The sequence below is a fragment of the Delphinapterus leucas genome, unplaced genomic scaffold, assembly GCF_059928025.1.
Source record: "Delphinapterus leucas isolate spDelLeu-1000000601 "Yukka" unplaced genomic scaffold, BTC_Dleu_Yukka2 spDelLeu_asBTCV2_sq25, whole genome shotgun sequence".
NCBI classification, from domain to species: Eukaryota; Metazoa; Chordata; class Mammalia; order Artiodactyla; family Monodontidae; genus Delphinapterus; species Delphinapterus leucas.
The window spans coordinates 10,759,552-10,894,560 of record NW_028322234.1 but is presented as its reverse complement, the minus strand read 5'-3'; the positions used below and the strand labels follow the sequence as shown (position 1 = coordinate 10,894,560).

At 46.7% G+C, this 135,009-nt stretch overlaps 5 protein-coding genes across 13 annotated transcripts; 3 read left to right on the top strand and 2 right to left on the bottom strand.

Annotated features, from left to right (window-relative positions):
• Window positions 1-13,497: 13,497 nt before the first annotated feature.
• On the top strand, window positions 13,498-55,035 carry ADGRE3 (adhesion G protein-coupled receptor E3). Its single transcript, XM_022558321.2, has 15 exons — window positions 13,498-13,607; window positions 22,945-22,995; window positions 24,248-24,370; window positions 32,174-32,211; window positions 36,740-36,923; window positions 39,647-39,763; window positions 41,225-41,409; window positions 43,514-43,681; window positions 44,793-44,990; window positions 45,277-45,512; window positions 46,125-46,191; window positions 46,411-46,502; window positions 48,477-48,645; window positions 52,620-52,715; window positions 54,834-55,035. The coding sequence occupies exons 1-15, from the start codon at window positions 13,583-13,585 to the stop codon at window positions 54,840-54,842; spliced, it is 1,758 nt and encodes a 585-aa protein (XP_022414029.2). The 5' UTR covers window positions 13,498-13,582; the 3' UTR covers window positions 54,843-55,035.
• Window positions 55,036-61,838: 6,803 nt separating this feature from the next.
• CLEC17A (C-type lectin domain containing 17A) lies at window positions 61,839-76,505 on the bottom strand. 5 transcript variants are annotated; one of them, XM_022558607.3, is made up of 12 exons: window positions 75,131-76,505; window positions 74,917-74,988; window positions 72,910-72,969; window positions 72,777-72,827; window positions 72,652-72,693; window positions 72,436-72,477; window positions 71,655-71,795; window positions 71,507-71,569; window positions 69,329-69,424; window positions 68,967-69,118; window positions 65,550-65,659; window positions 61,839-63,065 (listed from the first exon to the last, which is right to left on the bottom strand). In XM_022558607.3, exons 1-12 carry the CDS (start codon window positions 75,171-75,173, stop codon window positions 62,933-62,935), a joined length of 1,005 nt encoding a protein of 334 aa, XP_022414315.2. In that variant the 5' UTR covers window positions 75,174-76,505; the 3' UTR covers window positions 61,839-62,932. The 5 variants fall into 5 exon arrangements, with proteins under 5 accessions (XP_022414315.2, XP_022414316.2, XP_089761549.1 ...); XM_022558608.3 differs by having other exon boundaries at window positions 72,910-72,942; window positions 75,131-76,503; XM_089905423.1 differs by lacking the exon at window positions 75,131-76,505 and having other exon boundaries at window positions 74,917-75,120.
• A 10,620-nt stretch (window positions 76,506-87,125) lies between these two features.
• Window positions 87,126-91,784, top strand: NDUFB7 (NADH:ubiquinone oxidoreductase subunit B7). The gene is made up of 3 exons (XM_022558402.3): window positions 87,126-87,309; window positions 91,129-91,297; window positions 91,592-91,784. The coding sequence occupies exons 1-3, from the start codon at window positions 87,198-87,200 to the stop codon at window positions 91,713-91,715; spliced, it is 405 nt and encodes a 134-aa protein (XP_022414110.1). The 5' UTR covers window positions 87,126-87,197; the 3' UTR covers window positions 91,716-91,784.
• A 64-nt stretch (window positions 91,785-91,848) lies between these two features.
• Window positions 91,849-119,859, bottom strand: TECR (trans-2,3-enoyl-CoA reductase). Of its 5 annotated transcripts, none has more exons than XM_030762333.2 (14): window positions 119,733-119,844; window positions 100,775-100,961; window positions 94,828-94,878; window positions 94,154-94,205; window positions 93,771-93,815; window positions 93,572-93,675; window positions 93,380-93,495; window positions 93,188-93,293; window positions 92,997-93,069; window positions 92,866-92,909; window positions 92,732-92,789; window positions 92,561-92,649; window positions 92,190-92,235; window positions 91,849-92,101 (listed from the first exon to the last, which is right to left on the bottom strand). In XM_030762333.2, the coding sequence occupies exons 2-14, from the start codon at window positions 100,823-100,825 to the stop codon at window positions 91,974-91,976; spliced, it is 963 nt and encodes a 320-aa protein (XP_030618193.1). In that variant the 5' UTR covers window positions 100,826-100,961; window positions 119,733-119,844; the 3' UTR covers window positions 91,849-91,973. The 5 variants fall into 5 exon arrangements, with proteins under 5 accessions (XP_030618193.1, XP_089761553.1, XP_022414108.1 ...); XM_089905427.1 differs by lacking the exon at window positions 100,775-100,961 and adding an exon at window positions 118,718-118,860 and having other exon boundaries at window positions 119,733-119,837; XM_022558400.3 differs by lacking the exon at window positions 100,775-100,961 and having other exon boundaries at window positions 119,733-119,859.
• A 6,525-nt stretch (window positions 119,860-126,384) lies between these two features.
• On the top strand, window positions 126,385-130,109 carry DNAJB1 (DnaJ heat shock protein family (Hsp40) member B1). Its single transcript, XM_022558659.3, has 3 exons — window positions 126,385-126,645; window positions 127,824-128,404; window positions 128,707-130,109. The coding sequence occupies exons 1-3, from the start codon at window positions 126,435-126,437 to the stop codon at window positions 128,935-128,937; spliced, it is 1,023 nt and encodes a 340-aa protein (XP_022414367.2). The 5' UTR covers window positions 126,385-126,434; the 3' UTR covers window positions 128,938-130,109.
• Window positions 130,110-135,009: the final 4,900 nt, after the last annotated feature.

Sequence of the window (135,009 nt, the reverse complement as noted above, 5' to 3'; positions counted from 1 at the left end):
TGCTAACTTTGGGTTTTGTTTGTTCTTCTTTCTCTAGTTCCTTTAGGTGTAAGGTTAGATTGTTTATTTGAGATTTTTCTTGTTTCTTGAGGTAGGCTTGTATAGCTATAAACTTCCCTCTTAGAACTGCTTTGCTGCATCCCATAGGTTTTGGGCTGTCGTGTTTTCATTGTCATTTGTCTCTAGGTATTTTTTGATTTCCTCTTTGATTTCTTCAGTGATCTCCTGGTTATTTAGTAACGTATCATTTAGCCTCCATATGTGTGTGTGTTTTATGTTTTTTCCCTGTAATTCATTTCTAATCTCATAGCATTGTGGCCAGAAAAGATGCTTGATATGATTTCAATTTTCTTAAATTTACTGTGGCTTGATTTGTGACCCAAGGTATGATCTATCATGGAGAATGTTCCTTGTGCACTTGAGAAGAAAGTGTAATCTGCTGTTTTTGGATGGAATGTCCTATAAATATCAATTATATCTATCTGGTCTATTGTGTCATTTAAAGCTTCTGTTTCCTTATTTATTTTCATTTTGGATGATCTGTCCATTGGTGTAAGTGAGGTGTTAAAATCCCCCATTATTATTGTGTTACTGTCGATTTCCTCTTTTATAGCTGTTAGCAGTTGCCTTATGCATTGAGGTGCTCCTATGTTGGGTGCATATATATTTATAATTGTTATATCTTCTCCTTGGATTGATGCCTTGATCATTATGTAGTGTCCTTCCTTGTCTCTTGTAACATTCTTTATTTTAAAGTCTATTTTATGTGATATGAGTATTGCTAGTCCAGCTTTCTTTTAATTTCCATTTGCATAGAATATATTTTTCCATCCCCTCACTTTCAGTGTGTACGTTTCCCTAGGTCTGAAGTGGGTCTCTTGTAGACAGCATATAGATAGACCTTGTTTTTGTATCCATTAAGCCAGCCTGTGTCTTTTGGTTGGAGCATTTAATCCATTCACATTTAAGGTAATTATCGATATGTATGTTCCTATGACCATTTTCTTAATTGTTCTGGCTTTCTTTTTGTAGGTCCTTTTCTTCTCTTGTGTTTCCCTCTTAGAGAAGTTCCTTTATCATTTGTTGTAGGGCTGGTTTTGTGGTGCTGAATTCTCTTAGCTTTTGCTTGTCTGTAAAGCTTTTGATTTCTCCATCGAATCTGAATGAGATCCTTGCCAGGTAGAGTAATCCTGGTTGTAGGTTCTTCCCTTTCATCTCTTAAAATATTTTCTTGGGTCCTTTCTCTCTGTCTTCTCCTCTGGGACCCCTATAATGCGAATGTTGTTGCGTTCAATGTTGTCCCAGAGGTCTCTTAGGCTGTCTTCATTTCTTTTCATTCTTTTTTCTTTATTCTGTTCTGCAGCAGTGAGTTCCACCATTCTGTCTTCCAGGTCACTTATCCGTCCTTCTGCCTCAGTTATTCTGCTATTGATTCCTTCTAGTGTAATTTTCATTTCAGTTATTGTATTGTTCATCTCTGTTTGTTTGTTCTTTAATTCTTCTAGGTCTTTGTTAAACATTTCTTGCATTTTCTCGATCTTTGCTTCCATTCTTTTTCCGAGATCATGGATCATCTACATTATCATTATTCTGAATTCTTTTTCTGGAAGGTTGCCTATCTCCACTTCATTTAGTTGTTTTTCTGGGGTTTTACCTTGTTCCTTCATCTGGTACATAGCCCTCTGCCTTTTCATCTTGTCTGTCTTTCTGTGAATGTGGTTTTTGTTCCACAGGCTGTAGGATTGTAGTTCTTCTTGCTTCTGCTGTCTGCCTTGTGGTGGGTGAGGCTATCTAACGGGCTTGTGCAAGTTTCCTGATGGGAGGGACTGGTGGTGGGTGAGCCAGTTCTCTTTACTCTTCTCAATTTGCTCCACCTTTTCTTCAGTATGTTAATTTTTAAAAGTACAAGTTATGGTCAAAATTAAGAGTAGTATTTGGTGTTGTTTCTTGATTATCAATTATTTTGTCCTTTCTGCCTTGTTTTGTATTTATATTATTAAAATTATCCATGTTATTCAATACTTATTTTTCTAATATATCACAAAGAAAAACACTGATGGATTTAATAGACTTAAATTATAACATTCTCTATCTTAAACAAAAGTGTAAATGATAAGTGATAAACTTAGAGATATATTCCTATTATAAAGAGAAGATTATATCCTCAGTAGAGTTCTTGCCACACCAACAATACAAACATGAATAACATCCAACAGGAGTTGACAAAAAAAAATGCCCCATAGAACAGAAAGGGTTATGACAACTTAAAGTCATCCATGTTACTTATTTTAAAATGTTATATATTATGGGAAATATAAAGAAATAGAAAAAATAATTTCTTTATATACTACATGTTCCAAAATTTCACTGTGGTTTACTCAGTAGGCTTCTTTGCTCTGGAAATTCATGTCTTTCAGCTCTGGGAAAGTATTTTATATTATTTTCTTAGATAACATGCTCCTTTTGGATTTTTTTTCTTTTTTGTTTCTTTCTTTCTAAAACTCCTCAGACTCTATCTTTTTGGTCTCCTTTCTTGCAGAGTGTCACCACTTTATATCTAATCCTTTTATTGAATTTTCATGTTGGCTTCCATAATTTTAAATTCTTAAAGCTCTGTCTTATTCTTTTTTTACTTGCAACTATTCTTGTTATATCTTTTGGAAGATACAAATTAAAAGTGTTCTTAAGAGTTTACTTGTTCCCAGAGATTATTTTAGGACAGTTATGGAGTCTTCTTAACACAAACACTATCACAATTGGGAATCCACTGAGGCTGTGAGTTTATCTGTGGCTGTAATTCTGCTACCTGCAAGATAAAACTTTAAGGTTAGTTTTAGATTATTTCAGCCTGAGGATGTATGAAATAAGACATTCTTTTAGTAAAGTACGATAAAGTCCCTGATTCCCTGACAAGTGACTTGAGCAGATATTTTAGGACTTTGAGCTTGTCATTCTTTTTTTTTTAAGCTCCCCATCACATGTAGAAGCAACTAACTGGCCTTGCAGTCCTCGAATTCCTCACTTGCTCCTTGGACTTCAATGCCAGTGACCAAAAGCATATGTCATTGTCCAGGGCACCTTCTGGTTGGGGACCGCTTGCTCAAACCTCAGCTCTGTCCTCAGCTGCAGCAGGGAAGACTGACTGGGAAAAGGGAAGGAGACAAGACATACGAACATTGTGTACCCTAGAACTCAGCATGGTCTGTCCACTCACACACCTAAGTGTGTTACTCCATCTCTCCTCTTGTTCCTCACTGTGTTTTAAGTTGATTTAGTAAACCATGTGATTTAAGTATTTCAGTTTGGCCTGGGAACCTTTCTATGCTGTGACCTCCAGCATGGCTTGCCTGGTGATATAGTTGGGGCCTGTCATTGCATTAAGGTAATTTCCCACGTGGCAGGCACAGACACCAAAACCCAGACACTGATGTGACCAACGCTGGGTGCTGGATGCTAACTCTTGATCCTCTGGCACTGGTAACCCCAGAAAACCTTGTATAGCTGCTGCTACTGTTACCAAAATAGGAGGTCCAGCTGCTTGCTGTTCAAAAGCCAATAAAGAGGCAAGGTTGGTGGAAAGGAAACTTTGCTTTATCCTGGACGACAGCAACCAGTGGGAAGGCAGACTCCTGTCCAAAGGCTGACTCCCTCTCCCACTGACAATCAGTGGGCAAGAGCTTTTATAGACGGAGGGAGGGGGCTCCATGCAGAAACAGCACAGTCAGCTCTGACAGTCGTCTTGAAATTGGTCATGCAGTGGTCTGACCAGCATCATTTTGACTGTTTTAGGTACAGTTAATCTTCAGTTCCAGGGTTGGTTTCTTCCCATTTCCTTGAGGCCAGTTCTTGGAATTGTGGCAGCTTACGTCATGGCTACAGTCTGGTCATCATGTAGTTAACATCTTCCACCTGGTGGGGGTTTCAGTATCCCTAAGACAGCTCAGAGGATCTGGCTCAGAATATTACCTATAGTCCTTGAGAAGGAACTAAAGGTCCTTGACTATGCTTAATGACTAATATTATTTGGTCTCCTTTGACTGTTTTCCTTTGTTTCTGCATTATCTCACTTCTCTGATTAAACTTATTCTTTGGCTAAAGTTTTTCCGCAGACAAAAGGCAGGCAGAGGTCATGGCAGGGAAGGACCATAGGGTCCTCTCCATTTCACTACCCTCCCAGCATGGGTCCCCTGAAGTTCTTGCCTTCTGCATTGCTAGCTTAGGACTCAAGTGATGCTGGATCTGCTTTGTGGAGCCTAGCCCTGTGTTACAAGGGAGGCAAGGAAGGGCGGGATCTGACTTCTAGAGTGAGAAGCATAGGAGGTGTTGAAATGATCTGGGCAGTCAAAACAGAATGACAAATATTCCCTACAGTTGACCTGGTCTGCCATCCTTCTCTCTGCAGGTATGCAGACAGGGATAGACGGAAGGCTGGTCGCAACTATTAATCCTGGTTGTGCCTGGGAGGTGAGCTTTTACATTATTCATTGTTTTATTCTTTAGACTGGACTTTATTGTTTGGGAGGTGTGGTGTAAGGCCTAAAATTAAGGTCCACCATTATGTGCGGCCTTGACATCTGGGGGAAACTGGGATGGTCTTGAATGGCCTACTGTAAGTTCACCTCCTCGCTCTGCTCCCACAGAAATGATCCCCTAGCAAACAATCCTCCTTATCATGGGGACCAGGCGCAGTTCCTGCTGATCCCCGAATAGCGGGCTTCAGTGCCCTGCCAGCCTGCAGAATTATTCAAACAAGCCAGTCACATCCAGCCATGGGAACGAGAGGGCACTTCATCCTCTTATCACTACAAAGCCTGCCTCTGACAACGCCTGGCTATTCACTCTGTTGTTGAGTATAGCCACATGGAATCCTGTATGACACATGGCATCCTTCCACCCCCCAGGGCTATGAGTATATGTGACTAATAAAGTGCTATCTGACCAGTATCAGATGTCATGTGTTCCACTATCCCCATAACAGTTGGGCAAGAATCCCTTCCTCATCCAAGAGGCGAAGAGGAGACAATCAAAGCAGGAGGGAATATAAGTCATAAATCTTTTTAAAGAACCATTTAGACAGAATAAGTCAGGATCTCAAAGGTCTTTACCCTTTGACTCAGTTCCAACAAATTACTCTGTAGAAATATTTGCGCAAGATCTCAGTGATAAAACACATAAGGATGTTCACTGCAGTATTATCTGTTATAGGGTGAGAATGGAAGCAGCCTAAGTGTCTGGTCTATCAGTAGGGAATTGAATAAATAATTCCACACAATGCAATGTGGTGAAGTCATTAAATTTGAAGTGGTGTATAATTTACAATAGCTACTCAAAACATGTCAGTGTTATGAGTTAACTACATAACAACATCTTTATTTTAACCCCCTAGCGTTTCTCTATTCCCAAACTTGCTCTGCACCAACTATCTGATTTTATTGCCTAGAACTATTTGCATGAAAAATGCGTTTTTTAACAAATAAAAGAAAGAAAATCAAACTTTGTTAGTGCCATGAATGTATTTCTTTCCCCTAAAGAGTAAATGGATTGGCATGATTAACCCCACTTGAAGTATGAGAAAATTGAGATTGAGTAAAATTAATAACCCTGACATAAAATCACTGAGCACAGAGAAGGTATATCTTAAACATTTGTTGGATGAATGGGTGGGTGGATGGGGGGATGATGGGTGGGTAGGTGGAGGGATGAATAAATTTCCTACCTCCCATTTTTATGCACTTGTTACAAAATTTAGCTTATTAACTTCATGAGTATCTTTGGACCTGAATTTTCAAATGCAATAAGAACATATTAATAGATTTAAGGTGATATAAAAAGGCACTAGTTAATACTTCTGTAGGATTTGCTTCAGTTCCTCACATCCCAAAGATTTCGACCTGTTTCATAAACCCAGCACTTGAAGCTGCTTTGAATTCCTTATTCTGTAGGTTCCCCGGAAGGTGGCAGTATGGTGTAAGGACCAAGTACTCTAAGTTCAAATAGGATTCAACCATCATCCTCATCATAATTAATAACAAGGGATCTTATTTGCACCCTGCCATGATCCAAGTACAGTGTTCATTGTTTTGCAAGCATAAACGTATACTTAAATGTTTACAGTAAAATGGATTAAAGACCTAAATGTAAGGTCAGAAACTATTAAACTCTTAGAGGAAAACATAGGCAGAACACGCTATGACATAAATCACAGCAAGATCCTTTCTGACCCACCTCCTAGAGAAATGGAAATAAAAACAAACATAAACAAATGGGACCTAATGAAACTTCAAAGCTTTTGCACAGCAAAGGAAACCATAAACAAGACCAAAACACAACCCTCAGAATGGGAGAAAATATTTGCAAATGAAGCAACTGACAAAGGATTAATCTCCAAAATTTACAAGCAGCTCATGCAGCTCAATATCAAAAAAACAAACAATCCAATCCAAAAATGGGCAGAAGACCTAATTAGACATTTCTCCAAAGAAGATATACAGACTGCCAACAAACACATGAAAGAATGCTCAACTTCATTAATCATTAGAGAAATGCAAATCAAAAGTACAATGAGATATCATCTCACACCAGTCAGAATGGCCATCATCAAAAAATCTAGAAACAATAAATGCTGGAGAGGGTGTGGAGAAAAGGGAACCCTCTTGCACTGTTGGTGGGAATGTAAATTGATACAGCCACTATGGAGAACACTATGGAGGTTCCTTAAAAAACTAATAATAGAACTACCATATGACCCAGCAATCCCACTGCTGGGCATATACCCTGAGAAAACCAAAATTCAAAAAGAGTCATGTACCAAAGTGTTCATTGCAGCTCTATTTACAATAGCCCGGAGATGGAAACAACCTAAGTGCCCATCATCGGATGAATGGATAAAGAAGATGTGGCACATATATACAATGGAATATTACTCAGCCATAAAAAGAAACGAAATTGAGCTATTTGTAATGAGGTGGATAGACCTAGAGTCTGTCATACAGAGTGAAGTAAGTCAGAAAGAAAAAGACAAATACCGTATGCTAACACATATATATGGAATTTAAGAAAAAAAAAATGTCATGAAGAACCTAGGGGTAAGACAGGAATAAAGATGCAGACCTACCGGAGAACGGACTTGAGGATATGGGGAGGGGGAAGGGTAAGCTGTGACAATGTGAGAGAGAGGCATGGACATATATACACTACCAAACGTAAAATAGATAGCTAGTGGGAGGCAGCCGCATAGCACAGGGATATCAGCTCGGTGCTTTGTGACTACCTAGAGGGGTGGGATAGGAAGGGTGGGAGGGAGGGAGACGCAAGAGGGAAGAGATACGGGAACATATGTATATGTATAACTGATTCACTTTGTTATAAAGCAGAAACTAACACACCATTGTAAAGCAATTTTACCCCAATAAAGATGTTAAAAAATAAATAAATAAAATAAAATATATTTTCATGGAACTAGTTCTAAGGAGTAGGCCAGGAAACGGGGCCAGGGGAGGTACTAACATCATCCTCTACACCAACACTTAACATGAATTAAGCCTGAGTGACATCATAATCCTTGAGACCGTAAAGAATTAAGAGTTACGTGTAAGCTGCTCACCCCTGGCTTTACCATGTAATGATGCAACATGGTCTATGGGAAATCATTATTTTGAACACTTTAAAATGAAGAGGAAGTGACATTCATATTCTGTATAGCAACTTTTGAGGCAGTGGGTAAACATAACCAGACAAAGTTTTGAGCACTGTAGTGAATGCTCCTGGTGCTCTGTCCAGATCCCATTCATCACTTTGCCTGTCAAGTTATGTAAACACCCCAACCCCAGAGGCAGCCCATAACCAACGACTGACTAAAACAGGGGGATGAAAGGCTTTGCCTCAAGATGGATCATCTCCATGGTACCCACTCCAGAGCTCCCCACCATGGAATTAGCTGGGACAACCCATATCCTCCCTAAAATAGTCATGTGCATTCCAACCCCTTCTCCCCCTGCCCCCAATAAACCATGTACATCCCAACAATTACCCCCCAACAAATTATTTGCATGCTAACTGTTCCCCCCAACATATCATGTGCAGTCTGTTACCCTCCAAAAAAATCATTTGCATGCCAACACTTACTCCTCCAACAAATTATGTCATCCCAACCCTTACTAACCCAACAGATCATGTGATCACAACCCTGCCTCTCAGACAAATCAAGTACATCCAAACCCTTACAAAAGCATGTGCATTCCCCAACAAAGCATGTACATCTTAATTCCTACCTCAAGATCTGCTAAAAGGAGACTGGCCTAAGATAACCACATCATAAAGGAATGTCTATCAATTAGTAGAAGTTACTTTTGGAGCTATTGTGAAGGTTTCCTGGGAGGAAATATCTCTTCTGGGTCTGGGAGTTGGAAGGGGAGCTAGAGTTAGAGAGAGAAAGGAAATTTCAGGTAGAGGGAACAGCGTGTGCAAAAACAAGACTCCATGAGAATGGGGATTTTTGTCTGTTCACTGTTTTATCCCTTGGACCAAGAATGGAGCAGTGCCCTCTGGGGTGAGGCTGGAGATTGAGCCTGGACTCAGATATGTAGATGCCCAGAGATTCCCATTGCTGAGAGCTGCTGGCCCCCACCATCAGGAGACCTCTCAGGAGCTAGTCAGTGACTTGAAGCAGCCGATAACTACTCTAAGGGTTACAACAATGAATAAACAAAAATCCTTGCCCTACGGATCTGGCATTGCAGTAGTGGAGAGAGACAATAAACAAAATAAATAAAGTAAATAAGCAAACTGTTTTGTATATTAGAAGGTGGTGGGTACAATGAATAAAAATAATTGGGCAATGGGGATAGGGTGTGTGTGTGTGTGTGTGTGTGTGTGATTTTAGACAGGGCAGTCAGGGAAGGCCTCACTGACAAGGGGACACTTAACCAATATCTTGAAATGAGGAAGTGAGCCATATGGTTACCTGAAGGTATCTGAGGAAAAGCATTTAGATACAGGGAACAGCAAAGGCAAAGGCCCAGAGGCAGGAGAGTGCCTGTCATCTTCAAGGAAAGACAAAGAGCCAGTGTGGTCAAAGCAGAAAAAGTGAGGGAGAGTCTGGGAGGAGGTGAGGGCAAGGATGTGACAGGGGCAGATCATGCAGGGCCCTACAGGCCACAGTGAGGAATTTGACTTTTACTCTGAGTGAGGTGGGAGTCACATGGGCTCTCAGCAGAGGAGGATCAGGATCCGACATGGATTTAACAAGATGACATTACCTCTGACCTCAGTAAAGTCTTGTTAAACATCACAACCTGGTTGAGATGAGCCAGGAGGAAGCAGAAAGAGTTTCTGAGTCTAGGGCATGAATGTCAGGGCTAGGAACCAGCGCAAGACAGTGACCTCATGGAGGTCAAAAGTAGCAAAGACAGCTACCTGGCAGTAAGGTGAAAGGTCTGGCATGGATGGATGGATGGATGGATTGGGGATGGACAGAAAGATAGGTGGGTGAGTGGATGGATGGAAAGGTAAGTGGGTGGGTGGGTGGATGGATGGATGGATGAATGGATGAGTGGATGGATGGATAGAAAAGGCATCTGTAAGGTGGACCTGCAGGAAACGCTAAAAAAAATACTGAGACAATTTTAGAGGGTCTGGTTTTCAGCAAGAAAGTCCCTGGAGTTTTATGCTGTAATAACTTGGTTATAAAAAGCTATTATAGGGGCTTCCTTGGTGGCGCAGTGGTTAAGAATCTGCCTTCCAATGCAGGGGACATGGGTTTGAGCCCTGGTCCAGGAAGATCCCACATGCCATGGAGCAACTAAGCTCGTGTGCCACAACTACTGAGCCTGCGCTCTAGAGCCCGTGAGCCACAACTACTGAGCCCACACACCACAACTACTGAAGCCCATGCATCTAGAACCCGTGCTCCACAACAAGAGAAGCCACCACATTAGGAAGCCTGGGCACCACAACGAAGAGCAGCCTCCGCTCACCGCAACTAGAGAAAGCCCACGTGCGGCAACGAAGACCCAATGCAGCCAAAAATAATTATTTTTTTTTAAAAAAAGCTATTATAATCTCATCTTATCACAGGTAAAAAGCTAGGGATATTTGGTTTATACTTGTGTGTTCTACTGAAGAGTGTAAGGGTGGTAGAGAGCCAGCAATGGCTTCTGGTTCTCTTTGGGGTTCCTTCTTCAATAAATACTTCATCATCATACTGTTGGTAGACCAGAGAACAATACCGTGCAGATCTGGGTTCTCAGACTTGAGCATGCATCAGAATCACCTGGAGAACCTGTTAAACACAACTTGCTGGGCCCCACCCCAGACCTTCTGGTTCATCAAATCTGGGGCAGAGCCTGAGAATCTGAATTTCTAAGTTCCCAGATGATGCTGATGTTGCTGGTCCGGAGACCATACCTTGAGAACTAGCGATGTAGAGAAACATGGACATTGAAACATAGACTTTGATAGCTCTGTGTTGAAAGTAATTTTGAACATTCTGAATGTAAAGAAGTTTCCAAAATATCTTAACTAGCTTATTTTCCGCTTCTGTTTTCCTTTTCATATATAAGAAAGAGTGATATGTTGTAAAAGTTTCTTCCAAATAAATCTACAACAGCTTGTTCAATAAGGATAACATAAAAATTCTAAAGAATAAGAAGGCATTGTGTCATAGTTTGTTAGGTTTGGTGGTACCTAAAATACGGGCGTACCTTAAAATTAATGATGCCTTAGGTTTGGTTACATACGGAATGCATAGAGAGGGGAGATGTTAACTCTACCTTGGGGTAGGGAAAGGGGCAGAGTAGGGCTCTGGGGGATCTACCTTGGGGGTCAAGGAAGGACATACAAAAGAATGCACACATGGAGGACTTGGCCAGGGACAGAGCAGTGGAGGAAAAAGGGAAATTCCTGGTGGAGGGGACCACACGGAGGCTGGACCATGCCTGAGCAAGTACTCAGGGCAGATGAGCAGCCGGAGGGAGAGGGGTGGGAGATGAGGCTGGTGAGGTGGACTGGGGCCAGAGTGAGTATGATTTATGTGCCTATGAAGCACATTTAGCCTGCAAAGTATCTGTGGGGCTGTGAGGCAGGTGTGTGCTGGGCTCAGATTCTTGTTTCAGAAAGCTTTCCTGGATGAAAGGTAGAGCATGGGATGTAAAGACAACCATTTAGGAGACTGTTGAAGTTATCCCATATCAGAGATGCCTTAGGGACAGAAAAGTTGAATAATTTCCCCAAAGTCACACGGCTAATAAGTGCCCAAGCCAAGATTTGAAAGTAGGCAGTCTGGCTCTAGAGCCAGGGCTCTGCAATAGCATTGGCCTGACCATTAGGTGGCACTGCCTGTCTTTCTTGATCAACTCTTGCCTCCAACTCTCACCCCCTCCCCCCTCCCCCCTCCCCCCTCCCCCCTCCCCAGAGGACCACTAGGAAGAAACAACAGGAAGGCCCAGTACATGGCTGCTGGGCCAGTGGGATGTTGAGAGCCCAACAGTCTTACTATGTAGGACACATGACCATGTCCATCCCAATAACTGGCTAATTCCACCATGCTCCAACCACCCAAGGAGGTCCTTGTTCATCTTCTCTCATTCACACACTACTCTCCACCTCTCTCTGGAGTTGACTATACTTGGTGCCTCCACTTCTTCACCTCCCATTTTATCCTCGATCCATTTCATTCTGGTTTCCATCATCATCACCATCACCACCTTCACCACTATTATCACCACCATCATCACCTCCACTCCCATGATCTCTGCCACCACCTTCACTGTTTTCACCACCATCACCATTACCATAACCACCACCTTTATCACCACCAGAACCACCAGTACAGTTGTCCCCACTGCCACCATCACCTCCACCACCACCTCTGCTATCTTCACCAGCACCATCACCACCACCTCCACCATCTTCATTACCACCATCATCCTCACCACTGGAACTACTCTTAGAATAGAACAACCTCCTTACTGCTCTGTCCTGTGAATGTTCTTCAGTCTTAATTCATTTTGGTCTCTTTCCTTGGTCTTCCATGACACCATACTCTATTCATTTCCCCCCCATCTGTCTGACCACTCTTTTTTTTTTTTTTTTTTTTGCGGTACGCGGGCCTCTCACCGTTGAGACCTCTCCCGCTGCGGAGCGCAGGCTCAGCGGCCATGGCTCACGGGCCTAGCCGCTCCGCGGCATGTGGGATCCTCCTGGACCGGGGCGCAAACCCGTGTCCCCTGCATCGGCAGGCCGACTCTCAACCACTGCGCCACCAGGGAAGCCCTGTCTGACCACTCTTGCCCTCTCTCGTCTATTAGCTGCTCCTCCACTCCCTGATTTTATTTATTTTTTATATAAATGTATTTATTTATTTATGGCTGGGTTGGGTCTTCATTGATGCACGTGGGATTTCTCTAGTTGCGGTGAGCGGGCTTCTCATTGCAGTGGCTTCTCTTGTTGCGGAGCACGGGCCCTAGGTGCGCGGGCTTCAGTAGTTCTGGTGTGCGGCCTCAGTAGTTGTGGCGCATGAGCTTAGTTGCTTCACAGCATGTGGGATCTTCCCGGACCAGGGCTCAAACCCATGTCCCCTACATTGACAGGTGGATTCTTAACCACTGTGCCACCAGGGAAATCCCTCCACTCCCTGATTTTAAATTACTTACTCAGAACTCTATTTTCACTCTATAATCTATCTCTAAATGATTTAATCCATTATCATGGCTATAACTACCATCTATTGGCTGGGGGTGGGAGGGAAAAGACCTCTTTTTTGTGATCTAGATTACATATACAATGTATATTGAAATCACAATACCTCAAAATCAACTTACCCCAAACTTAATTTTATTTCTCCCCCAAAACCTGCTTTTCCTCCAATGTTCCCTTTCTCTGTAGTTCTATATAGAAAATATTGTGTTAATTTTGTTCACTGCTATATCCCTAGAAAGTAGCACAGGTCTTGTCACTCAATAAGATTTGTCTTAATAAATATTTGTTGAGAGAGGCAATGACTCCCAAATCCTGCAATTGGTCCAGATAGCTCCAAATGACCAAATAATACATCACCTTCTACCAGACTTTGAGACTCCAGTCAGATCTGGTGAGTGCCATATTTTGAGGGGGAAGGGGGATCACAGATTTGTAAAAAATGACACTTTCAGAAACTTTAGATAATGGTAGAGATACTGTAAATTCTGGCTTACCCACCTCCAAACCACAGGGCTATTTAAAGTTTATTTTGATCCCACAGTCACTTCCTGCTCCTCAGACAATGCTCTGTAATTAAAGGGCATTCCTTTCCTACGGTCAATTGATTCTGTAATCCCAAAGGTGATCAACAATAGCTAGGAAAACCTACTACCAAGGAAACATCTGAAAACAAGTGAAGAAAAGGTAAAGAAAATAAACTAATGAAAAGCAGAACCATCTGTCTGATGGTGAAAGATGGAAGAAGTTCACTTTTCTGTTAGTGGTTTCCTATGTCAGCTGACCACCTCAAGTCTCATGAGATTTCCTTGAGATAGGAAAAGTGGTTGAGAGGGACCACAGTAGGGAGCTTTGAGAGCTGACTGGCAAGGGTTACCTGCACACAGGAATGCAAGGGTCATCGCTTCTTCCAGGTATGTGTAACCTTAACCTACCCCATATCAGGGGCTACTTGGTTCAACAATTAGCTGTCTTTCCCTTCTCCTCTTTCTTCTGCTCTGCTTTGAACACTCTCCTTTCACCCTTGGGTTTTGGTTTCCTTCCTCACCACCCTATTCAAACTACGCTCTCAAATATCCCTAAAATTGTCCTTACGGTCAAATCCAATGAGCTGTTCATCTCCCTCTTCACAGGTCTTGTTTTCTAACTGATATTCTCTCCTCCTTGATAACTTCTGTGACCTAGCACTGCTCTGATTTTCCTCTGCCTCTCTTGCCATTCTTTCTTTCTCCTCCTTTTGCCTTTTCCTGAATATTAATAATAATAACCAAAATTTTCGAGCACTCACTATGCACCTTGCATATTAATCCATTTAATTCTCATAATGGGCTCATAAGGTGGGTACTAATATTATTTCCATCTTATAGATGAGAAAACTGGAGCACAGAGAGGTTATGTTACTCGTCCAAGGTCACACAGATTGTAAATGGCAGAACCAGGATTTGAATCCAAGCCTCCTGGCTTCAGATCTTTGTTAATATGCCTTTGGGTTTTTTCCTTCTCTTTTTCTACTCTCTCTCCCTAGAGGAATCTTAAGATCCCATGACTTCAACAACCACATCTGTGCAGGCAGCTCTCCAACTGTGAAATCCCTTCCATTCTCTGGCTCCAGATCAAATAACAATATCAATAGCTACAATATCAACCAAAGCTAACATATGTTGAGCACCTGGTATCAGGCTAAGATGTTCTATATTCATTATCACACAGTACCTCCACATTACAGATGTAAAATGGCATCACAGAAATGGTGCTCAAAACCTCACAGTTATTTAGTTGCAGAGGCAGGTAATAGATCATAAAGTCTATCAAAATAATATAAGCTACTTGAAGGCAAAGGTCCCCTCACTTTTGCAGCCCCTTCTGCAACATCTTACATATAAGAGGTATCCAGTATATATCTGTGGAGTCAAATTTAACTGAGAGAGCGTGCAATTTTTTATATATCAATTATGCCTCAGTAAAGCTAAAAAATTCTTTTAATGAGAGAAGCTCAAAAAAGATGTTTCCTGCTTTTGGGCAACTGCAGGCAGGGTCCTGGAAACTTCTGAGATGGATTATTTGTGAATTTCAGTTATCCATGACCTCTCTGACCACAATCACTAGATGGAACAGACAGTGTAGTAGAATGAGTATCAGGTGAAGAATTTAAAAATAGAATTCTAGTGCAAATAAAATGATAATAGAGGCAGCTAGCATTTATGGAGTGATTTCAGCCAGACATTGTGCTTTACCCAATTCCCTCATTTATGTCATCACTCCAACCCCAGGAGGCAGGCAATGCTATCACCCTGTTTCATATATGAAAAGTTAGAGTAGTTAAGCAACCTGCTCCAATTTGCACAACTGGTGTCTGAGGTACTTGACCCCTGGGGACCTCTTTTCTCATTAACAAAAAGAGTCAGCTGATGGCTTCTAAAGCCTCTTAGAACTCTGGGATTCTGGCATGCCAATGACTCTTCGAGAGCTCTAACTTAAGACTCATGCCCGTATTATTGAGCACAGGATTGCTGGCTGGGCTGGAAGGACACCTTGAAGACTAGCCTTGAGGAAATGTGATGGTACCCAGACTGCCTGAGTTTTAGGAACCAGGAAGTACTTTTCAGCCATATGTTTTACTAGCTGCCTCTGAAAGCTATAGTCATCATTGGGGCAGCTGTGATGTTAGTGTAGCTGCTGCAAATTAATCATCATACAAAAGTGGGAAAAAAGGAAATTTAAATGTGTTAAGAAATATTCCAGGATCCTGCCATTAAACGGTTCACATCCCAGCTGAGAATATATTGACTGGACCACCAAAAATATTCAAAATGCTCCATGAAAGCAGTTGCATAAGTAATTGATCACGGGACAGACCTGGCAACTTCTTTGGAGAAGAATAAGAGCCTGGGAGGAGGAGTAACAGCCCCCACCGAAGATGTCAACATCCCCTGAAACGTGTGGATATGTTACCTCACATATACAGGGGAGGTAAAAATTCTCCTCTACCCTCTGATGGTCTCTAGCTGGGAATAAGAATTAAATTGACATAAGACAGATTAATAGGAGAGAAGCATAAACATTTAATTAAATTTTAACATGTACATGGGAGCCTTCACAAGAAAATGAAGACCCAAAGAAGTGACCAGAGCACAAAGTTCTGTACCTTTTAGACAAAGAAATGATAAATGTGTGAGGAAACAAGACAGACAAAGGGATTGGGGCTAGATGCAATAAATTGTGAGGAAGTGACTAGGAGATACAGAGGAGGGGAAAGTATTGGAAGATAGGGTTATTTTAGTAAGCTTGTTTGTACAGATCTGTTTCAAGGTCCATTCACAGTCTCTGGGAGTAAAGATGCTCTTCTCATCCTGGTACAGGGAGGGCACATTTCTTGTGGGAAATTATGGCCAGTTTTTAGGTAGAAAAGGGTAGATCATAAAGCTCGTCCTGCATCTTCTGCCTCTCAATTGCCTCCAGCTCAAAATAATGAATATGCCAAAGTGGAATATTTTGGGGTGGCATGTCCTGAACCCCATCACATGGTCAAAGGGACTTTGCAGATGTGCTAAAGATCTTGAGATGAGCAGATTATCCTGGATTATACTGGTGGGTCCAATATAATCACAAGGGTCCTCATCAGAGGGAGGCAAGAGACCAGAAAGGGGAGAAGATGTTATGCCAATGGCTTTGAAGATGGACCAAGGGGCCGTGAGCCAAGGAAGGTGGGCAGCCTCTAAAAGCTGCAAAAAGCAAGGAGATGGATTCTCCCCTAGAGCTTCCAAATCAGCCCTACTAACACCTTGATTTTAGCCCAATGAGAGTGATTTTTGACAGAATTGAATTTTCTACCAATTGTAAGGGAATATATTTCTGTTATTTTAAGCCACTAAATTCAGTTTTGTGTTTTGTGTTTTTTTGTTTTTTTTCGGTACGCGGGCCTCTCACTGTTGTGGCCTCTCCCGTTGCGGAGCACAGGCTCCGGACGCACAGGCTCAGTGACCATAGCTCACGGGCCCAGCTGCTCCGTGGCATGTGGGATCCGCCCGACCTGGGGCACGAACCCGTGTCCCCTGCATCGGCAGGTGGACTCTCAACCATTGCGCCACCAGGGAAGCCCTCAGTTAATTTTTTACAGCAGCAATCAGAAACTCATACAGGGAGGCCCAGTGTTAGTACTGCCCTCCCTTCCACTCTTAAAGGATCCCTGCTAGCCCATAGGATTTTCTCCCAAATCCTGCAATTGGTCTGGATTGCCCCAAATGACCGAGTTAGCATATCACACCCTCTACTGAACTTTGAGACCCTAATCAAATCTAGGGACCAGCATCTTCTGGAGAAAGGGCACCCCTTCCTCAAGTCACTGTCACAATAAACTGCCAATTTAGGATGTACAATCTGAACAACTCCTCTTTGCATGCAGCACTGTGTGGGATTTCTGAAAGGGAGATCATGTGGGGTGGTAGGTTAGCAGCAGGAACCCAGGGCCTGGTTTAATCTCAGCTCTGCCACTGGACTAGCTCTGGGAAATGGAGCAAGTTACTCAACCTCTCTGTGCCTCTGTTTCTTAACCGGCACAATGAGGTTAATGCTAATCGTGTTCACCTTTACTTTTAACATCTTTATTGGAGTATAATTGCTTTATAATAGTGTGTTAGTTTCTGCTTTATAACAAAGTGAATCAGGTATACATATACATATATCCCCATATCTCTTGCATCTCCCTCCCTCCCACCCTCCCTATCCCACCCCTCTAGGTGGTCACAAAGCACCCAGCTGATCTCCCTGTGCTATGCGGCTGCTTCCCACTAGCTATCTATTTTACATTTGGTAGTGTGTATATGTCCATGCCACTCTCTCACTTTGTCTCAGCTTATCCTTCCCCCTCCCTGTGTCTTCAAGTCCGTTCTCTAGTAGTACTGCGTCTTTTCTTTAGATTCCATATATATGTGTTAGCGTAAGGTATTTGTTTTTCTCTTTCTGACTTACTTCACTCTGTATGACAGAGTCTAGGTCCGTCCACCTCACTAAAAATAACTCAATTTCGTTTCTTTTTATGGCTCAGTAATATTCTATCCATCTGTCGATGGACACTTAGGTTGCTTCCATGTCCTGGCTATTGTAAGTAGGGCTGCAATGAACATTGTGGTACATGACTTTTTTTGAATTATGGCTTTCTCAGGGTATATGGCCAGTAGTGGGATTGCTGGGTCATATGGTAGTTCTATTTGTAGTTTTTTAAGGAACCTCCATACTGTTCTCCATAGTGGCTGTATCAATTTACATTCCCACCAACAGTGCAAGAAGGTTCCCTTTTCTCCACACCCTCTCCAGCATTTGTTGTTTCTAGATTTTTTGTTGATGGCCATTCTGACTGGTGTGAGATGATATCTCATTGTAGTTTTGATTTACATTTCTCTAGTGCTTAATGATGTTGAGCATTCTTTCATGTGTTTGTTGGCAATCTGTATATCTTCTTTGGCGAAATGTCTATTTAGATCTTCTGCCCATTTTTGGATTGGGTTGTTTGTTTTTTTGATATTGAGCTGCATGTAAATTTTGGAGATTAATCCTTTGTCAGTTGCTTCATTTGCAAATATTTTCTCCCATTCTGAGGGTTGTCTTTTCGTCTTGTTCATGGTTTCCTTTGCTGTGCAAAAGCTTTTAAGTTTCATTGGGTCCCATTTGTTTATTTATTTATTTATTTATTTATTTTCGGTATGTGGGCCTCTCACTGTTGTGGCCTCTCCCATTGCGGAGCACAGGCTCCAGGCGCGCAGGCTGAGCGGCCATGGCTCACGGGGCCAGCTGCTCCACGGCATGTGGGATCCTTCCGGATCGGGGCACGAAACCGTGTCCCCTGCATCGGCAGGCAGACTCTCAACCACTGCGCCACCAGGGAAGTCCCCATTTATTTATTTTTGTTTTTATTTCCATTTCTCTGAGAGGTGGGTCAGAAAGGATCTTGCTGTGATTTATGTCATAGAGTGTCCTGCCTATGTTTTCCTCTAAGAGTTTTATAGTGTCTGGCCTTGCATTTAGGTCTTTAATCCAATTTGAGTTTATTTTTGTGTATGGTGTTCGGGAGTAATGATGAAAAAACTGAAAGTGATATTAAGAAAACACTCCCATTTACCATTGTAACAAAAAGAATAAAGTACCTAGGAATAAACCTCCTGAAGGAGACAAAAGACCTGTATGCAGAAAATTACAAGACACTGATGAAAGGAATTAAAGATGATACAAAGAGATGGAGAGATATACCATGTTCTTGGATTGGAAGAATCAACATTGTGAAAATGACTCTACTACCCAAAGCAATCTACACATTCAATGCAATCCCTATCAAACTACCACTGGCATTTTTCACAGAACTAGAACAAAAAATTTCACAATTTGTATGGAAACACAAAAAGACCCTGAATAACCAAAGCAATCTTGAGAAAGAAAAACAGAGCTGGAGGAATCAGGCTCCCTGACTTCAGACTATACTACAAAGCCACAGTAATCAAGAGAGTATGGTACAGGCACAAAAACAGAAATATAGATCAATGGAACAGGAGAGAAAGCCCAGAGATAAACCCACGCACATATGGTCATCTTATCTTTGATAAAGGAGGCAAGAATATACAATGGAGAAAAGACAGCCTCTTCAATAAGTGGTGCTAGGAAAACTGGACAGCTACATGGAAAAGAATGAAATTAGAGCACCTTCTTTTTTTTTATTCCATGCATTTTTATTTTAAAATAAAGGACAAAACATACATCATATTATTTTACATATACTTACAAATAGTTTTCTGCAGATATTATTGCTTTTATTGTTTGAGTGTGATTCATTTTTAAAAGTTCTCACATTTCTGTCCAAGGCAGTGTTTGGCTGACAGCAGTCACTCTTTCTATATATTTGAGATATTTTATGGGAATTAAAAACTTAAGAATTTATGTCATTTGAGTTCTCTTTCTCATGAATATTTTAATGACCTGATTTAGCAACCCCTTCACACTAAGATCACTCATTTTTTTTAAAAAGCTATATATCAGGTTTTTCTAGTTTATAATATAAAATAATTTAGATTAGAATGTGTAAATCATTGTGTAATTTCAATATTTCCAACTATAGATTTACTATGGAAATAGCACTCATAGTCAGCTTTCTGGTTTTGTTTTTCTTTGTTTTGTTTACCATTTAAACTTTTTATCTTACATTGGAGTAGAGCCGATTAACAATGTTGTGATAGTTTCAGGTGCACAGCAAAGCGACTCAGCCATTCGTAAACACGTATCCATTCTCCCCCAAACTCTCCTAGTTTATAATATAAATTCAACTAAAATATCATTAAAACAAACAGAAGCCATAATTTGGTGGCTCAGAAAAAAATAATTTTGAAGCTGAAGTTAATAAATGCCAAACATAAACTTTTCCCTGCTAAAAATAACACTAGAGACAGTACAAAGAATATTATAGGATGATGGGTGAATGACTTTTAAGCTTTTAAAAGAGTCTCAGTGATGCAATTTTAGTTATATTGGAAAGTATTTTTATTCTTTATAAACCAGTTATTATTCCTTATGTCTAAATTTCTGGTTGAGAGAAGAAAACATTTGTATATGTCTCCAAACTGGGCCATTTCTATATTTTGCAATTCTCTGTTTTAAAAAATTGCAATTAAAAGGAAAAGTCAGAAGTATAACCTGAAGAGCAGGAAAGATTAAATATTTAATGCTGTTCCCTAGAGTTTGTCTTCCCAAATTGTCCCTCCAGTTCATAATTCTTTCATAAGGATTTTGAATGTTCATATGTTTATTATTAAACATTATTTCAGGGGACAGTAATTTAATTACTATCATGAGTATAATTTTTCAATATACTATTTTTTATTTCAGAATCTTTTGCAAAGCATTGTTTAAAACGGTGCATGCGAACGAAATCTCCAAACTCCTTAGCAACTAGATGCTCTCAAAATTACTTCCAAAAACCAAAATCTGCCAGTAGATATTTGCTAAAAATTAATTTTTCTAGTATTCACCTTCTAAAGTCGTTAGAAAGCTGAAGTATGTTCATGTACCTAAAATGTTTAGAACAATGCCTGGCATGTGGTAAGAGCTCAATTCCTCTTGGATATTGTGGAGGCTGCCCTTAGAACTTTGCCCAATTTCCCCCACCCAGGAAATCCTCTCCCCAAGACATGAGTCTCTCTCTTCAAGAGAAATTTCACTGATGTGCTCATAGGCAGGATGGAGGGGTGTTTTCATCACAGGGCATGCCACATTTTAACCCAAAAATTCCCATCTCCTCCAAGTCTTGCTCCACAGACACCAGCCACCACATCTTCTGAACCTCCCCAAGGAAGCCAAGACATCCCCCCACCCACTTCACCAGACTCTCAGTCTCGAGTCCTCCAATCCCAGTCCTTTACCAACAGGAATCAAAGTTTACCAGCTCCACCAAACTAGTCCACCCTCACCCAACCTGTCATCCAACTTGGTAAACAGACACCTTCCATGACCAGGACCCACTTTCTTTTTTTATTTTGGCTTTATTGAGGTGTAATTGACATACAAAAAAATTGCACACATTTAATGCATACATCTTGATGAGTTTGGACATAAGGATACACCATACACCCATGATATCATCCCCACAATCAAGATATTAAGTATATCTATCACTTCCAAAATGTTCATTATTTGTGGAAATGTTTTTCTTTTTCTTCTTTCTTTTTTTGTAAAATGACTAACATGAGATCTATCCTTTTAGCATATTTTGAAGTATACAACACCAAGTTGTTAAACATATTTGCTATGTTTTACAGCAGACCTCTAGAACGTATTCATCTTATATAGAAAGACTGTATACCCATTGAAAAAGAATGCCCTGGTAACTGCCATTCTATTCTCTTCTTCTGTGAGTTTGACTACTTTTCATATAAGAGAAATCATACAGTATTTGTCCTTCTGTGTCTGGTTTAATTTCACTTAGCGTAATGTCCTCTAGATTCATCTATGTTGCTGTAAATGGCAAGACTGCCTTATTTTTTAAGGTTGAATAACATTCCATTGTGTGTGTGTATATATATATATATATATATATATATATATATATATATCACATTTTTTATCCATTCATCTGCAGGACCCACCTTCTTAGGAGGTAACCAATGTTGCAAATAAGGTTACTAGTCACTGGACCTGTGCACACTAGAAGAGCCACATTGGTTGTTCATATTGAAATGTTTCCACAGCATGTGTAAATAATTGTTTCCCAGAATCAGCTCCCAGGACACTCCTGCCAGCCCAGGCCCTTTCCTGGGACCCCATCGACTGCCTCACAATTCAGCAGCTGAAAGATTAACACCTGCTGCCTCAGAGAGGGTCTCCAATGTCCATTCTGATTGGCTGGTTCCTGAAACATACCAGTTGTTAAATATTTTGTATATTGTACTTGCAAGTGGCAAATTATTCTGGACATTAGTATGTTATAAGAGAATGAAAAGAAAGTAAGGAGAGAACTAACAATCAGAGTGGTGTAAGATTTATTAAGAAAGGAAGAGAAAAGCCACCCACCTATCCAGCACCTTCGGGTCTTTGCAGAAGCAAGAACATGGCGGATGATACCACCAGATGTTGGGAAGGTTTGGGGAAGAAGAAAATAGCACTTTAGCAGCCACAGTAGAAGTAGCCTTCACATAGAGGCAGCCTTCATTTTTCAAAAAGGCAGAAACAATACTTCCCTTCCAAGACATGTTTCTGGAATTTTGCCTATCCTCCATCAAGAGAAAGACTCTGGTTCTGGTCCACTTGAATCTGGGTGGACATGTGACTTTCTTGTAACCAAGAGAATACGGTGGAATGGAGCTGCATGACTTCCTGGACTGGATCTTGAGAGGAGATGTAGACTGGTTGGCCAGAACACTCATGCTTAGAGCTCTGAAGTGCCATGGAAGCTGCCTGACCAAGGCTGACATGATGGGAGGAAGCCCAAACTACCCTAGGCCCTGAGACTACATGAAGCCATGTCCAGCCAGTTCCCAGATGCTCCAGCCCCATCACTGTCTAACAGCAACTGTATAGGAAGCTCCAAGCCAGAACTATTCAGCTGAGCCTTTCCCAGATTCCCAAATCATAGAAACCACAAGAGATAATAAAACGAATGTCTGCATTTTGTGAGAGTTGTTATTCAGCAATAGATAACTGATACCCAGCCCTTGGAGAATATCCTAGAATCTTTCCTCAATCGTTTCATGTCTCCCTTCTGCTTCCCTGTTCCAGGACTCTGCTTTCTGCTAAGCTTGTCAGGAGTCGTGGCTCAGAAAACCAAAGGTGAGTGCTTAAAGCCTGACTTTTCCATAGCCAGAGATCAGGGAGGGTGTAGACCAATAAGGCACCTGGGACCACTCACATCCTCCAACAAGACAGAGGGAGGGGGCTACTTCTGGGAACAGAAATGGGGCAGGTTTCCTCCTGTAATTCTTTTTAAGTCATCATTTCATCAAATTTGGTTATATTTTAAGTTATCTTTTTTAAATTTTACTGTTATTTGTCTATTTATTTGTTTTTAGTAACCACAGCATGACCAAGGTAGAGGTAGAACAGTGAATAAAACACACCAAGTCTCATGAAGTAAACATTCTGGTGGGGAGAGACAGAGCATGATGAAAATCATTTCATTCCGGTCACAAGCAAGTCAACAAAAAATGAGCAAGTTCATTCCAGGTTAACTTTAATCCCTTGGTGATCTCACTAGATTCTGAATCAACAAGCCTAGGGTGGAGCCTGAGATTCTACGTTTCTAGCTAAAAGCTAGGGATGCATTCTGAGTTGCCAGGCTCTGCACATTTTCCCCCCATCATGTTCCCTGCCTCCACTCTGTGTGAACCCTGGACAGCTCCCAGATTTCTCCACTAGACTTAAGCTTGAGATATTTCCTCAGCCCCTGTTATTTCCATTCATTTTCAAGGGACCTCAAATTAAGATCCTTAGTGATCTCCATCTAAATGAAGTTACACATAGTGTTACAAAGATAACATGTACCCTTATCACCATATACCTTCTGTGGTACCCTACGAATTCAAATTTTTGTAATCATAGCTGACATTTAATATGTTCCAGGCACTGCCTGAAGAACTTTATATGTATTAATTCACTTACTCCTCACATTAACCCATTTTACAGATGAGGAAGTTGAGGCACAGAGAGGGTAGGACACTTGTGCAAAGACACACGGGTAGTAAGTGGTGGAGCCAGAATCAAACGCAGTGTCCCAGGTCTTAACCAAGTCATTCCCCTTTTATATATTCTGCAATGATCTTGAGAATAACACAGTTATATTGCATTGAAATATTTGTGTTAAAATTAACTTGTTTAATGCCAACCTCAGTCTTTTATCATGCATAAGAATCCCACTTTTTTCTGTAGCTTGGGTTTGGTATCTTTTAATGTACTGACGTCTCACAAAAGGAAAAAGGTGCAGCTTCCTCAGCCTTGAGAGGCCTTTGCTCAGAGGCAAAACCAAATGATAACAGGAGAGATTTTGACTCTGGTGACATCTGACCTTCCTCTCTTCTCCTTGCAGGGACCTGTCGTTTGTGCCCCCTATATGCTTCCTGTGTCAATGACACTCACTGTACCTGCAACCATGGATACATTTCTGAATCCAGGCAGAAATACTTCACATACCCCTTGGAGATATGTGAAGGTAAAGGGATAATTTTCAAATCATCTAGAGGTAGATGTGGAAAGAAGGCAGGATAAGGGCTTTGAGGGGGTAACAATAATATGCAATACTGAAACCTCTGCCAACTCAACCTTCACCAAGAAAGAAATTCTTCCATGAAGTCAGAAAAGTGGGCTCTTCCAGAACTTAGTTAAGTCTCAATTCTCTCCTCCATAATGTAAGGATAATAATGCTGACCTCATGATAGCAGTAAGGGGTTTGAATAAGGTAATAATAAATGTAACTATACTTCATGAATCATAAAGCATTGTGTAATTTTTTGTACAATGTTTTTAAGGAGAGAGATTATGTACTGAAGTCATGGCAAAGAAAGAATAAAAGCTTGGGCAGAAACTTTTTTTAATATAAAGTCTGTGGTCACCTAAGACGCAAGATGCTGCCTCAACTCAATAATTTAAATGTCCAATCCTACGGAAGAATGAACACTCTAGAGTTGAGTAAATATTAGGTTTTTCCCCTTTCCTGCTTTTCAACATCCCTCCTGGTTGGAAGCCTACAGTTGGGAGTAAGGTGTATAATTGGCTTCTTTCCTCTTTCCCCACCCAACATTCTACTTTCCTTCACCCAATCTTGCAAGAGTTGTAACCTGGCAGGGAGATGAGGAAAGGGGAGCAGGGAAGTTTTTCCTTGACAATACTATTGTTGCTATTTAGTCTCTATGTTCCTGAGATATAGCACTTTCAGTCGTGACAGCTTTTGTGGGTTATTTGAGGACAATTCCCCAATCACTCCCCTGAAATTCCCCTGATAACAGCAAATTCGTCCCTACACCTTACTCATCCTGGAGGAATCCTGTGTCTTCTTTAGCTTCTCCCTGATAAAGTCCATTTGCCACTCCATGTGGCCCTCTCTGAAAGAAACTAAGCAACCCCACACCTAAAACTTCTCACACATGACCCACATCTAGCTCTTGGGAGATATTCACTCACCCTTTGCCCAAGAAACTTGAGATGAGCAGGTGCAGCAGATCTCTTTTCTGCCCAAGTGGCTCACTATTTAGATTTTTCAGGAGGAAACAGGCACCAATCAACTGGGTCCCCATAAAATGCAAAGACAGTGTAATTAGCTGAATGAATTCCTTAAAATCCCTCTCTTGGATTAAGCTGAAGAGAAAAGCACCCGCACACACTTCTCCTCTTGGGTGGAAGTAGAGGGGCTCACAGGACAGCATCAGCTCTCTCCAAATAAATAAACAAACTCTTTTTAAACCTCATATGAATGAAGGCTATAAAAATCACATGACCAGATCCCAGACATCTCCTTCTTTGCAAATATAGCATCATGGCTTGTTCCTCCCTTGAAATGCTCCCCTTGTGCTTTTTCTAATGGTAGACCATGAATCATCTTTCCAGTTCCTACTGATTCAATGGGCTTATTCTAATTTTCTATTTCTTCTTGGAATAATATTTATTATTTATAAGAAATCACTTATTTTCCCTAATTTTTAAATTTGTGACCATAAAGTTGCATACAGCATTCTCTTATGGTTATTCTAATCACCTCCTTGAAACTGTGGTATGTTCCCCTTCTTGCTATTTTCCGTCAGGTTTTTTTTCATCAAACTTGTGTGGGTTTATCTGTCTTATTGGTCTTTTGAATTTTTTTATCCTTTCTACTATGTTTTTTGTTTTTTATTTTATTGATTTAAGCTTTAATCTCTTCTTAATTTCTTTTTTCTGGGTTCTTAAAATGAATACTTAGATGCTTTATTTTTTCACCTTTCTTTCTTAAAAATAAAGACATATAAGGTTTTAAATTTTCCTCTGAGTATAGGTTTAGATATATTCTACAGGATGAAGTATTCTTCTTATTGATCTGTGGATGGTTTGTAATTTCCTTTTGATGTTTTGCTACTTCAAGAATTATGTGGGAAGGTGCTTCCTCATTTCCAAAAGTTAAGATTTTTTGTACATTTTTGCATTATATATTCCTAATTTTATTAGATAATTAAAGAATCATTTCTACTTTTAAAAAATTTATTAGAATTTTTAAACTAATGGCTGAAAATCTCTACTTTATAAGTTTTTATTAGAGATATCTTTGTGGAAGCATATGATTGATTTTATGAAAGAAAGTATATATTTTATTTTCAAGGAATATAAAATTCCTTCTCTCTGCATAGGCTTCTATCTCTTTCAGTCTCTATTTCTGTGTGTGTGTGTGTGTGTGTGTGTGTGTGTGCACACATGAGTGCCTTTGTCTGTCTCTCTGACTTTCTGTATATGTGTATTTATTGATTTTATTTACTCATTAATTTCCCCATATCTTTACTTTTTATCCACTAGATCTTTCCTCTGTTTGTATGTGCTTATTGCTTGTGATATCCAGTTCTTCTCTACGCTTATTTATTTTTTATCTGCTAGTTCCGAGAGAAGTGAATTGAATATCCGAGTATAATTGTATTTTGATTGCTTCTTACATTTCTACTTGTTTGTGCTTTCTGTATTTATCTATGTTGTTTGGTGCATACATATTTGTGAATGGAATATAATTTTCTTCATAAAATGTGCTAAGTATCAATACATAGTTTCCCTCTTTACCTTGTTTAGAACTTTGAACCTTAAATTCCACTAAGTGTGATATTAATATTATACATTGTTTTATTTCTGTTTGAATTCTCCTAGTATCTCTTTGTGCACCTCTTTATTTCCAATATTATCAATCTCCTGAAAACAGTATATAGTTGGGTGTCATTTTTTAGCCCATTGTTCCACTTACCTACTGCTGCATAATAAAACCCAAACTTATTGGCATAAAACAACCATTTTATTATGCTCATATGGGTCAGGAATTCAGACAAGCAAAACAGTGATGGCTCTTCTCTGCCCCTTGATACCTTAGGCCTCAGATAAAAGGCTCAAATGGCTGGTGGTGACTCAAACAGTTGAGGGTTAGAATTATCTGAAAGCACCTCTCCTCACATGTCTGTGCCTGGGATGGGATAACGCAAAGACTGGAATCATCTAGGACTGTCAGCTGGAGCCCCTATGCTAGATCTCTCCATGTAGCTTCAGCTTCTCACAGTTGATGGTTGAATTCTGAGAGGTAATGTCTCAGCATGGAGTTTCCAGAGAGTGAGGCTTCCAAGAGACTCAGGCAGAATTGCGCGTTTTTTATGACCTTGTCTCAAAGTCCCATTGTAACACTTCTGCAATAGTCTTCTTCTTTTTTTTTTTTTTGCGGTACGTGGGCCTCTCACTGTTGCGGCCTCTCCCGTTGCAGAGCACAGGCTCAGGACGCACAGGCCCAGCGGCCATGTCTCACGGGCCTAGCCGCTCCGCGGCATGTGGGAGCCTCCCAGACCGGGGCACGAATCTGTGTCCCCTGCATCAGCAGGCGGACTCCCAACCACTGCACCACCAGGGAAACCCTGCAATAGTCTTTTTTTTTTTTTTTTTTTTGCGGTTCGCGGGCCTCTCACTGTTGTGGCCTCTCCTGTTGCGGAGCACAGGCTCCGGACGCTCAGACTCAGCGGCCATGGCTCACGGGCCCAGCCGCTCTGCGGCATGTGGGAACTTCCCGGACCGGGGCATGAACCCATGTCCCGTGCATCGGCAGGCGGACTCTCAACCACTGCGCCACCAGGGAAGCCCTGCAATAGTCTTTTGACTAAAGCAGTCCTGAGCACACTTGGACACAAAGGGATAAGACAATGTGCCCACATCTCAATGGAAAGAGTGTCAAATAATTTGGAAGCCACGTTTTGAAACTGTCACACTCAATATTCTAGTCTCTATTTTTTTCTCTTTTTTCCTAGTCTGTATTTTAATAGAAGATTTCCATTTATATTTAATGTATATTAGTCCATTTATATTTAGTGTAATGACTGACACAGTTACTCCCACGGTCTTACTTTACATTTATTATTAATTTTATATTATTATGATTTCCTCATTTGCCTTTTTCTTTTTTTTTTGCATAGGATTTTTTTAACGTCTTTATTGGAGTATAATTGCTTTACAACTATGTGTTAGTTTCTGCTTTATAACAAAGTGAATCAGCGACACATATACATACATCCCCATATCTCTTCCCTCTTGCATCTCCCTCCCTCCCACCCTCCCTATCCCACCCCTCTAGGTGGTCACAAAGCACCGAGCTGATCTCCCTGTGCTGCTGCTTCCCACTAGCCTTTTTCTTATTTGTGTTTGTTTTATCAAGTTGCTATTAGTTCCATTTTTCCCTTTATTTATTTAGAATTTCTACTATACTTTTCATCCTATTAATGGTTACTTTCTCTTTTCTTAATTTCATAATAAAACACATATTTCTCTCCTAATATTTGAAACACTCATCAATTATTTTTCCCACCAGGTTGCATTGTTTTCCCTACCAAGATGCTTAATTTTACCCTTACTTCCCCTCCCCCAGTAAAGAGACGACATCCTTAAAATACTCTCATTTTACTCCTCTCCTTTCCTCCTTTTCCCTCCAATCCCCCCCCATGAATGTTAATTTTATTTCAATGTTCATTGTGAAACCCTGCTTCCTCTTCCCTTCATCTTCCTCCAAGTTGAGGTTTCTGTACTTGCTAATTTAATACTTGTTAACTTGTTGTTTGCTTGGAGCATATCTTTGCATGTTTTCTTCACATTGGGTACATGGGTAATATCCCTCTCAATTATTATATAACCTCACCTTTCTTTTACTCTAACAAGTAGATTCTATCTTGGCTGTGTAGAGAATTTTTTAACTCCATCCTCTTACCCCAGTAATCCATCGATACCTATCCCAGTAATCACAGAAACCGTCTTCAAGTTTACAGGTTTGCAGTTGGGAATTCCAATACCAGATTGAGTCTCATTCCTTTGTAGTGAATTGTAACTACTTTCTATCTCACATTTTCTCTCTCACACTTAAGCAGAAAAGATGGGTTTATGATAAAGATGCGTGGAAACGTCTTGGAACTCAACGGCAATAATACAGCTGGGATTCTGGAATGAACTGAAGCTGGGGACCAAACACTGTCAGGGCACCCCAGTCTCTCATACTCTGTGTCTGCTCCTTTCTTCTCTTTCATTGCAAACTGCCTTTTCTGACTCCTTGTCCACAGGACAGGAAATCTGGCCACCAACAGCTTCAAATCTTACCATTTTTATTGATCCAAGCACCCAAAGAAGGATCAATTGATTCTCTCTTGGACATAATTGCATATTACTTGGAAGTGTACAAATTGGCCCAATTTGAGTCATACGCCTACCCTCAGATCTGTGACCTTGGATAAGCATGATCACTGTCATAGAAATCATATAGATGGAGAAGATCTATATATAAGAAACATGGGACTTGGCAGACTATCCATGAGGTATTGACTACAGTTGAAATCATAAGAGAGAGGGTCTTTAAAGCTAAATTCTAGGAAACTGATTTGTGGAGAAACAATAATACTGATAGATAATATTTATTTCATTTGTACTATGTGCCAGGTACAACACCAAGTGCTTTACATTCATTATTTCATTTATTACATGAGGTAAGCACTGTTATTACAGATAAAGAAACTGAAGCGGGCTTCCCTGGTGGCACAGTGGTTGAGAGTCCGCCTGCCGATGCAGGGGACACGGGTTCGTGCCCTGGTCTGGGAAGATCCCACATGCCACGGAGCGGCTAGGCCCGTGAGCCATGGCCGCTGAGCCTGCGCGTCCGGAGCCTGTGCTCTGCAACGGGAGAGGCCACAACAGTGAGAGGCCCACGTGCCACAAAAAAAAAAAAAAGAAAGAAAGAAAGAAACTGAAGCACCCAAAAGTTAAGTAACTTGTTCAAGGTCTGCCAACTAATAAGATGATTTTTAACTTAGGTCAGCCTATATTAAGAGTCCACACTCAGCCACTTGCTACACTGCAACGTGGGTCTCAGGGAAGCCATAAAAGGGACAACACATGCTTTTTTGGTGCAATAATAAAAATAATAGTAATAATCAGTTATTCCTCTTTATCAGTCAAGATCAAGCCTGGAAAACAGAAACACACTAGGTCTTTTAAACATAAGTAATTTCATACAGAGAATTGGTGCTGGTGAAGGAAGAGCTGAGAAGTCAAAAGGATAGTGAAGCAACCCAGGGATTAGCAATAGCAGAAATCTGTAGCCATCCTATACCTAGGGGGACAGAAGAGGAAGTGGTATTACCAGGATCCAAAAGCTGGGTCCATCTGATGAGAGCTGGAAATTTGGAAGATATACAGCCCTCAGAGGGCTATTGCAGGGTTTAAATGAGATAGTACCATTTAAAGCATTTAGTGCAGTACCTATAAGTATTTGCTAATATTGCTAGCTTTTCATCTGATTCTCAGGAAAACCAAACTACGTTAACACCCCTGCTCCTGTTAGAAAGGTCTGGGAAAGTTCAGGTTTCTCTTTAATATCAAAAGTATGTTGTCCACCAATGGGAGGTGCTCCTGCAAGATTCAGGCTCAGGTTACGCTATTTCCCCAAGTCTCAAGCTGGAGCCCACACCAGGGTCTTGGAGCTGCATGCGCTCCAAGTGTGAGACTGAGGTCCAGATGGGGAAGGTGACAGAAATGAGCATGGGGTGCGTAGGAAGGGGTTGCTGTGCCATAAGTCCACCACTAATTCAGACAATCAATAAATAGTTGTTACATGAATTAATGAGTAAATGAGTGAAAGAATATGATTGAACCCAAAGTGAATTAGCGTTTTACTAGGCAGCAGACACCTCTGTTGACAATGTATAAACAGGCTGAGATTTTGCCTGGGTTATGATGTTAATCTGTTAAACTCACCTTATCTTACAAGAAAGAGAAATGCCTTAGTTATTTTCCTAATTTTAAGACATTTTCTAATTTTAAGAGCTCTTTTATATGGATTGCGTCCATCCAGGGTTAGTTATCACCAAGGTTGGTAGGTCCAAGAAAGCCCTCACAAAAAATGTATACAGCTTTCAGCCAAAAGCATGTTTTTCTACAATGAATGTGGTTTCCAATAACAAACATTTTCAGACTCAGGCTGTAAGTAAAAGTTCTTGAACTCTTAAGACAAAACCTTCAATGTACAGGAAAACTCTTTGCTCTTTTTAGCAAATAGACTCAGCTGAAAACCAAGACACAGAATAAGTATAGATTTAACCTCAGTATGATGGTAACAGGTATGTAAACATTTGCTAGACTTTTCTCGTCTTTCTAAAATAGAGATGATTATCCTCACAACGTACAATACAAGAAGCAATATACCAAGGTCCCATTAACAGCTGAAGATCATAAACTGACATTCTAGTCTCAATTATAATTCCCAGCCAGGCTGAATTTTAAAACCTGAAGCACCTAATTTTCTGTTTCCTCAGCCATTTCAGTTATAATGTTCAGCCAGGTCTGAATGAAAGAATTTGGAGCTTACAATTTTCCACTTCCTCTATGCTAAGGTATCTCTACCACAGTGGTATTGACATTTGGGCCCCATAATTCTTTGTGGTCAGAAGCCATTCTGTGCATTGTAGGGTATTGAACAGCATCCCAAGCCTCCACCCACTAGATGCCTGTAGCATCCCCCACCCCAAGTCATGAGTGACCACCAAAAATATCTCCAGCCATTGCCAGTGTCCCCTGGAGGCAAAATAAGTTGAAAAACACTGCTCTATGCCACAACAGGGAATTTGGACTCTGATCCCCCAAAAGAGCAAATGACCTTGTCAGGAAACATAAAGTGTATGAGTTCAGACCTTCTAGATGCAAAGTTACCCACCTTACCTGCCAACCTCTCCACCCTTTAACTTTCAATTCCGACAGTAACATCCGTTGTTGTCTTTTTCAGAAACCACCCCCTCAGAGACAAACAGTAGCATGAAAGAGGTGAGTGGAAGCTGAATCCTGGAACCTAGTCAGGTAACAAATATTTACAAATCTCAAAGCTAGCAAATGGAGGTGAATACTATATATTATATGTGTGCTATATGTCATATACCATTATATGATAATATAAAATATATGATACATATTATGACAACATATTTTGATATATGTTAATTATAATATGTGTTAATTATATTATTATAATGTTCTCTAATATGTATTATGTATAACTATGATATATACATGTACATCACTATGTTTATTGCTACATACCTCACTATAGAGGTAGATAGATACAGCATGTATGTAAATAAGGGTGTATGTGTATGTATATATAGGTATGTGTGTGTCTGCCCCCTAAAGAGAAGATCTATCCCAAACCAAGAAAGACAGACTAAGCAAGACTGTATTAGGATATGCTGAGCTGTTGTAACAAAGAGGCCCAAATATCCAATGGCTTTAAAAAGATAGATTTTTATTATTTTCTGACTTATCAGTCCAGAGGCAAGGAATCCAGGCTGGTGAAGGGATTCTGCTCCATGAGTCCATTAGGTGTGTCCATGGTCTTTCCATACTGTTGCTCCATCATCCCCTGGCATCTTGTCCTCAACTGCATAGCCAAAGCTGGGTTGCTGCAATGCTGCATTCGTACTGGTGGACAGAGGAAAGAGGGTGCTCAGGGCAAGTTCTCGGGAGTACAAGGTGAAGAGGGGAGAGTAGAGAGAGGGCCTGTCTCCTCATCTACTCACTATATGATATGCTAATAATGTCAGGATAACTTCCTTGGAGACATGTCTTTTTTCTTTCTTTTTTTTTTTTTTGGATGCATTGGGTCTTCATTGCTGTGCACAGGCTTTCTCTAGTTGTGGAGAGCAGGGGCTGCTCTTGGTTGTGGTGCGCAGCCTTCTTATTGCAGTGGCTTCTTTTGTTGCAGAGCATGGACTCTAGGCACACGGGCTCAGTAGTTGTGGCTCATAGGCTCTAGAGTGCAGGCTCAGTAGTTGTGGCGCATGGGCTTAGTTGCTCTGCAGCATGTGGGATCTTCCCCGACAAGGGCTCGGACCCATGTCCCCTGCATTGGCAGGCAGAGTCTTAACCACTGCGCCACAAGGGAAGTCCCTAGAGACATGTCTTAAGGTGACAACCCAGAAGTTGTATATATCATAGCCAAACCTAGCTGCAAGAGAGGCTGGGACAATATGGTCTGTGGTTGGGTAGCATGGCCCAGATAAAATTTGAGGAATTCGTTCAATTATTAAAAGTAAGAGGGGGAAACGGATATTGTAGGACAATTAAGAGAGAGAAACCAAAAAGATGCCTGATAGGTAGTAATCATTTAGTGTCTGTAAACTGACTCTGAATTTTAACAAAAAGAACGATCCATGTCTCTGAGAATCTATAGTCTAGCAGAATGGACTTGTCCCTTATTTGCCCTACTCCCCACCCTCACCCTGCTCTACTCCAGAGAAACTGTTCATGCCTTGCCTTCCCACGCTCCAGGCCTCCAAGTACATGCTGTTCTCTCAACCTGAAACTCCTTTTCCCAGTTCCTCACCTGGCTGGTTCCTCCCATTCTTCCTTACTCAAGACTCAATTCAGGGGACTTCCCTGGTGGTGCAGTGGTTAAGAATCCACCTGCCAATGCAGGGGACACAGGTTCGAGCCCTGGTCCGGGAAGATCCCACAGGCTGCAGAGCAACTAAGCCCATGCACCACAACTACTGAGCCTGCACTCTAGAGCCTATGAGCCTATGAGCTTAGTTCCCTGGTCTGGGAACTAAGATCCTACACGCCTCGAGGCAACTAAGTCCGTGCACCACATCTACTGAGCCTGTGCTCTAGAGCCTGCACGCCACAACTACTGAAGCCCACACACCTAGAGCCCGTGCTCTGCAACAAGAGGAGCCACCACGATGAGAAGCACGCGCACCGCAACAAAGAGTAGCCCCCGCTCGCCACAACTAGGGAAAGCCCACGCGCAGCAATGAAGACCCAACGCAGCCAATAATTAATTAATTAATTAATTAATTTAAAAAAGACTCAATTCAGGTGTCGTGTCCTCCTGGATGGCCTCCCTAAACTCCTCCATCTTAGTTAATATCCCCCCACTATGTTCTTACAGCAGGGGTTGTGGGGTTTAGAAGTGTAGAAAGAGGTTTGAATCCCAGCACCACAATGGCAAGTGACATGGGCAAAATGATGACCTCTCTGTGTTAGGGTTCTCCAGAGAAACAGAACCAATAGGGGAAAAGATATAAAGAGATTTGTTATAAGGAATTGGCTGACAGGCCCCGAAATCTGCAGTCGACAAGCTGAAGACCCAGAAGAGTTGATTGTGTAGTTCCAGTTTGAATCCAGAGGTCTGAGACCCAGGAAGAGCCGATGTTTCAGTTAGAGTTTGAAGGAAGAAAACAATGTCCCAGCTCAGGGCTGGAACTGTCAGGCAGGCAGGAGGAAAATCCCTTCCTCAGAGTTCTTATTCTAGTCAGGCCTCCAACTGACTGGATGATCCCCAGCCACAACAGGAAGGACAATCTGCTTTACTTCATCTATCCATTCAGATGTTAATTTCATCCAGAAACACCCTCACAGACACCCAGAATGATGCTTGACCAATATCTGTGTAACCCATTACCCAGTTAAGCTGAAACATAAAATTAACCATCACGCTCTTCAAGATCAATTTACTCATCTGTAAGACAGGGGTGGTAATGGCACCCTTGGATAGATGAGCAGTTTAGATGAGATAATATATGTGTAGTATTTAGCACAGTGCCTGACCCAGAATACATGTTCCATCTATGTTATCCATCATTATCTCCGTCAGACTGATAATATTTACATGGTGTGCTGTCACCCTCTAGACAGTGAGCTTCTTGAGGGCAGGAATCAGACCAAGCCCACATTGGGAGTTCAGCAACTGTTCATTGAAGTAATGAACAAATAATCATGTTATCAACAGGAGCATTTCTTTATAAAATGCCATTGCCACGTTCCTCAAAAAATTAAACATGGAATTACCAGGTGACACGGCAATTCCACTCCTAGGCATATACCCAAGAGAACTGAAAGAAGGGACCCAAACATATACCCGGACAAAAGTATATTTCCAAAAGATACATACATCCTTATTTCATAGCAGCACTATTCACAATAGCCAAGACATGGAAACAACCTAAATGTCCATTGACAGATGAATGAAGAAGATGTGGTATATATATACAATGGAATACTACTCAGTCATAAAAAGAATGAAATAATGCCATTTGCAGCACATGCATGGACCTAGAGATTATCATACTAAGTGAGGTCAGTCAGACAGAGAAAGACAAATACCATATGATATCACTTGCATGTAGAATCTAAAGTATGACACAAATGAACTTATTTACAAAACAGAAACAGACTCATAGACATAGAGAACAGACTTTTGATTGCCAAGGAGGGGGGAGGGCAGTAAGGGAGGTATGGAAAGTGAGTTTGGGATTAGCAGATGCAGACTATTATATATATTGTAGAATGGATAAACAACAAGGTCCTACTTTATAGCACACAGAACTACATTCAGTATCCTGTGATAAACCATAATGGAAAAGAATATGAAAAAGAATGTATATAAAACTAATCATTTTGCTGTACAGGAGAAATTAACACATTGTAAATCAACTATACTTCAATAAAATAAAATTTTAAAAGAAGAAAGCAGGGACCCAAATAGATACTTGCACACCTATGTTCTTAGCAGCACTATTCACAATAGCCAAAAGGCAGAAATGGCCCAAATGACCATCAACAGATGAATGGATGAATAAAATGTGGTATATCCATACAGTGGAATATTATTCAGCCATAAAAAACTGAAGTTCTGATTCCCACTACGACATGGATGACCTTAAAAAAATTATGTTTAGTGAAAGAAGTCAGACACAAAAGATCACATAGTGTGTGATTCCATTTATATGAAATGTCCAGAATAGGCAAATCCATGGAAACAGAAAGCAGATTCGTGCTTTCCAGAGGCTTGGGGAAGGGAGAATGGGGAGTAACTCTTTAATGGGTTTTATCTGGGGATGATGGACATGTTTTAGAACTACATAGAGGTGATGATTCCACAACATCATGAATGTACTAAATTGTCACTAACTTGATCCCCTGGGGATCAAAATCACCCCCAGTTAAGAACCACTTGTCTATTTCTAGAAACCTTACCACTTCCTTGTTGGTAAAAGATGTTCATAATAACTAACACTTATATGGTGTTTACCAGGCACAGACACTGTTCTAAAAACGTAGCATCTCTTCACTTATTTAATCTTCCCCAAAACTCTATGGGGTCTTAGTTCTGTCCTCATTCTAAACAGGGTACCTGAGGCACAGAGCGATTGAGTGACTTTCCCAAGGTTGCTCAGCAGGTGAATGGTGGGGTCAGGATTTAAACTAGTTGTCTGGCTCCAGCACCTGCTTTCTTGTGTTTTCTTCTGACCCTCTATCAGATTGGATTTTTTTTTAATTCTTTATCTCTTCAAAGTTGCAACAGGTTGTTGAGAATATCGAGTCACTTCTCACCAATAAGACTGTATGGGAAACAGAAAAGACGAAAAACATCACAGCCACGTTCACATCTATTCTCCAGAAAGTGGAATCAGTTGTTCTAGAAACTGCCTTGAAAGCCCCAAACCAAAAACTCCAGAAAGTCCAAAACCGTACTGTGGGTAAGAAGACGATAAGGCATGATACACACAGGGTATGGTTACTAACTGGGGTCTGGATTGAGCAATTAGAAAAGTAAGTAAGTACTGCATGAGTCCATTAATATAAAATTCTAGAAAATGCAAACTAATCTATAGTAACAGGGAGGAGAGGAAAGGTGAAGGGATGAAAAAAGGGCATGAGAAAAATTTGGAGAAATTGTTGGGGATGATAGAAATGCTCTCTACCTTGATTGTGGTGGTGCTTTTACAGATGTATACACTCAGTGAAGCTCATCCAGTTGTACACTCTAATACATGCAATTTTGCGTACATCAATTACACCTCTGTTTTTAAAGCTGTTTTTAAAAATTGCCAGTGGGGGAATTCCCCGGTGGTCCAGTGGTTCGTACTCAGTGCTTCCACTGCCAGGACCCGGGTGGATCTGGGAACTAATATCCCACAAGCCGCCTGACATGGCCAAAAATTTTTTTTAATAAAAATAATTTTTAAAAAAATTTTAAATAAATAAAAATTGTCAGTGGTTTCTAATCCTGAGTCTGGGATTCTGGCTTGAAGTTAGGTTTTTGTTTTTTTTTTCAACCAGTGCTTACATAACTTAACAGCACACGTCACAGTGATGCTACTTAAACCATCCCAGAAGGAACATCTTACTACATATTTTTAAAATAAAAATACTTTTATTAGGGAATTCCTTGGTGGTCCAGTGGTTAGGACTCGGCACTTTCACGGCCGGGACCTGAGTTCGGGGAACTAAGATCCCGCAAGCCACACAGCGCAGCCAAAAAAAGAAATACTTTTACTCTACTAGTCATACATATTCATTATATACCTATGTGATGAGATGATGTGTCAATTAGCTTGACCTTGGTAATCGTTTCACTATGTAGATGTGTGTGTGTCAAGTCTTCATACTGTACACCGTAAATATGTACAATTTTTGTTTTTGAAAATAAAAATAAATAAAATACCATAGCAAAGCCAAGTATTAAATTTTTTTAAAATTAGGAAAAAACATGTACACAAAACTAAATTGAGACCAGCCAAATCTGCCCACAACCCAATCCTCCAATCTGATACCCATGTAGTTACATGTCTGATGAAGAGACACACGTTTGTGGTGTATGTTACAATTTACATACGGTTGCACAACCTGCTTTCTCACTCACTACATTACTAACATCTTTCCATGTAAATCATATACATCATCATTACCTATGTTACTGTCTTCAATGGCTTATAGAGTTACATTGTATATATAATTTATTTATACTATATATTTATTTATACTATAATTTATTTATTTCCCTATTCTGGTAAATGCAGGTTGTAGACAAAGACCATTGAAAATTTATCTGTGTGTTTGTTTGATGTTTTCTTAGGATAAATTCATAGAAGAGGAATTGTTAGGTCAAAGGGAAAAAAACATTTTATAGACTTTTGACACATACCACTATATTGGCCTTCAGAAATGCTGTTTGCTGTGCTTTTTATTCAGCTCAGAGATGTCAGTGTATTTGTGTATGCCTAACTAACCATTTTGTTTTATCAACTTGCATGATAAAGTACTTTATACTCTATAAAAATAATAATTTTTTAAACTGTTTTAATAAAATAAAATTCAGTGTCTAACCTTCCTGGGAAACCAGAATCCGCACAATTTCTTTCAAAATTAAACCAGATTACGAGTAACTCTCATCTTTCCTGATTTGGCCAGTTCCTAACTGTTTCATCGATGACCAGTACCCTTACCTCAGGGGCTTTAGTCTTCTCATCTATAAAATGAGATAATAATGCTGCATATAACACACTTACAACTAGGGCTGGTAATTGCTATAACTTTGATTATTCTACTTTCCACTCTTTAGTTTTATAAAGTTTTATTTAAATAGTATCATTTTTTATATTCCTATCTACTTTATAATTGTATCATTCTTTAAGTGCTATTTTGTTACTTGCTTCTTTTTAACTTTTTTAAACATAAAAAAGGAGGCATAATAAGCCTACTACCCTCATCATCCAGATTGAATAATTTCCAACTCATGACCAGTCTCAGACTGATTTTTAAGATAAATATTCTCATGAGCTTATTTCCTGCTCTTTTTTTTTTTTTCTTTTGGCCATGCCATGTGACTTGCGGGATCTTAGTTCCCCCGACCAGGGATCAAACACATGCCCCCTGCAGTGGAAGCGTGGAGTCCTAACCACTGGACCGCCAGGGAATTCCCTTATTTCCTGCTTTTCTGTGACTTCATTTTTATTGGAAGCATGATTCCCCATTAAAGAGATAAGCCACAAATTATTTAATCAGTTCCTTCTTAAACATTGAGGTCACTTCCCGTTTTTCACCGTTATCGTCTTTGCTGCTGTGAAATTAGCTACAATCTTTCTTGTAGTTAATTCTGTCCTCTTATCCATGATTGTTTTCCTAGAATAAATTCCTAGAAACAGAATTGTTGCTTCAAAGACAATATGCTAGAGAATATTATTTAAGAACTTGGTTTCAGGAGTTAGAGTCGTATTTAAATTCTGAACTTCAGTTTCCTCATCTGAACAATGGCTCCTCATGGCGTTATATGATGCTGTTATAAGATGATGATGTATAAGGATCTTAGTCCAGTGCCTGGCACATCCTAGACATTCAGTAAATTTGAGCTGTTTGTGTAGCTATGCACATTTTTAAAACTTATAATAATGGTAAGCTTGCCCGTTGTTTTTCTTACCAGCTGTTGAAACTCGAGTTGTTACAGACGATTGCTCCACGGGAGTCATCTTCAACTTGAACGCCCAAACGAACTCCATGGATATCCATTGCAGTGACATCATCCAGGGAAATACACAAGGTACATGTGGTGGCTGTATGCAGAATCCCTAAGACACGCAGAGCAATATCACTGTGTGAGTAGTAAGGAAAGGTCCACAATAGGCTCCTCCCTAATGGGTCTGTTACCCTAAAACTGTGTCATTTGAGTCTTTTCCTTAAAAACAAAAATCTTCTTAAACTAGAGGCTTTCTATTCTTCAGCATGAAAGAGACTTCTTTGCAGTTGAGGGGCTGTTCTACCTGGGTCTCAGTTTAGGTTCACTCAGAAGCAGTCCATGGACAAGTATAAGGAGTTCAGTTGTAATGATTTTATTTGGGAGATGATCCCAGGAAGCATCAGCAGGTGTATCAGTCAGGGTTCTCCAGAGAAACAGAACCAGTGGGGGCTGTGTGTATGTATGGAGAGAGAGACAGGGACAAAGACAGAGATTTTAAGAAATTAGCTCCTGTGATTGTGGAGGGTAGCAAGTCTAAAATCTAGCCAGCAGGCTGAAGACCCAGGGAAGAGTTGTTGCAGCTTGAGTGGCTCCGCAACAAGAGAAGCCACCGCAATGAGAAGCCCGCGCACCACAACGAAGAGTAGCCCCCACTCTCCACAACTAGAGAAAGCCCGCACGCAGCAACGAAGACCCAATGCAGCCAAAAATAAAATAAATAAAATAATTTTTTTAAAAAGTAAAAAAAAAAGAATACCCAATGTAGGATACCATTTATGTGAATTTTTAAACACAGAAAACAATACTGTATATTATAATGGAAACATGCTTATGTAGTAAAATTACAAATGTATTCATGGAAAGGCCACACTTCCACTTCAAGTCCGTGGTTATTTTCGAGAAGGAAGAAAGAGAATGAAATAATAGTGGGATCTTTAGCCATATCTAAAACATTTTATTTCTTAAAACAATACATAATTCTGAAGCCAATACGACAAAACTATAATATATTTTAAATCCGAGTGTAAATGTCTGTTATGTCTTTTTTATAGTTTTCTAAGTGTTTGAAATATAAGCTAAACTTTTTTAGAAAATAAAGATGTTTTCAAAGAATTCATCATTTACCACATGCTTGGTACTGTGCTAGGAGCCCTGTGGTTTCCAAATGAAGTATCTGGTATTAGTTACTCAGTAAGTTTAGTGCCTGTTGGAAAAATAGGATTAATCCACAGGAAATAATTAATGGACAGTTGAATTCTCTTTGGCACGGCAGGGACTGCACTTGAAATACGAATTTGGAGAAAGACACATCAAGCTGCCAGAGGATCTAGGGAAGACTTCCTGAGCCAGAGGCTGGGTTGGAGATGGGTCTTTGAGGAGGAGTTGTGAATATTTGGGTAGGAAGAGCAGGAGAGGAAAAGTAAACTTCCTAGGCACAGCTGAGCACAGGTGTGGCGATCATGGGAGTCTGTCAGGTATGGAGGGGGAAAGGGCAACAGAAGGAATGGTGGCACTTTTTAAGACTCCATTATTCTGTTTCCTCAGGTCCCAGTGCAGTTGCCTTTATTTCATACTCTTCTCTTGGAAACATCATAAATGCAAGCTTTTTTGAAAAGGTGAATGAGAAAGATCAAGTTTACCTGAACTCCCAGGTAGTGAGTGCCGCTATTGGACCCAAAAGGAACACATCTCTCTCCCAGGCTGTGACTCTAAGTTTTCAGCACGTGAAGGTGGGTGAAAGCTACAATTTGTACTTGCTTAGGTTTCATGGATGTTAGACCAAACAATTTTTAAATACTCCCAATTCAATCATTCTGGACCTGCACTGTGCAATACCATAGCCAGGAGCCAACTACAGTTATTGAGCATTTGAAATATGGTGAGTCTGAACTGAGATTTTGAAGACTTAGTATTTCCAGGTTTAGATTCAGTATTTCCAGACTTTGAAGACTTAGTAAGAAAAACAATGTGTTAAGCATCTCAATAATTTTATACTGATTACATGTATTGATTTATATTGACATATTAAAAGATATTATTTTGAATATAGTGCTTTAAATAAAATATTTTATTAAAATTAATTTGACCTGTTTCTTTTCCTTTTTTTTTTTTTTTGCGGTACGCGGGCCTCTGCCCGCTGCGGCCGAGCACAGGCTCCGGACGCGCAGGCTCAGCGCCCATGGCTCACGGGCCTAGCCGCTCCGCGGCATGTGGGATCTTCCCGGACTGGGGCACGAACCCGTGTCCCCTGCATCGGCAGGCGGACTCTCAACCACTGCGCCACCAGGGAAGCCCTCTTTTCCTTTTTTTAACGTGGTAGTAGAAATTTTCAAATTACATAAATGACTCATATGATATTTCTCTTGGGCAGCATCATTCTAGTTCGTGGAATTTTTTTAATTGCCGGTACCTCCTACATCTGTGAAATTTGAACTGAGACATAGTGTTTATTCTTGCACAAAAGCCTGGAATTAATTATTAAGACTACATAATTCAATCAGAAGAAAAACTTTTATATAATTCATTGCCTTTTCCCATTCTCTGCCCAAACTCTTAAAGGCAGGAGGGTTAATAGCCAGACATAGTCAACTGTTTAGAAAGTAAGAGTTGAAAGAAATCTTGCCATTTTTTTGACAACGTGGATGAACCTTGAAGACCTTATGGCCAAGTGAAATAAGTCAGACAGAGAAAGACAAATACTGACTGATCTCATATATATGTGGAATCTGTAAAAACAAACTCATAGAAACAAAGGACAGATTGGTGGTTGCCAGCAACAGAAGGTGGGAGAAAGAGGTAATCGTGATCAAATGTTACAAACTTCCAGTTATAAGATGAATAAGTTCTGAGGATGTAATGGAGAGAATAGTGACTCTAGTTAACTCTAGTTAACAATACTGTATGGTATATTTGAAAGTTGCTAAGAGAGTAGCTTTTAAAAGTTTTCACCACAAAATAAAAATTGTAAATATGTGAAGTGATGGATGTTAACTAACCTTGTTGTAATAATCATTTTGCCATATATACATATATCGAATCATTACATCATACACTTAAACTTACACAATGTTATATGTCAATTAAATCTCAATAAGACTGGAAAAAATAAATCAAATTTTTAAAAATTTTTAAGAAAATAAGAATTAAGTGGGAGAAGGTGAGGAAAGGTAGGTTTTCTCCATCTGATGCATAAAATCTAGGAATGGAATTTTTGATGTATGGCATGGAGCAATGGAAGTGCAGCAAGATATCTGGGGATGGTCCAGTGGATTATCAAAGGAGATACAGCCGCCAAATAGGAGAGCATCCAGCTCACATCCTTGGCCCAATCAAGTGATGCTATGGACATCCTGGGGGCAAAAAAAAAAAAAAAAGAGATTGAAAACTAACTTTATTCTCTCCTGGTGATGTTTCTTCCCTACACTACCCCTGTCATTGTATGAGCAATTATTGTGTTGTAAGCGGTCAGGGCAGAATTGATGTGAAGAGATCAGGGAAATTTGGCTTAGAGAGTATTTGGGAGAAAAATTTAAGTGAGCCTTATACTCTATTTTTATTTGACTCCCATGTTGGAAGATAAAGTCCTGAAGCCGATGACATCTTGTAAAATTCTGGCTCCCAGAGAGAGGTGGGTTCATTTTCTGTTATGTGGAATCCCAATAGAGTTGGGACTACGCGGACAGGTTCCTGGTGGTCATCCTCTTCACTTAAAATAGAAATTACCTGATCTCTCCTAACCCATGGTGTCACCTCTTTGCACCCTACCAGCATAGACTGACACTCTGAGAGCAGTCCCTCCCAAGGAAGGACATGATGAGCCTGTTCTATTTTCAGATAAAGCCCAGTATCAAAAAGGTCTTCTGCGTCTACTGGAAAGGTACAAAGGAGGGCGGCCACTGGTCCACGGAGGGCTGTTTCCTGATACAAGCAAACAAGACTCACAGTATATGCAATTCCACTCACCTGTCCAGTTTCGCTGTCCTCATGGCCTTCGACACACAGGTATGATGTAAACATTGAATTCCTCAAGCTAATCCTTTTGGAGGCCCTGCTTAGGTGGCCATAAATGCTATAAGGAAAATTTTTAAAGAGCGTGTGTCTGGAGTGATTGCAGAAGTGTGCTACTTTAGATAACATGGTTAGAGAAGAATTAACTATTCAAGCTGAAATCTGAATATTAAGTCAATGGGGTTACAATGTGGATGAATCTCAAAAATATCATGCTGTGTGAAATAAGTTAGACACAAAGGACCACATATTGTAGGATTCCAGTTATATGAAATGTCTAGAATAGGCAAATCCATAGAGAGAGAACAAATTGGTGGTTTCTAGGGGCTGGGAGAAGGGGAGAATAGGGGGTAACTTCTTAATGGCCATGAGGTTTTATTTTGGGGTGATTCAAATGTTTTGGAACTAGAGAGAGGTGGTGATTGCACAACACTGTGAATGTACTAAAAGTCACTAAATTGTACTGTGTAAAATGGTTAGTTTTATATTATTTGGATTTTACCTCAATGAAAAAAAAGAAAAAGGTTTCAGGGAAGAGCATCCCAAAAAGAGATACATGTATGTGTAAAGGTCCTGAGAGAGAACAAACTTGGTGTGTTCCAGAAACAAATGTGGTTGGAGCAGAGTGAATGAGAGTGAAGTGGAAAAGTTCAGGTTGGAGAAAAGGGCACAGGGAAAATGCATCAGACTTCAAATGCTATGGTCAGGAGTTTAGATTTCATTCAAATTACAATGGAAAGGCAATAGAGAATTTGAATCAGGGATGCTGCATACTTATGTTATTAGAAGAAATCTCTGGCTCCTGGGTCAAGAATGGATGGTGGTGCAGCAGGAGTGGACTGGTAGAGAGATGATGGTGGTCAGGATTTGGGTGGCAGCAGCAAAGGTGGTGGGAGAAGGTCAGACAGGACACATATCCTAGACGAGGGGTCAGAGTACTGATGACATAGGCTGGGTGACAGCATACAGGAAGTCCTGCATCCCTCCCCTCCTTGCAGAGATGAAGGTGATCTGCCTATGTTGGGATGCCACATTCCAAGAGGTGGGGGAGTATAATCCCAGAGCAGGAAAGCCTGACTGTGAGCTCCTCTCTGCTCGGTCCCAGGAGAAGGATCCCACACTGACTGTGATCACCTACGTGGGGCTGAGCCTCTCTCTGCTGTGCCTCCTCCTGGCAGCCCTCACCTTCTTGCTGTGCAAAGCCATCCAGAACACCAGCAGCTCGCTCCACCTGCAGCTCTCACTCTGCCTCTTCCTGGCCCACCTGCTCTTCCTAACAGCCTTCGATAGAACTGAGATCAAGGTACTTATACTGTCCCAAAATACCCCTGCCCTGCCTCCAGTGTATGCTGAGTTCATGGAGCCATGCTGCATTGGACACCTTAATAAAATAGCCTTGGGCCCCAGAGGGAGGTTGGGGGAGAGGTACCAAGGTGAGTAGTGCTGCCGTTGATTATCAACCACCTTTACCTTCAATGACCTTGGTCTAATACCAGGTGTTCTGAACTCAATGTCAGTATAAAAGAGAGGCCCTGAGGCCATGCTCCACCCTGACAATCCCTCCTGGTGACACCTTCCTCCTTCCCCAGGTGCTATGTGCCATCATCGCAGGTGCCTTGCACTATCTCTACCTGGCCTCCTTCACCTGGATGCTGCTGGAGGGCCTGCACCTCTTCCTCACTGCACACAACCTGAGGGTGGTCAACTACTCTAGTGTCAACAGGTTCATGAAGAAGCTCATGTTCCCAGTGGGCTACGGAGTCCCGGCTGTGATCGTGGCCATTTCCGCAGCATTCAGGCCTCAGCTTTATGGAACACGTGATCAGTGAGCTTGACTCTCACCCTGTGCCATGGACATATTTGAGGGCAGTGTTAATAGTGATGATTGGAATATTCACATCAAATGCACTCTACTTTCCCCTTGAGTATAAGGGCTCTAATCTCTTTCCCAGTGAGGCAGGGAAGAATGATGTAAGAGGCTCTGGAAGGGGAGAATTTTTTTTTTTTTGCAGTATGTGGGACTCTCACTGTTGTGGCCTCTCCCGTTGCGGAGCACAGGCTCCGGACCCGCAGGCTCAACGGCCATGGCTCACGGGCCCTGGAAGGGGAGAATTTTGCAGTTAGGTCCCAACTTTATCTCTCCCATAATTTGTGACCTCAAGTCCTTAATTCTCAGTCCCCTCATTAGTGAAATGGGGATAATGGTCACCTCCGTGGTCCCACCTTCAGAATACTAGTGTGAAAATTCAACAGGACTGTACCTGTAAAATGTTTAATGTAGCAGTAACACATGATAGTGAACAATTAAAGCCTTCATGGTCAGCTGACATTTTCAGGAGACATTGGAAAATTCTCTGTTAGGAAAAGGTGTCATTTCATATCCATTTCATGTGCTTTCTCTGATCTCTCTTTGCATCTCTTTTCCCATTTTTCCCAGCTGCTGGCTCAACCTGAACCAGAAATTCATCTGGGCTTTCCTCGGTCCCGTCTGTGCCATTATCTGTGTGAGTGAATATGTGGCTCTGATGTTCCTGACCTAAGAAGCAGCACCAGACATGGGTGCAAGATAGCACAAGGGACATATATTTTCTCGGTTGTATGATTTGATTTTTCCACCTGCTACCAATTCAAACCCATGTTCAGGGAGGTAGGAGCTGTGTACAATTTACAGTGGACATAGTCATCTTAACTTGTATTCTACATGGTCTGTGTCATTCCTGCAGGTGAATTTTGTATTTTTTATCTTGGTTCTTTGGATTTTGAAAAGAAAACTATCCTCCCTCAACAGTGAAGTGTCAACCATCCAGAATCTAAAGTAAGATGAAGCAAGTGGTATTTTCTAACCCTCTTTTCCTCTACTCACTTCCTACTGGTCCCTCCTACATATTGACACAGACATACACCCCACAACCAGGCTCTAAGGACTAGCAAGACCACTACCATCTTCCACTATCACAATTAATGAGAAGCTGTATTCACTAGAGTACAGGCTAAATTTCTGTGACCCAAAAATGGGAGTGAAATAGAAGTTTATTTCACTCTCACGCCACAGACCAGAGGTAAACAGTCCAGAGCTAATGGGAAGCTCTGCTCCACAGAGTGATCCAGGGACTCACGTTCTTTCTATTGTGTTGCCCCACCATCCCCTAGGATGTTGTCTTTATCAGTATCCCATATGCAGGAAGGAGTTGACATGAGAGTTGCAAGTTCCACATTTGCTCATATCCCATTGGCTAGACCTTGGTCACCTGGTGACACCTAGCTGCAAGGGAGCCTGGGAAATGTAGTCTCTAACTGGGTAGCCCTGTGTCCTTGATAAATCTCAAAAAGCGAAGAGATCTAACACTAGACGGAAGAAGAGGAGAATGGAAGAATACAGCTTTGGCCACACAGCACAAGAGGCAATAGGTTCAGGAAGGATTTAGGTTAAAATATATTTTGTATAATACTATTTCAAAAAATTGGGAACTATGAGTATTTCTTTTATTTTTCAGCATCCATCTTTTTTTTTTTTTTTCTGTGGTACACGGGCCTCTCACTGCTGTGGCCTCTCTCGTTGCGGAGCACAGGCTCTGGACGCGCAGGCTCAGCGGCCATGGCTCACGGGCCCAGCCGCTCCGTGGCATGTGGGATCCTCCTGAACTGGGGCACAAACCTATGTCCCCTGCATTGGCAGGAGGACTCTCAACCACTGCACCACCAGGGAAGACTTCAGCATCCATCTTAATTTGACATGTAATTTGTTGAGGTTTTCATTGTAATCACAACAATAACACATTTGTTATTTGTTCATTATTTGTCAAAAGTTTTCAAAATATATAAAGTTAAAAGTGAAGTTGCTTACTCCCTCTTTTCCTGCTACTTTTACCTCCCAGGGAATCCAGGGGTAACAAACTGCATGATATGATATGTCTGATATTTTCCCAGGACTTTTTCTGTGCATTTTCTGTAGAACAGACAGGCTTACATACAATAGCATCACTACACAAATTGTCCCTCAACTAGCTTTTCTCACTTATGTAATATGATATTTTAAAATTAGGAATATATAGATACAAAAGTAGGGTGACCTTACATCTCAGTTTGCCTGGAATGGTTCCAGGTTATGTTTGTTGATGCATTGTAATTATTAAAAACACTCCTTTTTCACTGAAGCATAGTTGATTACAATGTTCTGTTAGTTTCAGGTGTACAAAAAAGTGATTCAGTACACACATACATATGTATATTCTTTTTCAGATCCTTTTCCATTATAGGTTATTACAAGATATTGAATGTAGTTCCCCTGAATAGCACACATTTTGACCCCTCCATATATAAATGATATATAGAGAGAGAGATAAAGAGCTTTATCTTTGCAGTTTTAGAATGCTTTACGTATGTATGGTACTAATTTTGTTCTATATACTGTCCTAAATACTTTACATATGTTAAGGTCTCATTTAATCTTTGCAGTAACCCTATGAAATAGGAGTATTACAAAGATTAGGGAACTGAGTTACAGAAAAGTAGAGATTCCCTGGTGGTGTAGTGGTTAGGACTCAGCGCTTTCACTGCCATGGTCCAGGTTCGATCCCTAGTCAGGGAAATAAGATCTCCCAAGCCACGTGATTAAAAACAAAAAACACGCCAGATAGTAACTTGCCCAAGGTCACACAGTTAGTTAGTGCTGCCTTGGATTTAAACCCAGGCATTCTAGCTCCAGAGTCTTCACCATTAACAACAATGCTGTAGAAGTATTCATGTCCATCGTTAGCTTTTTTACATTATTGATTACTACTTCCCTCAGGATGCTGACACTCAAAGCAACAGCTCAGCTCTTCATCCTGGGATGCACATGGTGTCTGGGCATCTTGCAGATGGGCTCAGCTGCCCGTGTCATGGCCTACCTCTTCACCATCATCAACAGCCTTCAGGGTTTCTTCATTTTCTTGGTCTACTGCCTCCTCAGCCAGCAGGTAAACTGTGACCTCTTTCTTTATTGTTTTAAAGTTAAGAAACATTTGGAGATACATAGTTTAATAAACATTCAAATCCACATTCTCTAAATTTTCATAGGCACTTGTGAGTAGTGTGTAAACACTCCCTATATGTTCTCTACTGTGAGATGCTATTGATTGTAAGAAATATTAATTTATTAATGGCTTTCAGAAAGTAAATAATTGCTGCATCAAGGAAATACCATGTTTTTCTTCAACCATCCCATGCGTAATAGTCATCTATTGCCATGTAACAAACAACCTCAAAAATCTCAGTGGCTTAAACACAAATATTTACTTTTCTCATTCTGGAATCTGCAGGTTGACTGGGGTTCAGCTGATCTTGGCTGGGCTCAGCTTGACCTGGCTCCAGGATGAAGATCATGTTCAGGTCTGCCCTTTGTGACCCTGATGCTTGGGAGAAAGGGGAGCATCTCCCTAACATAAGTTCTTCTTATAACAATGGCAAAATCACAAGAAGGCAAGCTCTACTGAGCAAGGCCATTTCAAGGTGATTCTGTTTGCATCACCTCCACCAATATTTCATTGGCCAATAAGATCCCATGTCCAAGCCCAAAGTCAATGGGAGAAAAACACTCCATTCACCACGAAGCTAAGACAGGATGTAATGCTACTACAGAAGAGTGAATAACTGAGATCAATAAAGCAATCTACCACACCACTTAACATGAATTCTTAAACACATTTCCATGTGATGTATATCCTCTCTACGAACGTTTTAATAGCTCTATAATGAAATTACATAATAATATAGTTTTTCTAACATTTGATCATGAACATTTTCAAATATACGAAAAAGTTGAAAGAATTATGTAGTAAACATGCACATACCGATCACCTAGATTCTGTAAGTAACGTTGTGCTATGTTTGCTTAATCACATATCTGTCCATATACCTACCCTTCTATTCATCTACCCATCCATCCACATGTACAGCCAAAGAAAACTGTAAGCAACTCTTCTCAGTGGATGTATGCACTTGAGTGAGCACAATGCAAAAGACTTATTTGTACTCTTCCCCCAGTTCATCTCAGTGCCTGAGGCATCTCACAGTGTGAGCCTCCAGTTTTTCAAGATATATATTTTGTATTCAATATGGCTACTAAACACAAGCCAATTCACGTGTCTGCAGCTGAACAAAAGAAACAGTGTGCGTCTGACACTTGGGAAATACTGGCTGCTGTGGGCTTGTTGAGATAAAGCTCTAAGATGATTCCTTACTAAGGGGTGCTCAGGGGTAATGTGAACTGCATGCTGGCTCTAGAATTGAACCCCAGGCAAGACGCTACCGTGCTGTATACTACTGAACCACATTGACATACTTCTACTTAGATTTAGTTAAGTTATACTCATCTATAGAACAGGATACTATGCAACTATTAAATATAATGTAAAAGACTGAAACCCCAGTGAAACTTGGATCTACATGATCCAGGCCAGGAGGTGCAGTGGCCAAATAAGGATATTCCAGCAGCCAGAAGAAATGCAAAATCACCCAAGTTCTTTATTTGTACTTCTCAAATACCATGAAGAAGACACATGGTCCAGCTGAGCTTTGTTGAGCTCGGGCACTAAGATTTTGAGGTCGTTTATTACTGCAGCAAAACATGTCCTGACTGATACACTTCTTCCTCTTCCTTCTCCTCTTCCTCTTCCCTCCTTCTCCTCCTCTTCCTCTTCTCTCTCTTCTCGCGCTCCTTCCTCTCTCCCTCTTTTCCTCTTTTCCTCACTCTGCATCTACACACCCAAAGAACCAAACTAGGAAAGGAAGAACAGCTCCTCTGAGGATAAGAGAGAGGAAGAAACTGAGCCGACAGAGCAGACACTCCCTAGAGAACAAAGGATGAGCATAGGCATAGACCATTCAAATGTTAATTTTTGTCTGGGCACAAGAATATTTTATGACCGGAAGGATATTCAAAATATATTAGTGAATATATGTGGAATCTAAAATATGATACAAACGAACTTATTTACAAAACTGAAACAGACTCTCAGACATAGAAAACAAACATTTTTACCAAAAGGGAAAGGAGGGGGAGGGAGGGATAAGTTAGGAGTTTGGGATTAACAGACACAAATTATCATATATAAAATAGATAAAAAACGAGGACCTACTGTATAGCACAGGGAACTATATTCAATATCTTGTAATAAACCATAATGAAAAAAATATGTAAAAGAATATATACATATGTATGTTTAAATGAATCACTTTGCTATACACCAGAAACTAACACAACATTGTAAATCAAATATACATCAATAAAATAAATAATTTTTAAAATTTTTCAAAATATATTAGTGAAAGAGTAAGTTTCAAAACATTGCTCCAGAAGGGTTCTATTTTGTTTATATAACATATGTAAATATTCATTGCTTATGCTATGTTATATAGTCATTCACGTGTGGGTAATGGTGTATATGGAAAAACACCACTTATTCTCAAGCAATTTTGCCACTCCCAGGGGGAACATTTATCAATGTCTGGGGACACTTTTGATTGTCACAACTAGGGGAAAGGGTGCTACTGATAACTAGTTGGTAGAGGCCAGAGTTATTGCTAAACATCCTACGGTGCATAAGATAGTCCCCACTACAAAGGATGATCCAACTCAAAATGTCAGTAGTGCCAAAGTTGGAAACCTTGGTGTAGCAAATGTTGTTGATGGCTCTCTCATATCACTTTGGCATTATATTCTACATGCCCAGGGTTGCTTATTGTAAACACCTGTGACTCTGTGCCTGTGGGCTTCTTACTGCCCACAGGACATGCCTGCTTTATACACAGGGCAAGCTGGTGGTGCCAGAGAGTAATGGCCCTTGAGAGCAGCCATCAACCAATGACTGATGGGAGCTGGTAGATAGATGCCCCAGCTCCCTTGTCCCTGAGGTGGGATGACTCTGAGGTGTGTCCTCTGTTGTTTCCAGAGCCCCCGAGTGGCACTAAACCCCAGATGTCCACAGTGGAAAGGATTATGCATCCTTTATTAGCTGCATTCCCTTCTCCATCTCACTTCCCCACTGATCTATTGGTGTTTCCTGGTATCACCCCTCGAAAGATCTCTTTGCACTAGAACGCTTGTCTCAAGGTCTGCCTCTGGGGGACCCCAAACCAAGACACGTGGAAGGATACCACCAAAACATGATCAGTGATTTTTCGCTAGATTGAGGAACTATGTGTGACTTCTATTTTCTTCCTTTGCATATGCATATTTTGTTGAGTTTGTACAACAAATGAAAAAATTATTGTGATAAAGTATATATAACAAAATTTATCATTTTAACCATGCTTAAGTGTACAGATCAGTGGCATTAAATACATTCACATTGTCATGCAAAAATCACCACCATCCATTCTAGAACTTTTTTTTTTTTTTTTTTTTTGCGGTACGCAGGCCTCTCACTGTTGTGGCCTCTCCCACAGGCATGGCTCACGGGCCCAGCCGCTCCGCGGCATGTGGGATCTTCCCAGACCGGGGCACGAACCCATGTCCCCTGCATCGGCAGGCAGACTCTCAACCACTGCGCCACCAGGGAAGCCCCTAGAACTTTTTGATCATCCCAAACTGTACCCCTTAGGCAATAATGCCCCATTCTCCCCTGCCAAGCCCCTGGTAACCAGTATTCTACTTTGTCTCAATTAATTTGACTATTATAAGGATCTCATTCATGTGGAATCATACAGTATTTGTCCTTTTGTGTCTAGCTCATATATTTCACTCAGTGTAATGTCTTCAAGGTTCACCCATGTTATAGCATGTTTCAGAATTTTATTCCTTTTTAAGGAATAAATAACATTCCATTGTATGCATATATCACATTTTGTAGGAAAAGTTTTTCATAATGTCTCTCTCGTCTTTCTAACTCACTGACTTTTCTCTTCTCCATTGTTAACAAAAACAATCCTAGCATTTCCTTTGATGTTCCAGGTCCGAAAGTGGTTTGGCGAGATCATCAAATCTAAATCTGAGCCTGAGCTTCATACACTTTCCAGCAGGTTTGGTCCTGACTCAAAACCCAGTGAGGTAAGAAGACTTGTGACTTATTCTAATGTTTTACCCCTTGACACCCTGAACTTCCTCTCCATGTCTTAGTACAAACTCCCTTTCTTGCAGGGTATGTAGAAGAGTTCTTTTCCTGATGACCCGGTTTGCATTCCTCATTCCCATTGTACTGTTTCTCAGTGACTCTTCCTTGCCCGCTAACAGTGCTGGGTAAAGCATCACCAGCACCACTACCATCTAATGTAGAATCCTTTAGCGGGAGACTTACAATCATAGACATAGCAGAGTGGTCAGCATCCCCTGAACTCTCACTGTCTAAAGAGAGGTGGACTTGAGCCCCGTGGAGTTAGTGGATACCACAGAAAGGATCCAGGAGAGGAACCCCACCCCAGATGCTCCACATACCTATAGAGGAGGAGTGCATGTGATAATGGGACCTTCCTGGGAGAGGAAATGGTCCTGTTAGAAAGGGAACCTCTCTGGAACTTGGTTGCTGGATTTTCATCTGTTCTTCCATTGAGCTAACTCAGGACCAAGGCACCAAGGAATAAGCTCCCAGTACTCTCTGAGACGTCTCTCCACAGTTGCCCCCTAATTGCTCTTTGAGAAAAATGGGAGAATATACTTGTAAGAAACCATGTCACTAGATGAGCCAGATGGGCTCCAAAGCTCAAAATCCATAAAAATTCTCCCAATCTCATTTGGTTTTATGCCTTCCATGTACATGCCTACCACATCTGCTAGCCAAAGAGTCTTAGAATATGTTGTTTTTAAGCTAAACAAAACTGAGAAATTTCTGATACATTGTCTTCTACATTTCTTGAGAAAATATGGGATTTTCTTCAGTCGTGGAAATATTGAGGTCACTGAAGAAACATCTATTCCATACTGGAGGGAGGGAAAGGGAATTCATTCTAAATCTTTCCAAAAGAACCAAGAGGAAAATGGAACCAGTTTTAGGACAAAAGTTTTAGGACAGTCACGTCAGCTGATTGGAAAATTTTTTAACATATATTAAGCTTAATCATTCTCAATAAGAGTAAAATTGTGGTAGGTGCTAACCATTGGCTGTGACCTTTGAAACGTTTCCCAGATAATCCAAAATAATAAAGCTGCCAGCACTCCAGCTACTGGTTTCCCACAATGAATAAGAAAGCTTTATTATTATTATTATTATTGCTTAACATTGTGGAACTTGAATGAGTATATCTTTTGAAAGGGAATTATATATTATATATTTATATATGATATATTATATACTTATATTTTATATGTAGCTGCATTTAAGAAATACATTTGCTTTAATTAAAAGAATTTCTGAAGCTTTTATTTTTTATGCACAGAGTATGAGTAAAAAGCTAACAAAACCCTCTGTCCTTTACAGACAAATTTGATCTTGGGTTAACTTTCTAGCTCTGTTCCCCAGACATTTGATAACATTGGAAGGTCAGCTGTATAACCAGGGAATACTGTTTATGGGAAAAGTCATATGCTTGACTGGGTGGGAAATTCTGTGAATGAACCATAAATACCAGGAAGGAAGGCATAGCTTTGGACTTCCTGCATGCAGTGACTCTTATAACTGAGTCAGGAATGCCTATCCTCATGGGCTGTTGTACAAGATATTTGTTCCTCTGTGGGGCCTGAGGCATCTAAACCAAGCTGGAGCTTGTAGGGGGCAAAGAGAGTATTTGTTGAGTTCTACAATGTGTAAGACACTATGGTAGGCAGTGGACGTACAAAAAGCAATAAGACCAACACAGTACCTGCCTTCAAGGAGCTTAGAGTCTAGCCTTTCTTTATGGACAAAAACCAACATCCAGGGGGCTGAAATTCTAGAGTAGGATACTATATCCAAACTTTTTTTCAAAAAAAGAATTCTTCAACCTGGATTTTTGAGAAGTCCTCCCACTGTAAGCTAAAGAAGGCCACACCTTTCCTAGGATTCCAAAATGCTAGGATATCATGCCATCATTGCCTGCTGGATGGAGCTTTCTGGCTTTAACCCAATCCTGCTGTTTCTTTCTGTTTTGTTGTCATTTGTTCGTTTGTTCGTTTGTTTGTTTGTTTGTTTGTTTTATCCTTACACCTACCTTTAATCTAAACGTCTTGTTGTGGGGCGGGGGGCATGTTTTCCAGGACAAGTGAAAATACTAAAACTAGAACATTCAGCTCCTCATGGAAAGTCATACATGTGGATCTGGTTGGCATCCTAAAGAATGAAGGTGGGGACAAGAAGAATCATTATACATGTCATTCCTGGAGAGGAAATGCTTAACCTTTACTTCCTGAAGTGTTTGTTTTGCATAATGTGCTCTCAATAAATGTGTATTCAATTGGACTTCTCTTCACTGATGTGTTCAATCAATGCTTGTTCCTGGATACACAAATCATGACCATTGCAAATATTCCCTGGACTTTTTGTAAATAAAGAAGCCCTTTTCAAGGCCTTTTTTCAGTTTCTTGCTCTATCTCATCCTAAACTTGCTCTAAACTATGAGTTTAAACTAAATGAGTTTAAACTCATTTAGTCCCTCAAACCATCAGCTTCTTTCAAACCATCATGTTTACCTCCTGCCTTATCCAGGCTAAATCTCTTGATCAACCATGTCAAATGATCCTCTCCCATGCTTTCAACACCATTGCTTCCTCATTCTGATTCTATATTTAGCTGGGAAAACCCAAATCCAGGACTGACCCAATCATGGCAGGCACTGTGGATTGTCTACTCAGTAGCCATCACCACCATCACATGTTCCTTATTGACAGAACCTTGATTGTTTTCATATTTGGGATAGCACTGTACCTGGGTCCAGAGGTCAATTGAGATTGGTCTCAGCCCAGTGATTCTCAACTGGAGGTGATTTATCCCCACCATTAGGGACATTTGGCAATGTCTAGAGACATTTTTGGTTGTCATGACTGGGGCAAGGGGGGATGCTACTGACACCGAAGTGACAGATGCCAGGGATGCTGTTGAATATCTTACAATACACAAGACAGCCCCCACATATACAGCAAAGAACTGTCCATCCCTAAATATCAGTAGTGCTGAGGTTGAGAAACCCTGGTATAAACTAACCATAGTGATCTTATTCTTATTTGCTAGCAAATGGTTTGGGATGGGCATTTGGATCAATTCTACCCACTGAGATATAAGAAACACCTACTGGAACATATATTCTGTCCTTGATAAAAACAAACACAAATTCAAGAAGAGCTTGCCGATTACTTCCTAGTTTTAGCTGCTATCATATAATAATATGAGGCTTGGAGAGACGATATCATGGAAATACTAAGGGTGGAAGAGTGAAAAGACAGAAATAATCTGGGCTTTTATGACACTGTTGGGTTGCTGAACCAACCCTTGAACTTTTTCATATGTAAGACAAATAAACTCTTTTTGTTAAGCCAGTTGGGTCAGGTTATCTGTTACTTGCAGTCCAAAGCATCCTTCCTTATGAACCAATCCTGTCTCTTCTCTGCTCTCCATCAAGGCAGTGAGCTCTCAGAATCACTCAGCTAGGAGCCAATACAAATGTGTGTTTTCTGGTCTAAACAAGACCTTCCAGGCTACCTGGAACTCACTCTTCCTCTCCCTGGTCAACTTCCCCACATGGGGAGTTCTAGTTTTTCAGTTATTTCCCCAATCTGCATCCCCTTTCTCTATATAAGGTAGAAGACTGTCTCTTACTTCACAGAGAAAATAAACACCAGCTTATGAAAACTCCCTCAACTTTCTGACATCCCTTACAATTATACCCACATCCCCACTCATCCTTGATTCCTTCCCCCACTGATTCTCATCATCTCCTCCGTTCTTCCACAATGGCAGAGAGGGTCCCTCTTCTTGTTTGAAACTAACCTCCACCGCTGTGCTTTGGATCTTGTCTCCTCCTGCCTCTTTGGGGACCTTTCTCCATTGATTATCTCCTCTCTCTCCTGAGTCTTCCATCTCTCTCACATCCTCACATTCCTCAGTGGCATTTAAATATGCTAAAGATGGATGAGCGGGACTTTCCTGGTGGTCCAGTGGTTAAGAATCCACTTTCCAATGCAGGGAACACGGGTTCGATCCCTGGTTGGGGAACTGAGATCCCACATGCTGCGGGGCAACTAAGCCCACGTGTGCAGCTACTGAGCCAGCGTACTCTGGAGCCCATGCACCACAACTAGAGAGCTTGCATGCTACAACTACTGAGACTGTGCACTCTAGAGCCCGCGCACCACAACTAGAGAGAAGAGCCTGTGCGGCAACAAAGAGCCCATGCATCACAATGAAAGATCCCACATGCCACAACTAAGACCCAACACAGCCAAATAAATAAATAGATAAATAAACAAATACTTTTTTTAAAAATGGATGAGCAAACTTTTTCTGTAAAAAGAAATTTTAGACTTTTCAGGCTAGATATAGTGATAGATAGGTAGATAAGTGATAGATAGACAGACAGACATAAATACATTTGTGTGACATGTGTGTAAAGGGATATATGTGTATATCACTTTAGAAATACAAAAACCATCCCTAGCTCACTGGCCATACAAAAACAGGCTGCAGGAAGGATTTGAGACACACACACACAACGCTATAGTTTGCTGGCCCCCATGATAAAGAAAGAGAGATGGCAGATTCTAGGAAAATGGCCATCTGCACACATCTCAGTTCCCCTCCACTCTCTACCTTAATATATCTGCCTCTTTGAACCAAAAGTCTGCTGGGACCCATGGCAGCTGGGTGGGCATGAGAGTGATATCTCTGGGGGGTTCCCCAAAGGGAAATCTGGGGTTGAAATGTCTCCCCTATGCACCAGGTGGAAAGTTCCAAGGTAAGCTGAAGAATGCTCTGGGTGGAAATCAGACGCAGTTCATCCTATGAAGAGTCTGATCTACCAGGGTCCACAGACATCCTGGGATAAGGTCAGCATCACTCCTGTGTGTGTGTGTCTGATCCATCTGGCTCCCAAGGACTCCAAAAGGAGCTCTGCTCCTGAATCTAGAAGAAAGCAAGGAGATTGGGGAGCAAGGAGGCACCTCTGCACACCTGCCTAGTGCACACATAGACCCCTGCAGTGAAGAATCCATCTCCTTTCATCACTTGGGAAACTGTTACCACTTAGAGTTCTCAACCCCCACATCTGAGCCCCAAAGAAAAATGACAGCCCGTGAGAGGCCCCCAACAGCCAAAAAGAGGATGGTCCAACATAATTGTCACCCAGGAAAATCAAGCTGCTGGAGTAGACAGACAACAACTTTAAACAAGAATAATAAAAAAGAAGAATGCAAGGAGGTTCAAGTACAGCACCAAAACATTCTATGGAACCAAATAAAAAGGGAATAAATAAAAAGATGAATTTTACTGGATGAATTAAAGAAGAGGATGATCACTGTTAAGAGACAAATTAGTGAGTTAGAAGACCATGTGGAAGAAATATCTCAAAAAAAATGAAAAAAAAGAGCAAAAAAAATGCCAAAAGATGAAAATCATGAAGGAAAACGATCCGTCTTGGAGACCCAGGAGATCTACTATGGGAATAGTTGGGGGTAGAGGTTGGAAGAGTAGGGAGGAAGTATGTTCAGGTCTCTTCCACCCCAGAAGTTCCCCCTGCTACAATAACCATTCTATCTACTTCTCTTCATAGCCAAAACTCTAGAAAATTTGTTTACACCCTGCTGTCCCCACTTCCTCTCACCCTTCACTGCTCAGCCCACTGCAGTCTGATTTCTGCTTCCAACACACCCAAGAATGACTCAATGTCCCAAATGCTTCCTCAGTGCTAAGTTCACTGATGGCTTCTCAGTCTTTTCTAACTTGACCTTTGGGTCACATTTCACTCTGTTGGTCCTCCTTTCTTCTCTTTTTTGACAATCAAGTATTTTTAGGTATTTTTTCCAGCTTTATTGAGATATAATTAACAAACAAAATTTGTATATATTTAAGGTGTACAACATGATGATTTTATCTGTGTATGCATTATCCCCTTTCCTTCTTGAAGCATTCTCTTCTCCTGGCTTCTCTAACACCACACTGTCCTCCTATAAGGGTGGTCAACTCATCCCAGTTTGCCCTGGACTTTCCCAGATTTGGCACTAAAAGTCCTGCATCCCAGAAACCCCTCCATCCCAGGAAAACCAGAATCATATTGCAATCTCATCTTCTCCTGTCCCATAGTGTCTTAGTTTGGGCTCCCCCAGGAGCAAATTCTGAAACAAGGATTCTAATGCAAGTAGTTTATTTTGGAGGTGATCCCAGTGAACACCAGCAGGATTGCAAAGAAGTGAATCAGGGGAAGAAAGGAAGCCAATACAAGATGGGAGCTTAACCCCAGCAGGGACCTCTGGGCAATCACTTGGGACCTGCATCTCAGACTCATCTCACCTGAGGGATGAGGGAGCTGGGGCATGTGTATACCAAGTTCAGGCTTTGGTTGAGGATTGTTCCAGGAAGCATTTTCCCCCTGATGCTTCTCACCTGCCTTCTGCCAGATAAGGTGTTTTCCAGTGGCAGCTGCTGGCCAACAGAAGTCACTGAAAATGTGAGGACTAAGGATATAAGCAGGGCATGAGCACATCTGCTACATACAAGATTCTATCCTTGACCCAAGAGAAGTTCTTAGAACTTGGCAGGAGTTCATGAACCACCTAAATTTAACTGTGTTGTTAGCATAAGTACTTTTTCTTCCCCATCTCTAGTAACGATAACTCCTTCTTTCCTACTAATTAAGCTGAAAACCTGGAGTCATTCTTTAGGCTTCTCTTTCTCTCACACCCAACATCCAGTTCATCAGCAAATCTCACTAGCTGTATCTTCAAAATAGATCTAGAATTCTTCCTGCCTTCACAATTAGCTCCCTGGTCCCCATCATCCCTCACCTGCATTATTGTAATAGCCCCAGGAGAGCCACAGAGATGATTTATCAACAGACTCAGAACCCAACTCCTGCTCTCCTACCTCAGTCCAGGATGTCTATCATATCATGTTGTTCCTTTCCTATAACTGTGGGCTGAGGCAAGATCTACAAGGTTAGAGTTTTCAGAGATAATTCAGGTTTACGGACAGTCCCTTGAATGGCAGCAGGTGCTACAGAGAGAGATCAACCACTGAAGGCACAGAATGAGTCCTAATACCATCTCTGCCACTTATCCACTAAATGACAACGGACAAGCCATGAGACCCCTCTGGGCCTCAGTTTTCCCAGCTATAAAATGGGGTTGGTAATTATTCCAACCTCACAAAATCATCGTGAAGATTAAATGAGAGCTACTCCATCTATCTAGTGCATAATATATGCTTGACTAATCATGGCTTTTTTTTTTTAACCACCAAGAATGCCCAACCTTTGGTCCCCTAGACCCAAAGAGGTAAAGAGAGCTTTCCCTGGTGGCACAGTGGTTAAGAATCCACCTTCCAATACAGGGGACACAGGTTCAAGCCCTGGTCTTGGAAGACCCCACATGCTGCAGAGCAGCTAAGCCCGTGCGCCACAACTACTGAAGGCTGCGCGCCTAGAGCCCATGATCCACAACAAAAGAAGACACCGCAATGAGAAGCCTCTGCACCGCAACAAAGAGTAGCCCCCGCTCACTGCAATTAGAGAAAGCCCAATGGCAGCAAGGAAGACCCAACGCAGCCAAAAATAAATTAATTAAATAAATAATTTTTTTAAAAAATAGAGGTAAAGAGGACCTCCTTCATGTTTTCCTCTCTACCTGAAATTAGACAATCATGAGAGATGCAGAGGGAGATAGGTTTGGACCAGCTCCACTGTGGACCATTCCCCCACAGTGTGACTCAGAGATGTGACCACAGCCCCCCTGCTTCCCCATTTCTCAACACACATATTTGGGGAAACTGAAGTTTCCTCTTCTGAGATGAGGAAACTTCCCCTGACCCCAGAAAAACAGTTCCTTGGGCGAAAGTTCCCCTGGGTAGAGGGCTTAGAACAGGATGCCCACCCACTCTGCAGTATATGGGCCATATGGAGGGTTAGTTTCGATACTGATGAGTTGGGGGGCAGGTGTGGAGGTGGGAGGAGACAAGTACAGAGGGAACAGGAAGTGAAGTGAATGCCAATCCCCTGCTCCCACTGCTTCCCCTGCTCAGAGCCTCCTTGCCTTAATCCCCCCACCCCCACCCCACCCCACCCCGCTCTCAGTCAAAACAGGAATTATTGTGCTATTAGTCAAGGGCACTTGTTGATCAATAAATTCACTGGCTTGTACCCACCCCTGGACACAAATGCAGGGATTGTCTAAAGAGATTGATGTGTTGAGCTGTGCTCAGCTGGGGGTAGTACCAGCCCTCTAGGGAGTGTTTTTGTTTTGTTTTGTTTTTTGTTTTTTGTGTTTGTTTTGCGGTACGCGGGCCTCTCACTGTTGTGGCCTCTCCCGTTGCGGGGCGCAGGCTCCGGACGCGCAGGCTCAGCGGCCATGGCTCACGGGCCCAGCCGCTCCGCGGCATGTGGGATCTTCCCGGACTGGGGCACGAACCCGTGTCCCCTGCCTCGGCAGGCGAACTCTCAACCACTGCGCCACCAGGGAAACCCTAGGGAGTGTTTTTGATTAGCACAATGACTGGGAAGGACACCTCTGGCATTTAGTGGGTTGAATTGTGCCCCCGCTCCCAGAATTCACATGTTAAAATCTTAACCCCCAGCACCTCAGAATGTGGAGACTTTGGAGATAAAGTGTTCAAAGAGGTAATTAAATTAAATCATGTCATCAGGGTGGGCTCTAATCCAATATGTCTGGTGTCCTTAAAAGAAGAAGACAATGGGAATTCCCTGGTGGTCCAGCGGTTAGAACTCCTCACTTTCACTGCAGGGGCCCAGGCTCAATCCCTAGTCAGGGAACTAAGATCCCTCAAGCCGTGCCGTGTGGCCAAAAATAAATAAATTTTTTTTTAAAAAAAAGAAGATGAGATTATGACACAGACACTTAAAAAGGGAAAACCATGTGAAGACACAGAGAGAAGACAGCCCATCTACAAGCCAAGGAGAGAGAGCTCACCAGAAACCAGCCACACCAACACCTTGATCTCAGACTTCCATCTTCCAGAACTGTGAGACAATGCATTTCTGTTGTTTAAGCCAGTTTATGGCAGCCCCAGCAAACTGACACAGTGGGCAAGGACCACACAATGAATTGGCATTTTGAGAAGCTTTAACATTGCAGGAGCTAATAGCCCAAGAAGATCCACTCATAAGTCAAGTGAATTACTTCATCAAAGAGCTTTACAGACCAACAAACAGCCTAAAGGCACATGTGGGTAGATATCTCCATTGTCCTGAGGATCTGACCAAGACGTGGCCTGCCACACTGGATGATTCAGCTGGTCTGTCTTTCTAGAAGTTCCGTGTCTTGGCAGAGGTCTGATTCCACCACTTAGCTTGGGCAGACCTCACCCAGGACATCGAAAAAGCCTCATGTCAGGAATAATTTTGCCCCACCTGCTTCCCAGAAGCTGGTCCACGTCAAGTAGGCAGTAAGGAATCCCAGTCCCAGCATATCATGGTCCAGAGGAGCCAGGGTATTTTCTGTTCCAGCTCAGTCAGTGCCAGACCTGGAGCTCCCAGAATCAGTATCATTTCCTAAGAGCCAGGGACTTGGTGACTTTCCTCCAGACCCCAGAACTGGGATACCATTACCAAGACCTGGTGTCTCTCCAGCTCACCATCTGCTATGGACTGAGTTTTATGTCCCCCCCCAAAAAAAAACTCATATGTTAAATTCCAAGCCCCAATGTGATGCTATTAGGAGGTTGGGACTTTGGGAGTGATTAGGTCATGGAGGTGGAGCCCTCATTAATGGGATTAGTGTCTTTATAAAAGGGACCCCAGAGAGCTCCCGCCCCTCCCAGGATGTGAGGACATGGTGAGAAGATGGCATCTATGAACCAGGAAGCAGGTCGTCACTAAACACTGAATCTCCCTGAGCCTTGATCCTGGGCTTACGAGCTTCCAGAACTTTGAGAAATAAATGTCTGTTATTTATAAGCCATCCACTCTACAGTATTCTGTTACAGCAGGCTGAACAGACTAAGACACCATCCAACTGAACAAGCCCCCAAGTCCTTGCCCTAGAAATGATCTGACTTGCACCCCAGGGAACTCGCTACATCCAGGCTGCTGGTTCCATCTTGGGCACGTCCACATCAGTTCTCAGAGGGCAGGAGGTTCTCATGTCCAAAAGCCAAGGGGTGCTGGGTACGGACCCCCACCCAACCTCAGCTCTTGGGTTCAACAGGAACATTTCCGCTCACAAATCCAATATGTAGTTTTGTCACAAGAGAGGTCATTCCAGGTGCCACCTTTGTTCATGCTGGCACAGTCCTCATCATGGAGGTTGTTGGGTTCCTGTGGGTCCCAAAAGCTGGATAAAGGAAAAAGTGCATATAGGGAGGGATGAATAGGTGGAGCACAGGGGATTTTTCAGGGCAGTGAAACTATTATTCTATATGATACTGTGATGGTAGATACATGACATCATGCATTTGTCAAAACCCATAGAATGTACAACACAAAGAGCGAACCCTAATGTAAACTACGGACTTTAGTCCATAATAATGTATCTATATTGGTTCATCATTTGTAACAAATGCACCACACTAATGCAAGGTGTTAATAATAGAAAAAAGTGTGAGGGAGAGAAGGAATATGGGAAATACTTCTCTGTACCTTCTTCTCAATTTTTCTGTAAATCTAAAACTGCTCTAAAAAATAAAGTCCTACTCAGACATAAAAAAGAATGAAATTTTGCCATTTGCAACAACATGGATGGACTTGGAGGGTATTGTGCTGAGTGAAATAAGTCAGACAGGAAAAGACAAATACTATATGATATCACTTATATGTGGAATCTAATAAATACAACTAACTAGTGAATACAACAACAAAGAAACAGACTCACAGATATAGAGAACCAACTAGTGGTTACAAGTGGGGAGAGGAAAGTGGGGAGGGGCAATACAGGGGTAGGAGAGAAAGAGGTACAAGTTATTGAGTATAAATAAGCTACAAGGATATATTTTACAACACAGAGAATATAGCCAATATTTTATAATAACTATAAATGGAGTATAACCTTTAAAAATTGTGAATCACTATATTATATCCCTGTGACTTATATAATACTGTACATCAACTATACTTCCATTAAAAATAATAATAAAAGAAAACAGAAAAAAGAATAAAGTTTATTAATTAAAAAAAAAAGACTATCGGAAGAAAAAGAAAGGCCTTCATTGTTCAGGGCTCTTTCTTCCATCCAAATCTTTTCTCAGCCTTTCAGAATTACCTAAACATGCTGTATTATCCCCTTCACCCCAGCAGCTTGTCTGGTCTAACTCAGCCTCACCTCCTGTTCACCAGAAATTCTCCCAGCTCCTGAATCAGTTTCCTGCATCTGGTCAGTTTCTGCTTCCTCTTCCAAAGAACACTTCTGTTACACCAGGTTCCTCCCAACCTTCTAGGTATTGTAATGTCTTAGGTCATGTTCCCTTAAAGCAGAGCCAGATTTGGCAATTCGGGTGCAGAGGATTTATTAAGGGCTGTTCTCAGGAGATAGTGAGTGAGAGAAAAAGGATGTGGCAGCGGATAGAATTGAGCAAGGATGTAGGTTCAGCCTGATCTAGCCTCAGCCTGATCCCACTGGAAACTCTGAAATTTGAATAGCACCACAGAGTTATTCCAACTTGAAACAAGGGGTCCAGGCTTCTCTTAACTGGTCACTGTCTGTGGCATGACCCCAATGGGAGTGGAGTAAACTCCTAGCTGAACAGGCTTCCATTCAGCTGAAGTCAACTCTCTGGAGAAAGCATAACTGTGAATTTTTAGCAGTCAGTGCCCCCTGCTGGGGGGAGCCCTCACCAGCCCCATGAAGGGATGTGAGCTGAGCACCTGCAGTGCCACACCATGCCATGACATCTCAATTTGCAGAGCTCTGCCTCCTTCCAGGAATCTTTAATAAAAAATAAAATCCCCAGACAAAACACTAGTATCTCTAATATAGAAAGAGCTCCTAGAAATCAGTAAGAAAAAGACCAAAACCACAATATAAAAAATACACAAAAGATATGAATAGATAATTCACAGAAAAGTTAATACATATGGCTATTAAACATATGAAAATACACCCAACCTCAGGGATAAGAGAAATGCAAATCAATACTACACTGGGTTTCCATTTTTCACCTACATATAAACCAACAAAATTCCAAAAGTTTGATGAATGTGTGGGCAAAAAATTATAGTCAAGCTGGTGAGAGAATAAATTGGTATAACCAGTATGGGGGACAATTTGTTAATATTTATTTAAAATACAAATACATACACTCCTTGAGAAAGTAAAGCATAATGGCTAAGAGCATAGAGTTTTAAGCCAGGTTGGGTGGCACTGCCACCTGCTAGCTGTCTGACCTTGGGAAGGTTGCTTAACCTCTCTGTGCCTCATTTTCCATACCTTCAAAATGGAGAGAATAATGGTACTCACTTTACAGAATTATTAAGAAGATTAAATAAATGAGCTAATATAAAGAGTGCCCAAAAAATGAAATCCTGTTTATCCTTTTAGCAAATCAAAATCTTCCTCTTCCTCTTGCCCTATAGCCATGCCTCCTTTTCCTTTTTCTCCCCCCAACCATTGGTCTGGGGACTTGATATGTTTGAGCAGTTGTGCTAAAGGTTGAGATGTTTCAATGGAGGAAAAATTAAAGTACAGGCACCAGAAGCCCTATCAGAAAAAAAAGCACCCTTGTGCCTCCCAGTCCAGCTCAGCCTGGAATTCTAAAGAATCTGCTGGTTTGGACTTCACAAGGACTTACAAGGAAGAGAGATCCCAAGAGCCCTGGATACTTGCCTGAAAGTGATGGGTGACCCATCCAGCCACCTCCAGTCCCCTTCACGGTTTTTGTCGTTCAGCCCCAACCAGTATACCCGAGGAGAGCCATGAGCCTTGGCCACAAAGTTCTGCAAGTACAAACTTCATTCAGGCATCAGTTCTTCTACACACCCTCTGCTCTGTCCTACACACCCTCTGCTCTGTCCCACACACATTTAGGGCTTGTGAGTGCCACCTCAATACCCTTCCCAGTCCCCATGGCATGCAGAACAAGATCAACGCATTCCTCCCACTTGAGCATGTTCAGTGGTAATAGTCATGCCACCTTCTTGCAAAACCTATGAACCACTCTGTGCCTCAGTTTCCACCTCTGTAAAATGGGATAATAGTAGCTACCTCCTCATAGAGTTATTGAGAGGGTTGAATGAATTAGTATGCATAAAGAGCTTGAAACAGTGTCTGACATGCAGTAAGTACTATGACATCTTAACATTTAACATTATATAATTTAAGGAACATTTTAATAATAATAAGTGATATCTTGATTTCCCTGGTACTTTCACGCCACCCTGCAGTCCTCATCTGTATCCAGGCAGAAGAACTTGGGTGACGGGGGAAGGAAAGGAATGGGGATTCCTGGCTTTTATATTTCCAAAGCCCAGGCCTTTGGGAGAAAAGAAAGGACTTGGGCAAAAGACAAAAAATTTGGAAGAAAATGAAAATATCATGATTTAAAGCAACTCCTCTCCAGGCAAACTGATCTATGGTAAGGGAAACCAGATAAGTAGTTCCCTAGGGTGGGGGTGGCGTGACTGGGAAAGGGGCATGAAAGAATTCCCTGGGTGGTAGAAACATTGTAAATCTTGACTGGGTTGACAGTTACACAGGTGTATACATATGCCAAAACTCAGTGAATGTACACTTAAGATCTGTGCATTTTACTGTATGCAAATCATATCTCATTCACTCAACCTTATTCAAGACCAAGATTCCCTAAAAGGTAGAGAGGAAAGATTGCAATGTGAAGGAAATTATGGAGATGTAGACATGGTGGGTGCCAGAAAGAGGGCTCTGCATTTCATTCCCTGGTAGAGTCCGAGGTGATGGCCAAAATCTCAGATGGGTATGAAAGCTCTAAAAAGTAGAGTGTACCTTGACCCTGTTGCCTGGGTAAAGCCCCAGAGAAGTATCAGGAAACCAGAAAGAGAAAAGAGCTGCTTGGTCCATCAAATTACAATAGTGCCTAGCACATAGTAGGTGCTCAAAAAGTGTTCGTTGAATTAATAAGTTAATAAGTGATCTACACACTTTGCACAGATATCTCATTTGATCTTCATTGTGACCTACTGGAGCAAGGATTGTTAACCCCATTTTATAGATGAGAAAATTGAGGCAGAGAGAAGTTAAGTAATTTGTCCAGGATCATTCATCCAGTGGATGTCCCAGTGGATACCAGCTTGGAGTAAAGACCTTGAGGACCAGACATGTACTACCCTCTGCCTTGACCCCATATAAGCTGTTCCTACTCAGAAGAAAGATAGAAGATCTCAACTGACAGATAAAATTTCCACCCTCCTGGTATAATGGGAGTTCAAAAGAGGCAGGAAATGAGTCATTTAAAGAAAACAAAGTTATATTTCTTATGCACCTGAGTTTAGGGAGTATGACTTATACCTCCCCATCATCTTATTACATCTAATTAAATTACATCATTTAATTTAATCTCAAAAAAAACCCCTCTGTACTACCTACTCATACAAATGATGCTATGAAACAGAAAGATTTTTTTTAAATAGAGGGAAAAAAATAGGATGGTAGGCCTAAATCTAACCAAATCAATAATTACATTAAATGTAAATGGTCTTAAAACACCAATTAAAAGCCAGAGATTGTCAGATTGAATTTAAAATATATACGTAAGACCCCACTATATGCTATCTACAAGAAAACTACTTTTTTTTTTTTTTTTTTTTTTTTTTGCGGTACACGGGCCTCTCACTGCTGTGGCCTCCCCCGTTGCAGAGCACAGGCTCCAGATGCGCAGGCCCAGTGGCCATGGCTCGCGGGCCCAGCCACTCCGCGGCATGTGGGATCCTCCCAGACCAGGGCACGAACCCGCGTCCCCTGCATCGGCAGGCGGATCCCCAGCCACTGTGCCACCAGGGAAGCCAGAAATCTACTTTTAAAATAATGACATAGACAGGTTAAAAATAAAAGGATGGGAAAAGATAAACCATGCAAACACTAATCAAATAGTGCTATGAAGCTTATGGCCAAGAACATGGACTTTGAAACCAGCTTCCTGGGCTCAGATCCTAGCTCTGACACTTACTAGTTGTAACAAGCAAGTTGCTTAAGTGAAATATGCCTCAGTTTCCCCATCTGTGAAGTACTGATATGTAATGATATATGCTGTGTACAAATGGTCTTACCACTTAGCTTTGGTAGTATTAAGTCATTAAAGTTATTTACACATATTCCAATTCTCCTTCTACATAAACATTGATGAAACCATCTTTCCCTGCATCTTAAAACATAGCAGTGCCCATGGGACTTTCTTTGTGAGTGCACATAGGTAGAAGTTTTAAAAGTCAGTGTATGACTTGCCTCATACACTTCCATCATTGAGCTATAGGGACTGTCTGTTACTTCAGCATAACATAACGTCTCCTGACTCACACACTAATTTATATAGCTGTTGTTAGAATTATGTGAATGCATGTAAGATGTTTAGAATACAGCCTAGAGAATAGAAAGTGCTACCTGAGAGATAGCCATTATATTATATCTCCATGTTAGAGGGAAAACTGAGACTCAGAGAGGATAAGTAAACACAATCAGGATTTGAACTCAAGCAAAGCATACCCCCTTAACCTTCATATTAAAAGTTTTAGTGGGGACTTCCATGGTGGCGCAGTGGTTAAGAATCTGCCTGCCAATGCAGGGGACACGGGTTCGAGCCCTGGTCCGGGAAGATCCCACATGCCACAGAGCAACTAAGCCCGTGCACCACAACTACTAAGCCTGCGCTCTAGAGCCCATGAGCCACAGCTACTGAAGCCCACATGTTCTAGGGTCCGCGTGCCGCAACACTGAGCCTGTGTGCTGCAACTACTGAAGCCCGCATGCCTAGAGCCCATGCTCTGCAAGGGAAGCCACTGCAATGAGAAGCCTGCACACCACAACGAAGAGTAGCCCCTGCTTGCCGCAACTGCAGAAACCCCGCGCGCAGCAACGAAGACCCAACATAGCCAAAAATATTTTTTAATTAAAAATAAATTTAAAAATAAAACATATTATTAAAGAAGAAAAAGTTTTAGTGACTCAAAAGCAATTCCAGTTTCTCTACATCCAGGCCTGGGAAGGATATGTAAATCCTAGAAGAGAGGCAGGCTGGCCCTGCTGGTTCTCAAGGGCTTGGTAGGGACAGCTCACCTGCTCAGCAAAGTTACTGATGATGACCAAGTGAGAGTAATTCTCCTGGCAGAACTTCCGGGCTTCATCCCATGACTTGGTGCTTGGAGAGAAGTAGTAACACTTACCCTGAAAAGGGAGCCAGCCCTCAGGGCAGGTGACTCTGGTACAGTCTGGGGACAAGATAGGATTCTGTCAGAGTGGGCCCAGAACCAGAGTAATGTACATGGTATGCCATGTACAGCTGTGCAGGCTATGCACTGCTCCACTCCAGGTGGGCACCACTCACATAGATTACACTGAGAATCACTCCCATGGATTTATGCAGTGTAGCAGCTCTGCCATGTCCCCCATCTCAGGGAAGTTCCCCAAGTCCCACTCACCTAATAAGCCCCGAAGTTCCAGCAGGGACTGGTTGGTGTCAGCTCTTACTCGTTCAATGTCCTTCTTCAGGCCGGCTAGCCCCGCCATGCCAGTCACTGTCAGCAGGGATGGGCTGTAGGGTTAGAGACCCAAACCCCCATCTACCCACCTACCCATCACTGACTGCAGACACACCAGAGAACAGCAAGAGCTCTGTTCCCCCACTGCACCCGTGTTCTAGTGGGTGGTGGTAAAACTCAAAAACACATGCTCAGTGCCCAAGAAGAGCCCTAATGTGACTCCAAGGAGAGATTAATCCCTGAGGCATGGGGAAGAGTAAAGATGGTGGGCTTCTTGCAGGAGGTAGGTTTTAAAGGAAAATGGTGATTCCGTATCTCTAAGGGGATGGAGAGGCTCAGTAGGCAGGAGCCACCTTGGAAGCAAAGGTCCAGGGACAAGCATGTTGGGAAAGACTGGTGCAGTAGAGGTCAAGCAGAACCTCACAGGAGCTTGAGCTCAAAGTGGGAAGAGGTCTGGTGTTTGGGTCCTTAAATGCAAAGCTGAAGGTTTTGTGTTGGACTCCGGGCAGTGAGAAGCCATTGATGGGTTTTGAGTGGAAGAGTGGCTTGGTCTGAAGTGTGGGGTGAAGGATTGTGGAATGGAGCAATTTTCAGACTTCAGGAATCATCCTGAAAGCCTCTTCTACAACTAATGCATATGTTCCCACTACTTTCACACAAATTTGCCCTCTCCCAATACTCCCCAGGGCCATCACTAGATGGCCCTTCAGTTGGACAAGACAGAGATATTAGATAGATAAATGATAGACAGACAGACAGATAACATATATGTTATCCTTGACACTCTTCCCTCTCACTCACCACCATTCTCACTCACTCATCCCCAGTCTGGTCAATTTTACCTCCTAAATCTTTCCACTCCACCTACTACTCTTCATCCCCACAACCACAACCCTCATCCAAGAATCCATCATCTCTCAATTACCCAATTTCACCATTCTCCTCCCTTGTACTTATGTCGCCTCCTACCACAGGGCCTTTGCACATGCCTGAGACCCTGAACTCCTTACCAAGTTAACTCTTTCTCTTCCTTCACACAGCTACAGTACCATTTCCCTAGTGAAACTCTATATGACACCCCCAAAGATAAGGTCAAGACCCCTTGTTAGATTTTTTCATAGAATTGCCTTCCTCTTCCTTTGGGCTATTCATCAAAACTTGGAATTTTACCCTCATTTGGATGATAATTTGGTAAATGGCTGTCTATGCTTGTACTGTCCAACAGAAACAAGATGTGAACCACATAGGTAATTTTAAATTTTCTAGTGTTTTAAAAGTCAAAAGAAAGTAAAATTAAATTGAATGCCATTTTTGTTTATCTCAATATATCCAAAATATTAGCATTTCAGTGTATAATCAATATTAAAGATTATCATTATTAATATTATTGATATATTTGACATTATTTTTGTAGCAAAGCTTTGAAACATGTATCTTTTGGTTGGGTTTTTTTTGTTTGTTTTGTGGTTTTCTGTTTTTTTGTTTTGGCCGTGCCACGCGGCTTGCAGGATCTTAGTTCCCCAAGCAGGATCAAACCCGGGCCCAAGGCAGTGAAAGGATCGAGTCCTAACCACTGGACCTCCAGGGAATTCCCATGAAATCTGTATGTATATTTTTTAAGATCTTTTTCGGTGTGGACCAATTTTAAAGTATTGAATTTGTTACAATATTGCTTCTGTTTTACATTTTTGTTTTTTTGGCTGCGAGGCATGTGGAATCTTAGTTTCCCGACCAGGGATGGAACCCACACCCCCTGCACTAGAAGGCAAAGTCTTAACCACTGGACCACCAAGGGAAGCCCCCCATATGTATTTTAGGCTTACAATATATCTCAATCCAAAATGACCACATTTCAAGTGCTCAACAACCACAGTGACTCATGGTCGCCATATTGGACAGTGGAGGTCTAGACACACACACACACACACACACACACACACACTCCACAGGGACAGAGACTATGTCTGATGTGTTTACCATCTTACCCACCCATCCCCCACCCTGCTACCTAGCACAGTGCCTAGCAAAGATGGCATTGGGGTTGGTCATGAAGCTGGATGTGAGGATCATGTACGTGCTCAATACGCATGGTTTGAAGGGTTGATTGAAAGCACTCACCATTTGCTCGCCATGCCATCTGCTGAAAGGTTAACATCCTCAGCTCTTCCACCACCTCCCGGTCTGTGAGAAGGAGTCCAGCTTGAGCCCAAGTCCTCCCATACCCCTCCCCCAATTTCTCTGCATGCCCCATCCTCACCTTACTCACATTTAATCAGGGTAACAGCCAGACCAGTGCAGCCCATGAGCAGTGACACCACCACCAGCAGACACACGTACACCATCAGTCTCTCCTCCTGGTAACACCTAAGACCTCCGGACTTCCGACTGATCCAGGGCACTGGAGTTGCTGGGGGGAAGAGATGGGGACAGAGAGACTGATGCTGGTGCTTCAGATAGTGAGGAAGGGACCCTTGAGCTTTCCTCCAAGAGCAGGGGGGGCAAATGACTACGGTCATGACTATATCACCAGGTGGGGTCAGCAAGAGAATATCAGGGAGAGAAAACCCTACAGAAGCCCAGAGCATTTGTGGAATATACAATACGCCACACATTCTGTCACACCCTTATTATTTTACTGGCTCCTCACCCTTATGACGTAGATATAAATAGTATTCCCATTTTGCAAATAAGTGAACTGAGGGCTTGGAGAGGTCACGCATAACTTGGACCCAGCTCTTCTCTTAACATTTGGATGCATTGTCTTCTACACTCCAGCAGCCCCTGCCTAAGCTGCTCCCCGGTGGCCCAAGCTGTGGACCCTTGCATCTGGGGCAGAGAACATTTCCCATAACTTATAGGCAAGCAGGAGGTAGGGCTTGAAGAGTACCTGGTGGATATCCTGGGTCCCTGGGGGTCTGGTTTAGACTCAGAAAGGAGGAGCTTCTGAAAGGAAATGTTTCTCTACCAGGGTCTCACTCCAGAGCTATAGGTCTCAAATACACTGGCCACCATGAGAGGGGAGATAGAGGTAAACCTAAAGGACTTACTGGCTATAGGCAGCTGGGATGGAGGATGTACAAGATCAGTGCCTGGGAGAAAGGCAAGAGAGGTTTATTCAGAAGTCACTGAAAGGCTTCGTCTTCCAAGATCAACAACCTCCCCCCAAGCCCTCTGATTTGTTCTTTGGTCAGAATTGGGGGACTGGAGGGAGGACTTCCAAGTGTCCGCTCTCAGGCTTCGTAATGGGTATTCCCACTGCTCACCCAGTTGAGGAGTTGTGCAGGTGACAGGGGTGAGGTTCAGGCCTGGAAGGGGTCAGAAAGACAACAGTCATGCAGAGCAGGGCTTCAGCCAAGTGAACAGGAAGGTCCCAGCCCTAGATGCTCACCTGTGTTCTTCAGGAGCTTGCAGGGAAGTGGGGGGTTCTCTGTTTTCTTTCCTGAGGAGGAAGGAATGGTTGCTCAGGCCCAGATCAGGATAAAGCCAGCACTGGGTCTCCTGTACCCCCAGCCCCAGCTCACCTGCCCTTGGAGGCCTTGGTGGAGCCGTCCAACCTGGCGAAGAGAAGTTCAGCATTACAGCTGGTCCAAGGATGGGAATGAGGTGGAAAGGCAGTGATGGAAACAGGATTGACATGTACGCACTGTTATATTTCAAATAGATGACTGGGACTTCCCTGGTGGTGCAGTGGTTAAGAATCCACCTTCCAATGCAGGGGGCGCTGGTTTGATCCCTGGTTGGGGAACTAAGATCCCACATGCCGTGGGGCAACTAAGCCTGCGTACTGCAACTACTGAGCCCGCACCCTCTGGAGCCCATGCGCCACAAACAGAGAGGCCACGCACTGCAACTACTGAACCCACGTTCTCTGGAGCCTGCATGCCACAACTAGAGAGAGGCCTGTATGCTGCAATGAAGAGCCCGCACACCACAAGGAAGATGCCGCATGCCGCAACTAAGACCCAGTGCGGTCAAATAAATAAATAAATATTTTTAAATAAATAAATAAAAGTAAAATAGATGAGCAACAAGGACCTATTGTAAAATTAATTAATTTATTATTTTTTTTTAAAAAAAGAGGGACTTCCCTAGCGGTCCAGTGGTTAGGACTCAGCACTTCCACTGCTGGGGGCACAGGTTCAATCCCTGGTCAGGGAACTAAGATCCCGCATGCCGCATAGTGTGGCCAAAAAAAAGAAAAAAGAAACAGGATTGAGATCGCGATGGAGGGTTAGGGATGGGGTTGTGCATGAGAATGGAATTGGGCTTAGGGATAGGGACAGGATTAAGATACAGTGACCAACCATCCTGAATGACCCAGGACTTTCCTAATTTTAAAACAGGAAGTCCCACATTCCAAGAAATCTTTCATCTCTGCACAAACTGGGACAGTTGATCCCCCTAAGTTAAAGACACAAGCGAGTTTGGGTATGGGAATAGAGTCAAGGTTAAGGTTGGGATGAGGGTTTGGATTGAGATGATGGGGTTGAAGAAGGGTCAGGGATAGTGATGGACATGGGGGTAGGTTTGTGATTCAGGGTGTAGTTGGGATGAAGAATGGGGCTGTAGCTGCATTGGGGAATGAGGGAGAAGTTGAGGTTGGGTTGTAGTTGTGTTGGGGCTTGGTGATAGTTTTGATTTGGACAGGAGATGGGTTGGAGATGGGGCTGCATTTGGAGATGGGGGTGGGACCTAAATTTGGGGAAGGGGTGGCCTTGAAGACAGCGATGGGGTGGGTCTTCGGGTTGGGCTTGGGGACCATGCTGGGACCAAGATGGATTTGGAGACGGACAGTCAAAAAGCAGAGCCCAGGGGCTTCCCCTGGTGGGATTTTACTCAGGGAAACCTCAAAGCCTCCACTGTTTTTTTTTCGTTTGGCCCTGCCACGCAGCTTGTGAGATCTCAGCTCCCCAACCAGGGGTGAAACCCAAGCCATGGCAGTAAAAGCACCCAGTCCCAACCACTAGACCCAAAGCCTCCACTTTTATATACACTTATTGGACTCTTGTTGAGTCCCTGGCCAGGCATGGACCACCCAAGTCTAAAGGCAAATTTGGGCCCTGGGTGTGAATGCGAAGAGGTTGGAGAGACAACAGTCCACTCACAGCTTCTGAAATACTGGCTTTCACGTCTCGGGGCCTTTGCATCCACCAGTTCTTTTCTGGGCTTCTCTTCTTAACAAACTCCTGTTCATCCCTCAAGTCTCACTCCAATGTCCCCTCATCTGACCCCGAATCCTCCCACTAGTGCAGGCAGATCCCTCAATTACCCTCAGGATTTCCCCAATTTCATAATCCCTCCCCTCTCAGACCTGCTCACCCAAGACTATGCCCAAAACTGCCTCCCCCATCAGACTGAGAGAGCCTCGGGGTGGAGGCATGGATACTCCCACCATCATGGTGCCCAGTGTGGGCAGGCTGACCATGTATGTCTGCAGTGCCCAGCTAGTTCCCCCTGGGGAGTCTGTTCCCCAACCTCATCCCTCAAATCACACATCTCTTCACCTGGCCTCTGAGAGGTCCTCTTACCTGGCTTGGGAGGAAGGTCCTTGTACGGCGGTGCCGTGTTCTCGTAATCATCTTCATCCTCTTCTCTGGGCCCTTCCAGAGGAGAGGCAAGTGAGAGCCCAGCCCACTCCCTCCTCTGTCCCTCACACCCTGGTCTCTGGCCCCAAGGCGGGAGTACTGTAACCTGGGTCCTGACCACCCCTGGTCCCCAGCCCATGCCTGGCCAGGGCCATACCTGGCAGGTCTCTGCACTCAGAGTTAGTATACAGGGTGCACATGACTGCAGCTAACACAGGAGCCTGAGAAGAAGCAGGCAGAGCTCAACAGCTTCTTCTCCTTGTGTCCTCAACTCAAGTAACTAGGGTTTTTCTCAGTTCCTTTTTTCTTTAAAAGTCAAGAACATGCAAATCTATCTTGAGGGGAACACCACAGACCGCGCGCACACACACACACACACACACACACACACACACACTTATTCTTCTCCCCAGTTTGGATTCATGTATAGAAATAACAATGACAACAGCCCCTGCATTTGAGTTCCTACACAGCACCAAGCCCTGGGTGAAAAATAGATAAGCTCCTTCCTTCATGAAACTTCAATCGAGACAGGAGAGACAATAAACCTATAAAGAAATATAGAAATAAGCAATATGGTTTGGTTTTTTATTTTATTTCCAATAGTAACTAAGTATTATCTTAAAATAAAATAAAACAGGGTAAAGGGATAGGATGGGGGCTAATGTAGAGAGGTGGTCAGGGGAGGCCTCCCAGAGGGGTTGACATTTACAACAAGACGTTAAAGTAATCGGTGCTAAGTACTCCCACATTCCCACAGTGAAGTTTTAGGCTCACTGTGGCTACATAACAAATTACCCCAAAACTTCATGACTTAAAAAAACAGTAGGGGGCTTCCCTGGTGGCTCAGTGGCTGAGAGTCCGCCTGCCGATGCAGGGGACGCGGGTTCGTGCCCCGGTCCGGGAAGATCCCACATGCCGCGGAGCGGCTGGGCCCGTGAGCCATGGCCGCTGAGCCTGCGCGTCCGGAGCCTGTGCTCCACAACGGGAGAAGCCACAATATTGAGAGGCCCGCGTACCGCAAAAAAAAACAAAACATTAGGCATGTATTATCTCACAGTCTCTGAGGCTCAGGGATTCAAGAGCACCTGTGTGGTTCTGGCTCAGGATCTCTCATAAGGTTTCAGTCAAGATGTTGTCCAGGGTTGCGGTCATCAGAAAGTTGGGCTGGGGCTAGAGGATCTCCTCCACGATGGTACACTCCCATGGCTGTTGGCAGGAGGCCTCAGCTCCTCGCCATGTGAGCCTCTCCCAAGGGCTGATTGAGTATCCTCACAACATGGCATAGGCCAAAATGGAAGCCACAAAGCCTTGTATGATCTAGCCTCACAAATCACAAACTATGATCTCTACTCTATTTATCACATGGACCAGCTTTGAGTCACTGTGGGAGGAAACCACACGAGGACATAAATACCAACAGGTAGGGATCATTTGGAGGCCATCTTGAAGGCTGCCTACCACAGTCATATACACAGAACTTGCAAAGGAGTGTTTTTCATCCTGAACTTGACATCGACTGGAGGGTATTTAAAAAGTGAAAGTTAAAGAGAGAGAGAGAGAGGTCTGTCTACCCTATGGGGAAACCAAGGGATGAGGTTTTGATTCACACCCAAAACAGCATGAAGTGAAATGACGGACATAGGGGAAAGGGCTGCAATAGGAGTGGCTGCGTCTTTTGGTACATCAAGGATGTGGGAGTTTCCTGTGAGCCTCGTGAAGGAGGTGGAATAACCAGACTGAGGCCCAAGAAAGCAGCCTGCCTATGTTTCTCAAAATGACCACCATCAGCCTTTGGGGCCAACAGCTCTAGAATCATCCATGACACCTCCCTTCTCTCTCATTCCATGGCTATGGCACATTACGTTTTCAAAAGATGGCTGCAACAATATCTCATGTCCTACATGTTCTTATGCAATGTGACCATGCCACTCCATCAAGAAGTAGAGTCTAATTATCCTCCCTTTAAATCTGGGCTTGCCTTGGTGACTGTCTTATAACCAACAAAATGTGGCACAAGGGACAGCTGCCATGCAGCTTCCACCTGGCTCTGTCAGAACATGTGCTCCCAACTGACATTTTGTGAGGAAGCCCAAGCCACACGGAGGTGCTTGGCTCAACAATCCCGGTTGAGGCCAGATTTCAAGTCATCCCAGCCCAGGTGCCAGACATATAAGTGAAGGCACCTCCCAATGATTCCAGCCCCCAGGAGAGTTAGAGTCACCTCCAGCCCTTTGGGTCTTCCCATCCAAGGCCCCAGACATCATAGAGCAGAAGCAAGCTGTCCCTACCATGCCCTGTCCCATAGAATCCACGAGCATATGAAGTGATTATTTTATGCCACTACGTTTGGGGTGGTTTCTTAGACATCCTAGATAACTGTAAATATGACCAATCTGTTAGTAATTCTGGTTGTCTCTACGTTCACAGCATATTCAGCCTCTGAGTCCTTTTCATCTCCTGGTCTTAGCCATCATCCTCTTTCACCTGGATTACAGTAATAGCCTCCACCTAGGTCTACCCACTTCTGCCCTTGCCCCCTTTATGGGGGCAAACTCATAGAAGCAGGGAGATGGTTGCCCATGGCTGGAGGGAGGGAAAAAGTGGGTAGATGTTGGTCAATGGGTACAAAGTTTCAGTTGTGCAAGATGAATATGTTCTAGAAAACTACAATGTGACTATAGTTGACAACATTGTATTGTGTACCTGAAAGTTGCTAAGAGGGTAGATCTTGGGTGTTCTTAACACAAAAAAAGAATAAATAAAAGGAAAATGTTAACTCTGAAGTGATGGATATGTTGACTGGCTTGGTTGTGGTGAATGTTTCACAATATACATGTATATTGGATTATCAGGTTGTACACCTTAAATACATACAATTTTGACTGTCAAGAATACCTCAGAAGGACTCCCCTGGTGGTGCAGTGGTTAAGAACCCTCCTGCTAAGGCAGGGGACACAGGTTCGAGCCCTGGTCCGGGAAGATCCCACATGCCGCGGAGCAAATAAGCCCGTGTGCCACAACTACTGAGCCTGTGCTCTAGAGCCCACAAGCCACAACTACCGAGCCCGTGTGCCACAACTACTGAAGCCCACGCACCTAGAGCCCGTGATCCGCAACAAGAGAAGCCACTGCAATGAGAAGCCCGCGCACTGCAATGAAGAGTAGCCCCCCACTCGCCGCAACTAGAGAGAAAAGCCCGCGCTCAGCAACAAAGACCCAACGTGGCCAAATTAATTTAATTTGAAAAAAAGAATACCTCAGTAAAGCTGGAAGGAAAACAACCATAACTGTTTTTATTTAAACTTTTGATAATTTCTTTACCACAATTTTCTTTCATTTTTTTTAACATTGCATTAATATATAATTTTTCTTGGGAAAAAAATAGAGTCTGAAATCAAGGTGTGGGCAGGGCCATGCTCCCTCCAAAGGCACTAGGGGAGGATCCTTTTTGCCTTTCCAGCTTCTAGGGTCTCCTGGCACTCTTTGGCTTGTGGCCACATCACTCCAATCTCCGCCTCAGTCTTCACATGCCTTTTTCTCTGTGCATCTCTGTGTCTCAACTCTAGATGCTATGCTGGTGGTTTTGAAGAAGCAGGAAGGGGCCATGAGCCAAGAAAGGCAGCTCTAGAAGCTGGAAAAGGCTAGAAAACAGATTCTCCCATTCTCGAAGCCTCTGAGGGAGAGTGGTCCTGCTGACAACTTGGTTTCAGCCACATGAAACAACTTTGAACTTCTGACCTCCAGAACTATAAAAGAATTCATTTCCGTTGTTTTAAGCCTCTAAATTTGTGGTAATTTGTTACAGCAAGCATAGCATATTACATACCCCAAAGGGCAAGACCCCAATTCCTCTTTTGAGGGGTTTTCCTTTAAAGTAAAAGGAAATGCAATTCAGATTGGCTTAAACAACAAGGAAATCCCGTCAGGCCCGTCCATGTACAAGTTAGAATACTGGGCGGGGTCGCTGTAAGGGAGATTCAGAACAAGAGTGGCTTAAATGAGATGGAATTTATTTCTCACCTCACAGTCTCAATATAAGCCATCCACAGTCTCTGCCAGTGGAAACTCTTCCCCAGCACATGCGGAGGGGGGTGGCCCCAGCCCTACTTGAGGTGGGAGGGCAGCAGCAGGCCAGCCTCCCTCTCCAGGAAAAGCTCACCCCAGGGGCTGGGCTTCCCCCCGCCCCGTTCCCATGATGTAACATCCTGAACCTCTCCCACCTGCATGAGGTGTGGGTGTGCTGTTCCCATTCTACAGATGGGGAAATGGAGACTTGTCTGAGGAGGAAGAGTCTGTCTGCCCAGCAAATACCCACTGAGCATACACAACAAGTATCAGATTCCAGATGGATATGGGGGGGTCAGGGTGGAGGGATAGGGAAGGGATGGGGGGGATACACCAACCAAGAGGACTGAGAGCATCTCTGGCCATCAAGGGCATCCTTTAAGGTGGGTGGGCCTGGGCAAGGTAGGTGTGGTGAAGGTTGGATGGTCTCACTATGTGAGGGTGATGGCCACATGGCCAAGGCCATGCCTCGAGACTTGGCACACAGTAGGTGTGCAGGAACTGGTAGTGAAATCCAGTCCTGTCAGCTGGGTATAATAACATAAAGCCATGGGCCCAGGCTGACCCGGCTCTGCCCCATTCTTGCTACGTGACCTCAGGGAAGTAGAACAACATCTCCGAGCAGAGGTCTCCTGATATGTCCAATGGAGATTGGCGATTCAGTTGTTCATTCATCTATTCAACAGATATGTATTGACCACCTACTATGTGTTAGGCTCTGTTCTAGGTACTAGGGAGACATTGGTGAATAACAACAAAAATCCCTACCCTTGGGATTAGAAACAGGGAGAGATATAATGAATAAAATAAACGAATACCTTATACAGAGAACAAACTAGTGGTTACCAGTGGGGAGAGGGAAAGAGGGGAGGGGCAAAATAGGGGTAGAGGATTAAGAGACACAAACTACTATGAATAAAATAAATAAGAAACAGGATATATTGTACAGCCCAGGGAAATTAGCAATTATTTTGTAATAACTTTAAATGGAGTATAATCTATAAAAATATTGAATCACTATGTTGTACACTTGAAACTAATATAATATTGTAAATCAACTATACTTCAATAAAAAAACATACCTTAGAAATGTTGTTAGATAGGCATAAGCAGAAAAAAGAAGAAAAATAAAGCAGACAAGAGGAATCAGGTGTGCATGGGGCGGGACTGTTGCAATAGTAAAGAAGATCACAGAATGGAAATGATACAAAGCATGGTCTTGGACCAGAACCAAAGTATACTAGAAATCACAGAATGATATCTGGAAAATCCATACGTATTTGGAAATTAAATCATGGGTCAGACAGGAAGTCAAAACTAAAAATATTTTTGACTGAATGAAAGTGAAAACGTACCATATCAAAATATGTGGGGTGCAGCTAAAGCAGTGCTAAGAGGGAATTGTAGGGCATTAAACACTTATGTTTAAGAAGGTGATGGGGGGAGTTCCCTGGCGGTCCAGTGGTTAGGACTCAGCACTTTCACTGCTGTGGCTCTGGTGGGGGAACTAAGATCCCACAAGCCACAAAGCACTAGGCGTGGCCAAAAATAAATAAATAAATAAGGTGATTGGGTATATTTGAAAGTTGCAACTAGAGTTTTTTTCTTTCTTTCTTTCTTTTTCAAGTAACAGTTTTGGGATGGGAACATCTTTCTTATCTGTGTTTCTAGGCACTTCTTTACATGCATTACAGAACTGTCTGCACATCCATTCACTAAAGTAATACTGTTCACAACTGGATGATCAAGGAACACTCAAAAAAAAAACGTTTTTATACATGAGCTGTTAAATACACCTCTACATGCAATAAAAAAATGGTCAGCAAGTTATTTACTGATGTAAGACTCATCTAATCTTGCTGAGCAATTAGCACTCTTAGAACCACCTTGTGTGTCTATAAACACTTCTTTATATGCATTACAGAACATATACCTGATCCATGCCCTGAAATAACACTGCTTTCACAGAGTAAGTATCTCTTGAAAGTTCTCATTACAAGAAAAAGAAAAAAAAAGGGAAACTGTGCCGTAATGGATGGATGTTAATAAGACTTAACGTGGTGACCATTTCACAGTATATACAAATATTGCATCATTATGTTGTACACCTGAAACTAATATAATGTTATATGTGAATTATATATCAATTTAAAAAGAAGGAGGGGGGAGGAAGGCGGGGAGGAGAAGGAGGTGATCAGGAAAGACCTGACAGTTGAAATCAACTGAAGAAGGTGGGGGAAAGCCCTGTATATATCTGGAAGAAAAGCATTCTAGTCTGTGCAAAGGCCCTGAGGACAGCAAGCTCCTGGTGGTGTCTTCGAGAAACAGGGAGTCTGAGATCCAATGTCCCCTTCTCAGTGAAACTTTCTAAAACTGAAGTTCCAAGCCCACCCACCCTTCTCCATACACTCCATTCATTACGTCTGTCCTTAACAGTTATCACCATCTTATCACACACATTGTGTCCAATAGGATGCTTGTTGAATGAATGAGTGACGATCCTGCCCACCAAACCCTGACTAAGGCCAGGCCACTCCAGGCTCGCTGGTCCTCCACCACCAGCCAGCAGCGCGACACGCAGGCAGCAGAATCCCGGGGCAGCTCCTGGATTACAGGCGTGCCTCTGGTCACTATCACAGACCGAGGCCAGGTCTTCCCCAGGGACTGTCTAGGCCAAGCTAATTTATTTTTCCTCCTCTCCGGAACTAAATTACCCAGAGCTTCCGATCTCCCATGCAGCGGACCGAGGCGAGGCGCAAACTCCGCCCAGAATGTTCTTCTCCATCCCTGGCCCCACCTGGGGCCTCCGAGGCTGTTCCGCCCACAAAATGCTAATGCAGCCCCTGCCCGGGGCAGAGCAGAAGCCGCGGCGCAGACAGCAGTGGCACGGGAAAGAGGAAGGAGGGGCGGGGAAGCTGTGGGCAGTGATGCAGGGCACCTGGGGACGCGGGCGGGGAACACAGTAAGGTCTCCTCATCAGATGGTTGGTAGAAGAAGAAAAACAGGAAGACTGTGGGGCACGGGTGACTGAGGCCCGGCCCCTCCCTCACCCCTGAATACCACCCTCACTCTAATATTATCCCCCCGCAGATCTCCAACCCTGAGTATGGACAGACCAAGCTGAAGCATCTGAGTCCAGGGACCTCAGGACAGATGTAGGTCCACATCCCCACCCACCCAGAGTCATCCCTGGCTTGGACCTCTTCATCCTCTAGTGAAACGACTGGTCGTAGGAGTCCCCTCTGGTGGGCCTTCTAGTTAGAGAGTGCCACCCAGATGAAAGTGATAATAGCGCGTGCGCGTACTGGATACCTCCTAGGTGTCCGGCAGGAAGCGCTTTTCAGGCAACCATCAACTGGTTGGCCGACTGGTTCTTCCAAACCACCCTGTTCATTTATTCATTTGTTGATTTTTGACAAGTATTTACTAAACCCCTGCTGTGTGCCAGTACCCTTCTAGGTGCAGAAATACAGCGGTGAACAAGACAGGTAAAATTCCCTGCTCTGCAGAGCTGACCTTCAAGAGGAGAGACCAACAGTAAACAAGTTAAATACTAAGTCAAATATAGAGATCTCAGGTTAGAGGGTGGTAAGTGCTAATAAGGAAAATAAAACCATGAAGGGGGTGGGAGCTGTTTAGTAGGGACCCATTTTACAGGTTAGTAAACTGCATCTCTGAAAGGGAAGTCACTTCCCAAGATCACACAGGGAGAGTGAGCTGGCACCGTGATTTGCCACTCTGGGTCTCCTCCCAGCTCTGGCCTCTAGGTGAGCAGCTGACACACAGAAAAAGAGAGCTCTAGAGGGGAGACACACAGAACAGGGTAGGGCTGCCTGGTATAGCCGTGCAGGTTGGGCACTGCACAACTCCAGGAGTGCCATTCACAAAGACAAGAATGTGCATGTTGTCCCCTGGAGTCAGGAAGTGCGCAAGGATCACAAATCTATACCACGTTCTGGGGACAGAACTTCCTGGAAAGGAAGTCTCAATCACCATCGGTCTATCCTCTATGGCTTGTGTTACTGAACCAGGTGTGTTTGCCAGATGCCCAGCAAGACAAACCTGAGACACCAATTTTGCAGCAGAGAAAGGGCTCACTCACAAGGCAGCCAAGCAAGATGGGAGAACACATCTCAACTCCACCTCCCTGAAGGTGAGGGGCTCGGGATATTTATGGAATAAAGCTGAGGCTTGGGGAGCACGGGGAAAGGTGATTGGAGATCTTTTCTTTTAAGTGAGGTAATCATCATTCTACCCAGGCCAATGTAAGCTACATGCTTCTCCACGGGATGCAAGTCCAGAAAATGGCAGGCTTAGCATGCCCTGAGGGTAGAGTTTTGAGTCCTCTGACGTCAAAAGGACACTGATTGGACACCTGTGCAGACCCAGTTGGAGGGTGGGTGGTCCCAACCAGTCTTAACTGGCTTGAGCTCAGACTGGACACAGCTGACTCCAAGTTCCTGAAAAACAACCCTGGTAGACATCTTATTGTTTAGGCTACGTGACCCTTGGAGGACATGCAAGTTTTTATAAAAACAATGAAAGCAAGCTTGATCCGTGAAGGGACGTTACAGTTCACTACTTATTAAGCAAGTTACAGTTTAATGGATCTAACTGATGACTTTCTGTTTCACTTGCCTTTTTGAGTTACCAATATATCATGGCCACTTCCCTGTGTCAGCACATGAAAGTCTAGCTCAGTAGTTCTCCCAAGATTGGTCCCCAGACCAGCAATATCTCTGTCACCTGGGAACTTGTTAGAAATGCAGATTCTGGGGCTCCAGACCTCCTGAGTCAAATGCTTTCAGGCTGGGTGTGGCTTTTGCTCCACATAAATGGGGAGCCACGGGAGGGTTTCAGCAGAGGAAGGACATGATCCAATTTCTGTTTTGACAGGTGCAACCCGAGGGTGAGAGATTAAGGAAGGTGGGGGCCAGGAGAAGCCTACTGCAGTTGTACTGGAGATATGGCCATGACTTGGATGGGGCTGGTGGCCATTGGAGGGGGTAGGAATGGGTTGTGCTCTTTATCGGTTTCTACAGTGCAACCAAAGAAATTTGCCACTGATTTGAATGGCTGGAGTGAGAGGACTAGAGTTGAGTATGACCAAAAGGTTTGGGGCCTGACACCTGGAAAAAATGGAGCAGACATTGCCCAAGACAGGAAGACAGAGGGAGGAACAGATTTAGGAGAGAGCAGAGAGAAATCAGGAGTGTCGTTTAAGGGTGTGTTATAGACTGTTTGTATCTCCCCACCACCACCACCAAAAAAAAAAAAAAAATCATATGTTGAAATCTAATCCCCAATGTGATAGTATTAGGAGGTGAGGGCTTTGGGAAGTGATTAAGTCATGGGGGTGGAGCCTCACAAATGGGATTAGTGCCCTTAGAAGAAGAGACGTGGGAGCAAGCTCACCCCCTTTCCACCATGTGAGGACACAATGAGAAGCTGGCCGTCTGCAACCCAGAAGAGGATCCTTGCTGGAACCCAACCATGCTGGCACCCTGATCTTGGATTTCCCGAACTGTGAGAAATAAATTTCTATTGTTTATAAGCCTTTATTATAGCAGCTCAAACGGAATAAGCATGTGAAGGTGCCCAGTCGGTGGCTGGATATATTCATGTGTCGGCATTTCAGGGGAGAAGACATATCTAGAGACAAATTTGGGGATTATCCACCTATAAGGTGGTATATTCGTTTCCTAAGGCTGCTCAACAAATGACTGCAAACTGGGTGGCTTAACGCAACAGAAATTTATTCTCTCACAGTTCTGGAGGCCCGAAGTCTGAAATCATGTTGTCGGCAGAGCTGTGCTCCCTCCAAAGGCTCTAGGGGAGATTCTGCTCCTTGCCTCCTTCAGCCTCTGGTGGCTTCAGGTGTTCCTTGGCTTGTGGCCGCATCACTCCAATTTCTGCCTCTGTCTTCACACGACCTTCTCTCTTTCTCTGTCTCCTCTTCTGTTGATGTCAAATCTCCCTCCATCTTTCTCTTATAAGAACACTTATTGCATTGGAGGCCTACTTGGCCTACGATCTCATCTCAATACCCTTCATTACATTTGCAAAGGCACGTTTTCCAAATAAGGTCACATTCACAGGTTCCCAGGATTAGGGTATGGACATACCTTTTTAAGGGGGCAGCACTATTTAACCCACTACAGATTGTATTTAAAGCCCTTCGTAGGACGCGTGTGAGTGGAGAGAGATACCCTCCACCCCCACTCTTTTCTTCTTGTTCACCTCTGTGTCCTCAAGGTCTGACACAGCCATTCATAATAGAGGGATGTAGTAGTAACAATAAGTAACACTTATCTAATGCTATGTGCTAAGCACTGCTATAAGTGCTTCATATAGTTAACACATTTAATGCTTAAAACATTAAAATTGAGATCTCGATTTTACAAAGAGCTAAAGGCACTCACCCAGACCACACAAATAGGGTTCTAATCCAGGACATCTGTTCTCTCAAATAGCAGGAAACCCCCTTGGCCCAAGTAGAGGAATCTGGCTTGCTTTAGAGAATCTCACATATTACAAACACAAAATAAATTTACTGAAGAACACCGGATGCTGCTGTCACCTGATATCCTGTGATTGGAGCTGGCATAGAACAACCGTAACTCTAAACATGACATCTCTTGGTATCAATGCCACTCAGGCCTCCAGGGAGCACTTCCCCGCCACTCTGGCTGATGCCCTCCTGTGTCTGAGTGTGATTCTGGTTGTGCCGCTGCCAGTGCTGGAAACAGATGCTGCTTTGGGGTGTGTAGAGGACTTGAGCACCAGACAAGTTTCGGTAGGAGAAAAGACAAATTATCTTGTGTATTTGTTTCCTAGGGCTGCCATAACAAGGTACCACAAACTAGGTGGCTTAAAACAAGAAAAATTTATAGTCTCACGGTTCTGGAGGCTGCAAGTCCAAAATAAGGTGTGAGCAGGGCCATGCTTACTCCCAAGTCTCTGGGGGAGGATCCTTCCTGGCCTGGGATCCTTGGTGTTCATATGCGTGTAGATGCATCACTCCAGTCTCTGCCTCCAGCATCATGTGATGCTCTGTGTGCATGTCTGTGTCCCAATTTCCCTCTTATAAGGACATCAGTCATTGGATTAGGACCCACCCGAGTCCATCATGACCTCATCTTAACTTGATTACATCTGCAAAGACCCTACTTTCAAATAAGATCACATTCACAGGTTCCCAGGGGTTAGGATTTCAACTTATTTGGGGGAGGGGGGGTGGACACAATTCAACCCACAACACCTTGTCAAATGAAATCTAATCATGCAGCATCCAAGTATCATTTCCCAGCACTGCCAAGCACCCAGTGAAAGCCTTCTCTTTTGTGTTCCAATGTGCAGGATTACAGAGAGAGTAACAAACTAACACAGCATTTGTTACAGCTGCACATTGGGCCAAGAAGTATTTGGCAGTATTACCAATGTATTATACTTTTAAATATACATGTGTAGAAGCTCTAATGTAACAGGTGTGAAATGTAATACCCATTCTTTACAGGGGCAACTACAGGGATACTACAATCACAACTCGTTTTATTTTTACAAAGTACTAAGTTGGATTTATTTAAAATCTCAGCTTATAAATAGTTTATAAATAACTTTTATTTGCTTATTTAAATTAAACTTAATTAAAATGCTTATTTTAAATAATTTTATTTAAACTTTTGATATTTGCTAACTCTGTGCAGGGCTTTTTATGACAAATTCGAAAGTTTTAGAATAAAGACTTTTTTGAAATACGACATAAGAATAATTTTCATTTGTGCTCTACCTTCGGGAGAAGCTAGAAATACGACATAAGAATAATTTTCATTTGTGCTCTAGCTTCGGGAGACCAGAGGCGCCCAGGGAGGGTGGGAGGAAGCCCCAGGCTCACATCGTCCACCCTCTCCTGCCCAGATGGATTTCCAGAAGCAGGGAGGCCCCCTCTGGCGATCACCAGAGTAGGAGGTGCGCACCTTACTATCTCAGCCCAACCGCAAGGTGGCGCCAGAGATACCTGAAGTCCTCCGGAGTCGTTCATCTCTATGATCCCCGCTGCGGCCTGAGCAACCCGGAAGCCGTCGCTGGCCAAGGAGTGCTTCCGGGTAGGAGCTGGGTGACCCTGGCTGCTGCAGGAACCTGCGGCGACAGCAACCATGGGGGCGCACCTAGCCCGGCGCTACCTAGGCGATGTATCGGTGGAGCCCGACCCCCTGCGGATGCCCACCTTCCCGCCAGACTACGGCTTCCCCGGACGCAAAGAACGCGGTGAGTCCCAGTGCGCAGGCGCGGCTGGCGGGAGTTTGGGGTGGGCGCCGGAACCCCTGAACCCCGGGGTCGGCTGGGCTCGAGCGTAATGCACTGTGTCTGGGTTCAGCCCTGACCTCGGCCCGGAGGAGTCCAGGGGGCGCGCGTGACCCTGCCTGAGTGTGGAGGCATTCCAGGCAGAGGGCACTGTTTGAACAAAAAGCCCGGGGGCAAAAGAGAGTGGCGACACAGGACCTAATGAAGCGGTAGAAGTTGGATTTAGTCCTGGAGTGAGTGGGGAACTATGGGAGGGTTTATCGCGGAAGGGATGTGCTTACTGTACCTCTGTCCAGATGTCGCTGCTATTTTTAGGTATGCTAGAGAAAACACGAGGGGGGCTCACGCCGCACATACTGTTCTGCACGTTCCTTTTTTTATTCGTTAATATCACAAGCATATCGAGCGCCAGTCCTGGACCAAGTCCCAAGTTGGGCACCGAGGATGCAGCAGGCACTGACTAAGGGGGAACTCACAGCCCTGTAGGGAAGACAGAGGAACCTGGCGGATCTTGATGATGGCCCCTGGGAGTATCAAGGCGGGCTTTCAGGAGACACTGACTGGAAGCGAGGCCTGCGGGAGATGCGGAGGAGTTGGCCACACCGAGACCAAGGAGAGGGGAGAGCTAGTGCTTCAAAGCAGAGGAGGGACACGATCAGATTTGCTTTATCAAAAGGTCACGTTGGCTGCCAGGTGGGCGACGACTTGGAGACAGGGAGACCCCTAAGGGAATGGGGTGGTGCAGAGAGGTGTGGATTTAGGAGAATGTTGGGAGGTACGGTCCTATGGTGTCTCGAGTCCTTGTAGTTCCTTCAGCCCCACTGGAACCTGCAGTCCATCAGTACCCCCACCTCCTTATCATGTCAGTCCTTCTCACTGCCCCTCACACCCTGCTTTCCCATTAATGTTTTGCAAACACCCAGAGCCGCCCCACCCCATCCCCTCCTCTGTCTTGCTTAACCAGAACCCTGGTTAAAGCCAGCTCTCCTCCGTGGCTCCTGTCCCTGTGCAGCTGAACATCGTGGGAGAAAAACACCCATCCTCCCTGACTGGTCTCCCAATTGCTCCCCCAGTTGACTCTTCATGCTGCTGTTTTCCTGTCACATTCCCTGGCCCTTCGCTCTCTCGGGCTCCTTCCTAGACCGTGGTCTCACGCCTTCTCTCTCAGACCCCAGCACCTCCTTTCAGCTAGTCACTTTGTATCCTCTTAAGAAAATAGAAGCAGCCAAAAGAGCTCTTGTGGGCTCCCTTCATCCCTGCTTCCTACACACCCTGGACTCCACCTTCTCTCCTGTTAGCCCAGATGATCTGCCCCGGCTTTAGCTAAGCCTCTGCTCCAGGTGAGCCCTCTGATGCCCTCCATCCCATCCTCTCACCTACCCAAGGACTGCCCCAACCACTCTCCCTCTCTTGCAAGGTTGGTTTTCCCATCAACATGCAAATACACTGTTATTTCTGCTGTTGTAATATCCTGTCCTGGGGCTTCCCTGGTGGCGCAGTGGTTAAGAATCCGCCTGCCAATGCAGGGGGCATGGGTTCGAGCCCTGGTCCGGGAAGATCCCACATGCCGCGGAACAACTAAGCCCGTGCACCATAGCTACTGAGCCTGCGCTCTAGAGCCCGCGATCCACAACTGCTGAAGCCCGCGCACCTAGAGCCCGTGCTCCGCAACAAGAGAAGCCCGCGCAACGAGAAGCCCACACACCGCGACGAAGCCCGCGCGCGGCAACGAAGACCCGACACAGCCAATAAATAAATAAAATAAATTTTAAAAAAAAATTTTTTTTTTTTTTTTTTGGCTGTGTCGGGTCTTCGTTTCTGTGCGAGGGTTTTCTCTAGTTTTGGCAAGCGGGGGCCACTCTTCATCGCGGGCCTCTCACTATCGTGGCCTCTCTTGTGGAGCACAGGCTCCAGACGTGCAGGCTCAGTAGTTGTGGCTCACGGGCCTAGGTGCTCCGCGGCGTGTGGGATCTTCCCAGACCAGGGCTCGAACCCGTGTCCCCTGCATCAGCAGGCAGATTCTCAACCACTGCACCACCAGGGAAGCCGTAAAAAAAAATTTTTTTTAATAAAAATAAAAAAATAAAATCTTTTCCTGGCCCCACCTCCCCCTCCAGCTACCTCCCCACCACTTCACTGACAGGGCTGTAGTCAAGCTTCCTCCCCACCCTCACTATGTCTGTATTGCAAAGCCCCGTTGTCAGATTCTCAGGTCTAACTCCACTATGGCAGCAGCAGGCACGGCTGGTCGCTGCCACTTCCTGGGAGCCCCTCTTCACGTGGTTCCAAGACCCCACAGCTCCCGCCCACCTCCCTGCCTTGTAAATGCCAAGGCGCCCCACTGCGTGGGTCTCTTCTGTCTCCACCCACTCCCACCACTCCCTGGGGGTCTTTGCTAGTCCTCTGGTTTCAAATGGCTGCTGTGCACCAGTGCTGGAGTTTTTATCTCCAGCTGGGCCTTGACCCTGAACCCCAGACTCATGGACCTCACTGCCTGCTTGGCAACTCCACTCCACATTTAACGGGCATCTTGCACTCAGCAGGCCTGAAACAGAGCTCCTGACCTCCCCTACCAACCCTGTGCCTCCCTCCAGCGCTGACCACCACATGTTCAGGCCGAAACCCCTGGGGCATCCCGCCTGTCCTCCCACTTCAGGGCCTTTGCACCTGCTGTTCCGCTCTTGGGGATGCCTTACCCGGGTGTCTATGTGACCCACTCCCTCACCTTCGTATGCCACCTTTTGACGGACCCCTCCATCTAAAGTTGTGACCCACCTCCCCACACTGCCTCTCTCTCTCCCTTATTTTCCTCCCTAATACTTAGCATTGTCAGGCATCCTACAACATCTAGCTCTACCTGTTTGTTCTGTGTCTCCCTCCAAGAGCAGGGAGGGATCCTTGCCTGGCATGTTCCCTTGTATATCCCCAGCACCTAGCACACAGTAGGTACTCCATAAATCCTGGCTACTGACTCATCATGCTGGAGTATCAGGTGTGAAGTGCCACCTTGACATGGAAACTGTCAGGGGCTGCAGGTGGACACAAGGCCTGGGACTCAACGATATACGGGGTGGAGACGGAAGCCATGAATTAGAATGAGTGGAGGGCTCTTAGCAAGAACCACCAGAAGCCAAGGCTTAATGTTTGGACAGCCATAGAGATGGGAGGAAATCTGGGGAGGGTGTGGCAGAGAGGGGGGCCACAGGAAGAGAATGTTCGAGAAAGGAGGAGCATCTAGGACCAAGAAAGATGGGGTAAGATGGGGGGGCAGGGGTTCCCTTGAGGATGCAGGAAGGCTAGGTCCTGTGTGCCCCGTGCTAGGTGGGGACAGAGCTCAGGATCACCAGCACAGCGGGCGCGGGCTGGCTGGGGTGTGTGCCCACGATTACTGACGGCCCCCAAATGGGCCCCAGTTGAAGTGAAGGTTGATTTCATCCCCGTGGGGTTTACCAGGTGGGTGGGGCAGCAGGACGAGGATTATTAGTTCAGCTTTCTATGAGGCGGGCAGAAGCTACGCCTCCACTGAGAGGACAGAGCTGGGATCCAGGTCCCCCAGGCAGACACACAGACGCACACACACCTCTGCAGGGTGGGGCTGTCTGGGGAGTGACCCCAGGGGGAGGGGAGGCAAGAATCTAGCGTGGATTTCGAGGTGCTCGGTGATGGCAGGAGAGGGACCCTGCCCATCTGGGCCTCAGTGTTGGGGGTTGCTTTCGTGCAAATTAGAAAGCTATTCCTGGCCCTGGCTGAGCCCCCCCCCGTTCCCCCCCCCCCCCCCCGCAGAGATGGTGGCCACTCAGCAGGAGATGAATGACGCACAGCTGGTGCTCCAGCAGCGGGACTACTGCGCCCACTACCTCATCCGGTTCCTCAAGTGCAAGCGCGACAGCTTCCCCAACTTCCTGGCCTGCAAGCACGAGCAGCACGACTGGGACTACTGCGAGCACCTCGAGTGAGCCCCACGCCCGCCCCGAGCCCTCACCCGGCCAGGCCCCACCTCAGTAGAAAGAGGAATCCCAAAGGGGCTGTGGGGTGGGACTGGCTGCTTTGAGGTGCCTACAGGAGTGGCCAGGCCCAGTTCAGGTGGGAGGCCCAGCTCTTGCTCTGGGCTCACTGGTGTCCACCCCAGGGGAGGGGGCAGACCCCAGAGTTACATCACAGGCACGCAGGTCTTCCCTACTTGCGACCCCCTGAGAGTCCCATCAGCTCCCCAGGCTACTCCTCCCTCCTTGTACTCTGCCTGCAGCTACGTGAAGCGCATGAAGGAGTTTGAGCGGGAGCGGCGGCTGCTCCAGCGGAAGAAGAGGCGGGAGCAGAGGGAGGCCAGAGGCCAGGGGTCCGGTGACGTCGGCCCCGAGGTGGCCCTGTAGCGGCCCCGCCTACCACCCTGTGGACCAGTCAAAAAAATAAAAGCCTCCAGGGCCCTCAGCCCAAGCTCCGCCTCTTTCTCTGGTGTGCTGCTTCCCGAACCGACCCCCAAAAGAAACACCGCCGAGTCTGAGCCCAGCTGGGCAGGCAGGTTTTATTCCAGACGCTGGAGAGCAGTGGTTCCCACTCCTCGCCCAGAATGACACTGGGGCGGGGGGACACGAGCCTGGCTTGGCTGAGCCTGGGTGAGGGGATGCCATTCAGAGCAGGAAGGGGATGATGGGCATGCGCAGGGGCGGGTAGTCTCGGAACTCCTTCAGGTAGCTGCGGTGCTTGCCCTTGGCCCAGATGGTCATCTGGGTGAAGCCCACCAGGGAGAAGAGGGCCACTGTGGGGTGGAGCAGGGGAGTCAGGGAGGGAGGGCTGCACACAGCAGGGACGGGCGGGGCGCCCTGGGGAAGGGGCAGCGGGCTCACCTGGGAGGCACTGTGTCATGATGGCAAAGCCAATCCAGGACCCCACCTGTGGGCAGAGCAGGCAGGGTGAGGGCGGGCAGGGCTGGGCAGCCCCAGCTGTTCTGGTAAGGGGATGGGAACCACACGCCAGTGCTAGAGGGGCCTGGAGTAAGGGGGCACTACACGGTGAAGCTGCCCCTCAGCCCCCAACAGCCACAAGCCCAGCTGGACACCTCCCAGGCCCCACAGAGGCCACAGTCTCCGTTTCCAAATGTTCCGAGTTCAAACTGCGGAAGCAGCTACGGAGCCAGGCACCGCCCCCTCCTAGAAGCTAGCCCTCCACATGGGACCCCAAGCCCCAGGAGGGAGAGGAGAGGAGGGCAGACCCTCACCTCGTAGGTGTAATTGGGACAAGACACCAGCAGGAAGAGCCATGTGAAGGGGTTCTTGGTGGGGTATGGGATCTTCCTGGTCTTAGACCCTGGGAGGACAGGACAGGAGTGAGACCTGCTGGCTCAGCGTGCCCAGGTGGCCATCCCCCCTGCCCGGAGCAGGCCACTCACCAGCTGGCCGCAGGTCCCGCAGGGCCATGTGGATGGAGAAGTTGCCGAGCTGGCAGATCTGTTAGAGAAGCAGGGTCAGCTCGGAGGTGCCCCCCAAACTCCCCGCACCCTGTCACCCGTCCCAGCCTGCTTACCACAAAGATGGCGAGCGCCAGTTTAACCTGCTGAGCTCCGTAGGCTGAAGAGGAAGCAGAGAGGGGAAGCCCGTGAGGGGAGAGCCTGGGTGAAGGTGTTCACAGGGGGAGCAGGGTCCGAGGCCACTTACTTGGCGGTGTGTAGAGAGGGTGGTTGATGTAATAGGCCATCCACGCGGCGAAGCCCCAGTAGTAGGTGCAGTTCTGAAAGGGAGCAGGGCCGGGATGGAGCCTGGCCCAGTGGAGGGCAGGACCCAGGTGAGGGGGACCAGGGAGGGTAGGGCCGGGGCTGAAGGACCTGGACAGGCAGCTGGGGGCTCACCTTGAAGATGTTGCGCAACGGCATGGTGCCGTGGGAGAAGCGGTGCACGAAGAGCGTCTCCAGCAGGCGCTTGATGTAATGGAATGAGTGGCAGATGCAGGCAAGGCTGGGGGCGGGGGAGCCAGTTCAGCGGGGGCAGGTCCGCAGGCCTTCCCCTCCCCCTGCCACCTCCTCCCACCCGGCCCCACTCACTGTACCACCGTGTGCCGACTGGACGTAAAGTCATATTTGTGGCCATAGATGAAGGGCACCCGAAAGTAGAAGAGCAGATAGATGAAAAGGGGCCCGGCGTACTCTGTCAGGAAGACCTGGGGAGGGGAGAGGTGAGTCACCCCAACGCGGCAGATGGGAGACGAGGCTGCTGGGAGAGGGGTCTGCACGCACCGTTACCCAGCTGATCTGGGCCCCCAGGTCCCGGAAGTAGAGTGTGGCCGTGGTGCCCACGGGCAGCTTCTGCAGAACATCCTCATCCTTCAGGGACTTGCCCTCTGCGGAGAGTCGGGCCAGGGCTCAGGGCCTGCCTGGGCCTTCGCCCAGGGCCACCCAGGAGCCCGGGGACAGCCAAGCAGACAGCTGTACTCACTGGGGTCCAGGCGGAGGGACTGGCGGGCGGGGTACCACTGTGGATCTGTAGGGAGAGTAGGGTGTCACAGCACACAGCCTGGTGGGGCCCAGGGTCCCTACAGTTCCTCCGCCCCCCGGGCAAGATCTCTGAAGTTTGTGTGGCTCCAGGACACAGACCGGAAGAGCAGGCAAAGCGGGATGTTGTCCTTCCCAAAGCCCAGCAAGGGCGTTCCTGTTGATGGCCACACGGGGGCGGGTGCCCCAGGCAAGCCCAGAGAAGCCTGGGCCACACTGGGGTTATCTCTGCAGGCCTTTGAGGGAGAGGCATGTAGGACAGGGTCCTACCTAGAGGCCCCTGCCCAGAGGGGTCGCGGGGGCAGTGTGGCTGGGCCCTGGACTTACGGCTCTTGGTGAAAAGGTTCTTGATCTCAGCAATGGTGGCTTGGGGCTCCACCTGGGGGAAACACAGGCCAGGCACCAGTAAGCCGTGGGCGGGGAGCCCGGGACCCAGAATCCCTCTTGGTGAGGTGGGATGGACTGGGGTCCTAGGCAACTGCTATGGGAGGGGGGAGCCGACAAGGCAGCCATGGGCCTGAGGGCCATTTTAACCAGGCAGCCAGGTCACCCCTGGACTGGCTGGGAGATGGTGTGAGCATGGGAAGCCAGGCCCACTTCGCCTCTCCTCTCCACCCCCAGCCGCAACTCCCCCCAGAGTAAAGGCCCTCAACCTGTTCCAGACCTCCCTGGGATGGGACAAACCCCTTCCCCTGGCCTGGCCTCGGAGTGGGGCCGGTCTCAGGACTCCACCTCCTTCCCAGGCCCCAGAGCCATGCAGGGTCCACCGAGGCTGCTTCACCTCCTCTCACAATGGGAGGCCAGCTCCCGGCCACACCCAGGGGCCAGGGTGCTCTACCCTGAGGAGCAAGCTGGCTGGGGGCAGGCCCAGGGACAGTACCCCTCCTGCACACCCTGAAGGGCAGGGGCTGGGTGTCAGGACCCAGGTGGAGGGGCACTCCCATCTCCCTGGTCGCAGGCCCAGCACCCTCGGGCCAGCACAGTCTGTACCGCGGTCCTACCTTGTCCAGGAAGCACAGCTTCTCCCGGGTCTTTGCGTCCAGAATCTCCACCTCAAAGAAGAGAACGGCCTTTTTAGGTTTCTTGATCGTCTTGGGGGGCATGGGCCGGGGGAGGCCATTGAGGCCAAAGACGGGGCCAAGGCCCTGGCTGGTCTCCCGGGCCACCACGCTCACGCTCAGGTCCATGCCTGCCCCGCTCTGCCCGCTGCAGCCAGAGGCCTCAGCTGCCGGCCGTCAGCCCCCACCACAGACCTCCCCACGCGAAGTGCTCTGGGCCGGGCCAGCGAGATCAAATTCTGCCGCGGTGCTGGAAGGCAGCCCGTGCCGGCCTTGGCTCCGCCAGCTTCTGTGCAGATGTAACCCGAGTGGCCCAACAGCCACGGCCCAACTAAATATAAAACTGCCCCACACTGAGTCCCCCAGGAGCCACGCCACAGACCTCCTGGGAGGGGGGACCTGGGGGCAGCCCTCCAAGGGCTAAGTTGCCCTGACTGTAAGGCTTTCGAGGGGACACGGACCCCCAACAGCACGGGGGGAAGGGAGATCCCCAGAAGAGGCATGGAGGCGCCTCCTGGCCTCCCTGCCCAGTGCAGAGCAAGGGCCTGTCACCAGGAGCAGGGTGAGAGGCCAACGGGCCGCCCAGGCCCCAGCTCAGGCCCACAGAGTTCACTGGGCTTGGAGAAATCCCAGCTATTTTGAGAATCCGCGAGATAGATCATCCATTTCCCCTTCTGAGCTGTAAGAGACACTCTGGATTATTTTCCTTGTGCATTTGTGTTCCCAGGGAGGTGACAGATTCCGGTGTTATTGGTGCAGAGAGCCTCTCTCTAAGTGTGGAACGGGTCAGGAAACCAGGAAGTTTCCAGCAAGCGCCCCCAGCCTAGGCCAAGACCTTGGCTCACACCTCCCTGGCCTCCCTCTCCACCCAATTCTCACTAGGTCCACCCAGGCCTTGTTCAAGGCCACCTCCAGGGCAGTCTTGCCACCATGTCAGCCCAACATAGCACCCTCGTCAGGCCCTGAGCCCCCCAAAGCCCAGGGCAGACAGCCTGGGCACCCCCCCCACCCCGCTCCACTCCCCCTGAGCCCCAGGCAGTGGGGGGACCAGTGGTGCAAAGGGGCAGTGCTGGGAGGGAGGAAGCCCCCAGGGGAACGTGACCCACCCATCCTAAGCGGTCCGAGAAGGCACCTGGGCCCGCTGAGAACGGTGTGAACTGCTGGTGGAGCTGGAGTGAGGCCCAGTAGGGCCCGAGCCCACCACGTAGGCCTGAGGGCCCTAGTGTAGGGCTTGATGCAGATCTCATTAGACATGGGGACGTGGCAGGCAGGGCTGGGTCTGACCCCAAGTCGGCCACTGGGCAGCAGGTGCTGAGGACCCTTCCCGCCTGGCACTCCCTCAGTCAGAGACAGCATGGAGAAAAGGAGCAGATCTTAGAACCCCAGGGCAGGGCCCCAGACAGGGCTCTCTGAGGGCACACCCACCCACCTAGGGCCACGCCCCCCAGGAGGAAAGGGCTCCCCTCACACACACTCCACCACCAGTGGGAGACGCAGGGGGCATGGTGGGCAGCACACAGGACTGAATCCGGCCCTGCCACGCTGTCACTGGGTGACTCTGGGGCTGTCACTTCTCTCTGAGCCTCAGGCCGGAGGCAGGTAGGAAAGTGTGTACCTCGAGGGGCTGGCGTGGTACCTGACAGATGGGAAGTGCCCCCAAACCTCAGGCTGTGAGGACAGGCTTGAGGGGACCCTGGGCGCCTGCGATGAAGGGAAGGGGATGGGCCTGGGTTCAGATCCCGGCTCCCCTACTGGCCAGGGGGTCGCTGCAGCACACTGGCCTGTTTGCCCACTCATGCTCTACCCACCCCACGTCATGGATGGAGGGCAGGAGAGAGCCCAGAGCCCAAGAATTCCTGGCCGATGCTACTGTTACCACGCTAGAGAGTGCGCCTGCTGTCAACTGGGGGCTCTGCATGGCCACGTGGCCTTGGGGGGCAGGTTACTGAACCCCTCTGAGTCATGGGGATAACAAGGCCAGACAGAAGGGCCAGAAAGAGGGCGCTGCTCACACTACCCCGAGTGTCTGGCCCCACCAAGGGGACTCGCAAGAGGGAAGGGGTACAGGCAGAACGTGCCCAAAAAGGCGAGGATAGCACCGCCCTGAGCAGGCAAAGGGCCTGCTGCCCTGTGGCGGCAGGTATATTAATAGTTCCTGGGTCCCAGGCGGGCAGTGCCCACATGCCTTCGGAGCTCGTGTGGTCCGCAGGAAGGCTGCACCACGTCTATTGGGAGAGCAGGCCTCCGAGTTCCTGCTGAACCACTCAGCTTAAAATACAACCAGCCCCTCTCCCTGCCGGCCAGCTGCTGGGGGAGGGGCTGAAACCCTACCCTCTCCCCCCAACCTGGGCACCAGACCAGGACCCAGGAGGAGAGTATGGGACGTCGGGGCCCCGACTGGCTGCTGGGAAAGGAAGCTGGGCAGCGGGAGGGGACGGCCGGGACAGGGGCCACCCTCCCAGCGGCCGCCGCTGCCGCTGCTACGGCTGCCACCGCCACCAACACACCCAGGCCAGCTCGAGGCTGCAGAGGAGCAGCGGCGCCCTCACAGAGGTAAGCCCGGCCCGTGCGGCAGCACTCAAGGCCCCGGGGGCCACTGGGGAGTGGGCTGCCCCAGCTCAAGGCCACTGTGACAGGTTTGGTCCTCATTTCCCATTTCCTGTCCCCAAATCTCCACTGCAGGAGAGGTCTGAAAGGCCCTGGGCAGGGCAGGGGGGTGGGGATGCGGTGCGGGGGGAGCCACAGGGCCTCTCTACCATCGTACAACTGCCTGTGCCTCTCTAATTATTTCAGAAAAGTAAACATTTAAAATTTTAAAAGCCAAGTGGGAAGAAAAAAAAATAAAAATTATACATATATATATTTAGGTGAGAGAAGCCAGGTACAAAGGGGTCACATGTTTATGTGAAATGCCCCAAATAGGTAAATGGAAGGAGACAGAAAGCAGACTGGTGGCTGCCAAGGATGGGGTGAGGGGAAATGGGAGTGTCAACTAATGGGGACCGGGTCTCCTTTTGGGGTGATGAAAAAGTTGTGGAACTAGACAGAGACGGTGGTTGCAAAACACTGTGAATTAAATTCACTTTTAAATGGCTAATTGTACATCATGTGAATTTTACCTCGATAAATCTTTTTTTTTTAAAGGGTGGGGCTAGCAAACCGGTCCCAATTACCCATAAAGAGAAAAGGTCGAGGGGCAGGGAGCAGCAGAGGCTACCCACACCTCCACCTCACCCGATGAGGGCCTAAATATGGGGGAGCCCATCACGCACTTCCCAATCTTCAGTCCCTGAGCTAACCCCCTACTCCCCACCCCCTGCTCTGCGCCCCAGCACACTCCCGTCCCTACGCTTGTCACACACACTCACACACCCCTGAGCCTGCCCAGGCCTGAGGCCAGCCTGGGGTGGGGGCCCAGGATAGGCCCAGGACTGGGGTGAGGGGCACAGGTGGCTGCTGGGCAGAGCCCCAGGCAGGGGTCCTGAGCACAGAAGGGGAGGCAGCAGGCTCAGGCCCTACCCCAGAGAGAAGGCAGGCAAGGGACAGGGGAGGAGTGAGTGGTGGGACTTTCTGAAGCAGCCGGGGGCAGCTCTTCCTGTCCCCATGGAGGGAAGGGGCTGGGGGGACAAGGGGGCAGTGATATGTTCGAAGGATGAATGAAGCAAAGCCTGTGAGGGTGTCACTGACTTGAAGTCCGGGCACTGGCCACAGGCAGGGGGTGTGGCCCCAAAGCCTCAGGCACAGTGGCCAGACAGAGGGCAAGGACAGGCAGGAGCCCTGGCCTGGGGCACAGGAGGCTGGCTCTACGATGACAGTTCCCCAGCCTGGGAGGAATTCTCACCCAGAGGCCCCAGATTCCAGGGCCCAGCCAAGGGCAACTCATGGCACCACGAGGTCAGGGCTGGACAAGGGGCAGGGCACAGCCCACCCTGCAGGCTGCAGCCCTGCCCCACCCAGAGGGGAGTACCCAGAGCCACTGCCGGGCAGCAGGGCCCACACGCTTCACTGCCTTCATGGAAATAAATATGGTGCTGATCAAGGTAGCCATAGTAGAAAGAGGGGTGCCCACTTTCTGAGCACCTGTTTCAAGCTAGCATGGGTGCCCAGAGCCTCAGGTAGACAAGGCTCCTGGGATGGTCCCCACGTGGCAGATGAGAAAACCGGGGCTCAAGAGTAGGAGAGGGCTTGCCTGGTGGCGTAGTGGTTGAGGGTCCGCCTGCCGATGCAGGGGACACGGGTTCGTGCCCCGGTCCAGGAAGATCCCACATGCCGCGGAGCGGCTGGGCCCGTGAGCCATGGCCGCTGAGCCCGCGTGTCCGGAGGCTGTGCTCCGCAACGGGAGAGGCCACAACAGTGAGAGGCCCGCGTACCGCAAAAAAAAAAGAGTAGGAGAGGCTAAGGGCCTTTGCACATGCTGTCCTCACTGCCTGAATCGCTCTCCCCCAGACCCCGCAGGGCTCCTCCCTAACCTCGTCAGTGAGGCCCTTCCTGTCAACTTAAAATGGCAACCCAGACATTTACCGTCTGCCTCCCACTGGATGGCTAGCTCCAGAGGGCAGGGACTGTCCCGTCCTCAGTCTCTTCCCAGCACCCAGGACAGAGCCTGGCGAGGAGCTGTTCTCCATAAGCACCTGCGGGAGGCACCTTGCCTCAAAGCCCCCTCCCCACCACCCTCTGAGCCAAGGCCTTTCCCTCACTCCTCCTTCACCACACTTGGGGGGATGGGGGCCTGCCCACCACACCAGACCCCAGAGCAGAGGTGGGCGCCCCAGTGCAGGAGCTGCTGCAGGGGGGCTTTCCCTAGCCTGGGCTGGTGGCCTCGCTCCAGGGAAGCCTCTGTGAGGCCTGCAGACACACCCACCCAGCTCCGGTGACCCTGTGCAGCCCAGCATTCTGGCTGCCAGACCCTCCTCCAAGGAGCGGGGCACTGCTCACCCACGGAAAGGGTCTCTGGTAGGCCAGCTCTGGCTTCTAGGGAACGCTGTCTCTCTTCACCCGCATCCCCAACACAGAAGGGGCTCCACACTGACAGGCTCCACACACCCTGGGCCCTTGGAGGCGGCAGCAACACAGGCACAGCGGCCCCTCACAAGGAGGCTCTGAGGTCAAAAAGACTCACCTATTTCCTGGCTGTGTGGCCCTGGATGAGTAACCCAACCTCTCTGAGCCTCCATTTCCTTATCTACAAAGTGGGCTTCCCCCACCTGCTATCTCACAGGGTCCCTGTAAGATTTACACATAATAACCACCACCATTCTGGTCTGTGTGAGGTCCGGGGCGGGGGGTGCTAGTGCACGGGGGTGCCGGAACAGAGAACAGCGGCACGTTCTGCACCAAGAATTGTGGGGAAAAACAGAGAACGGGGGGCGGGGGGGTCAGGGGTTCGGAGGATGGCCATTTTAGACAGAGTGGTCAGGGAAGGCCTCCCTGAGAAAGTACACAAACATGTCCAGTCTAGGATAATTCTTATGAAGAATAAATGTTATCAGACCGATACTAGCAAAATAGAAGTGGCAGACGCACAGGGAGCCAGGCCCCTCCTCCCCCCAAGTCCTCACCACGATCATGAAGGGGCCCAACCACACCAAGGTCAGAGAGGTGATGCAAGGAGCTGATGGCAGTGAGCCTGAACCCTAACAATAGCAAGACACGTGCGGATGGCAGAGGCTGGGCTGTGGCGAGCGTCCCTACTGTAGTTCATCACCGCCACAGCCGAGGCGGCAGCCGCCGAGACTGCCCCGCTCTCCACTGCCCCCTTGTGGCCGCGGCCTCTGCTCCCACCAGCTGGAAGGGTGTGCACAGCAGCTGGAGCTCCAGGTGAATGAACCGGGCACATCTGGTGCAGGATGGGATCAAGAGAGTGAACACTAACTCTGGCTCTGCCACTCACCAGCCAAGAGGCCTCGGGGAGCCACTGCCTCACGCTCTCTCCTTCATGCATTCATCCTTTCCTGCCTCCGCTCTTCCCCTGGGCACTGCAGTGAACAAACCCCTGCCTTCACAGAAGCTGCATTCCAGGCGTGGGCTGGGGGTGGGTAGGGACACACAATAAATAGTGGCATGTTTTGCACCAAGAGCTGTGGAGACAAAAAGAGAAAGGTGGCAGGGGTGGGGTGGGGGAGTATGGCCGTTTTAGACAGAGCGGTCAAGGAAGGCCTCCCTGAGGAAGGGGCATCTAAAAAGGCCAGTGGAACTGAGGGAACAAGCCATGCATACATCCAGGGGAAATGGGTTCCAGGCAGAGGGAACAGCCACTGCAAAGGCCCTGAGACTGGACTGTACCTGGCATGTTTAAGCAGCAGACCACTGTGGCAGGAGCAGAGTGTGGAGGGGGAGAGCGGGAAGACACAAACAGGGAAGTGATGGGGCAGATCTTGCAGGGGATCGTGGGCCACAGGGAGGACTCTGGCTTTTACGCTGAGTGAGGTGGGAGCCATGGAGGGTTCTTAAGCAGAGGAAGGATGTGACCTGACTCAGCTGTTCCTAGGCAGCCCCGTGGGAAATGGGAGACCAGGGCAGAAGCAATGATGAGGGCAGGAGTAGGGAGATGGCCATGGAGTGGGTGAGAAGTGGACAGACTATGAAGATGGAAGTGACCAGATGTGCTAATGGTTTGGATGTGGGGATGGGAGGCAGGGGTGGGTCTGAGGTTCTGACCTGAGCCTCAGAAGGGAGAAGCATCAAGTAGGAAGGCGGCAGGAAGGGTAGGCACCGCCTGAGCCCAGGCTGGAAGTTTGCAACTGCTGCTGTACCCCGTGGGAGCTGCTGCACAGGCGGGGCACCCGGGCCCCAGGCACCAGTGCCCAGAAAGCCTCCCAAGCCAGGAGCCTGGGCCCCTCTCAAGCTTCAGTTTCCCCATTTTCATAAACACAGCCAAGCCCAGTGCTCCTCAGGCCCCTCCCACCTGTAAACAAGATGCAGTGGCCTCATGGCAGAGTCTACATCCCCGGGCCTGGGACAGGGGCGGGCACAGGCCTGGGAGTCAGCTTGGACTCCTGGTCACCCTCACCACCTCCCGCTTCCGTGCGTCCTAAGATGGAACCTGCCCAATGGGTATGGATTAGAACCGCAGCTGCTTCCCAAATGCCTCTCCTCACCCTCTCCTTTCAATCCCCACGGCAGCCGAGGGAGCTGGAGCCATTAACTCCATTTCACAGATGGGGAAGCTGAGTTCCAAGGGGTGAGGAGTGCACGCAGCTCACGCAGCAGTAAACTCCTGAGCCCAGACCCCCACCACACAGCGGCCTCTGGGGCTGCACCCCCAGCCAGCGCGCCCCGCAGAGGCCCCCATGCAGTGAGGGTGCAGTACAGCACACCCTGCCTAGAGCAGGCTCGCTGGGACCCCACGGGGTCTGCCTGCCAGAAAAGGGCTCTTCAACCAGGATGCCTTGTGCTGGGCAGCCTGGCAAAACCCAGTGAGTGCCTGCAGGGGAGTGTGGGCTCCGGTGGGTGACATCTCCCGAGGCGGGGGCACAAGAGGCCTAGCTGAGGGTACAAGCCCTGCTCAGTGCAACCTAGAACTCCAGGCAAAGATGCAGAGGGCCCAACAGGTCCGTCAGCCGGCCGACCCGGGCACTCTCGGCCCCCAGAGCGCCCACACGGGGCACGAGTGCTGCCGCACCCAGAGGACGGAGGCCTGGCCTTGAGCAGCACATGCCAGACTGGCTCAGCCGCTTCACAAATGCAGAGGCTTGAGCATGTTCACCTACACTCAGCGGCTCAGCACTTTCAGCTCCCTCTCCCTTCCACTTTCCAGAAATATCGAAGTCACACTGCTCATGCCAGGGCAGCTGAGAGGACCTGCCAGGACACCAGCACAGGCCACACCTGCTCGGCCAGAAATACCTCCTTCCCCAGTGGCCTCACGCATGACCCCATTTCTCCTGGGGGGATTGCACAGCCTCCCTGAGGTGCCACAGTGGTTAGGGGGTGGGGGAATGTTGCCCAGGGGAGAAGGGGCAAGAGAGAGACTGACCACCCACTCCCAGGTCCTCAACCAGCCGGCTCCTGCCTCCCACCCCTGGTAGCCAGAGGAGAAGTGGCAGGGTCTGAATGCCAATGTCCCTAGGCTCTGGGATCCGGGGCCAGGAGAAGCTGGCAGAGCCCCAGGCAGCCCAGTAGCATCCAGCCTTGAAAGACATTCTTCGGGTGCTCGGGTGCCCTGGCTGGTTGCTGTGACCACAGGAGGCCCAAGATGAAGGAGATGCTGGGCCAACACAGCAGGACTCTGGGTCTTGGGCCTGAGAGGGCCATGCTCTTTGACCAGCTGTTTGCTGGTGCCCACAGCCCACACACCTCCCTGGGCAGTTACCGGCCTCTGGGGCCTCCAGGGGGCGCTGTCCTGGACAGAGCTGGGCTGCAAGGGCCTATTCCATTGGAAGTGCCGTCACTAGTATCGTCTATCAGATGCTTACTTTGGGCCAAGAACTGTGCTAAGACCTTTACCTGCACAACTCACCTAGCCTCACCTGCGCCTGTAAGCTAAGGTCTGTGACCCCACTTAGGTGGCTCAGAAAACCAGGGCTCGGAAACCAGGGGGCCCTCGCCCAAGGCACGTAGCCCAAGGAAGTACCAGAGCCAGCACCGACCCCGCCTACCTGTGCCCAAAGTCTCTCACTGCTCAGCGTCACAAAGCAATACCTCCTCCACTCTGGAGAACAGGGCCAAATGCTAACAGAAAACAAGGAGGAACAAACCCTGGACCCAATTATCTGGAAGGCAGCCCCCCCCTCCCCGCTTCCCTGCTGACATTACAACTCCAGCACACCTAGTCTTCAGAGGTCTGGACAATGCAGAACATGTCACCTCCACAAGGAGCGCCCTTGAGAGGCTGAGCCTGCTTCTCCCCCAGCCCCAGCCTCCCTTGGTCCCAGCAGAGGCCATACCAAGGGCGAAAGGCCTGTCACCCCGATACCACCCAGAGGGGTTCAGGCAAGATTAGCAGCTCTCTCGACACTTCCTGCATGGTTTCCTGCCCCAGGCTAAAGCCACCAATGAGCCCGGAAAACCAATGCCATAGGGGTGGGGGGCTCCCCCAACACTGAGCGAGAGGCAGTGCTGCAGAGGCCAAAGTCAGACCAACCTCCCTGCCTGAGCCCTGTCTTCTCCACCTGGTAAATGGGAACGTTTGTAAGAGGACCTGACAGAGATGATTCCCGTGGCGGATGTGGCTAAGAACCCCGCCTAGTGGTCCTGAACCCTGCCTGCTTATGAAACCCACCGGAAGAGCCCTGGCCTGGACAACTCAAGACAAGGAGATCGGGATCTCTGATGGAGGGCCAGGCATCCACAGCTTCAAAAGCTCCCAGGTGACAGATGGAGGCAGCCAACTCAACCCGGACTGCCTTCCTCAAACAGGGTGCTGCCCTTTCGATGATGCCCAAAACCCTTACCACAGCTGACGGACACTGACTGACGTGCCCTCCCAGACCCTTCCAGCGGAGCCTCAGCCAACCCCCTTGGTCACTCTCTACCCCGTCCCTGCTCCCTTCCCCAGCACCAGCCAGCAGGGTGCCAGCAGCCAGCCTCCCCCAGCTCATGCTGGCCTGCTAGGTTTGCATTGTCACCCCACTTTACAGACGAGGCAGCCAAGGCTCAGGAGCCCCGAGGACACATGAGTTACAAGCTCCAGGGGCAGGGCCCTGCCTGCTTTTGCTCCTTAGAACTGAACGCTCTTCCTCCAGGGCTGCCCCTAGCCCCAGACCCCCGGAAGATGGCCCAGATCTGCACCCCTGCACCCCTGGCCGGGTCAAGGCTGGTGACCACATCCGGTCTCTCTCCATCTCTGGGCAGGAAGGCACTGTCAAAGCTGGAAGAGGTGGTGAGGCTGAGCTCTGCGGACACAGGCTGACCGGAGCGGCAGAAGGCGCTCATCCAGGCCGACCTACGCGCCCAGCACGCCCAGCCCAGGTTGCAGCAGGCAGGTCAGTCTACACCGGGGGAGTGCCGCTTGCATGGGACCCAGGTGGCCAGCCTTCTACCCGCAGCAGCGGCTACCACCTCCCGCGCGCTCACAACGTGCAGGCAGGGAGGCAAGTCCTCGACACAAATTATCCCCTTTCCTATGAATCCCCTTTTCCAGGTGAGGACACTGAGTGAGGCTCACTCATTCACTGCATAAACAGTGACTGAATACCTGCTACACGCCAGGCACTGGGAAGGACTCTGGGGGTTCGGCCCTGGAAGGAGAGAAAAAAAATCCTTGCCCATATGGAACTGACATTTTCACAGGGAACAAAGACAGTAAAATAGTCACACGTGATATGTGCCACATGGGAAAAACAAATCAGGAAAAGGGGACAGGGAGGGACAGGTGAAGGGAGCTGGCAGCTTCGTGTAAAGTGGTCAAGAAAGGCCTCCCTCAGGCTTCCCTGGTGGCGCAGTGGTTGAGAGTCCGCCTGCTGATGCAGGGGACGCGGGTTCGTGCCCCGGTCCGGGAGGATCCTACATGCCGCGGAGCGGCTGGGCCCGTGAGCCATGGCTGCTGAGCCTGCGCATCCGGAGCCTGTGCTCCGCAACAGGAGAGGCCACAACAGTGAGAGGCCCGCGGTAGAAAGGCCTCCCTGAGGGGATGTTGAGCCAAGCCCTGAAGGCAGTTAAGGAAAGGGCAGTTGAGAGATCTGAGAGCATGTAGGCAGAGGAATGGCCTGTGCAAAGGCCCTGAGGTGCAGCAAGCTTGGTGTGCTCAAGCAACAGAGCCAAGGCCCCTGTGGCTGGGGGCAGGGTGGGTAGGAAGAAAGAAGGAGGTGAGGGCAGGGAGGTGATGGGTCATACAGGGTCTCCTGGGCCAGGTGAGGACTGTGGCTTCTACTCTGAGTGAGGTGGGAACCACAGAGGGTTCTGGGCAGAGGAGGGATGTGACCTGGCTTGGGTTCTTAAAGGATCCCTCTGGACTATAGGGGAATAAGGATGGAAGCAGGAACACCAATAAGAAGTTATCAAGATAGGGGCTTCCCTGGTGGCACAGTGGTTGAGAATCCACCTGTCAATGCAGAAGACACGGGTTCGAGCCCTGGTCTGGGAAGATCCCACATGCCACGGAGCAACTAAGCCCGTGCTCCACAACTACTGAAGCCTGCGCTCCTAGAGCCCGTGCTCCGCAACAAGAGAAGCCACCACAATGAGAAGCCCGTGCACTGTAACGAAGAGTAGCCCCCGCTCGCCGCAACTAGAGAAAAGCCCATGCACAGCAACGAAGACCCAACGCAGCCATAAATAAATAAATAAATTTATTTATTTTAGAAAAAGAAGTTATCAAGATAAAGGATGGCTTAGACCAAGGGGTCAGCAAACTGTGGCCTACAGGCCCAATCTGGGCCACCACCTGTTTTTGTACAAGCTAAGACGGTTTTTACATTTTTAAACAGTTGGCAAAAATCGGAAGCCTATTTTATGGCACATAGGAATCATACAAAATTCAAATTTCAGCACCCACAAACAAAGTTGCATTGGAACACGGTCACGCTCACTGGTTGACATATTGTCTAGGGCTGCTTTTGTGACAGCGGCAGAGTTGAGAAGCTGTCACAGAGACTGTATGGCCTGCAAAGCCTAAGATATTCATCATGTGGCCCTTCACGGGTAAAGCCTGCCAGTCCCTGGCCCGGGCCAGGTGATGGCAGCAGTACCGATAAGAAGTGGTTGTATGCCACATGTATTCTGAAGGCAGAGGTACAGGACTTGCTGACTGCTGGATATGAGGTGTGAGGGAAAGAGCTGAGTCAAACAGCCGGGGGCCTGGTGATGAGAAGACTGGAACTGCCATTCACTGGCAGGGGTTGGGGGGCAGCACAGGTTGGTGGTGGGGAATCCAGCCCCAGTTTTGGACAATGTTGAGTCTGAAATGCCCATTGAACATCCCCAAAGAGATCCAGCTCACTGAAAAACACCACTTCTCCTCCCTGGGATCACATGAAAACATCTGTAAGCGAGCAAACTCAGCGCTCTTCAAACGCTTTTTGGTCATGTATCCCTCAAGTAATTTTGCAAATTTCATGTCCACCCCCCCAAAAAAGATTTCTAAGTTGACACCTAACATTTTGGGGGTTTTTTTGGTTTTGTTTTTTTTTTTTGCGGTACGCAGGCCTCTCACCGTTGTGGCCTCTCCCGCTGTGGAGCACAGGCTCCGGACGCGCAGGCTCAGCGGCCATGGCTCACGGGCCCAGCCGCTCCGCGGCACGTGGGATCTTCCCGGACCGGGGCATGAACTCGTGTCCCCTGCATCGGCAGGCGGACTCTCAACCACTGCGCCACCAGGGAAGCCCGACACCTAGTATTTTTTACCTGAGCTTGAATAGTTGCAAAAGATGTCGCTTCTGGCCAACTGTAGATATTGCAAATTTTATGTAAACATTTACGGGGCTCTGTTAAATCTCACCAGAGTCTAAATACTTGAGTAATATCATACCTACCATCATTTCCTTTAAAAGGAAAAAGCTATAAACAAGCTCTTTCATATTTGCTCCTTTTTTGCCTTGAAGTTGAATTCTGTTCCTCTTCCCCTCCCCCATGGAATTGTATCCAAATACACGCTTGTGATTGAAGGTTATTACTGAGCATCCTACCTACTCCTCAAATTGAAATTAAATTTCTTAAAAACATTTTCAGGACCTAAGGCTCTACGTGTAAAGAGAACATCCTTCAGGATGAGTTATCATTACAGTATCTGCTAAACATACATCATAAACATACATCATAAATCATCAACAACTGTTACTAAACATTAACCATAAACAGTAAGTTACTGGCACTGCCTCTCTCAGTGGGATGGAGGCACCCTTTTTCGCAATTAGTTCACGTAGCCAAGGTGAATATTTCTTATTGCTAGAATGAGCTACAGCTTTTATTCTGACATTTCTTTGTTTTCTTTTTTTTAAAGTAAACACTAAGAAACCCAGTTCACATAAATAAGCAGATGAGAATGGACAGAGTTTTGTTAAAGCAAAAAAAAAAAAATCCCAATTCTGGGAACTCCTTCCCAGTTACTGGCCCAAAGTCTCACAGTGATCTAGTATCAAAAATATCTGTAAGGATCTTCCAGCTGACTAGCCCATTAGGCACCACTCCACTGTTTTTCTGAAAGCAGTGACTTGGGACCTGGTCCCAGGGACTGGCAACAGGACCTGGTCCCCAAGGCCTGGTGTTGCTTACTTGCTCACCCCCATGCAGGTCCCCAAGAGCATACAGCGTGGCAGGCATTACCCAGTCAGGGTGGGAGGCCCAGACCCCACCTCCCAGTCCAGTCTCAGGCCCAGGCGCTGCCTGTCTTCCAAGGCTCTACATGGCCCAGAGGACCTCTGAGCAAGCCCATCAGACCTTCTAGTACATGAGCCAGAGGGCTCTACCCAAGGATGGCTGCGGCCACCTACTGCAGGGCAATCCTGTTCCCTGTGCTCCTCGGAGACGCCAGGCCCAGGCCAGGGAACTCACAGAGCCCTGGGAACAGTGTCCGGTGCCCAAGGAGAGCTAGGACGTGCTTGCTACACAAAGACCTGCAAAGGACTCAACCACATGTGGAGGTCATCTGGAACCCCCCAAGAGCCTTTTCTGCTGACTGAGAAGTTCCTGTTCTTCATCTGCTGAGCAAACTGAGCCCTTGATATGCCAGGCCCGTGCTAGGGGCTGGGCTCGATGATGAACAGAAAGACCTAGGTGTGACAGTAGCATGCTGGGCGGTGATCCAGGTGCTGGGATACAATAGCCAAGCCCCCCCCCCCGCCGACTGGGCCTGCTCACGCTCAAGGGGAACATGGGCAAAGAATCTGTTATGTAACATGAGGTCAGGGTGTACCAGTTGCTGGAAGAAAAGAGCTGGCAGGGAGCCCAGAGGGCCACAGGAGGTGGTCAGGAAAGGCCTCTCTAAGGAAATGCGATTTGAGCCAGCATGAGGCTCCCCGAGGAAAGTGCAAAAGGCCTGAGGCAGCACAGAGCTTGGCAGGGCTCAGGAACATCAAAAGACTGGAGTACAGCGTACTTGAGGGCACGCAGCTGTGGAGGAAGCTGGAGTGGAGGCCAAGACAAGTACTTTGGGTTTGAGCGTCCAGTGATGGGAAGTTGCTGGAGTGCCACAACCTGGTCTGGTTTGAGAAGGAGCCCTCTCGCTGCTGAGGACAAACATGGAAGCAGAGACGGCAGGCCTGAGACCCTGATGGCTTTGATTAGAGCATGAAGGTGGCAAGCAGTGAAAAAGACACCCTAATTCCTAGATCTAAAGTGCCACTGATTCAAAACAAGCTGCCATTTGTGGGGGGGCGGGGAACGACACATATGTCAATATAAAATAAATAGGTAGAGGGACTTCCCTGGTGGTGCAGTGGTTAAGAATCTGCCCACCAATGCAGGGGACACGGGTTCAATCCCTGGTCTGGGAAGATCCCACATGCCGCGGAGAAACTAAGCCCGTGCGCCACAACTACTGAGCCTGAGCTCTAGAGCTCGTGAGCCACAACTACTGAGCCCACGTGCCGCAACTACTGAAGCCCACGTGCCTAGAGCCCTTGTTCCGCAACAAGAGAAGCCACCACAATGAGAAGCCCGCGCACCGCAACAAAGAGTAGCCCCCGCTCACGGCCACTAGAGAAAGCCCGCGCGCAGCAACGAAGGCCCAATGCAGACAAAAATAAATAAATTTTAAATAAATAGGTAGACACAAATCGTAAGATGTATCCCAACTTAAGGAACATGAAAATGCCAAAGGGAAAAAAATGCATGCACGTCTTGGGACAAAGAGAGGAGAGTAGTAACAAGTGAAAGAGGATTCTGGCAGAGGAAGGCAGGGTTTCTGGAATATTTAACAGGCCTAGCCACGTCTATAAAGGGTAAGGTAGTTTAAGAGAAAATACTCCGCTGCAGCTGTTGAGAGAGGGGTGCAGGAGACACCCTGGTTGTCTCCACAGGCCAAGGCCCTCCGAGCCTCTCCCAGCCCCACAGGTCTCAGCTCGCTCGGCTCTGCTGGCTCTGGCAAGAGACAGGGAAGTGAAGTAAGGGGAAATGAGTCCCGGCATCTTCACAAAGACACCCTTCCCCATGCTTTCTCCCGGATGGTGCAGGTTTCCAGGACCAGCTGGAGAGACTGGAAATGGTGCCATCCAGGGGCCCCAGGTGAGCCAGGATGTGGTGTTCAGAATGTGCACAGTTCCCGGGCCCGCTTCTCAGATGGCGCCTGGATGAGCCTGGCAGGAGATATTACTGGGGCCTGTCGGTCGCGGTCGGCGCTTCCTACAGGATCCCCATCTCATCCTTACATGAAAACTCAGAGTTCAAGTAACTCTGGGTCAAAAATGGGGGGAAAAAAATGGCCAAATTCCAAAGTACCGAAAGATGAGCAGAAGCCCACACTAACGCACCAGAGCTACACATGCTCACGGCCAAACCCAGGGGTTCCGGGGAACGGCCAGGCACCCCAAAAGCGTGAGGCACCCTCCTGGGACCCTCCTGCTCGTTGGGTTGCAGTGCCTTTTGCGCGGGCATGGACGATGTGCCTAGCGAACTGCGTGAGCCCGCCCTGCCTGTATGTGTAGGTCTCTTAACAGGCAAACACACAATCACTAGATCCACGTCAGGGTGACAGAGGAGAACCTCACACAAACAGCTATCAGAAGGTGCTAAGTGCTACGCGGAGAACCGAAACAGGAGGGCTGACAAGTGTGGCCTGGGTGGGTCAGAGGGAGCCCTTCAGAGGAGGTGACATTCGAGCTGAGACCTGAATGACGGGATTCGCTGACAGGACGAGGACAGCCACCTCTCCAGAAACTGTCCCAGCACTGGGATTTCCCCGGCCTCAACCCCAGCCCGTCCTCTGTGGATCCCACCTCCAGCCAGGAGATTCCATGAGACTTGATTCTCTGCAGTGGAGAGGATTCAACAATACACTGTTTCAGACTCTACGTATCTCCCCAAGAATTCTGCTATTACCCTCACGCACAAAAAGACATGCTCCCTCAACCCCACCTCCTAAGAAGCGTCAATTCGGCAACTCCCCCAACCCACCCTTCTCCTTCTGAGTTAGCTTCTTGAGGTGTCCTGGGAGACAGCTTCTCCTCACAAGACTGCAAGCTGCAGCTCTTGGACCCCCTCAAGTTCAGCCTGCTTCCTGCTGCTCTATAAAGCCCCAAATGCTAGGGTTAAACTGCCCTCCCCGCCAACTTGAGAGATCCACTCCCACCCTGAGGACAGGCACCGTTCCCTCAGGCCCAGTTCCCACACAACCGGCATTGTCCCCAGCCAGTGCTCCCTGGTCCTTTTAAAGAGGGAAAAAAAAGAATTCACAAGGCCCTGGGAGATGGCACAAACCCTGCAGTCTCCCGGGCTGCCTGAATGGCCCATGACTTCTGCTTACATAAGAGCCTGGTTCGAGCAGGGACAGGACTGTGCCAGCCTGCCAATCCCCACAAGCTACTGAGAGGCCCTTTATCCCCCAGATGGCTGGGAGACGCTCGTGGCCCATCTCTAAGTAACCGTGGGACTGGGCGTGGGGGGTGGGGTGGGGGGGTGAGCCCCAAACACCACCCACAGCTCCCTTGTCCGTAATGAGAACTCTCCCTCATGTTTACATAACACACACCATAGTGGGAGGGGCCCCCCCCCAAGGACTTAGCAATAAACTGCCCTCTGAAAGTTAAACTTTTAGGTAAAATCAACAGGAAAAAGAAACATCCATCACCGTTGGGACAAAGTCCACAGGTGTCTGGGTGTCTACAAAGGCTTGCCTGGCCAGCCTCATCTCTAGACGTGGGACAACCACGGAGTCTGGCCTCCAGGCCTCTGCACAAGCTGTTCTCATCCCTTCCCAGAAGACCTCCTCTTTCAGGCCTCAGCTTAGATGAAGACACCCTGAGGGGAGAGGCTGTGGTTCGTTCAGCCCAGTATTCCTGCGTATGACAGGTATAGAGGAAAAAAAAAAAAAAAAAAATATATATATATATATATATATATATATATATATATATATATATATATATGTTGGAAGGAATGAACTAATAAATAGACGATGGACCGGAAAACAGGTGAGCAGAGTCCACCACGGAAGAGGGTCCAGACCAGCAGAACCTGCTAGCGACCTGTGCAACAATGACGGGCAGGCCCACGTGCAGTCTTGGAAGCTCCCGTCTCAGCATGCCCAGGTTCCAGAAGGAGGAGGACAACAGGGAACAAGACACTTGTGGCCAGGGTGGACCCAGGGCTTACGACCACCCCGTAAAGCCAACTTCCCTAGGTTGGGACCACTAAGGACAGGTCACACGGGGCCACCTGAGCCCAACACATGCAACACTGGACTCACCCAGGTGCCTGCAGCAGGCCCCCACTCACCCTTCTGCTCCTCCCTGTGAGCCTGACCGCAGGGAGAAGACTCATTCATCTACCCATTCGGAAGCTGCAGGAACAAGACACCAAGAGCCCCTGCCCTCAGGGAGCTCAGAATCTGTCGGGGTAGAAAGACCATCAAGTTCCCAAATGAAAACACAACCACAGCCCAAGGAGGGCCAGAGAAGAGAAACAGAGTGCAGGGGTCACACTCCAGACAGGATGGTCAGGGAAGGCGTCTCTGAAAGACGCTGAAGCTGGGCTCTCAATAACAAGAAGGGAGCAGGGATGTCCCTTGTGGTCCAGTGGTTGAGAATCCGCCTTCCAATGCAGGGGGCGCGGGTTCGATCCTTGGTCAGGGAACTAAGATCCCGCATGCCACGGGACAACTAAGCCTGCACGCCGCAACTACTGAGCCCGCACACTCTGGAGCCCATGTGCCACAACTAGAGAGAAGCGCACTCACTGCAATGAAGAGCCCGCACACCGCAATGAAAGATCCCACGTGCCACAAATAAGACCCAGTGCAGCCAAAAATAATAAATAAATAAATGTATTTTTTTAAAAAGACAAAAAAACAAGAAGGGAGCAGGCATGGGAAAAAACAGAGGGAAGATCATTTCTGGCTGAGGGAAGAGCCTATGCACAGGGCAGGGATGTGGATGTAGATGTTTGAGACAAAAGCAGTACAGCAATGAGTGAGCAGAGCAGGGGGTAGAGGAGGACCAGAAGACTCTGAGGGGAGTGTTTTCAGGCGGGGAGTGCTAAGATCCTCCCCGCTACACGGGAGAGACCCTCTGGCTGCTGCTAGGTGGGGAACACAGCCAGGAGGGGCAAGAACAGAAGTGGTGCACTTGTGAGTATGAAGGCTGTGACAGGCATCAGAAGACCAGGCCCACTGTGAGCACCTGCCTCTTGGAATGGTTCTTTGTCACAAAAGTTAAAAAGTGGGTTCTGGGGAGTTCCCTGGTGGCCTAGTGATTAGGATTCGGCACTCTCACTGCGGAGGCCCGGGTTCAATCTCTGGTTGAGGAACCATCCCGCGTGCTGCGCAGCACGGCCAAAATACAAAAAAGAAAAAGGTGGGTTCTGACTGGGCTTTGACCTCACTGAGGGTCATCCCATAGAGGAGGACGGAGCAGATCATCCCAAAATGTGACTTTAGTGTACGTGATGTTATATCAGAAAGGATCTTTGGCATCTGGGCTTCTTCCTCCATCTTCTGGGCATACTGTTTAGCAAGAATCCATCTCCATGGGCCTTGTTCACTGACAAGTCATGATGCGTTCAAAACAGGCCACATGCAGGGCTTCCCTGGTGGCTCAGGGGTTAAGAATCCACCTGCCAATGCACAGGACACTGGTTTGAGCCCTGGTCCAAGAAGATCCCACATGCCGCGGAGCAAATAAGCCCATGCACCACAACTACTGAGCCTATGCTCTAGAGCCCGCGAGCTACAACTACTGAGCCTGTGCTCCACAACTACCGAAGCCCATGCGCCTAGAGCCCATGTTCTGCAACAAGAGAAGCCACCACAATGAGAAGCCCACGCACCGCAACAAAGAGTAGCCCCAATTAGAGGAAGCCCGCACGCGGCAATGAAGACCCAACACAGCCAAAAATAAAATTAATTAATTTTAAAAATTAAAAAACAAAAAAAAGGACACATGCAGAAAGCATTTCAGGTGGCATCACTGATGCAGATCTGTCTTTATCCACCTAACCATTTATCGTTATCCGCCTAATGATTTATACCTTGACGATGGGCCAGGAAGTGTGCTGGGCACTTCACTCTCCTCAGTGGCCCTCCGAGACAGGTGTCTTTATCCTGGCTTCATGGATGAGAAAACTGAACTGTCCCGAGACAGTTAAGAAACTGTCCCGAGAGCAGACCCAGTGGCTTGCAAAGGCCACGGCCACTCGGCCACACATCATTCCTTCCTCAGGGCATGAATGCCTGGGCCAACCCACAGTGAAGCCCACTTTGAATCTAGTAGAACCCAGGCTCTGCTGCTCACTAGCTGTGTGACCTGGGGTACATCTCTTCGCTCCTCTGGGCCCTGGTTTCCCCATCTGTCAAATAGGGATAAGAGGACTTTCCCTGGTGGTGCAGTGGTTAAGAATCCGCCTGCCAATGCAGGGGACACCGGTTCGATCCCTGGTCTGGGAAGATCCCACATGCCAGGGAGCAACTAAGCCCGTGCGCCACAACTACTGAAGCCTGCGCTCTAGAGCCTGCGAGCCACAACTACCGAGCCCGCGTGCCTAGAGCCCGTGCCCCGCAACAAGAGAAGCCACCGCAATGAGAAGCCCGCGCGCCGAAACGAAGAGCAGCCCCCGCTCGCCGCAACTAGAGAAAGCCCACGTGCAGCAAGAAGACCCAATGCAGCCAAAAATAAATTTAAAATTTAAAAAAATAAGAAAGGGATAAGAATAGTACCAACTTCATACGTTTCCTGTGAGGGGTAAATGAGTTAATTGATAAAAAGCACTTAGAGTGAGCACTGTATCAGTAGCGGCTTTCATCACGACGCTCTGGCTGTGCCCAGGTTATTAAAACATCCTCAGCTACCACTGTCGATATGAGCAAGAGGGTGTTAAGACCTCACCTGAACTTGACCAACCAGCCCAAGGTCTCGGGCTTTTCTCATCCTCATCCAGCCAAGGCTGTCAGTGAAAGTACAGGGTTTCCCAAACAAACTCAACTGCGTTAACAAGACAGGTAGTCTTTGGGGAGCACAGTCCCCACCCCTCCACGCAGGGCTGTCAACCCTCCACCTTTTTCACTCCTCAGGAACCAGTTATTCAAGAGGTTCCGCTAGGCTCAGGGTTCCCCGTCCGCACCCCAGTGTCCCACCAGCGGGCTCTAACAGCTGCCCTGCCCTGCACCCGCCCAGCCACACCCAGCACTCAGCTTCTCCCGCCCACCTCCTCCACCCAGGCCCCGCCAATGGAGTCAGGCAAACCGGAGGCCAAGGCCCAGCTCCACTGCTTCCTGGCTCTGTGACCTTGAGCAATTTAACCGACTTCTCTGAGCCTCAGTTTCCTTACCTGTAAAGTAGAAGTTAACACTGGTGCCCACCGGATCAGGTGTTCACAGGACTCAGTAAACTCTGGTCGCTGTTATTACCAGCACTGCCAGCATCACCAACAATGCCGCGGCTCTGGCTCTTCTACGGATGAGGAATCAGACAGACCTGGGTCTGGATCCTGTCTCCACTATGCTGTAATCTTGGACAAGTTCCTTCACCATTCTGAGCCTCTGGTTCTTTATCCACAAAACGAAGAGACAAGGAGTATCCACCTCTCAGGCTTTTTGGAAGGACATGAGAAGTGTGCCCTGTCGCTGATATTATTATCCAGCAACAAAAAGTAACCCAGAAAGAGGGGGATCATAACTGGGTTCCCATCCTGCCTGCAAACGCAAAATCAATCCCAAAAGCGTTTTCTGAAGGCCTGCTGGATGCAGCCTGCAGAAAGTGTGAATGAGAGATCAAACAAGCCCCAACTCAGAGCACAACACTTTCCTGCAAACAGGCACCAAATTTAAGTGCAAAAGTCAGAGACCAGCATATTAAAACAGCGCTTGATGGCCAAAAGAACCCAAATTATCCCTCACCTTCTACTTCAGAAGGACACAAGAATTCAGAAGAAAAAAGTACAGGAAACAACAGACACTTAGGATGCCACCTCCCAGGTTAAACAGATATTTATATTTTACTCTATTTACATCGGATTCCCTTAAAAAAAAAAAAATAGCTGAAACCTTCCCTATGCCTTTTCCTCCCCCTCCATCTCTACCCAAGCAACGGTTCCTCTAACTACTGTGTAATTTCCATACATTTCTCATCTCATATTACAATTTATCCTTTAATTAGGTATATGTCCATAAACAACACACATAAGTCTCATTTGGCATGTTTTTTAAATTTATAAAATCTTCTGCTATTTGCTTTTTTTCCACTCTACAGGATGTTCGGAGATTTATTAAAGGACCAGGAAATCAAACTAGATTGTTTTTCATATAATGGAATCGTGCACAACAGTTAAAATAAATGAACCAGAGCTACATGTAGCACCTCTCATTTTATGCATACCCCTTGAGGATACATTTCCAGCAATTTCATAATGTTCTTTATTGCTGGCCTTTGCTGTCACAATTAAACAGATTTTGCTCCAAGGAGCTCAGAGAGATTAAGTAACCTGCGCTGGGTCACAATTATTTAGTGAGTGGCAGAGCCAGGCCTGTCCAAAGCCCATGCACCTATGGCACCATTACACATGAGTCTACGTTCTCCTTAATTTTCACCTTCCACCCAGTTTTCCGGCTCTAAACAATTGCCTCTTGACCAGAACTCTTGCTTCCAGAACTTTCGCATACTTACTCCTGTGGAGAAAACTGAAGCAAGAACTGTATTGGTCGAGGATTATTCACAAGATGAGAACCAACAGAGCTACCCTTTTTTGGGGGGGAGGGGGTGGAAGATCCTAAATGGGGCAGTGGGGACTGCCTTGCCTCCGGGAACCCAGCTGTGGGAAATGGGCAGTGACCTGGGCCCAAGAAGGCTGAGAGGGACTGATCATTCTAGGAATTAACAGACTCACAAGATATAGCAACTATTTTTGAGCTGCTACTGGGATCATTACTTTGACCTCTCATCTGCAATGGCAAAACAAAATTAAAAAAAAAAAAATCCTATAGCCTCGGATAAGCAGTTCCCTCATCAACGTTGCTCTGGTCCCAAGACAATCCCAAGGCCTGCTCTGCCTTCCGAGGAACTGCTTCAGCCAAAGCCCGAGAGTCACCTGTTCTACCTGCTTTGTCTCAATTAGGCCACTGAAGGGACACATCATCCTCTCAAGACCATAGAAGGGAGAATGGCAGTGTCAGCAAACTGTCATCACAGCAGCAGCAAATCTCCCCACCAGCTGGAATCCTACCTGCCAAAAACATCAGATATCAACCCTCACTAACTCACTGTGTCACTGAGCAAGTCCTGCACCTTTCTGAGCAGCATCTCTATCGCTTGTAAATTACACGTCATAGTCTCCAAGGTCTCTCTCAGAGTCAAAAAGGTCTTTCTGGTGGCTGTTAATCACTCAGTGGATAGGGGGTCACTTGGGGGTGGAAGGATGGACTTAGTCCCCAACAGAAATACATTCTTTGCTATGGATAATTGACACCTTTTCTCAAACTGTTAAATGTGAGGGAAAGAATCTCTGCCATTTTTATTAGTCTGCAACAAACATCCAGCGCTGATCGGCCTTAACACAACATTGTAAAACAACTATACCCCAATAATAATTTAAAAAACAAAAAACAAAAAAAGCTGATTGGCGTGCTGTGCAAACTGGGCTGGGAGACAACTGCTCCTCCTGTACGGAAACTCTGTAGCTATGACCTCAGTGCTTACTGGGCAAATGTTAGCAGAGAATGGTAACAGAGAACACAGCAAATTAACAATTTTATTTTCTTTCTCCAAGGTCACTTTGAACAGTGGGTTTAAAGCCCCTCCCTCCTTCTGGGAGGGAAAGGGTTTGAGTAAAGTAGAGCATGTCCTCCAGTCCAAGCCATGGGCCTCAGGCTATGCCCAGCTTCCCAGAACAAAAGTGCCCACCCCAAGGGTCCTCTGGGGCCTACTTTATCTGCCTGCCAACTAGCAAAACTAACTCCATTTTGTAAGAGACCACACGTATCTTCCATCCTGCATCTTTCAAAGTGAATGTGCCTTTTTCTCCAGGGTTGCACAGAGGTCTTGAGAGGGAAAACTGTATTAGGAGAACTTTATTAGAAGAACTTCAATCTATAATCATAAAGTTGAATGAAGCATGAGATTATTGAATCCTACCTCCTCATTTCTGAGCCATGTCAAAAATGACTAAGGACTTCTGGGTTAAAGGTTTCAAAATATTCTGGGTAAATTACCGCCAAAAGTAATAATAGTAGTAGTAGTAGTAGTAAAGGGGGTGGGCAGAAACAGCAGTATTCCACTGGTGAATAAAAACAAGAAATCTCTCCTTGTACTTACATGAGCCACCTAACATGATCAAATTCACAGAGGCAGAAAGTAGACAGTTGCCAGAGGCTGGGCAGAGAAGAGAAGGGGGGTTAGTGTTTAACGAGTACAGAGTTTCAGTTACGCAAGATGAAAAGAACAGAGTTCTGGAGATGGATGGTGGTGATGGCTGCACAACAATGTGAACGTACTTAATGCCACTGAACTGTGCTTTTAAAAATGGTTAAGGTAGGGCTTCCCTGGTGGCGCAGTGGTTGAGAGTCCGCCTGCCGATGCAGGGGACACGGGTTCGTGCCCTGGTCCGGGAAGATCCCACATGACGCGGAGCGGCTGGGCCCGTGAGCCATGGCCGCTGAGCCTGCGCGTCCGGAGCCTGTGCTCCACAACGGGAGAAGCCACAACAGTGAGAGGCCCGCGTACCGCAAAAAAAAAAATGGTTAAGGTAAATTTTATGTGTATTTTACCACAATTTTTTTAATTGGGGAAGGGAAAAAAAAAACCAAGAAACTCTCAACCTGCTCATTTTCATTTGGGGACCAGTATGGCATAGTGGTTAGCAACTGAGACTCTGGAGTCCGGAGTTTCTCTCTCTGTTCTGCATTTACTAGCTCAGAACCTTTGAGCAAGTCATCTGACATCTCTGAGACTGTTTCTCCATCTACAAAAACAAGAATAATTAATAGTCTCCTACCTCACAGGGGTGTGAAGATAAGAAAACAAGGTAACAGAATCTCACGAGCACAAAAGTAAGCACTCTTCAAATTATCCTTATTAATTTAATAATAAATTAGTTTATTATTTAATATTACTTATAAGGCAGCAATAGTTAATTAAATTATTAACATTATATTATCAGCTAGGTCGGTAAGTGCATCAGAACACTTCGTTTTAAGGGAAAGAGGCCCGAGTTAGGAGTCAGAAGACCTAGACTTCAAGACTGGTTATGGGTGTGAGATTTCTCCTCGGTGACACGCAGAGGTTGACTGAGATGATCTCTTATATTAACAGAAAACAAAGATCAGCTTTGCTGGTCGGCGGGAGCCAGCACTGGCGCTACACCTTCACCGCCTAAGCCGCTCAGGGAGACGTCCCGGGCGAGGAAGGGATCCAAATATCAAGCCTCTCTGGGCTGATTGCAAAGCCCCTTCCAAAGCCCGAAGCAGAGGCAGGATGCAAGGTTTGTGCAAGACACCCTCAGACTGGAAGCAAGGGTTTCACACCCTCGCTCCTCCCCTGCCTAAGTCTGCAACTCATCCCGCAGGGGGAGCTACAAGGAACCTGTAAGCTTCCCAGGTCCTGTAGAGACCCCAAGAAAAGGCAACCCCAAAACAGTCTGGGTTGCAGAATTAGAAGTACCTCCCCCGCATATGCGCACTGCGATTTACGAGTGGCCCCGGGGCACAACGCGCGCCTACTGCGCCTGCGCCTTCCGGCTCAGCACAGGGCGAGAAAGGGGGGGGTTCCCGTTGTCTCACGAAGAAAAAAATGGGTCTGCGGCGGTCGCTCGGCCCCCGTTTCTTCGTTTCTTACCTCAGAGTGCTTCATGGCTCCCTCACACGGCGGCTTCTGCTCCTGCTGCTGCAGCTACCTGCGCGCAACACTGCAAGGGATACCTCACACGCTCACGACCTCCCCGCGAGACTAACCGCGGCTCCGCGTCCGCCCCGCTCCTCCCTGCCGCGCGCGCCCCTCCAGCCAATCAGCGCACGGGGCGCCCACTTCGCCCTCGCCCAGCAGGGCAGGTCTGAACGAGAAATAGCCGCTCTCGCCACGGGGCTAGCCAATCAGCTTGCAAGGCCCACCGAGGGGGCGGAGCGCGGGCAAGAGGGAGGGGAGTCGGTAGAAAGAAGGGGCTTGGCTACCCACCAATCAAAGGGGGCCTCGGCGCCGCGAGCCCCCCCCCTGCCCCGCCCCTTGGTGGCGTCGCTGTGGAAACCAAGGGAAGCGAAGGTTACTGCAAGGCGGGGGGGAGGGAGCTAGCAGTTGAGTGACGTAGAAGGCAGCGTTCACGTGGTGGGCAGCTCGACTGGATGAATTCCGAGGTGGGCGGCCCCCGGGGGATACCGGGGAGCAACGGGAGAGGGATGGGGGTTGGAAGCATGGGCTGGGGCACCTGGATGGAGAGGCCTTTCTGGCTAGGGGACCCGTATCTGTCATGAATGGGAGGAAAGGAAAGGGGAAATAGGTGATGAAAAGCCTTCTGGAACCGCCCCCAACCTGTAACCATTCTGGGGCTGTCTTCACTCCCTTTTCAATGCAAGCCCCCGCCCCACCTTGCTCGACTCGAAGGGCACGGAGGCCACATTTGTCTCTACCTGCACGGTCCAGTATGGTCACCGCCGGCCACATGTGTCTAGTGAGCGCTTGAAATGTGGCTAGTCAAAACTGAGGTGTGCTGTAAACATAAAACACAAACCGATTTCAAAGACTTAGTACGAAAAGGAAAATGTAAAAAAAAAAAAACAAAAAACTTCATTAATCACCTTTTATGTTGATTACACGTTGAAATGATATTATTTTGGATATATTGGATTAAAATACATTATTAAAATTAAATTCCCCTGTTTCTTTTTACTTCTTTAATGTGCCTGTTGGAACATTTAAAATCAAACACAGCTTGCATGTGGCTGGTGGTTGTGCCTCTCACACTAGCTCTACCGGACAGTGCTGGTTTGGGGTCATGCCATGCTTTTGCTCCATTGATTGTCATGAGCAGGCTGGGAGGCTGGTTTCCACCACACACACACACACACTCATGCACACTTAAGACAGGACCTGGCACACTCCCTCACCTTATCTACTTTCTCCTGATTCCAGACCCTGCCCCTGAGCCTTCATCAACTGTTGAACCCTTCAGAATTCAGAGGCCTGGCATCAGGGACATGGTGAGAAGTCCTCAAAGATAGATCTGTGATTCACAGGAGAGCAGGGCAGGGAGAAGGTGAGTCAATGCTCAGCACTTAGTCATCCAGGTTAGGCTCTAGAGACTTCTGAAGCTACAGCTTATGGGGACCCCTGTCTCCAAGTAAAGGAAGCTAAGGCTGTGGTCTTCAGAAATTCATTACCTTTTTCATCGGGCCTATCTGGGCAAAACAGATGAAAACATAGTGTTTTATACTTGTACGTTCTCTTGTACAGATCTCTTCCTGTTAGCAGTTGTGGGGCTCACAGTATCTTGAGATCCTTTATGTACCGACAGGCCTCATTCCCTGGCCTCATGGAGGGGGATGGGGGACCACTCGCTCAGAGGCCACAAGTTTAAATCGTACGAAGTTGAGTTACTTGAGGTGTCTACTTCTGAGATGCTGAGGGGGCAGGGTTGAACCCCTAAAACCCAGCCATGTTTTGCTACTTTGCCAGTTCTGCCAATTTCCAGCTTCTCCAATGTGGTCTGAGTAAGCATGTCTTCCCTATCACTGGGTTCCAGCTAGGCAAGGCATCTGGTGTCCAAATAGATGTCATTTTTGGAGAGTCCACACACATTCCTACAGACTCAGAACATTCTGGAATTTCCCTTTCGAGACTGCTTCCCTGAGCCCTGAACTCACTCAACAGGCACCAAATAATTTTGTGAACCTACTATGCTGTGTGCCAGCCGAGGCATAAAAATAATTTCCGTCCCTCTCCTCACCTACAAGAAATGCATAGAAAGGCATGATCCAGCCTGCAAAGAAGTCCTTTGTTTTTGATGGGTATTACAGGTGTGAGGACCCCTTGTTGGCCTCACCTGCCTTCCAGTAATCAGTCTGCCAGCAGAAACCAAATCCACCCTCAGAATGAAGACTGGCCACTTTGTTCAAGCCATTCATGACACTGTACCATGGCTCTGACTATACCTATTGGTAGGGACAGCTAGATTGTCCAGCACAGTGGCTGATTCATAATGGTGACAAGTAAATACATTTGGTATTTGCTGAGCCAAATGTGATAAGTCCCTTAGAGCAGTTTCCAAAGGGGAAATTCTATTTCCCACATGCAAGTAAGATAGGATCTTGATTCTTCCAGGAACCTGGCTTGGCTTGTTTTTGGGTGTGTGATCAAGCTGATTCAGAGCTGTGTGAGGGAAGGTAAAGCCTATAGCAGACAAGCCAGGGCTGGTTAGCAACTTTCCACTGTGTCAGGAGCCCCAGAGAGAGGTTTCCCAAGTTCTATCTTGTCTGCCTTTTTAATTTTTATTTTTAAGTCCATGGGGTTTATTTTCTTTTTATTGACGTATAATTTACATACAGTAAAATTCACCTTTTTTAGTGTACAGTTCTGAATAAATACAGACATGTAACCACCACCACAGTCAAAGATACAGAACATTTCCATCATCCCCCCAAATTCCCCTGTATCCCTTTGCAGCAGATCCCAGCCCCTGGCAACCACTGATCCAATTTCTGCATCAATACTCTTGCCTTTTCCAGAGGTCCTTTAAAATGGAATCACACAGTAAATAGACTTTTGAATCTGGCTTCTTTCATTAACATAATGCATTTGAGGTTCCTCTGCATTGTTTCCTGTGTCAGTAGCTCAGTCTTTTTTTATGGCCGAATAGTGTTCCATCATGTTGCCAGATCACAGTTTATTCATTCACCCACTGAAGGATATTTAGGTTTTAATGGCTGTTGGTAATGACAAATAAAGCCTTGATAACCATTTGCTCATGGTTTTTTATGTGAACATAGGTTTTTATTTCACATGGGTATTCCACCAGGGGAAGATGGTTAGCTTGTATGGCTGTAATGCTTTTGAAGTTCTTTTTCATGAAGAGAAGAGTTGAAAAACATGGCGATGCTTTTTTTAAAAAAATTAAGTCTTTATCATCATCTGAATCACAGCTTAACATAAGCTGAGTGCTTACCATAAATACTCAGTATGCTACACACTTTACACCTCAGCATTTTATTCACTGGGTGACCTCAGGCAAGTCACATGACCTCTCAGAGCCTCAGTTTCCCTACCGGTAAAACAGAGGTAATGATAGTCCAAGCTCATAGGATTATTGTCAGGATTAAATGAGTTAATACAGATCCAGTGCTTGGAACCGGCTTGACACAGAGTAGGACCATGTCAGTGTTAGCTATTATTATGATGTTCATTTCCTGGCCCCTCTCAAATTCATCCACAGAGCAACCCTGGGAGGTAAGATCTACCCTTATCCCATTTTATGGAGGACATACCTAGCAATTCGAGAGGTAGAGCAAGTTGTGCAAGATCACACAGGCAGTAAATAAGTAAATAGTGGGTCCAGAATTTCAACGGAGGCTGACCGACTCCAGACTCACCTGCTTAGTTCTTTTTATTTTTTAATTTATGTTTGGCTGTGTTGAGTCTTCGTTGCTGCGCGCGGGCTTTCTCTGGTTGCAGTGAGCGGGGGCTGCTTTTTGTTGCGGTGCGGTGGCTTCTCTTGTTGCGGCGCGCGGGCTCTAGGGCATGCAGGCTTCAGTAGTTGTGGCTCGTGGGCTCTAAGAGCGCAGGCTCAGTAGTAGTAGTTGCTCCGCGGCATGTGGGAGCTTCCTGGACCAGGGATGGAACCTGTGTCCCCTGCATTGGCAGGCGGATTCTCAACCATCGCGCCACCAGGGAAGTCCTGCTTAGTTCTTACATTAGGGTTCTATTGGATACCAAAGAAACAGAACCAGTAGGATATATGTGTTTGTGAGTGTGTCTGTGTATTAAGAGATTTATTTCAGGCATTGGCTCATACGATTGTGGGGGCTGGCAAGGCAAGTCTGAAATCTGTAGGGCAGACCAGCAGGCTGGAAACTCTTGGCCAGGAATTGATGCTTCATTCTCAGGGAAACCTCAGTATTTGCTTTAAAGGCCTTCGGCAGTGAGAGCGCAGAACCCTAACCACTGCACCGCCAGGGAATTCCCTCAGTTTGCTTTTGAAGCCTTTCAACTGATTGGATGAGGTCCACCCACAATACCAATGGTCATGTCCTGTACTTAGAGTCAAGTGATTATAGATGTTAACCTAACCACATCTACAAAACACCTTCACAGCAGCACTTAGATTAGTGTTTAATTGAATAACTGGGTACAACTGCCTAGCCAAGTCGATGCATACAACTACCCATCACATCTTCTCTTCTTCTCTGAGTTGAGAGCTCAAACCTGTGCTGAGATTTCTGCAGAGGCCACTTTTCCAATAACATTCCAAAGTGCCCACTGAGTGTCCAGGTCAAAGAATCATAGCCATAAGAAGAGATGTTGAGTTTGGTTTTTGTTTTTTTCTTTTTTGGGAGGGGGGGTTTGAACAATTAAAACTTCCTGAACATGACCCAGGCTTGCTCAAGGAAGGGAGAGTTCGCAGCTCTCAGGTTGCCCCTAAACACAAGGACACCCTTCACATGATGTTTTTGGCCCACTCAGGGCTATGTGAAGACCCTTGGAGGCTGCCACATCTGTTAACTCTTAAATTTATAAGTGTGAGGAAATCCACAAGCTCTGAGTTTTTCCCCATGGTGACTCTCCCGCTATCTGTTTATGTAGCTTTTAAAAAATTCAAACTCTCTCCCCTCCATGATTGGTTCAGGAACCCTGTAGTGCTGTGCCCCTGGGCACCCAGCCCAGACTCATCCTCCCAGGTCAGCTGGTGTGTGTCCTAGTCCAGAGTCCTTACCGACACGGTTACCCTGGGGTCGGGGTGGCCAGGGATGGCCGGAATCCCCCTGCTAGACAGCAGGGGAAGGCCATGGCATCTTTCTCAGGAGTTCCAGCCTGCACAAGGGCAGTAGTTACCAGAAGCTTTTTGCCAGGAAGCGGGTGGCTCAGCAGCCCACCATTCAACCAGATGGCTAGTCACCCCTTTGACAGCACTTCCTCTAGGCCAGGACTGTCCTGGGCACTTCACAAATGTTGAATCAACGTCAACTTCAAAGCCCTATGAGGCAGGTACAACTACTACCCCCATTGTACAGATAAGGAAGCTAAAGGCCCTGGAAGGCTCAGTAACCAGCCCAAGATCACACAGCCAGGAAGAGCTGGAACCAAGAATGAAACCGGGCTGTCTGGCTCCAGAGCCAGTGTCACACCGCCCAGACCTCCCAATCAGTTCTTCCAGGAAACTCTCTCCTTCACAGGGCACCACCACCTACCCACCCCTCTTCCCTTCTCAGGTGGTACCCCTTTCTGAGCCTTCTTACCCCGTCAGCCCTGCCCTTGACCACAGACACCCCAGACTCTCAGAGCCGAAAGGGATCATGTTGCCCACAGATGAGGAAACAGAGGTCTTGAGAGGTGTATGACACGCCCATGTCTCCCCCAAATCATAAAGGTAGTGGGGAGGGGAAAAAGAAGGTGTATTAAAAACAGCCAGGAATATTTACGAAGCGTCGGTTCCAGACACGTTTCTGCCACTAGAGACCCAGCACCGACAAGACCCAATCCCTGCCCTCGTGGTGGTCGCAGGCTGGGAGAAGGGTGACATTTAGCATGAAAACCAAGGAACAGGGTAATTTCAAATTTCAGTGGCAGGAGTTCTTGAGAATACGGTAAACTGAAAGACTTAAGGAGCTGGACTGAGAAGACCTCTCCAGGGAGATGAACTTTGGTCCCGGGTGCTCACCTCGCTTTACAGGGTACTGTATAGGTGAGGACAGGGACAGTACCGGGGCTCCCAAGTGCATTCTACCCACAGCCGGAAGAAGAGGGCGGGTGGATAATTTTAGTCCCAGAAGCAGGGTGGGTGTCTGGGGCAATGAAAGATTAGGTAACTCCCGCACCCCGAGACTCCCGGCAGGAACTGATTCCCACGCCCTGTGAGTTAAGAGCGGGCACGTTTGCTTCTGCTACGGAAGGGGCGGGGCCTTCTCCGACCCCGCCCCTTCCCGGAGCAGCTCGTCGTAACCTATTGACCCAGGCAGGGGGCGGGCTGCGCGGCCGGCCGGGTCGTCAGGAGCAGTAAAGCAAGATCTCTATTGGTTCCCGCGGGGGGTGGGCGGGGCCTCCGTCTCCCGGGGGCGGGCGCCACGGGGAGGTGTCGCCGAGGGCGGAGCGGGAAGGGGCGTGGCCGCGCGCAGGGGGCTGTTGGCGGTGCGGCCACGCCCCGGATGTTGCGCGTCGCAGCCTGGGCGGCGGCGATTGGTCGAAACTGCGTAGGGGGCGGGGAGGAAGGTTCTGGAGGGGGCTGGCGGGCTCTGGAAGCTTCCGCCGGGCGAGTATATAGACTCCGGGAGCGGGCGGCGGCGGAGCCGGGGGACGGCTACAGCTGCGCGGGGGGGGGCCGGGCCGTACGCGCAGGCAATGGGCAAGGACTATTACCAGACGCTGGGCCTGGCCCGCGGTGCGTCGGATGAGGAGATCAAGAGGGCCTACCGTCGCCAGGCGCTGCGTTACCACCCGGACAAGAACAAGGAGCCCGGCGCCGAGGAGAAGTTCAAGGAGATCGCCGAGGCCTACGACGTGCTCAGCGACCCGCGCAAGCGCGAGATCTTCGACCGCTATGGGGAGGAAGGTAGTGTGCGCGCTCGCGGCCGGGGGCGCGGCCCCGCCGTTTGACAGGCGGAGAAACCGAGGCACAGCGGCCACGCTGCGGCGTCCCGGGGAGTGGGGGGCGCCCCGGCCCCCGGGGGCAAGCAGCCCCCGCCCTCTGGCCACACGGGCCTCCGCTCTCGGATAGGCGGCCGCCCGATGGGAGGAGCAGCCCTGGCTGCGCTGCTCGCCCAGAAGCTTCTAGTATGTCTGGGACTGCCTTTCCCTGGGCGCCCGCCTCCGCCCACGGCCCCGATCGGTCCGGGGTGCTGAAGGAGAGGGTTCGGAGGCCTAGCTTGAGTGGTGACATTGTGGCCCCGCGGGCCCTAGACTCACCTGGGCGAGGTGCAGGGCGGGGCCTCTGGCTGAGCGCCGGCCACAGCCTGCGTGTAGTGAGCCTGCAAACGAGAGTGACAGTTAAAGCCGAGCGACCTCCCGGAGCTCTCCGAGGGTGGAGTGAGGCAATCCCTGTAAAGTGCTTACTTGGCTCCGTGCCGTGCCGGGCACGTAGTCGGCCGTCAAGGTGTATGGAGCAATGGGGCCTGTCTCTGCCCAGCCTCCCCGGGGTCGCCCTCTTCAGGGAAAAAGAAAGCTTTCTTGGTGTCCAGTTGCTCGTTGATGACTCAGGCTGGCTTCTGGGCTTGGTCTTCAGAAATAAGTGACTTTTTATATAAGAATGGTGGTAGTAAGTGCCAGGGTGTGAGAACTTGAAAGTCTCCGTTTACAGTTTCACCTTCATCTCTACTCCCCCACACGTCTCTAGCCCTAAAGTATTTAAGAGTAAACATTTAGTGAAAATTGATCCTGGGTTGTGCTTTTTTCATCGGATCTGTTAGTGAATTCTTTGTACTCCTTGTAACACTGCAGGAAGGATGGGTTACTCAGGTGTGAGGACCTGGGTGACCCCAAGAGATATGGCCATCTCAGAGCTTGAGCCTTTCACTACTGTCATGCCACAATGAACTACCTACCTTGGGGAGTAAGGGTTCTGTTTTTGCCGCTGCAAGTGGGAGGTAAAAGCTTGGGGTTCTTCATTATTCTTCCCAGACAGGCTAAAAAAACCCCTCCCGCAATGGCTCCTAAGCTTTTTTCCTTAAGGAAAGCTCCTGGAGAGCTAAGCTCCTAGCCAGCCATCTGATTTCTTCTGCTTTTGCTTTTCAGGCCTAAAGGGCAGTGGCCCCAGTGGCGGAAGCAGCGGTGGTGCTAACGGTACCTCTTTCAGCTACACATTCCATGGAGACCCTCACGCCATGTTTGCTGAGTTCTTCGGTGGCCGAAATCCCTTTGACACCTTTTTTGGGCAGCGCAACGGGGAGGAAGGCATGGACATCGATGACCCATTCTCAGGCTTCCCTATGGGCATGGGTGGCTTCACCAACATGAACTTTGGCCGCTCCCGCCCTGCCCAAGAGCCCACCCGAAGGAAGCAAGATCCCCCTGTCACCCATGACCTCAGGGTATCACTTGAAGAGATCTATAGCGGCTGTACCAAGAAAATGAAAATCTCTCATAAGCGGCTGAACCCTGATGGAAAGAGCATTCGCAACGAAGACAAAATCTTGACCATTGAAGTGAAGCGGGGGTGGAAAGAAGGGACCAAAATCACCTTCCCCAAGGAAGGAGACCAGACCTCCAACAACATTCCAGCCGACATTGTCTTTGTTTTAAAGGACAAGCCACACAATATCTTTAAGAGAGATGGCTCTGATGTCATTTACCCAGCCAGGATCACCCTTCGGGAGGTAAGGCACTAGGCAGGGCAACGTCTGCGGAGGGAGAAGGCTGCTTTTTGACACAGTTCAGTATTTGCTTGACACATATTTCTGAGCTCTTGGTGTGTGCCAGGCTTGGGAGGTGCAGTAGCAACAAGACTTTCCAGGGCTCTGTTTTTCCAGAGCTTCTGTGCTGGTGACCTGGGTGGATCTGGGGGCAGGGTCTTAGCTACAAAGGCCTCATGGTGCTTACCTTACATTAAACAGTCTCTGGGCAGGATGTGAGCTTCCGAAGCTACTCTCTATCTAATGTTGTCCATTTGCTTTCCAAGGCTCTGTGTGGCTGTACAGTGAATGTCCCAACTCTGGACGGCAGGACCATACCTGTTGTATTCAAAGATGTCATCAGGCCTGGCATGCGGCGAAAAGTTCCTGGAGAAGGACTTCCTCTCCCCAAAATGCCCGAGAAACGTGGAGACCTTATTATTGAGTTTGAAGTGATCTTCCCCGAAAGGATTCCCCAGACGTCAAGAACCGTTCTTGAGCAGGTTCTTCCGATATAGTCAACTGTGTTCCCCAAGGACTGACCAGGCACCTTTCCAGAGCTCAAGGATTTCCAGACTGTTCCACCAGCTGTGGACCCGCGAGAGGGCGGGAGGGCCCAGGGCGGGCTTTTGTACTGCTGAATGTTTTCCAGAGAATATATTACACAATCTTTTAAAGTCGTGCACTAGACTTAAGTGGTTTTTCGAGCGATAGGGTGGCAGGTGGTGGGGACAGCAGGAAAAGGCAGTCCAGTCTGCCCCGCTGGGTCCTGCCACCCTCCGGGATGGGCCCACACCCTCCTCCCCCAGGCCCTGCCCAGGGGGAGAGGCAGACCCAGAGCTGGACTTGATCCCTCTGTAGTCCCTTTGCTTGCAGATGTTAGACGTGGTATGGACCTGCCTTCTTGGTTACCAGGTCCTGTACACTCCTCAGTTTCTGTTGTGTAACCAGTTCATGTTTTATCCTGTATTTGTCTCCCACGTCTTACTCTTCCCCTGAAGAATCCCGTCTTTTCTCTTGCCATCTCAAATTGAGAACCTAGACTATTTTTGCCGAACTGCCTGGCCGGCTCCCACAAGCAATACCTCTCTCTCGTTCCAGCAAGACCAAGGGAGCCGGCCTCCAGTGAGCGAGTAACTTGTGCAGCTGCCTCTCCCTCGAGCGTCTGGGGTCCTGGCCGGAGCAGGGGGTCCTCTCAACCCCTGGCTCCAAGGCTGGGTGCGCTCACTTTCCTTTTCTGTAAGGCAATCTTTTGGCACACCTGGGATTTACCAGTGGCCCAGGTAATTTTTCATTTAATGGACTCTGGACTCTCAAAAGGACCTGATCCTTTTGCATTTTGCACAGCCCCAGGTATAATCCCTTTTGATAAAAGGGCCTTTGCTTCTGATTACAGGAGCACCGTGGAACGTCTGTAAATGTGTCTTTATGATTCCGTGTAAAGTTGGTGTGCACGCAAATGAAACCAGTCCACGGCAGCTGCTGCTCTCTGTAAGGGGCCCTGACGGAATTCGGAAGGAGCCTGGTGGGGGCGGGGGGAGGCATGTAGGAACAAGTATCTGTTCCTTGCAGGCCAGTCTGGTGCTCAGACCTTTCGACTCATTGTAAGTTGCCACTGCCAACACAAGACCAAAGTGTGTGACTTGTCAATGTGCAGTGTGACAGCATTAAAGACTGATGCTAAACCTCAGGGGAGCGGTCCTGTGACTCTGTTTGAGGGCTCTGCTGATGGGCTGGGGGGGGGGTCTGGGCAGCCCTCCAAAGGCGGCCAGGGTGGGTGGGTGGGAGGGAGGGGTGAGCAGAAGGCAGGAGTCCTCTGCAAGGGAGAGAGAAGTCACCCTCCTTGAGCTGGATGTGGTGTGGATAACAGCACCCCACAGGACTCGATCCAGAGCCCAGTGGACTCAGAGCTTGCTTTCTGTGAAGGTTGGGGCCAAAGTTAAGCAGGTCCCCTCCCAATATTCCAAGGTCTGGTTGCTGGGGCCAAAGGGAGGTGTATGTATCTCCCCCCACTCCTTACTTGCTAGAACAGGCTGGTGTCAGGCAGACCCTGGCCAAACCAGACTAGGATTCCAGCCCAGGGCTGGTCCTGCCCTGGTGAAGACCTATTTCCTGCCCTCCCTTTATTTGCAGGCCACTGAAACTGCTTTTACTTTGCAATTTTTTTAAGGAACTGGTTTTATTTTAAGGTAAGTAATTACACAGCCGGAAAACAATGTATTGCTATTTTGCTAGGAAACGTCTTGATGTAAAAACTTAAATAACACCATGTTTAACGTCAACCTAGGAGTGGCTTTCCCTTCCCACTGAAAGAATTTAACCACTGAAAACAGTCTAAGAGCAGTGCTGTCCAAGAGAACTTTCTTCAGTGATGGGAATGTTTTATGTCTTTTAAAACAGAAATTCTTTAAGATTCAATAGAAGTTGCTTGGTAGCCGCAGCCACACGTGGTTAGCGGTGACTTGGGTAAGACATGGGTGTCTTAGAAGGGCAGCCATGTGGAGCCCAGAGAGGCCATCCTAGTTGGGAGGTGACCCTTGGAGTATCAGAGCCAAAAGGGACCTTATCACAATATTTGTTTACTGAACCAGGGACCAAGATGACATTTACTGCAGAATTGGCCCTGGCCTCGGTTGGGGTCACAGAACCCCAGGGCTGCCAATCCCCCCGCCCCCGTCTCCCTCATTACATAGCAGGTGCCTGTGAACTTCATATCCAAGGGCCACCAGCACAAACGTGCACAAAGCCTCAATGTGTCACAGTTCTGGTAACTTATTTAGAGCAATAACCTAACCAGGGCGGTGGATGGGGCAGTGTGAGTCTAGGAAAATGTTCACAGTGAAAAAGACAGAAAGGACCCTAGTGGGCAGAAAGACTGCCCCTCAGATGTACAGCTTTTGCCCACACTGGGCGCGGTTGTGTGTGTCAAGTGTCTGGTTGTCTGCAAGTGGACCTCTCCTCCTCCTCAGCTTCCAGTTAATGGATCTTTTTTACTTTCCCATGCTGCCTATCTGACCACGTTTCAGAGTTCCTTCCATATCGGTGCATGTGGAGCTGCCTCTTTTTTGGGCCCACTTCATCTTTATCCATTGCACCAGGAGTGTCGCATTGATTCAAACAGTAGAAAACTCAAAATTTACATTCGGCCTGTGGTGAAAAGTTGAGTTCCCTCCCTCCTCAGGACCACTGTAGACAAGCCATGGCATTAGAAAATTTTTCCTTTTTTAAAAATGTTTTTTGTGCGTCCTCCCAGAGAGAGTCTGCTTATATAAGCATAAGCATAATTTCTAAATGTTCAGTTTCAATTTTTGGCTATGTAATCGCAGTACCAAATTTACAAGGGCACATAGAGTTAAAAATTCTCCCTCCCACCCTGCTTTTGAGTCCACCCCCAGTGAATGTTCCCAGTGTCTCCTGTGCATTTCCTTCTGATGCTGCACGAATATATTTTTCTTTTTTTATACAAGTGGTACATACTGTATGCTATGGTTTTTTTTTTCCTCACATGTCATAGAAATAGCTTCCTCACTTCTGTTTTTCTACACATTGATTCTGCCAGGCCTGTTCAGGTGGGTGTGAAGATCTAGTTCAATGTTTGATGGCCCCTACCTCTCCTCTATCATTGCTCCTGCTTCTAGGTTTGAATCTCAGCTCGATCACTTTCTAGCTGTGTGACCTTGAGCAAGTGACTTAACCTCTCTGTGCCTCTGTTTCTTCAAGTGTAAAATAGGCATAATAATAGTACTTCTAGGGTTGTAAGGATTTTCAGATATATAAGCACACAACGGGGCCTGGCACAGAACAAGCACTGTGTGTCAGTTATCTTTGTATCCCAATGTGAAAGTTTCTCAGCCCACAACTGGTAACTCTAAAGACTGAGGTGAGTCCAAGGTCTTCTGGGTCAGTGCTCTCGGCTCAGGTCCAGGAACCAAATCTCCAGGCAAGCCCCTGAGACCCACAGCTCCACCCCAGCCCTCACCCAACTTGAGGAAACTGTACCTAAAGCAGGCTCCACCCATGCTGTCTTGTCACCACCTGCTCACTCCACGGCAGCAGTGGAGCATCAGGCTCTACGACTGAGCAGCCCTGGGTTTGATTCCCAGCTCTGCCACTCTGCAGCTGTGTGTTCTTGGGCAAGTGACTTCACTTCTCTGAGTCTCCGTGGCCTCCTTTAAAAACAGGGCTAATGAAGGTACAGACTTCATAGAGGTGTGAAAACTGGGCAAGGTAGGGCATTGGGGAGGCAAAAGAACGTGGTATTAAGAACTTGGCTTCTGCAGCGTGACTGTGCTGAGTTCGAATTCTGCTCACTGCATTCCCCTGGACAAATAACAAACCTCTCAGAGCCTCAGTTTCCTCCCATGTGAAACAGGACTAATCATAGCCACTCCCAACTTTCTCACTCCCCCAGAGCCAGAACTCAAGACAGCTAACCCCTGAGAAGAACTTCACACAGGCCTGGCATGGAGCAAGTGGGCAATTAACACAAACACATATTTCTAAGGCAGTTGGGGTAAACCTGCCTCAGGTCTCCTTAAATATTAGTTATTCTCATTAGTTGTTAATCATTGAAGGACCCAGCATAGTGCCTGACACATAATAAGCATCGTCCATTCAGTAAATATTTATTGAATACCTACAATGTGCCCAGTCCTGTTCTTGATGCTGGGGACACAGCAGTGAACAAAACTGGCAAAAGCTCCTGCCTTTGCAGAGCTGACAGTCTAGTGAGTGGAGTGAGAAAGAAGAAAATTAAGAATAAATAAATAAATCATCTAACATGCTAGACTGTGATGAGCGTGATGGAGAAATAGAAAACAAGTGGGTAGAGAGTATTGGGTGCAGTTTTAAGTAACATGGTCAGTGAATGCCTCACGGGGAAGGTGACGTTTGAACAAAGTGTTGAAGGAGGTAAGGGGAGAGCCATGTGAATACTGAGGGAAGGACCTTCCAGGCAGAAGGAACAGCCTGTGAAAAGGCCCTGAAGCAGGAGCGTGCCTGAGTTTAAGGAACAGCCAGGAGAGCAAGGGGTGAGTGGGAGGTGAAGGCAGGGCAGACGGTGCAGGGCCTGCTGGGCCACTGGAGAACTTTGGCTTTTCCTGAGTGAGGCAGGAGCTTGCAAAGGTTTTGGTTTTTGCTTTGTCTTAATTTTCCTTTGTTTAGGGGGTGGGTGGGGAAGGGGGGAGGCTGTCATTTGATTGTATAACTTCAAGTACCTGAGCTATATCATCAGTCTCTTGAAATTTCAACGCACCAACCTTCCATTTCCAAATAGCACAAAGCAAACAATAAGCGTCTATTTTCTATTGAAATCTAGTCCCTAAAAGTACAGAAATTCACGCTCCCTCCCACGGACCTGAGAATGCTTTCACGGCCTGCTGATTCCATGCTTGGTGGCAGAGGGGGACGTGGCGGTGTCTGATTTCTTCTGAGTTCTCAAACTCTATGATTATTCAGTGAGACAACTTCCCTCTTTGTCATGAAGAGAGGAGCGATAGCCTTGGGAATACTCCAGAAGGTCCTCCTTCGGAGCAACCTGAGTTTCCTTGAGGTCACCAACCATGCCCTAATAATCTTTGCATCACTGGCACCCAGGGCTGCCCTTGGCCCAGAACTGATACTCTGAGCGTTTGTTGAATGAGTAATCGGGTGACAAAGTGGACCTGCAACACTTGCCATATCACTGCTCGTGTCACGGAGTGTACAGAGGAACACACCCAGCCCTGAGGTCCGCTGGTGGGTACCCCCAGCAAGGGGTCCCCCATACCCTACTGCTTCCAGTTCCCACCTGGAAGAAGTGGATATTCTGTCTGGCTCCAGGAAAGCCCCTATTTCCTACGATCCTGTTTCCACCTCAGGATTCATGTATTAGTCATTGGGCACAGTTCCTGAAGGCCAGCTCAACACTAGGCCCCAGGGGACCCAGTGAGAGGCAAACAAAGCCATCAGGGAGGCGGGGAGAGGGGGGTGGCGCGGGGGGAACTCGTGGAGCTCACAGTCTTCCAGGAAACACAGACCTCTGTTTTAGTTTCCTGCGGCTGCTGTAACAAAGTACAACAAACTGGGTGGCCTGAAACAACAGGAATTTATTCTCTTGCAGTTCAGACAGCCAGGAGGCCAAAACTAAGATTTCAACAGGGTTGGTTCCTTCTGGAGGCCCCGAAGGAGAAGCTGTTCCATGCACCTCTCCTGGCTTCTGGTGGTTGCCAACAATCCTTGGCGTTCCTTGGATTGTGGCTAATCACTCCAATCCCTGCCTCTGTCTTCACGAGGCCATCTCCCCTTCCTGTCTCTACGAGGCCTTCTCCCCTTCCTGTGTCTGTGTCTTCTTTTCTGTCTCTTATAAGGACACGCTGGATTCAGGGCCCATTTAAATCCAGGATGATCTCACCTTGAGGTCCTTAATTTAATTACTTCTGCAAGACCCTCATGCCAAATAAGGTCACATTCACAGGTTCAGGCACACGGGCATATATCTTCTGGGGGTCCACCATTCAGCCTGTGATAGCAGGCAAAGTAAATACTTCCCATGACCGGAGAGCTTGGAGAGAGGAGGCATGGTGGGCCCCGGGCGCACAGGCCAAGGGATA

What these genes read in the sequence shown, in the direction of transcription:
- NDUFB7 (XM_022558402.3), top strand. Translation starts at nt 87,198, where the DNA reads ATGGGGGCGCACCTAGCCCGGCGCTACCTAGGCGATGTATCGGTGGAG. An exon ending in CCCCGGACGCAAAGAACGCG is followed by an intron (nt 87,310 to 91,128) that starts GTGAGTCCCAGT and finishes CCCCCCCCGCAG; the next exon opens with AGATGGTGGCCACTCAGCAG. An exon ending in GACTACTGCGAGCACCTCGA is followed by an intron (nt 91,298 to 91,591) that starts GTGAGCCCCACG and finishes CTCTGCCTGCAG; the next exon opens with CTACGTGAAGCGCATGAAGG.
- DNAJB1 (XM_022558659.3), top strand. Translation starts at nt 126,435, where the DNA reads ATGGGCAAGGACTATTACCAGACGCTGGGCCTGGCCCGCGGTGCGTCG. An exon ending in CGACCGCTATGGGGAGGAAG is followed by an intron (nt 126,646 to 127,823) that starts GTAGTGTGCGCG and finishes TTTGCTTTTCAG; the next exon opens with GCCTAAAGGGCAGTGGCCCC. An exon ending in CCAGGATCACCCTTCGGGAG is followed by an intron (nt 128,405 to 128,706) that starts GTAAGGCACTAG and finishes TTGCTTTCCAAG; the next exon opens with GCTCTGTGTGGCTGTACAGT.
- ADGRE3 (XM_022558321.2), top strand. Translation starts at nt 13,583, where the DNA reads ATGCAAGGGTCATCGCTTCTTCCAG. An exon ending in AGGGTCATCGCTTCTTCCAG is followed by an intron (nt 13,608 to 22,944) that starts GTATGTGTAACC and finishes TCCCTGTTCCAG; the next exon opens with GACTCTGCTTTCTGCTAAGC. An exon ending in CCCCTTGGAGATATGTGAAG is followed by an intron (nt 24,371 to 32,173) that starts GTAAAGGGATAA and finishes TGTCTTTTTCAG; the next exon opens with AAACCACCCCCTCAGAGACA.
- TECR (XM_089905426.1), bottom strand. Translation starts at nt 95,013, where the DNA reads ATGGACCTGAGCGTGAGCGTGGTGGCCCGGGAGACCAGCCAGGGCCTT. An exon ending in GTCCCAATTACACCTACGAG is followed by an intron (nt 92,236 to 92,560) that starts GTGAGGGTCTGC and finishes CTCTGCCCACAG; the next exon opens with GTGGGGTCCTGGATTGGCTT. An exon ending in CATGACACAGTGCCTCCCAG is followed by an intron (nt 92,102 to 92,189) that starts GTGAGCCCGCTG and finishes TCCACCCCACAG; the next exon opens with TGGCCCTCTTCTCCCTGGTG.
- CLEC17A (XM_089905423.1), bottom strand. Translation starts at nt 75,112, where the DNA reads ATGGGCTGGGGACCAGGGGTGGTCAGGACCCAGGTTACAGTACTCCCG. An exon ending in ACCAAGGCCTCCAAGGGCAG is followed by an intron (nt 72,828 to 72,909) that starts GTGAGCTGGGGC and finishes CTTCCTCCTCAG; the next exon opens with GAAAGAAAACAGAGAACCCC. An exon ending in GGGTCACCCATCACTTTCAG is followed by an intron (nt 63,066 to 65,549) that starts GCAAGTATCCAG and finishes TCCTTTATCCAG; the next exon opens with CTTTTGGGACCCACAGGAAC.